This window comes from Hemiscyllium ocellatum, chromosome 13 (assembly GCF_020745735.1).
Source record: "Hemiscyllium ocellatum isolate sHemOce1 chromosome 13, sHemOce1.pat.X.cur, whole genome shotgun sequence".
In the NCBI taxonomy this organism is placed as follows: Eukaryota; Metazoa; Chordata; class Chondrichthyes; order Orectolobiformes; family Hemiscylliidae; genus Hemiscyllium; species Hemiscyllium ocellatum.
In genome coordinates, this window is record NC_083413.1 from 24,927,420 (window position 1) to 25,071,598 (window position 144,179).

The following is a 144,179-nucleotide window of genomic DNA, read 5'->3' on the forward strand; positions in this document are numbered from 1 at the left end:
AAAATGGCTTTACCTGTTGCTAAGACTTTTCTGGGGTTATAAAATTTTAAGTGCATTGTTTGAATCAATATTTTTTAATAACCTGTAAATTGCTGTGCCAAACTGGTATTCACAACTGTACCAATAGATACAATAAAATCTAAGCATCTCTTGCATACTGCAAGTGATGTGAAATATCTTTCAACATCATACTCTTTAAATATAGGCTTTAAATTAAAATATCTAGTTCCATCAAATCCTCACGGAAATCAGATTCATCTTCCGAACTACTCTCTAAGCTTTCCTCTAGCTAAATCATGCAGTATGACTTCAGTGTCTTTGAAGTCCAAGCTTTTGAAATAATTTATTTCTCCTCTTCATTTCTCCTTACTTTTTTTAAGATCCTCGTCCCATTTTGAACTTTATTTCCAGTTACCTTTCTTCCAGTTTGGTTTTTTAAAAAAATTCTAATTTAATCTTCCAGTAGCGACATCAATTTCCAGTTTCTCTCATTAATTCTAAATATTAGAACAATTCCTCTTCCTCCAGGAGGCTAAGGAAATTCCACATCCATAAGGATGCACCATAGAAAGCATTCTATCTGGATGCATCACGACTGGTTTGGCAACTGATCTGCCTAGGACTGTAAGAAACTACAAAAGATTATGAATACAGCCCAGGCCATTGTGCAAACCAACTTTTCATCCATTGACTCCACTTCTCCATGCCTCAGATGTAACATCAAAGACTTCACCCACCCTGGTTATAAGCTCTTCTAACCTCATCAGCAGGCAGAAGATAAAAAGGGTGAAAGAACAGCTTCAAAAATTTAAATAACATTCTTCAATTTTATAACCCGAGAAAACCTGTACAAGAAGGATGGATTGCACCTAAATTGGAAGGAGACTAATATACTGGCAGGGAAATTTGATAGAACTGCTTGGGAGGATTTACACCAGTAAGATGGGGTGGGGGGGACCCAGGGAGATAGTGAGGAAAGAGCTCGATCTGAGACAGGTACAGCTGAGAACAAAAATGAGTCAAAAAACAAACAAACAGTCACGGCAGGCAGGGACAAGGTAGGACTAATAAATTAAACTGCATTTATTTCAATGCCGGGGGCCTAACAGGGAAGGCAGATGAACTCAGGGCATGGTTAGGAACATGGGACTGGAATATCATAGCAATTACGGAAACATGGCTCAGGGATGGGCAGGACTGGCAGCTTAATGTTCCAGGATACAAATGTTACTGGAAGGATAGAAAGGGAAGCAAGAGAGGAGGGGGGAGTGGCATTTTTGAATTGGGATAGCATTACAGCTGTGCTGAGGGAGGATACTCCCAGAAATACAACCAGATAAGTTATTTGGGTGGAACTGAGAAATAAGAAAGGGATGATCACCTTATTGGGATTGTATTATAGACCCGCCCCCCCCCCCCTCCCCAATTGTCAGTGGGAAATTGAGAAAGAAACTTGTAAGGAGATCTCAGCTATCTGTAAGAATAATAGGGTAGTTTGGTAGGGAATTTTAACTTTCCAAACAGCAACTGGGACTGCCATAGTGTTAAAGGTTTAGATGGAGACGAATTTCTTAAGTGCGCACAAGTCAATTTTCTGATTCAGTATGTGGATGTACCTACTAGAGAAGGTGCAAAACTTGACCTACTCTTGGGAAATAAGGCAGGGCAGGTGACTGAGGTGTCAGTGGGGGAGCACTTTGGGGTCAGCGACCATAATTCTATTCATTTTAAAATAGTGATGGAAAAGGATAGACCAGATCTAAAAGTTGATGTTCTAAATTGGAGAAAGGCCAATTTTGACGGTATTAGGTAAGAACTTTCGAAAGCTGATTGGAGGCAGATGTTTGCATGTAAAGGGACGGCTGGAAAATGGGAAGCCTTCAGAAATGAGATAAGAATCCAGAGAAAGTATATTCCTGTCAGGGTGAAAGGGAAGGCTGGTAGATATACGGAATGCTGGATGACTAAAGAATTTGAGGGTTTGGTTAAGAAGAAGAAGGAAGCATATGTAAGGTATAGACAGGATAGATGATGTGAATCCTCAGAAGAGTACAAAGAAAGTAGGAGTATACTTAAGAGGGAAATCAGGAGGGCAAAACATGGACATGAGATAGCTTTGGCAAATAGAATTAAGGAGAATCCAAAGGATTTTTACAAATATATTAAGGACAAAAGGGTAACTAGGGAGAAAATAGGGCCCCTCAAAGATCAGCAAGGCGGCCTTTGTGTGGACCCACAGAAAATGGGGGACATACTAAATGAATATTTTGCATCAGTATTTACTGTGGAAAAGGATATGGAAGATATAGACTGTAAGGAAATAGATGGTGACATCTTGCAAAATGTCCAGATTACAGAGGAGGAAGTACTGGGTGTCTTGAAACGGTTAAAATTGGATAAATCCCCAGGACCTGATCAGGTGTACCCGAGAACTCTGTGGGAAGCTACAGAAGTGATTGCTGAGATATTTGTATCATCGATAGTCACGGGTGAGGTGCCAGAAGACTGGAGGTTGGCAAACGTGGTGCCACTGTTTAAGAAGGGCAGTAAAGACAAGCCAGGGAACAATACACCGGTGAGCCTGACCTCAGTGGTGGGCAAGTTGTTGGAGGGAATCCTGAGGGACAGGATGTACATTTATTTGGAAAGGCAAGGACTGATTGGGGATAGTCAATGTGGCTTTGTGCGTGGGAAATCATGTCTCACAACCTTGAGTTTTTTTGAAGAAGTAACAAAGAGGATTGATGAGGGCAGAGCAGTAGATGTGATCTATATGGACTTCAGTAAGGCGTTCGACAAGGTTCCCCATGGGAGACTGATTAGCTAGGTTAGATCTCATGGAATACAGGGAGAACTAGCCATTTGGATACAGAACTGGCTCAAAGGCAGAAGACAGAGGGTGGTGGTGGAGGGTTGTTTTTCAGACTGGAGGCCTGTGACCAGTGGAGTGCCACAAGGATCGGTGCTGGGCCCTCTACTTTTTGTCATTTACATAAATGATTTGGATGTGAGCATAATTGGTATAGTTAGTAAGTTTGCAGATGACACCGAAATTGGAAGTGTAGTGGACAACGAAGAGGATTAGCTCAGATTACAGCAGGATCTGGACCAGATGGGCCAATGTGCTGAGAAGTGGCAGATGGAGTTTAATTCAGATAAATGCGAGGTGCTGCATTTTGGGAAAGCAAATCTGAGTAGGACTTATACACTGAATGGTAAGGTCCTAGGGAGTGTTGCTGAACAAAGAGACCTTGTAGTGCAGCTTCATAGCTCCTTGAAAGTGGATTCACAGGTAGATAGGATAGTGAAGGCGGCGTTTGGTATGCTTTCCTTTATTGGTCAGAGTATTGAGTACAGGTGTTGGGAGGTCATGTTGCGGCTGTACAAGACATTGGTTAGGCCACTATTGGAATATTGCGTGCAATTCTGGTCTCCTTCCTACTGGAAAGATGTTGTGAAACTTGGAAAGGTTCAGAAAAGATTTACAAGGATGTTGCCAGGGTTGGAGGATCTGAGCTACAGGGAGAGGCTGAACAGGCTATGGCTGTTTTCCATGGAGCGTCGGAAGCTGAGGGATGACCTTATCGAGGTTTACAAGATTATGAGGGGCATGGATAGGATAAATAGACACGGTCTTTTCCCTGGGGTCAGGGAGTCCAGAACTAGAGGGCATAGGTTTAGTTGAGAGAGGAAAGATATAAAAGAGACCTAAGTGGCAACTTTTTCACGCAGGGGGTGGTACGTGTGGAATGAGCTACCAGAGGAAGTGGTGGAGGCTGATACAATTGCAACATTTAAGAGGCATTTGGATGGGTATATGAATAGGAAGGGTTTGGAGGGATATGGGCCAGGTTCTGGCAGCTGGGACTAGATTGGGTGGGATATCTGGTTGGCATGGACAGGTTGGACCGAAGGGTCTGTTTCCATGCTGTACATCTCTAGACTCTCAAAGTGTAAGCAATAGGCAAAGCTATTGAGAAGCTAACTCTTAGGATGAAGGAGCCAAGAACAAAAGAACAGAACAAGCACCCATATGGATTCCCTCACGAGGAGAAAACAGATTAAGTCAATGTCTGAGCATATGTTCTGTTTCACAGGTCTTTCTTGATTCTTTATAAATCCATTTTACCTGCTTAAAACTTATTAAAATTCTAATTTTTCTCAGTATAAAGTATCATTGACCTGTGGAGTTATTGTTTCTCACTCCAGAGATCCGGACAGATAGGGAAAAGATGCTTTGATGTAGACCTCAATCAGGTCAGCTCTCAACAACTTTTAAAAAATATATATTTTGTGGGAACACTTCCACACATCTTTCTTCTACCTCATTCGCTGTGAAAAAACAAAGTCATTGACCTGAAACTATAACACCTACACAATTCACAGATGCTGCCTCACAGTTTCTCCAGCATTTTGTTTTTATTTTGGATATCCATTATTTACATCTGGGTCAGTGCTGTGATGTTGAGAATTCCTCAGAATTCTTAGCTATAATTGTCGCAAGAATCATCATGACCCAAACTGGACACAGCATTTAAGGTATGATCTGAATTGATAGGTATAGACTTGGCAGCATAGCTCATCCCATGAATGGACACTGATAATCCAAAAGAAGGTTAGCACTCCCAAAACAGATGAAGAGCGTATTTGCAGGTGGGTGCATGATAAGTCTACGACATTGTTAACAAAATACGTCAAGTAAATTCAACGTTTGAAAATGTTTATGGTAGTTAAATGATATGCTGGTATTATTCAAGTTTGAGAAAAAATCCACTCAAATGTAGCCCAATGACAAAGCATTCTTGCTACATCCCACAGCAGAACATAAAGACACTGTTACAGCACAGTAAGGAACATCCTTCAGCACTCAAAATGACTTCACTCATTGGCTAGAATCCAGCTTGGTGTTGTCTTGACTGCAGGTTCTGGGGATATTACCAGAACTGATCCAGTCTGCATCAAGCAATGGGAAAGCAGCAGCGAATGAGAGTTGTACAGAGGTTTTACAGGGATTCCTCAAACCCCAAATATTGGCTAGGCCATCACTGAATGTGATTTTCAAGCCATCTACATGCAGAAACATTTCCCCAAACCAAACAATTTCAAATTTATTTGTGCCCACAAAACCTTACTTATAGGGACTGGACTTTTGAAAGTGAGAGGAGGGAAAAATATTTATTAATTGTTACATTAGCAATAGGTTATTGCATTGTACTGCCATCATTGCAGGTTTCCAACTGACAGCATGGGCTACACGTATTCAACAGGGAAGGGTGTAGAAGGGATTTGTTTAATTAATCGATGTACTAATTTATAGATAAACAAATAGTAATAAAAGTTCCAAAGCTGGAATAGTGTAAACAAATCTCTGGTTGCTAATTTAGGGAACCAAGAGCGATCAATTCCTTAAAATGAGGAAGTGGGAGGGAGATGCCAAAAGTGGGCTATATGCACAGCCTCGCTTGATGAATGCAGCAAGTCACTGACAAACTGTCCCCACAGCCTAGCTTAGAAAACAGTTGGGCTGAATATTGCGATCTCATAGAAATCCTTCTTTGCGAAATTGTTCCTGGAGAATGTCTTTATACTCGTCAAAGCCACCATCCACTCTCTTCACAGTACCACAGCTGCACACCCACAGCTCCTTGCATACCATACGAATCAGCCGTTCATCATGAGATACCAGGATCACGCCACCCTGTCATCAGAGCAGACAGCATTAATGCAGCAACAGCAAATTCAATATCAGCTTTTCGAGAACAATTTAAAGAGGTTCTTGCTCAAACCGTAGCTCCCTCACCTCTGGGCTGTGGTTCAAGCTTCAGTCCACAGAGTTGAGCCCATATCCCAGACTGACATGACCAGTACCATTACTGATACTTTTCCTTCTTTCAGAGAGGACATGAAAATGCTGCCTCGAGTTGATGTAAAAGATCCCACAGGTAATGCTTAATGAATAGCAGGATGGTTTCTGTTAGCATGATGGCATATGTTTATCTGTCAGTTGAGAATGTGCTCAAATTGTGCTTGAATGCAGGGGGACTGGTGCGTAAAAGTATGGATAACTTGCTACAAATTACAGGGAATTGGAGAAACTGAACCTAGAGATTTATTACAGTTTTGGTCTCAGAATCATAGAGATGCACAGCACAAAAACAGATCCTTTGGTCCAACTCGTCCATGTCGACCAGATATCCCAACCCAATCTAGTTTCACCTGGCCCATATCCCTCCAAACGCTTCCTATTCATATACCCATCCAAATGCCTTTTCAAATGCTGCAATTGAACTAGCCTCCACCACTTCCTCTAGCAGCTCATTTCATACACTTACCACACTCTGCATGAAAAAGTTGCCCCTTAGGTCTCTTTTATATCTTTCTCCTCTCACCCTAAACCTATGCTCTCTAGTTCTGGACTCCCCCACCCCAGGAATGAAACTTTGTCTATTTACCCTATCCATGCCTCTCAAGATTTTATAGATCTTTACAAGGTCATCCCTCAGTCTTCGACCATCCAGGGAAAACAGCACCAGCCTATTCAACCTCTCCCGATAGTTCAAATCCTGCAACGCTGGCAACATCCTTGTAAATCTTTTCTGAACCGTTTCAAATTTCATAACGTCCTTCCAATAGGAAGGAGACCAGAACTGCACGCAATATTCCAACAGTGGCCGAACCAACTGCAACATGACCTCCCAACTCCTATACTCAATGCTCTGACCAAAATGCCTTCTTCACTATCCCATCTACCTGCGACTCCACTTTCAAGGAGCTATGAAGCTGCACTCCAAGATCTCTTTGTTCAGCAACACTCCCTAGGACCTTACCATTAAGTCTACAAGTCCTGCTAAGATTTGCTTTCCCAAAAAGCAGCACCTCGCATTTATCTAAATTAAACTCCATCTGCCACTTGTCAGCCCAGTTCATCAAGATTTTGTTGTAATCGAGATAACCTTCTTCGTTGTCCACTACACCTCCAATTTTGGTGTCATCTGCAAACTTACTAACTATACCAATTATGCTCACATCCAAATCATTTATGTAAATGACAAAAAGTAGAGGGCCCAGCATCGATCTAGTGGTACTCCATTGGTCACAGTCTTCCAGTCTGAAAAACAATTCTACACCACCACCTGTCTTCTACCTTTGAGCTAGTCTGTATCCAAATGACTAGTTCTCCCTGCGTTCCATTCCATGTTAACCAATCTGCCACGGGGAACCTTGTCAAATGCCTTACTGAAGTCCATATAGATCACATCCATCACTCTGCCCTCATCAATGCTCTTTGATACTTCATCAAAAAACTCAACCAAGTTTGTGAGAAATGATTTCCCATGCACAAATCAGTCCTTGCCTCTCCAAATACATGCACATCCTGTAACTCAGGATTCCCTCCAACAACTTGCCCATGAGTGACATCAAGCTCAATGGTCTATAATTCCCTGGCTTGTACTTACCACCTTTCTTAAACAGTGGCACCACGTTAGCTAATCACCAGTCTTTCGGCACCTCATCTGTGACTATCGATGATACAAATATCTCATCAAGGGGCACTGCAATCATTTCCCTAGCTTCCCAGAGTTCGAGGGTACACCTGCTCAGGTCCTGGAGATTTATTCACTTTTTTGTATTTGAAGACATCCAGCATTTCCTCCTCTATAATATGGAGATTTTCAAGATGTTACCATCGATTTTCCCCACATTCGATATCTTCCTTGTCCTTTTCCACAGTAAACACTGATGCAAAATACTTGTTTAATATCTCCCCCATCTCCCATGGCTCTACACAAAGGCCGCTTTGCTGATGTTGAGGGGCCCTATTCTTTCCCTAGTTACCCTTTTGTCCGTAATGTATTTGTAAAAACCCTTTGGATTCTCCTTAACTCTATTTGTCAAAGCTATCTCATTGTCCCCTTTTTGCCCTTCTGATGTCCCTCTTAAGTATACTCCTACAGCCTTTATACTCTAAGTATTCACTCTATCTATCCTGTCTGCACCTGACAAATGCTTCCTTCTTTTTCTGAACAAAACCCTCAATTTCTTTAGTCATCCAGCATTTTCTATTCCTACCACTCTTTCTTTTCATTCTAACAGGAACATCCTGCCTCTGGACTCTCATTATCTCATTTCTGAAAGCTTCCCATTTTCCAGCTGTCCCCTTTTCCTGTGAACATCTTTCCCCAATCAGCTTTTAAAGTTCTTATCTAATACAGTCAAAATTGATCTTCCTCCAATTTAGAACTTCAACTTTTAGATCTGGTCTATCCTTTTCTAACACTACTTTAAACTAAAAGAATAATGGATGCTGGTCCCAAAATGCTCCCCCACTGACACCTCAAGTCACCTGACCTGCCTCATTTCTCAAGATGATTAGGGATAGTCAACATGGCTTTGTGTGTGGGAAATAATGTCTCACAAATTTGATTGACAAAAGAGATACAAAAGAGACCTACGGGGCAACCTTTTCACGCAAAGGGTGGTACGTGTATGGAATGAGCTCCCAGAGGAAGTGGTGGAGGCTGGTACAATTGCAACATTTAAAAGGCATTTGGATGGATATGAATAGGAAGGGTTTGGAGAGATATGGGCCGAGTGCTAGCAGGTGGGACTAGATTGGGTTGGGATATCTGGTCGGCGTGGACGAGTTGGACCGAAGGGTCTGTTTCCATGCTGTACATTTCTATGACTCTATGAGTAGGTCAAGTTTTGCACCTTCTCTAGTAGGTACATCCACAAATTGAATCAGAAAATTTTCCTGTACACACAAATTCCTCTCAATCTAAACCCTGAACACAATGGCAGTCCCAGTCCATGTTTGGATAGCTAAAATTCCCCATCATAACCACTCTATTATTCTTACAGATAACGGAGATCTCCTGACAAATTTCATTCTCAATTTCCCTCTGACTATTAGGGGTCTATAATACAATTCCAATATGATCATCCTTTGTTATTTTTCAGTTCAACCCAAATAACTTCGCTGTAATGTTTTTCCAGGAATTTCCTCCCTCAGTGCAGCTATCCCTTAAAAACACTGCTTCCCCTCTTGCCTCCCTTTGTTTTGAGCATTTATATGTTGGTACATGAAGTTGCCAGTCATGTCCATCCATGAGTCATGTTTCTGTAACTGCTTTATATCCCAATCCCATGTTCCTAACCATGCCCAGAGTTCATCTGCCTTCCCTGTTAGGCCTGTTAAATTGAAATAAATGCAGTTTAATTTATTAATCCTATCTTGTTCTCTGCTTTGTCCCTGTCTGCCTTGACTGGTTGACTCGCCTCTTTTATCAACTGTACCAGTCTCAGATTGATCTCTTTCCTCACAGCTCCAGCAAATCTCCCTGCCAGTATATTAGTTCCCTTCCAATGCAGATGCAATCCATCCTTCTTGTACAGGTCACAGAAGACATTCCAATGATCCAAGAATGTGAATCCTTCTCCCATACACCAGCTTCTCAGCAATGCATGCATCTGCCCTATTCTCCTATTCCTACACTCACTAGCTCTGCACCGGGAGTAATCCAGACATTACTATTCTCAAGGAACTCCTTTATAAATTCCTGCCCAACTCTCTATATTCTCCCTTCAGAATCTCATCCTTTTCTTTTCCTACATCATTGGTTCCAATCTGTACAATAATCTCCTGCTGGTCCTTCTTCCCCTTGAAAACATCCTGCACCCTCTGAGACATCCTTGATCCTGGCACCAGGGAGCTACACACCATTTGCTGATTTTTCGCTGCTGGCCACAGAAACATCTGGCTGTGCTTTGGACTGGAGAGTTCCTGAACACAATTGATCTCTTGGAGCCCACCGTAACTCTCATTGCACTAGAGTCAGTATTAATATCAGAAACTTGACTGTTCGTGCTACATTTCTCTGAGAATCCATCACTCCCTATACTTTCCAAAACAGCATACCTGTTTGAAACGGGGGCAGTCAGAGTATTCCTGCACTACCTGCCTACCTCTCTTACCTTTCCTGGAGTTAACCCACCTATGAGACTGTAGCTACAACTTTTCTCCTATCCTATAACTGCCATCCATTACATCTCCTTGCTCTTGTAAATTCCTCATTGCCGCTAACGGTGTCTCCAACTGATCCATTCAACCTGATCGGATTTGCAATCAACGGCATTTCTTGCAGATATAACCCTCAGCAACACGTACACTGTCCCTAAACTCCCATACCCGACAAGAACAACATATCACTCTACTAAAGGCTATTTTCGCTTCTTTCAATCAACAGACCCAAGAAATAGCGCTGTCTTATTCCTCTACAAAACACTGCTCCAGTCTAACTTAGTACTTATATGTCTCTTGATTAAACTTAAAAATATAAGCCATCTCAATAAGGTGGTACATTCTTGCACTGGGAGCCTTAAGACCATAAAATATAGGAGCAGAATTAAACCATTTGACCAACTGAGTCTGCTCCGCCACCCAATCATGGTTGATAGGTTTTTCAACTCCATTCTCCTGGCACATCCTTGATCCCTTTACCAATAAAGAGCCTATCTTGGTTGTAAATGGACTGACTCAATGTCATAGCCTCCTCAGCCTTAAGCAGCAATGAGTTTTACAGAGTCACCACTCTCTGGCTTAAGAAATTCCTCATCTCAGTTCTAGAGGGTTGGCCCTTCACTCAGAGGTTGTGCCTTGGTGTTTGAGTCTCCCCTTCTAATCGATACATCTTTTCCACATCCACTCTATCCAGGCCTCTCTGTATTCTCAAAGTTTCAATTTCACTCCCCCTCATCCTTCCAAACTCCACAAAGTACAGACCTGGATGCCTCAGCTGCTCCACATATAACAAGTCCTTAATACCTGGAATTGTTTTTGTAAACTCCTCTGTGCCCCCTCCAATGCCAGCGTTTCTTTCCTATTGTGACCAAAACTGCTCACAATATTCCAAATGCAGTCTGACCAGAGCCTTATACAGCCTCAGTAGTATATTTCTCCTCCTATATTCTACCCTTCTTGAAATTAATGCTAACACTGCATTTGTCAACCTAACTGCCAAATGAGCCTGCAAGTTAACCTTAAAAAGATCCTGACCTAGAACTCCCTTTGTGTTTTAGATTTCCAAAGCCTTTCCCAGTTTAGAAAATAGCCTATGCCTCTTTTCTTCCTAACAAAGTCCATAACCTCTCACTTTCGTACATTGTATTCCTTCTGCCACATCTTTTCCCACTCTCCAAGGCTGCCCAAGTCCCTCTGCAGTCTCCCTGTTTCTCAACACTATCTGTCCCTCGACCTATCTTTGTGTCACCCAAAAACTTAGCAAAAGTCCCCTCAGTTTCTTCATCCAGATCGTTGATGTATAATGTGAATAGTTATGGTCCCAACACAGATCCCTGCATAATTCCACTAGTCACCAGCTGCCATCCTGAAAAAATTCCTTTATCCCCATGCTCTGCCATCAGCCAGTCAGACAATCCTCTATCCATGTCAGTACTGTGTCCCTAACACCACGGGCTCTTATATTATTCATGAGCCTCCTACCCTGTCACATCAACAGGCTCTCCTTAGTGTATTCCGTGTCTTTACGTCCTTAAAAGAATTTAAGCAATCAAAAAGTTCGCTGGAATGATTCCTGGAATGAAATGGCTGATTTATGATGAAAGGTGGTGCACGTCAGACTTATGCCCACTGGAGTTCAGAAAAATGAGTGATGATCTTAATGACAAATGTAATGCTCTGAGAGGGTTTTAACAGAGTGGATTTTGAGAGGATGCTATCCCTTCTAGTAGAACTAAGGGACACAGTTTCATTCTTCTACTTAAGATGCAATTGAAGAGAAATGTCTTTTCTCATAGTTGCTAGTCTTTGGAATTCTATTTTGCAGAGAACAGCGAGTACTAGTTCATTGAGTATATCCAAGGCCGAATTAGGCAGATCATATACTGACATGGTATTCAGGGCTCTCGGCCAAGGATCATCTTACAAAATGGCAGTCCAGGCTGAATGGGGCAAATTTCCTTCTCACTTCTATGGTTATGATTGAATCATCAAATGATTGCAGGTGATGAAGATAATTAAAACAGATTATCTTGATATTATCCCTGTTAACGGACCTTACTGTGATTAGATTTGCTTCCTTGTTTCCTATATTTGAACAAAAATTACAATTTAAAAGTAAATAATTGACTGGAAAAGACTTTGGGATAACCATGGTGAAAAGCACTATAGAACTGATAGGAGGAGATGGCACGACCTTTCTTCCCAAAAGTCAGTATTAACCGACCAGGGCAGTCATCTCGTTTTAGGTACTGGTGTCTTAAAACCTTTCGTACATTGTATTCCTTCTTTCGACAGAGTACATGAAAAGCTTTTCTAGCATGCCCATAAAATTCTGATGGTTCTTACAAATCAAGTATTGATCAATATCCAGCTGCAAAATGTCCAGGAGGTGGGAGTTGCAAAGCAATCAAGAATGGAAACTGCAGGTGTTCCACCCCGTAACTTCACTCCAACCTCTGAGCAATTATACCAACTGCACGGCTACCGAGACTTTATTTTAATTTTTTTGGATATAAAAGAAACAATAAAACAAAATGTCAAAATCTGCCAAATTCCTTTCTCCATCTAGCCCATTATTATTTACATTGTTAGCTACATAGAGTTATAGAGCACAGAAATAGACCCTTCGTCCAACCAGTTCATGCTGCACACAATCCCAAACTAACCTAATCCCACCTGCCTTGTTCACTGATGAGTTACTAAAATACATAACTGGCATTGGTTGGTGGTCTCAGCTCATTCATATAGTACAATCAGGGGAACTTTAACCTTATTGTGTACGCTAACAAAATGCAAAGAGGAAGAGCAGAGAGTTTTGTGTCTTACTTCCTTAGTGACTGAAAGGTGGATAACATTGGTGCTGAATGTCTGAAGTACTGGACTTGGATTGTGTGAAAGATGTTACTTGCAAAAATACATGCCTTAGGCTGAAATGGCTTGCCAGTGACTCTAAATGATAAGCAATTGTTTAACAGATGAACAAACAACATCTCCAGGTTTCAGCTACATGTGAAATCAGACCCCAAGGTGGAAGGACAATATCTAAGATACCAGTTGGTAACAGTGTTATGTAGCCTCAAAAGAACGAAAGCAGGCGTTGAAGAGTGGATGCCATGATCTATTTGTTCACTGTGATGCATGAAGCCATTCAAGTAGTAGTAGAAAATTTGATTTAAAAAAAAGGCAGGTAAGAGAAGTATAGTGACAGTAGTAGTCACCATCATTAGCTGACAGCAAGGGTCCAGTAGGCTGTGTTATCTGCCAGTGCCAGGTTTCAGAAAATCTGCTCCAGAGTTTTTTAATATTAGCTGTGCATAGGATGTGCATGTTGCTGGCCATTAATATCCATCTCTAAATGCCATGGAGAAATTTGTGGTAAGTCACCATCTTGAACTTCTGCAGTCCTGAAGGTGTAAGTATACCTAGTGTTGTTAAGAAGTGTGGCCCTGTGACACTGAAGGAATGGTGAAATATTTCCAAGTCAGGACTGTGAGGGGCTTGGAGGGAAACTGGTAGGGAGTGGTATTCTTTTGCATTTACTGCTCTTGTCCTTCTGAAAAGGTTCTAATTTTGGAAGGTGACATCAAAGGAGCCTTGGCAGACTAATGTAGTGCATCTTGAGTGTTGTTAAAAGCTGTCCCCATCCAGACAAGTCGAAATGATTCCACCACTCTCCTGACTCGCAGTGGTCTTGCAGATGGTCGACAGGTTTAGGGAATTCAAGAGAAGTTTATTTGGTGCAGAATTCCTAGTCTCTGACTTGCTCTTGTAGCCACAGTATTTACATGGCTGGTCCAGTTCAGTTTCTGGAGAATGGTTACGCCCAGGATGTTGATAATGGGGTTTTAGCAATGGCAAGGTTATTGAATATCAAGAGGAGATGGTTAGATTTTCTTTCTTGTTGCAAATGGTCTTTGCTTGGCACTGATATGGCACAAGTCATATCACTTAACCCAAACCTAATTTCCAGATATTGGAAACAGGTTGACCAACAGGACTTTTAGTGGGTGAAGGATGATCTAGTTGAATAAATAAAAAGAATATTGGTGACTATGATAACCATCAGTGATTGTTCTACAAACTATTTGGGTTGCATTTCCTTGAGGAATTAAAATGTGCCACCTGACTTACAAATACATGAACTACGATGAGCAAGGCATTCAGTCCCTTGAGCCTGTTCCATTCAGTAAGAACCTAGCTGATTTGATTACTCCATATTTCTGCTGATAACCTTTCACACCTTTACCGATCAAAGATCTCTGCCTTGAAAGTATTTGCAGACTCTGTTTCCACTGCCTTTTAAGGAAGAGAGTTCCAAACCCTCAGGACCCTTAGAAGAAACAATTTTCCTCTTCTGTCTTATCTGCTCTATGTGCAACTCCAAACACACACCAACATGGCTTACTCTTCACTGACTGCTGAAAAAGCTTTATAAACCATTCGAGGGTATTTAGGAATGAACAACAAACGCTGACCCTGAAGTGACATCCACATTTACAAAGAAGAGTAAGAATTAAGGAGAAAAAGGTGGTGAGTTTTCAGAAGATTTGTAGTTCAGATTGAGGTTCTAGATGGCAGTTTGCTCGCTGAGCTTCAAGGTTCGTTTTTAGACATTTTGTCAGCGTACTAGGTATCTCTCTCAGTGAGCCTCCGGTGATGCACTGGTGTTATGACCCACTTTCTATTTATGTATTTAGGTTTCCTTGGTTGGTGATGTCATTTGCCTTGCGGATGTTATTTCCTGTTCTTTTTCTCAGAGGGTGGTAAATGGGGTCCAAGTCGATATGTTTGTTGGACTTCCAGTTGGAATGCCATGCTTCTAGGATTCCTCGTGCATGTCTGTGTTTGGCTTGTCCTGGGATGGAGTTGTCTCAGTCAAAGTACTCATCTATATGTAAGGGTACTAGTGATAGTGGGTCACATCTTTTCTGGATTCATTAGATTTTTGATTTCCTAGAAGCATGGCATTCCAACCGGAACTCTTAAACACATCAGCTTAGACCCCATTTAACACACTATGAGAAAAAGAACAGGAAATTACATCACCACAGGAAATGACATCACCAATTCAAGGACACTTAAATACATAAATAGAAAGTGTTTCACTGGAGGCTCACTGATGATGTTACCTAGTATGGTAATGAAACATCAGAAAACAAACCTTCCACTCAGTGAGCAAACTTACATTAAGAAAAATGGGTTTGGGCTGTCTGGCAGTTGTGAAAGGCTCTACAGAAATGCAAGTCTTTCTTATTTTAAATTATTAAAGTTTGAGTGCTAGCACTTACTTAATATGTTATTTAGCTGAAGTCCTGATTTTGCTTTTGGAAGTAGCCTTGCAAATATTTTTACCTTAAATTTCTGTAGTGCATTTCCCAATGCCTCAATGGTCTCCATGTCTAGATGGTTTGTAGGTTCATCCAGGATATAAAAGTTGGGTCTGGAATTAAAAAAAACAAACGTTACATTATTCACAGTAAGTGAATGAAATAACGAGCTCGACAACATACTTAGCATAAACCTTGCAGATGGATACCATAAAAAAGTTTAGATCTAGCTCATATCAATGCAGCTGAAAAACACAAGGACATAAAGAAGATGTAGGAAAAAAGCAGGGACTTGGTGCAAAGTGAAGAAATCCTCAAGAGCCAGTGTAGCTGTGATGGGCCATGCTGCCATCTCCTCCACAATACCATTCTGATTAGCAAGATTGCAGTGTAGGTTCAAAAGCTGATTTTAGCAGTCTGCAAGACAGAAATTACAACAGACAATGTGTTCGAGCAAGAGAGATAAACAGTGTGAGCAACAGCGAGCATGAGGGCAAGCATGTTCAACCATATTATCTAGTAAGCATTTGCAAGTGGCACCAGCATGGAGGACAACGAACTTGGCTACGAAATAACTCACTGATGCTCAGAGTGAATAATATTCAAGGGGAAACAATACCAGAGAATGAGCTAACCCCAATTAAAAATATTTTTTTCCCCCAAAGAGATTACTGGGGGGGGGGGGGGGGGGGGAAATAAAAACAACAGATTACCAAAAATTGCATGAATTCCTTGGACATAGACTGGAGAAAAGCAATTCCCCACAAGCGGGAGTGGGGCAGGTGAGATCAGGATGCGGGTGGAGGGGGGAGAAGAAAATTGGAGCAGCAAGAACAAAGTGGGGAAGGAGATATGACAATACAAGCAATTGTGAGAGAAATGGGAGAGACGATGGTCACACTGTCCATGCTCTTGTGAATTTATGTAAATATCAGTTCTGCAACAGAAAGCAGCTGGTAGAATGGAAAAAACAAAAAAATTAGTATCTCGAGGAGGGAGAATGGGAGAGAAATGGCTGACTTTCCAGACAGAAAACAAGTGATTTGGTGTTTACTCTGCAGCAAGAAACCAAGTGAAATACCGGAACAAAAAAAAACATTGACCAGAAAAGATAATTTGCTCACTGGGCCATTGTCATCTGTGCAAATGCCACTCTACTCTTCTGTCCTCCAGACAAACTGGCAACTGGCCGGACAGCCAGGTCCCCTGATATCCCATACCCACCAAGCTGATGCCGGTATTCCTCCTCTGGCCTCCCTGCAATCACAGAAACAACAAAGACCTGTCAGAAGTAGCAAATGACTCAAGGTCAGTCTGGTGTCCATGATGTGGACAGAGCGAAATCAGCATCAAACTCTGTCACTGCATGCACTCTCTTCACTGTGTAGCATTACTTCTTGGCTTATAGATTAAATGAATGGCAGGATGTGGGTTGGAGTGGAGCTGGGGTTGTTCACGAACTATAGGAATGGCAGGACCAGAGAGGGGAAGCAGTTGGTGATGACAATATTCCCAAAGCTATGTACTAAACTCAACTGAAAGAAGTTCTAATTATTTGCATGATCCTTTCATGCAAATTTCCCACATACCTTTTGTATGTATCTACAATCCAGATACATAGCACAGTGAAAAGCAGATTTGTAAGTATGGTAGCAGAAATACAAGGTTACTAACTGTCAAAAGTTGAATTGCAGTCTCTTTATTCTTGGAATCAGAATGTAGAGGGTGCAAAGCAGTCTTTAAAATTACACAAGGTTTCGATTGTTAGGTAAACCCTACTGTGTTTGTGGAGAAGAGAAAATCTAAGGGCCAAAAACAAAGTGTCCCAAGGATTCCACAAGGAAACATAAAAAAAAACTTTGTTATTCAGGAAGGGATGTGTGTTTGGAATTTGGTACCACAGGTGGTGGAAGTGAACAGCACTGATTCATTGCAGATGAAGTGAGAAAAAGGAATAAAAGGCTATGACAATAAGGTAAAATGAGGATGGGTCAGTGGAGCTTAAATGCTTGTACGAACTTGTTGTGATGAGTGGTTTATTTCTGTGCCTTTTTCCCCCTGTTACTTCAGGTATTTCATCTTGGGATTTTTGGAAGCCAAAATGGAATGAAGAGCGAACTATTGGTAGAGTTGCCCATGAGGGAGTTCTGGCTTTGTGCAAGAGTCCTTAATCCAGTTTAGCGATTTTAAAGTTAAACTTAAAGCTTTGCAACAATGAATACTTCCTCTCTTATGAGCACTACTTTGACCATAGATGCTCAGTCCTCCTTACCTGGAAACCTTGATGCCAAGAGTTCGACTGAGCTGACATTCATTTCCAACTGGTCCACATGATGCTGACTGAAATAGCCAATTTTTAAATTTCTGTCCAGAGAAATTTTTAAAAAAGTGAGATGTAGCAACAGACAGAATGGTCATTTCTCTTCCTCTTGTCCTGAAACAGTGACACAAACTGGGATGCAAATGCATTGCCCTATCCATCCCTACTGTGGCACTGCAGGAAAGAGCAATATACTCACATTCTGTACCTTGATTCAGACACAGCTTCTTCCGTAACACAGGAAATAAAATCTTTTTTTTTTAAAATAGAGGTTTCCAGAAGAGACAATGAATTATAGTGCTGCTGAACCAAACAGTATAGTATAGCACTGGAGCCAACTTGAATTGTATTCATTTTTCTGACGTGGAGGCGCAGATGTTAGACTGGGGTGGACAAAGTTAAAAATCACAACATTAGATTATAGTCTAACAGGTTTATTTGGAGAGACACACCTGGAGTACTGTGTGCAGTTCTGGTCTCCAAATTTGAGGAAAGGCATTCTGGCTATTGAGGGAGTGCAGCGTAGGTTCACGAGGTCAATTCCTGGAATGGAGGGATTACCTTACGCTGAAAGACTGAAGCGACTGGGCTTGTATACCCTTGAGTTTAGAAGACTGAGAGGGGATATGATTGAGACATATAAGATTATGAAAGGACTGGACACTCTGGAGGCAGGAAACATGTTTCTGCTGATGGGTGAGTGCCGAACCAGAGGACACAGCTTAAAAATACGGGGTAGACCATTTAGGACAGAGATGAGGAGAAACTTCTTCACCCAGAGAGTGGTGGCTGTGTGAAATGCTCTGCCCCAGAGGGCAGTGGAGGCCCAGTCTCTGGATTAATTTAAGAAAGAGTTGGATAGAGCTCTCAAAGATAGTGGAATCAAGGGTTATGGAGATAAGGCAGGAAGCGGATACTGATTAGGAATGATCAGCCACGATTATATTGAATGGCGGTGCAGGCTCGAAGGGCTGAATGGCCTACTCCTGCACCTATTGTCTATTGGCTAATATTCTTAGTATCGAGGAATTGACCAGCTTGAATGGGCAGATTACACAATCTGTATACCTGACACAAGAATACCTAAATAAATACTCTACTCCGAGCTCAGCAATGGTTAGCAATCATTAGGAGGGTGTATGAAACACCACACGGACACCTTGACAGCGTCCCCAAACAAATACATAATTCCCACCAATATGTGACAACCAATTGTTCTAGAACACACAAACTGGAGAAGCAGCTCTGAAAGTTCTGACCATTGAGTGTCATTGAACAAAGTGCAAGCAGGAAGAGTGCAGAGTCTCCAGAGCACCCTATCCACCTGCCCCAATCGTGGCACAGTCTGTGGTTTCAGGATTGGATTATTCAGCCACTGCAGAAACCTCCCTCCGCAGTAGAAGCAAGTTATCCTTGAACCTGAGGGACTTCTAAAGGAGGAAGAGTAAGTTCTTTCTTAAGCACAACAACAGAGAATGGTTAGATTGCTGCTCTGTTTTGCCTTCTACTCCAAATTTTAAAAAATTAATTGATTTTAAATCAATAGTGGGGGCTCTGGGTTATTAGTCCAATGATATTAAGCAAATGAAATTAGCATTATGCCCAAATCTCCCCTTTGTTACGGGAAGCAGAGTTTGGGATGAAATCAAGACATCTGTTGAGTTCTGTCCTGCTTTCAAACAATTTCAACAGACTTGCACACTTCAGTTATTTTAGTGAGCTTGTGGGGGAACACCATACAACCCAACTGAGTAACCACTCAAGTTGCTGCAGCAATCAGCACAGATCAAGGACCCTCCAGGTTTATGCAGCTCAGTCTTACGATTGAATCAAGGAACTGTAGCTTTGAGGCTCATTTTAAATTTTACACAGCTGAGATTGGTGTCTTTTTGTGGTCCACCACACACTTGCCTTTCACAATGGTAGCACATTGAATAAGGTAATTTTTCACATGTCAAGCATTTGAGATATTTCAAAGATATGATAAAGCATTGTAAGGTGAATGATTTTGACTTATAAAGAGCGAATAAGACGTATACAATTATGAAGGACTTTGTAGAATAAAGGATATTGAGGTGGCTTTCCAAGCAAAGCAATGGCAAAAGGATGAGAGAGAATGGGCAGAGGTGGGTTTTTTTTTTGCAGTGAATTGTTAACATCAGGAATGCACGCTATGAAAAGCGCCAAGTACATTCAACTATAACTTTCAATTATATAAATATTTGAAAAAGGTAGAACAACAGGAGGGTGGGAAAAGTGAGGAATTAATTTGATAACTTTTTTCAAAGAACTTACACAGACAATGCAAATTGTAGAGGAGCAAAGTCTCCTCTGCTGCATATTCTACCAATGCAAGTGGTGTCAAGGTGGATTTAATTGATATGGATTGAGCACTGCACTTATCTAGTATTTCTCCTTTAAACTCCTTTACTACCAGCTGAAGATGTTTTATTTTTATATATTCATGGGACGAGAGTGTCACTAAATAGGGTCAACATTTATTGTCCATCTTAGTTGCTCAAAAGGGTGGAGGTGAGCTGCATTCCATTTGGTGCAGGTAGATCCACAATGCCATTAGGAAGGGCAGTTCCAGCTGAAGGAACAGCAATTTATGTCCAAATCAGGATGGTAGTGACTTTGCAAGGAAGTTATAGGTGGAGGTTTTCACATGTATCTGCTGCCCTTGTCCTTCATGACAGAAGTGGTCATGGTTTTGGAAACTGTTGTCTGAGGAACCTTGGTGAAGGTCTGCACTGCATCTTCAAGAAGGTAACAGCACTACTGCTGTGTAGGAGGGGGAGGGAGTTGAATGTTTGCAGATGTGCCCATCAAGAAGACTGCTTTGTTCTGGATGGTGTCAAGCTTCAAGTGCTGTTGGAGTTGCACTCGTCCAAGCAAGTGGAAGTATTTCATCACGCTCCCAAGTTGAACCCTGTAGATAGTGGACAGGCTTTGGACAATTGAATGATGAGTTACTTTCTGCAGAATTTAAGCCTCTGACTTGTTCTTGTAGCCAAATATTTGCACAGCTAGTCTAGTTCAGTTTCTGATCAATGGTAACCCTCGTGATGTTGATGGTGGGGGTGATTCAGCAATGGTAATGCTATTGCATGTCAAAAAGCAAAGGTTAGATTCTCTTGTTTGCCATGTTACCACAGACTGTACCTATGAGCGTGTCTGATACCCTGATTCGGCGTCAGGTCCCCGAGCAGTATCTTTAACAGCGTTGTTTTACCAGCACCGTTCTCTCCAACCTGTTGACAGAAGGCTGTGATTAGAGGTTGCCAACAGTATATAAAGACTTTACAGTAATAAACTTAACAGTCTGGAAGGAAGGAGGGCAAAGTGCACTAAATGCAAGTTTGCTGAAGCAGGTATTGAACATGCAACTTCTGTGGACCATTTGTTGCATAACTGCACGTGATATATGTACTGTCCAAAGCCCACAGAAGCAGCTCCTGCCTTTGCGACAATAAATACCTGAATTAGCATTCCCTGCTTCACTGATGGTTGTAATCACATCAATACTTTACTTACATCTTTGACTTCTCTTCCTCATGTTGAAAGAATCTACCCCCTCTATAAATATTAGTCACTCTCTGGTACTTTGCCTAAATGGCCATTACTAGATACTCATTGACTCTGGGAAGAATCACATTCTTAGTCATTATCACTGCACTGATTCTTCAATCAGGACAACAGCCAGGAACAGGTTTTTGGACTATGCGCAGAGGAACTGATGCTAATCATTGCAGCTGCAACATTAGCCTGGCTTAAAGAAAAGAGTGGGAACCCAGGGCAGAATGCATGTTTGTAGATGTATACCTATTAGCTGCTCTGTCTTTATGCAGTGAACAGTTTGCAGACATTTGGCTCCAGGAGAAGAATGGACATTCAAACCAAAAGGCAAATGCTATCCTTCGTTAAGTAAAAAATACAAAATTTTAAGATGGACATAAAATAAGACGAAAACCATACATACAATGCAAATCCGGGAGTCCTGGTCAGCTGACACGGAAAGATTTATGAAAATGCGATGCTCAGGGGAGTAGCTGAAGTCCACTTCAGTTAGCTGCAATATTGGAGGGGACAACTTCTCGAAGTTGTCTGGAAACCTGTGAAGGAACACAATTGCAGAATCTCAGTGCACATAGAGAACACAGAGTGTCAAATCACTAACATAGTTTAAATGCAATACTTTAAATTGTGGGAGAGAAAAAAAATGTAAATTAAAGTAACATATCCTATTCTGTCTTCCTTCACTTTTCAAAGCTTTAGCAAAAACATGCCATGTCCCACATGGTGATTGAACAGAGTACAACTCAGTGCTTTACTGTACTATGACATTATGAACTTAAGACTTTTTGGTAACAAGAAAAGCTGTTCAGTTCTATCAACTGCACCTTTCGAAACAGATTTCAACCGCACCAACACACCTGCTCATTATATTCTTAATTCCCAACTACCTACTATATCTCTTAATTACTGCATTCACAAGAACCGAACCCAGTCATCGTAGCCCTTTCTATACAACATGTCCTTCCTTGATCATGTATTTTGAAAATTAATTCTCAACAAACCCCCTCCGCCAACCCCAGCTTTCCTTCCCATGACTAACTGACTAATCTTAGCTGTTTCTCACAATATTAGTGCCTGGTTAGTTTGTACTTGGTGCTGGAAACCCAAGTTCTCCAAGTACTATATGCAGTTCTAGGAACCATACTATCGGAAGGGCATGATTGCACTAGAGAGGGCGTAGAAGAGATGTTCCAAGATGTAGCGTCAGGACATTAAAGAACTATGGAGAACAACACTTGAAATGCTGTAGCATGCAAGGTTGCAGGCCAAGTGCTGGAAAATAGGATCTGAATAGATGAACGAGCACAGACACAATATACTGAAAGACCTCTTTCAGTGCTGTAAAAAGCCTGACTCTAAGTTGCTGCAATATTCTCAATGCAAGCGTTCAATTTTGCTCCAAGCAAATGAAGTACAAAAATAACCTATGCCATCTAAGATTCATGTGCGAAGCCAACTTGCAGACATTAGTGGTTCAATTCTTGCCTGCCATACAGGAATCTGGATCTTGATTTTCACCCAATGTATCAGCTTTAACAAGTATTATGAGTGAATTTTGAAAAGCTCCACTTTAAGCACAATGACCTCCTCCTGTGCTGCATCATTCCAGGAGTTCATTGTGCCAAACTAACCTTAGAGTCACCTCTAGCTCCTTTTCAAGAGGTTTCAGCTCTGGCCTAAAGGAATGAAACAATGAAGAGAAATTTAAGATGCATGAAGAACAATTAAATAATTCAAATACAAACAGCAAAATTAAATCTAGACATTCACGACAGGACAAAGTCTCAAAAGAAAAGCCAGATTAGAAGTGAAGGTGGATCCTTTAAGATAATCAGAGATTCACCTCGATCAATAATCTGCCCTCCTTATATTCTCTGATCACTTCCAGCATTTTGTAGTTTTTAACTTCAATCTGAATGTACAAATTATATCACGCACATTCTTAATAAATTACAAAACTTGAGTTTTAACTATCAAATTGTAAACACTGCAACTTATGAAAATAATTTCAAGGTTTAAAATTTCTTTCTTTTGGTTTGAGATGGATTATTATAGGGAAACAAAATGAGAAAAAAGCAAGTCTACAAAATATCCTTGTTGAAGATGCTTGCTTCAACTGTTGCGTCATAACAGTTGAAGTAAAGCTTGCCATAAATCAGCAATTTATACTACCAAAATATTCAAACAGAATACTAGGTTAAATCATTTGCATTCACTTTTAGGATGTAGGTGCCAGAGGCAAAGTCAGTATTTATTATTCAAGTGGAGTTTGCACATTCTTCCCGTGTCTGCGTGGGTTTCCTCCGGGTGCTCCGGTTTCCTCCCACAGTCCAAAGATGTGCAGGTCAGGTGGATTGACCATGTTAAATTGCCCATAGTGTTAAGTGCAGTAGTCAGAGGGAAATGGGTCTGCGTGGGTTACTCCTCGAAGGGTCGGTGTGGACTTGTTGGGCCGAAGGGCCTGTTTTCATACTGTAGGGAATCTAATCTAAAAAAGTCTAACTGACATTAAGACGGTGTTAATGAGTTGCTTCTTGAGCTGCTGTTGTTGCAAGTATTCTTATTTGTGCTCTTTGAGAGTGAATTCCAGCATCGAAAGAGATTGCAAACAAGTTGGTCCACCAGCAGAGATGGACAGAATCCAGTAATAAAAAAATTCACTTGCAATTTCCCAATACTGCTTACGTTATACACTTATACTGATGATCAATCAGAACCTGTAAAGTTATACAGGAGGGAAATGTAAGCCCAGCACTATTAAACTGTGAGCACAGAATACCATGGCATAGCACACAGTCTTGGACAAAGTACTTAGCATTTCAGGCAACATTCCCCTTCACCACTGAAGTAGGGCTTGTATCTTGTATCATCTGACTGTAGGATAACTACCATTAGATTAAGGACTCACTCCAGTAAAAGTGCACAGACAACATTTCATTCCATTGGTTGTCATTGAATTGTATATCCTCAAAAGATACCTCTGGAAATCTTTTGCTGATAGAATACAGTCTAGCTCTACTGCGACCTGGTACACAGCTGACCTGAGTTTAGAGTGGGTATCAGAAGTTACAAGAAAGGTAGGCTGCTTTTACAATGGCTCTGCAACATATCCTCCCCCAGTAGCACAAATAAAGATTATTCCCTGCACAATAGAATCGAGATTAACAATTCACAGGATTTTATTTATAAATTGGACATAAAGCTGTTTCAATGTCATTATATGAACTAATTGCCCTTCAATATGGTTAATTAAATAAGGATAACACATTACATAAACTTTGCCTCAACCACAGAACTGTGATCATTCCATTGAAGCAATGGACCAGTGCAGCAATGTCCATTATGTGGGGTTATACTGGATTAAATATCAATTGTTTTTCTGTCTGCAGATGCTGCCACGTCTGTCAAGCTCGACAGCACTTTGTTTTTATTTCAAATCTCCAGTACTTTGTTTTTATTATAGCACCTAGTGTGCTTCATAAATTAGTCCTTCAAAATACATGTGAATCTTACTAATCTCAACTTGCAAACAACTAACTTTTCATTTCAACTGCTTCAGGTGCAAAGAACTATAAGCATGAATATTCACCTACAGTGCCATATTCTTAAACAGTCTTTCTGACATTCATTACCAGAGCAGCCAATACTTACAGTTTCTCCAGCAGTTTCAACTTGCTCTGTACTTGAGAAGCTCTGTTGGCATTGTATCGGAATCTGTCTATGAACACCTAACAGGTTCAAAAAGATGAGACAATTAAAACCAAACTTAAACTCCTTGAGCTCACAAATATTCTCAGGCTCTCAGGACAGGAACAGGAACGCTCTAGAGCTGAGAGAGTTTATTCCACCATTCAAATAGGGCAGCACAGTGGCTCAGTGATTAGCATTGCTGCCTCAATGCGAGAAACTTGGGTTCGATTCCACTCTCAGGCAACTGTCTGTGTGGAGTTTGCACGTTCTCAGTGTCTGCATGGGTTTCTGTCGGGTGCTCCAGTTTCCTCCCACAGTCCATGGATGTGCAAGTTAGGTGGATTGTCCATGCTAAATAATCCAGAGTGTCCAGGCATATGCAATGGGAAATGCAGGGTTACAGGGACAGGATAGAGTAATGGGTCTGGACGGGATGTTGTTCAGAGAGTTGGTATGGACTCATTGGGCAAAATGGCCTATTTCCACACACTGTAGGGATTCTATTCTATTCTATGCTGATCTGTACCTCAGTCCACAAATCCAACTTTCTCTCTATACCCATTGATACTTATGAAAATTTCAATCAAGGCACCACCCACACACCCAGCAAGTGTCAAGGGGAGCATTCCAGATTCCCAACATCACTTGGCAGAAAGGTACTTCATGAATGGCTAACTCTAGAATTGTGTTTTCTTTTAACAATGGATTCACCACCAGAGGGAATAATTTCTCCGTATCGAAGCACTGAATCATTTTATTCTGAAAAGTGCCACGATAGATCTGAACTCAACAATATTGTATCGCCAGTAATATACAGTGACAGATTTGTCCTCAAATACTGCAACTCAGCATTATACAGTGACAGACTTGATCGCAGTGGTACTGCAATCCAGTGTTATACAGTGACAGACCCATTCCTACCGGTGGTGTACCCCATTGTTATACAATGATAGTCTGTCCCCAGGAGCATCGCACCTTCATTTTACCAGTACTGCATCCCTGCATTGCTTAAGTTTTACAGATCAGTTAGATTTCAAATTATGAAGATCAGTAATTCTTTTTGCATTGGCCTCAAGAGTAAATATTAGATCGTTATGGCATAGAAAAATTAATGAAGGTTCTACATCAACTTGACACGATTGACTGTACTGTTCCCAGCAAATCCCACAATTCAGCGCTGCAATTAAGTTATCTGTAAGATTGCTGAGGCAGAGTTTCACACATATTAGAATCACACAGGGATGAAGATGAAAAGGAAATAAATCAAAATGTGAAAGAAATGTTCAGCAAACCACCTGTTACCTATTTCTTTCCCCTTCAAAAGTTTTGACTGGATTACAATCCAGCAGGTGCTTTTTGATATATTGAACTCACCATCAACCGTCACCAAGCTATTCAAGAATGGAGTGGAAGTAGGAGGTGCGAGTGAAAAAACAAGTTGAAAGGTGACTTGTGTTACAGGAGGGAGGTTTGATCCTATCATCCAAACCTTTTAGCTGCATCTCCTTGGTAGTGATCAGGAGCTGACCATTCTATTCCCCTTGCACAGGGCAAAAGTCACTGCGGGCAATTTATCATACCAGTTGTTTATGCAAAGTAAGATTGGCCAATACAATAGAACTGAGGGATGTACCTGGGCTTATGCAGTATGTACAAGCCAGCATCACATTGGGATACTCAAATAATACAAGAGAGATATTTTGTAAGAAAAAAAAATTACAAGATGACATTGCTCCATACAATAGACTTGAATTTCTGCAGGTTAAGATGACATCCATGCTCCAATCTCAATAAAGAACTTTCAATCACAGCCCACCCGGCCATATACCTCAGCTACACCACGTTTTAAGAAACTGCAACTGAGGAAACAATGAAACTATAAAGATATTTTCAAGATAGAAAACAGAACCACCTCAAAGAGGATAAATAAAAATGCTGAAAAATTAGTCGGCTCAAAAAGATACAATCTTAAAAACATGATTTTCAGAAACAGGAAAGGATTTTTAGGAGACTTGACAGAGGGGACACAGAGGTGTTTCCCCTTCTGTGAGTACCTCAGACCAGAGGCCGTAATCTCTAAGGGCACACTCATTTAAGACATAGATAATGTGACAGTACTACAGAGTGTGCAGAGGAGACTTACCAGGATGTTGCCTGGGTGAGAGAGTTTCAATTATGAAGAGAGATTGGATAGACTGGTGTTTTCTTCCCCTCCGAATAGAGGAAATTGGGACAGGACTTGATTGAGATGTAAAAAATTAAGAGTGGCATAGACTTGGTACAAATGAAGAAACTTTTGCCTTTGAGGAATGATCAATGACCAATCACCCAGGCTCAGCAGTTCTGTGTGGTAAAGAACTCCACCAATTCACTACCCTTGGAGAACAGAAATTCCTCCCGAATCATATAGATCCATACCACAGAAAAGGTGTTCAACCCATCAAGTGTGTGCCAGTCAAAACCAACCAAACTGTCCTAATCCCTTTTTAACCATTCGGCCCATAATTTTGTATTCCATGCCCCTTCCCTAATCAACAGGCAGCACAGTGGCTCAGGGGTTAGCACTGCTGCCTCTCAGCGCCAGGAACCCGGGTTCGATGCCAGCCTTGTGCAACTGTCTTTGCAGAGTTTGCACATTCTCCCCGTATCTGCGTAGGTTTCCTCCTGGTGCTCCGTTTTGCTCCCAAAATCCAAAGATGTGTAGATTAAGTGAATTAGCTGTGCTAAATTATCCATAGTGTTCAGGGACGTGTAGGATGGGTGCATTAGTCAGGGCTAAATGTAGGGGAATGGGTCTGGATGGGTTACTCTTCAGAGGGGGAGTGTGGACTTGTTGGGCCGAAGGACCTGTAAGGATTCTATGATATGACCAAGAGGCAATAATTTAAGGCGAGGGACAGGAAGTTTACAAAGGTCTAAAGGAAAAAGCTTTTCATTTAGAGGGTGGTAGGAATCTGGAATTCACTGTCTGTAAGGTTGGAGGCAGGAACCCTCAATAGATGCACACTTACAATGCCAAGGAATACAAGTGTTGGAAAATGGGATTAGGACAGTTTGATGGTTGGTTTGACTGGCACAGACTTGGTGGGATGAACAGCCTTTTCTGTGGTGTGGATCTACACGACTCAGGAGGAACTTCTCCTCTCAAAGGATAGTGGATTTATGGAATTCTTTACCACAGAGAACTGCTGAGGCTGGGTGATTAAGAAGGATAGACTGAGATGAATAGATTTTTAATTACTAAAGGAATCAAGGGTTGTGGGGAAAGGGAAGGAAAGGAAAGTTGAGGATTATCAGATCACTCATGGTCTTATTCGATAGCAAAGTAGACTTGATGGGCAGAATGGCATACTTCTGCTTCTATGTTTCGTGGTCTTAACAAGTTCGTGCATTGCTTAGGTGGGTCTCTGGGCATAAATCTGAAGGAAACTCAAAGCCAGTTGCCCTCTGATTCCTTGCCAGCTAGGTGAGTACATACCTGTATGTGCTCTCTGTACTGCTGCTGAGCTTCATACTCGCGCTGCTTGTTTTTCAATCTTTCCTCTTTGGTCTTTACAAAGTTCTCATAGTCACCCCTATAGGTATCCAGGCACTGAGAGTGCAAGTGAACAATGTCGGTCGCCACAGCATTTAGGAAGTTGCGATCGTGCGACACCACCAAAATAGTGGACTGCCAGGTCTAAAAGAAGAACACAAGTTTCAGCAGATAGGTTCTTTTGTGCACAATACACCAGTCACACCTGACTTGAGCAGACACTCGCTTGCAAGGCAACAGCCGATTCAGCCAACAAGTTATTCCAATAAATAAGGTCTCTGAGAATTAAGTGCTTTGACATTCTCAAGGCAGTTACATCATGGAAGGAGTCTAGTCGCCAATTGTATCTATGCAGGGTCTGTGCAAGAGCAAATCATTTAGTCCCATTCGTCAACTGCAAATTTTCTCCTTAGGTGCTTAACAAATTTTCATGAGGTACGGGCACCACTGGCTGCGTCAAAATTTGTTGCCAAACCCTTTTCATCCAGGGAACAGTTAAGAGCCAACATAGTTTTGGATTTGGAGTCACATGGCTAGATATAGATGAGAGATTACCCTCCCTAAAGGATGGGTTTTTACAACAATTGACCATAGTTTCATAGCCATGATTAGGCTTTTAACCGCCAGTTCTTTTTTAAAAAAAAGTTCTGTCCCTTGCCATGATGAGATTCAAACTCAGGTCACCACAATGCTATCTAGATCACTGACCCAATGGCAATAGCATCATGCCATCCCTTCCCCTGGAATCTGCCTCCACCATATTCTCAGGCTATGCATTCCAGATCCCAACCACTTATGTTTTCCCTCTAGTCACTCTTAGTTATCACCCTTAGTTCTTGTGCATTCACTTGATGGCAATGTCTTCTAGTTTTTGACTCTGCTCATCATTGGAAGGTTTCCTCCCTATTTGCTCCACCTGGACTCACTCCTATTTTAAAACTTTCTTGAAAACTCCTCTGTACCTTCTCTACTGCAAAATAAAAGCAAAGTAACCCTACTTTTTCGAATCTATACATTTAATAGAATTCCTTCATTGCTGGAACTATTCTCACAAATCTTTTCTGCACCACCCGAAGTTTTCATATCTTTATTAACATGTGGACACCTAGAATTGGACAACATCAGCTGAGGATGATCAAGTCATTTTTTAAAAAATGCCTCTGCTGATAAAACACAGTATCCCTAAAGCCCTTTTAACAAATTTCTCAGTCCACCCTAAGAATGTGTGCTAACCTATCTCCCAGGTCTATTGCTGCACAGCTTAGAACTGCAGCCTTTAATTTTTATGGCCTTCCCAAATGTTATCTATCAAATGATTCACTTCATCCTTTTCTGCATTACATCCCCTCCATCAAGGGTCAATCCAATTGATATACTCTTGAAGCTTATCACTATCCTCAGTTTGCGATAATCTAAGTTTTCCATCATTTTGAAAGTTTAACATTAATTCTAGGTCATTAAGCAAGATAAAGGAAAGCACCGGTCTTATTACTAGCCCGTGGGCAACCCCACCATGCATTTTCTTTCAGTCTGAAAAGAACCCGTCATCATTACTGCTTCCTTTCACTCAACCAACTTGGCACCTACGTTGCCCTTGCTTCTTTTATTTGATGGGGATCAAAATTGTGGTAAGCTGATTATGTGGCACTTCATCAGTTTTTGAAAGTCCTTGTACACATGACACCCTATCCAACATTAAAACAATTACTACCTCCACAACCTGTGCACAGTTGCAGAAGTGTGTACGAAATACAGGTAGTGATTCCCCTGTCTAACAAGAATCTAAAAGGTTCAGAGGTTAGATAGGAATATGGAAATCAAAACAACTGGTTTAAAACACAAATGGTCTACTTCTGCTCCTGATTCATATACACTCATCAAAAGATTAAATTAGCTTGGTTCATGCTCATACTAACGGTATGTTCCAGTGAGGAAGGAGGATTCTAGGAACGGGATAAGTCAACAGTTGTTAAACAAGAAAAAGTTAAGGATAGCATCAGATTGAAAGAAGAAAAACATATAACGTGGCAAAAATTAGTGGTAAGTCAGAGGATTGGTTAAGTTATAAAGGCCAACAAAGAGTGACCCAAAAAAACGAAAATAAACTTTGAAGGTAAACTAGCAAGTGATATTAAAATTGACAGCAAAAGTTCTTTAATTGTATAAAAAGAGAACCCAAAATAAACAAAATCTCCTTAGAAGAGGAGTCTGGGGAAGGAATCATGTGGAGCCAAGAAATGGCAGAAGAGTTGAGTAAATTCTTTGCAACAATCTTCACAGAAGATGACATTAATAACATTCTAAAGTTACTAAACAATTAAGGCGCAAAAATAGGCAAGGAAATAAATAGCATACCTATCACTAGAGAAAAAGTGCTAGGGAAACAAATGGGGCGAAAGACTGAGGCTCTCACTATCTAACACGCTGATTATCTTTTGTCTCAATTAAGTCAAGTCTTATCCTTCTACTCTCCAATGAAAATAGTCTCAGTTCCCTCAGCCTTTCCTCATAGGACATTCGTTCCATACCAGGCAGCATCCTACTCAATCTTCTTTGAATTCTTTCCAAGGTTTCCACATCCTTCCCAAAATGTGGATCAGAACTGTACGCAATACTCCAGGTGCAGCCTTACCAGTGTCTTGTATAGCTGAAGCATGACCTCATGGCTCCGAAACTCAATTCCCCTACCAATAGACAGTAACACACCACTTGCCTTCTTAACAACCCTATCAACCTGGGTGGCAACTTTCAGGGATTTATGCACCTGGACACAGATCTCTTTGTTCATCCACCTCCAGATCATTTCTAAAAATGAAACACAGCAGTGGCCCCAAAAGAGATCCTTGCGGCACACCGCTGGTAACTGAATTCCAGGATGAACATTTCCCATCAACCGCCACCTTCTTCTTTCAGCTAGCTAATTTCTGATCCAAACCGCTACATCACCTTCAATCCTGAAACTCTATATTTTGTGTAATGGCCTACCGTGTGGAACCTTATCAAACACCTTACTATACACTGCATCAACCGCTTTACCTTTATCCACTTGTTTAGTCACCTTTTTGAAGAATTCATTAAGGTTAAGTAGGCATGACCTACCCTTCACAAAACTGTGCTGACCATCCCTAATCAAATTATGCCTTTCCAGATAATTATAAATCCTCTCTCATAACATTTTCCGACGCCTTACCCACAACTGAAGTAAGGCTCACTGGCTTATTACCAGGGTTGTCACGACTCCCCTTCTTAAACAAGGGAACAACATTAGTACACTCTATCAGGTGTATCAAAGCAAAGCCCAATACTGTCCTTAAAGAACACAAAATGTAAAAAGAAAATTTTTTAAAAATCTGGAATTGAAACAGTCTCAGTACGGTGACCACAAAATGATCATCAACCGTTGTAAAAGCCCATCTGGTTCACAAATGCCCTTTAAGGAAATTTACTCTCCTCATCTGGTCTAACTTACATATGACTTTGGACCCACAGCAGCGTGCATGGTTATGAATTAGAACATAGAACAATACAGCAAGTGCAGGCCCTTTGGCCCTCGATGTTGCGCCAATCTGTGGAACCAATCTGAAGCCCATCTAGCCTACACTATTCCATTTTCATCCATATGCCTATCCAATGACCAGTTAAATGCCTTTACAGTTGGCAAGTCTACTACTGTTGTAGGCAATGCATTCTATGCCCCTACTACGCTGAGTAAAGAAACTACGTCTGACAGCTGACCTATATCTATCCCCCTCAATTTAAGGTTATGTCCCCTTGTGCTAGCCATCACCATCCAAGGAAAAAGGGTCTTACTGTCCAACCTATATAACCCTCTAAGTATCTTATATGTCTCAAGTAAGTCACACCTCAACCTTTACCCTCTAACGAAAACAGCCTCAAGTCCCTCAGCCTTTCCTTGTAAGGCCTTCCCTCCATACCAGGCAACGTCCGAGTAAATCTCCTCTGAACCCTTTCCAAGGCTTCCATATCCTTCCTATAATGCGGTGACTAGAACTGTACATAATACTCCAAATGTGGACACAAACATTTATACAGCTGCAACATGATCTTATAATTCCAAAACTCAATCCCTCTACCAATAAAAGCTAACACACTGTATGCCTTCTTTACAACCCTATCAATTTAGGTGGTAACTTTCAAAAATCTATGTCCTTGGACAGAGATCTCTCTGCTCATCTACACTACCAAGAATCTTACCATTAGCCCAGTATTCTGCATTCCAGTTACTCCTTCCAAAGTAAATCACCTCACACTTGTCTGCATTAAACTCCATTTGCCACCTCTCAGCCCAGCTCTGCAGCTTATCTAGGTCTCTCTGTAACCTACAACATTCTTCGTCACTATCCATAACTCTACCCACAACTGCATTCTAAAATAGCCTAGCAAGTCCATTTTCATTACACAAGATTTTTTCATGTCATCTTAGGGAAACAATACATGAACCTGTTTCTCTGTGCAAAGAAAAAAGTTGAGCAAGGCTGATTAACTCAATCAAAACTGACATTTCCCTACATTACAATAATAACAACTTCAAAAGTATTTAACCAACAAGAAAACATGGAAACATACCAAGATCATGTATAAATGCAAGCCTTATTTTTTTCAATTCCCTCATCATTGTTGGTCATTTCCCAGACAGACACTTCCATACTTGCCATGTTTTATTATTGAACAGTGCAATTTTCATGATGTGGTGGTCAAATTTATTTAGCGTTTATTGAGGCCTTTAAGCATCCTGCAAACCCATTAATGTATGAATACCATAACTCAACACAGCAAATTATTTTACTTAGACACGAGTCGTGCTGTTGTTTGGATATGTATACAAACAACTACGAGCAGCATATCAGGAATGAGCTGCAAATGTTTAACCTTACATCCTAACCTACTTCATTTAAACTCACTGTTTCGAATAATGTCAGCTTTGCATATTCAGCACATAATCGTGTAGACCAGGTTCAAAATCTCTCACTTCCGCCACAATGAAATTGCCTAATATATTATTTTTCAGCAACAGGCATATTTGTTTTCAAGAGATTCTGCTTGACAGATAATAGAATGAGTTTTCTATCTAAATGACCTGAACAGAATAAAAGACCAGTGCAAAGTTCTTGCATTTTGCAATTATAATATTTCATTCTTCTTCCCGTCATAACCCACTGTATCACTTGCTGTCTGTTTAAAACCCATTCTGAGAGACAACACTGCAGTTCTTTAGGAATGTCAGCCTTTGGATGAGACAAGAAACCAAGGCCCTATTGCCTGCCCCAGCACAGATTTAAGGTCAAACATACTTCAAATTATTAACAAGTTATCTTCATTCAACAAAAAAAATAATTAATTGCCATTCTTCTCACAGCTCATTTAATGCAAAAGGACTGCTTCATTTGTTTACTACGAATATACTTCAAAGTAATTGGTTGTGCACATAAAGCTGTTCAAATGCTTCAGCAACACTCAGGTGCAACATAAATGTGAGTTTTACTTTTGAACATTTGCCCAAAAACAATCATTTATTTATATAGTGCTTTTAAGATAAGAAAACATTCATGCAGGCAAGAGACCTTCCTGCTCCCATAGCTGATCCTGTTAACAGATGTCCTTCCTCAAATATTGCCTATCCATCATTCAAATTTGCTTTTCTTTAGCCATCTCTACCTTTGAGAGCCAGAGCATCATTTCCGCCCTTACTCTGCTCTCCAAAATTCTTCACGATGTTCCAACTCCATGTTTCTTGTTTCCAGTAACTCTGGTGAGCAACTTGTGAATTAGAAAAACAAGGGAGCCAAGGATTAATACTCGTTGAACACCAATGGTAATGGCAGACGAGTGAAAAGAGAAGCAGTTGGAGACGATTCTTTGACTTGGAATCAGTACACAAGAGTGGAATCCGATGACAGCAATTTTAGTCTACTGGATGGTGATAGATTGCATTGGAAAACAATGGTGTGGTCATCCTATGCTAAAATCGCAGATGAGAAGGGTGAGGAGGTACATCATTTTGACTTTGATAAGAGCTGGTCTAAAAGTGTTGCTGGAGTGTAATCCTATACATGTAGGAATTCAACCATGGAGACATAGATGTACAACACAGAAACAGACTCTTCGGTCCAACTCATCCATACTGACCAGATATCCTAACCTAATCTAGTCCCATTATCCAGCACTTGGCTCAAATCCCTCTAAACCTTTCCTATTCAAATACCCATCCAGTTGCCCTTCAAATGCTGCAATTGTGCCAGCCTCCACTACCTCCTCTGGCAGCTCATTCCATACATGCACCAAAGCAGAAAACAAGATAGGACTGATAAATTAAACTGCATTTACTTCAAAGTGAGAGGCCTAACAGGGAATGCAGATGAACTCAGGGCATGGCTAGGAACATGTGACTGGGTTATCATAGCAATTACAGAAACATGGCTCAAGGATTGACAGGACTGGCAGGATACAAATGCTATAGGAAGGATAGAAAGGAGGGGCAAGGGAGGAGGGAGAGTGGCGTTTTTGATTAGGGATAGCATTACTAAGGGAGGAAAAGGCTGGTGGGTGTAGGGAAAGCTGGATGACTAGAGAAACTGAGGGGTTGATTAAGAAAAAGAAGGAAGCATATGTCAGGTATAGATAGGATAGACTGAGGGAATCATCATAAGAATATAAAGGCAGTAGGAGCATACTTAAGGGGGAAATCAGGAGGGCAAAAAGGGGACATGAGATAGCTTTGGCAAATAGGGTTAAGGAGAATCCAAAGGTTTTTATAAATATATTAAGGATAAAAAGATAACTCTGGAGAGAATAGGACCCCTCAAAGATCACCATGGCAGCCTATGTGTGGAGCCACAGGAGATGGGGGAAAGATACTAAACGAGTATTTTGCACCAGTGTTTACTGTGGAAAAGGATAGAGGAGATACAGAATGTGGGGAAAAAAAGATGGTGATATCTTGAAAAATGTCCAAATTACAGAGGTGGTGGTGCTGGATGTCTTGAAATGCATAAAAGTAGATATACCCCCAGGAGCTGATCAGGTGTACCCTAGAACTCTGTGGGAAGCCACGGAAGTGATTGCTGGGCCCCTTGCAGAGGTCTTTGTATCATTAGTCACAGATGAGGTGCTGGAAGACTCGAGGAATACTAACATGGTACCACTATTTAAGCAAAGGTGGTAAGGAGAAGCCAGGGAACTACAGACTGTTGAGCCTGACATTGCTGGTGGGCAAGTTGCTGGAGGGAATCCTGAGGGACAGAATTTATATGTATTTGGAAAGACAAGGACTGATTAGCGACGATTAGCATGGCTTTGTGCATGGGAAATCATGTCTCACAAACTTGATTGAATTTTTTGAAAAGTAATAAAGAGGATTAATGAAGGCACAGCAATGTACTTCAGTAACGTGTTCGACAAGGTTCTCCATGGGAAACTGGTTAGCAAGGTTAGATCTCATGGAATACATGGAGAACTAGCTATTTGGATACAGAACTGGCTCAAAAGGTAGAAGACAGAGGGTAGTGGAATGTTGCTTTTCAGATTGTAGGCCTGTGACCAGTGGTGTGCCACAAGGATCAGCGCTGGGTCCACTAAGTTATGTCATTTATATAAATGATTTGATGTGAACATAGGAAGTATAGTTAGTAAGTTTGCAAATGACACCAAAATTGGAAGTGTCGTGGACAGCAAAGGTGGTTACCTCAGAGTACAATGGGACCTTGATCAGATGGGCCAATGGGCTGAGGAGGGGCAGATGGAGTTTAATTCAGATAAATGTGAGGTGCTGCATTGTGGAAAAGCAAATCAGAGCATGACTTATACACTTAATGGTAAGGTCCTGCTGAGTGTTGCTGAACAAAGAGACCTTGGAGTGCAGGTTCATAGTTCCTTGAAAATAGAATTCCAGGTTAATAGGATAGTGAGGCGGCGTTTGGTATGCTTTCCTTTATTGGTTAGATCATTGAGTATAGGAGTTGGGAGGGCATTGGTTAGGGCAACCTTTTCCATGTAGAGGGTGGTGCGTGTATGGAATGAATTGCCAAAGTGTTGGAGGCTGGTACAATTACAGTATTTAAAAGGCATCTGGATGGGTATATGAATAGGAAGGGTTTAGAGCGATATGGGCCAAGTGCTGGTAAATGGGACTATATCAGGTTAGGATATTTGGCTGGCATGGATGAGTTGGACCAAAGGGTGTGTTTCCATGCTGCACACCTCTATGACTCCAGGGTTGAATTCCTACATGTGTAGGATTACACTCCAGCAACATTTTAGACCAGCTCTTATCAAAGTCAAAAATGATGTACCTCATCACTCTTCTCGTCAGCAGTTTTGACATAGGATGGCAACAGCATTGTTTTCCAATACCTTCTATAAACATCCAGTAGATCAAAATTGCTCTCATCTGATTCCACTCTTATGTGCTGACTCCGAACCAAAGAAACATCTCCAACAGCTTCTCTTTTCACTCTTCTGCCATTACCATTGATGTTCAACAAGTATTAATCCCTGGTTCCCATGTTTTTTCAAAATTACATGTTGTCCTTTATCAAAATCATTTGAAATATATTTACTTTTCAACTGGATATGACGACACCTGGTTCTACTTTATTATCACCCCTTTGGATTATCAACCCTCACCATCACCTGCCAAAATATAAGCCGATACCCAGTACAAAATGAGATCTTTCTTCCAGCAATATTTTGAGAATGCAAAAGATACTATCCTTGGCATATGTCACACACGCTGTCTTCAATCTCAGACTGAACGAACTCATTCATTACTTTGGTGTCAACAGTTTCAACCACCAAATTCATGTTGTTACCGAGTTTGCCGACTTGCATCACTGTAACTTCACCCACCTTTGCCTCCATTCAGCTCATTTGCTGCTGAAATCTTCAACTCCACTTTTATTACCTTTGCACTTCACTCTCCTAAAACATTCCTGGCTAGCCTTACATGTTCTACCTGAAGTGTGTGCAGACTATTGTGTTGGCCACCCTCCTCTCCTGCAGTAGAACCTTGACCATCTGTTAAAGCAGTAGTGCTCATAACACCTCCTGAAGATCAATGGGAGGACCATTTTACACATGTGGCATTCCCCATGAAGCTGCGTCTCATGGCATCGAAGCCCTGCACCTGAAGAACAATTTCAAATGAATAGACCATTGTGTTTGGATGTATCTTTTGGTTTTTGCTGATCACACTCAAAAGAGCAGCCAAACAAAAAGGTATACTTATATGTTCAAGATAGCCCGAAAGCATGGAAGCTACTGGCCTGAAGGAAAAACCCGCTGAATGCCCAACCTGGCATGACACAAACTGTCAAGGTGCTAGTCACAGCAACTTGACCGTGAGGTTGAACTGCTGCAGAGGAAAGACAAAGAAGCCAACTTAGGACTGCGAATTCCATTTCACCATACAACAAATGCAGTAAAACTTGCAAATACAAAAATGGTGTTCCTCAATCATCTGATGATTCATCCCACCTGAGAGAAGTCAGTGATTCTGCAATATGACGACCCTCTGCAAATTTAACATGGGGGTGGGGAAGAAGTGAACTGAAGTGGCTACAATAGATTTTAGAAACTGCAAAGAAATTCAACAGCACATTACAAGTGAACCAATTCTCAATGTACTGGAGGGAATGTAATGTAAAATGACATTGCTTTATATCTTGGGAAAAAAATCAATGACTCACCTGTAGATAGTTTTCCAACCAGAGGATGGCTCGCACATCCAACATGTTCGTAGGTTCTAACAACAAGTCATTTAGATTAAGTTTATTGGTTTCATTGAAATATTTCACAAACAAAACAAATTTAACAGGATTTGACAAGCTTGCATGTTGCAGTCAAACAATAGCTCTCTCTACTATTTAGAGAACCCACTCATTCATTCTTCATCCTCAAGTATCTCAAGAGGGGATTGTACATGATCATAACACAAGATTTTTCAAAAATATTCCCTACAGAAAAGGCTGTCTTCACCGACCTTTTCCAGAGAGATTATTTGCTGCACCGTCCTCTTGGAGTTGGAGTAAAGTGTGGAAGATCTGTTCCCGTAATAAAAGGTACAGAATGAAGAACTGGCTATGCACGAGGACTACAGGTGCAAGTGGCTTTACCATTATGGTTATCAAAGTCAATGTGCCATCAAACTTATAACAGTACTTCGAGAAAAACTACTGAGATTTTAAGGCAAGTCTACTCTAGGTACTGGCCAGATAGTACATGTGCACTAATTACCTAAGAGCAATCGCCCTTCAACCCAATTCATTAAATATCAAGAGTTCTGCAGCACTAAATGGTGCAATAAGATGCAACATGAACATCAGTGCAATTAACTTACCATCTAGTAACAAAAGATCCGGCCTGAGAAACAGAAAATGTAAAAACACACGATCATTAGTCAGTTATCTAAATTGAGATCAAATTGCTTTTAAACAGTTCTAAACAGATCTGAACTTGAAGCCTGATATCAACCTGACAGCAAGCAGAGTAGCTATGGCTTGCCTGGGCTGTCCAAGCTCCAAGATTCAGCACCTTTGAAGAAATGTTTTCAGCAAAACCATAAAACAACAAAAAGGCATGGCAAGTTGAGGTATCAAGTGAACTATTAAATTATAGGATAGAGTTCATTCCTTGAAGCTATATGGTAGCACCAAGTAGAAACGACTTTTGAGAACAACAGACTGTTAAGTAGCTAGCCTTCTGCATAATAATTAATTCAGCACAATTTCTTTGCTATTACAATTATGCAAAAACAAAAAAGCATGTCATCAGGGAATTTGCCCGGGTCCAAAGGGTGCAGCTCTAAGGGAAGTGAAGTCACATGGAAGCCAAATCAGGAGGATGGCAGGATTCCATTCCTAAGGGACACTATTGAACCAGCTCGGTTATCAGACCATTCCAACAACCATTCAGAGTTAACTTTACTGATACCAGCGTTTTAGTTTCATGTAGATTTTTATTTCTATAAACAATTCAAATTCACAGTCCACCATGGTGTACTTCTCTAGCTTGCGGTCAGTCACAAACCGCTACACAACTGGACCTTGTACATGACGGATCTTAGCAGAGTTTAACTCGTACTTTGTATGACTCAAAACCTAGAAAATTTGCAAGAGGAAAAGAAGCTATTAAGCCAAGTTTAATTTCATCTTCCTTTAACTGACCTGTATTGAGGTTTGGCAGCAAGCGCCTATCCTATTGGCTTTGAAATGTACTAAGGGTTTCTGGTAAATTTTACATTTTCAGGTAGTGAGTTCCAGACCCCCTACTACTCTCTGCATAAAATAATTCTCAATTCCTTTAAATCTATATTCTTTGTTATCTATGCAAAAGTAAATATGTCCCTAACATCAATTTTATACATTTCAATTGAATCCCCTCAGTCTTCTCTGCTCCAAATATTTAAAAAATCCAGCAGCTCCAATCTTTCCTCAAAGTAACAAAATCTTCTCTCTGCTGGAATTGCCTACTTGATGGAATAGGATGAGTAGAACTGTATCACTACTCAAGCGATAAGGAACTCAATCTAAGTGCTTGCTCTTAATTCCAAGGTTACATAGTATGATCTTGACCTTTATTGTTCACTTCCTGCCACTTAACAAATTTTAGATCCAGGTTGCTACTTTCTCTTGGATCCAATCAATGGTAACTTTTCAGACCAGTCTGGAATATGTGACCTTATCAAAAGCGTTGATAAAATCTTTGTAGATTTGTAGATTACATCAAAAGCACATTCATCCTCCTTTTGCTATTTTGAACAAACTCCACTGTGAAACAGAAACTTAATAAGAGCCATATAAATGACGATTAATACTGACTAGGCCACTAGGTGATGCTGACTAGCTACAATTACTGTTTCTGCCTGTTTAAACAATAGTACATTCATTAGCTGTCCACCAACACCTCAAAAAAAATAGGGAGAATTAGAAAATGATGATTAGAGCCTCCACTATCTCCTTATCTGTTGTAGCATCTTGGGACTCATCATACAGGAGTTGAATGTATCCACTTTCAGGGATGTTTGACCCTTTCATATTTTCTTCCTCAGTAAATTTATCCCATCCATTACAGGGAGAGCAAAACTGGTTCATATAGATGCCTGAAACTTGCACATTAAGTCATTAAGACAACAAATGGATTTCCCAGATTTACCTACTGATCAGATTTTGCCCGAGTATATGGAGGATTGGAATGCTTAGGCCAGCAAAAAAATTGCAGAAATGATGCGGGGTAGGAGTGATAGGCTGTCTACCTACACGTGATACATTTAGTTCAGGGTAAATAAGACTGAGATGATGAGTGCATGGCTTGAAGATTGATTATGGAAGAAATGGGTTTGATTCATGTGACACTGACACCAATATTGGGAAAAGTGGGATCTATATCACTGGGTGGTCTTCATTTGAACTGCACTGGGAAAACACTTCTTGCAGATCATATTGCTCAGGTGCTAGAACAGGCTTTAAACTAAATAAAACAGGGTTGGGGAGTGAGGAGGAGACATCAGGTGAAAAAAGTACACAAAAACTAAAAGGAAAACATTGAGGTAATAGAGAATAGTAGAGATATTGAAAACAATAATCTGAGTATAGCAGTTGAAGGCAGCAGCTCATGATTCGTCTCTGAAGGGCAACTCGGGATGGGGGGCAATGTCACAGACATCCCATGAGTGAATTTAAAGAAAAGAGAGTGTACCAATAGATAAGGGCAAAAGTTGCAAAAATGACAAAACAGGCAAACTTAAAGGCTCTGTATCTGAGCACGCTCAACATTTTTAACAAAATAAATGAATTGTTAGCACAGGTGGACACAAATTCACAGTGACACGATGGGAGAGTTATACTGGCCTGAACATTGAGGTTATCCAACATTTTAAAAGGTCAAAAATTACAACACAAGGTTTTGGTCCAACAAGTTTATTTGAAAATACAAGCTTTCGGAGCTCTGCTCCTTCCTCAGGTGTAGTCCTCCTACTACGCCTGAGAAAGGAGCAGTGTTCCAAATGCTCACATTTTCAAATAAACCTGTTGGGCTATAACCTGGTGTCATGAGATTTTTGACCTTGTTCAACCCAGTCCAACACCAGCACCTCCACACTATAACATTTCATAGATACAGGGAACCAAGTTAAAAGCATTGTAGGGAAGCTCTGTTAATCTAGGTCCTCAGTATGTAGAGTCATACAGTCATAGGGCCGGTTTCCATGCTCCTCGGCACACCTCATCCACATTGATCAGGTTTCCTAAACTGAACTAGCTCCATTTGCTTGCATTTGGCCCATATCCCTCTAAACTGCTCCTATTCATGTACTTGTTCCAATGCCTTTTAGGAGTTGTAATTGTACCAGTTTCCACCACTTCCTCTGGCAGCTCGTGTCATATATGCACCACCCTGTGTGAAAAAGGCCCCTTTTAAATCTTTCCCCTCTCACCTTTAACTAGGACCTTTAGTTTGTACCCTGGGGAAAAGACCTTCCTATTCACCTTATCTATGCCCCTCATGATTTTATAAATCTCTAAGGTCACCCCCTCACCCTGCTGTGCTCCAAGAGGGAGAAACCTCCAGCCTATCCAACCTTGTTAAAACTCTTGTAAACCTCCTTTGCATGCTTTCCAGTTTAATAACATCCTTTATATTGTAGGGCAACCAGAATTGTATGCTATACTCCAAATGTGGCCTTACCAATGTCTTGCACAGCTGTAACATGACGTCCTAAATCCTGCACTCAATGCTCTCCCTGATGAAGGCACGTGTGCCAAATGCTTCCTCACCACCTTTTCTTACCTGCTACTTTCAAAGAACTGCGTACTTGCACCCCTAGGTTTCTCTGTTCAACAACACTCCCCAAGATCCTACCATTAACTGTGAAAGTCCCGCCCTGGCTTTTCTGTTAGTAACATGCAACATCTTGCATTTATCAGAATTAAATTCCATCTGCCATTCCTCAGCCCAGTGGCCCAACTGATCAAGATCCTGTTGTATTCTTACAAAACGTTCTTTGCTGTCCCCTATAATCACCAATTTTTGTGCCATCTTAAAACTTACCAACCATGCTTCCTATAATCTCATCCAACTCAGTTATATAAATGAATAGTGGGCCCAGCACTGATCCTTGTGGTTACAGGCCTCCCAGATGAATAACAACACTCTGTCTCTCAATTTTCTATCCAGCTGGATAGCTCTCTGTGGATACCAAGTAATTTAATCTTACTAATGAGTCTACCATGCAGAGGGAGGAATTGCAGTCGAAGGAATTGCTAAAGTCAATACAGACAATGTCTACCACTCTGCCTTCATCTATATTCTTGGTCACCTCTCCAACAAAAATCTTAAATTTTTAAGACACAATTTCCTACTGACTATCCCTAATCAATTGTTACTGGAAAAGCTCAGGTGGTTGGCAGCATCTGTAAACAGAAATCAGAGTTAATGTTTCATGTCCGGTGATCTTTACGCAGAAGTGATGGTAATTAAGCAAGTGTTGGTTTATATGCAAGAGATAGGGGGGTAAGGAGTAAACGACAGGTGGAGATTCAGCCCAAAAGAGAGAAAGAAGGACAGTTCGAGAGACAAAGAAGTTGATAATGATCTAGCTAGGAAGGTGAATAGCTAATAGGTGATGAGCAATGGCAGGCTATATCAAAGCCCAGAGTGTTGGGTAGTGGGCTCGGACATGGAAGAGTTCAGGCCATACCATTATTGGGTCCGGAGGGCTGCAAGGCCCCCAAGTGGAAAATGAGGTATTGTTTTTCCAGCTTACACTGAGCTTTGCTGGAACACTGCAGTATACCCGAGACAGAGATGGTGGCCAGGGAACAGGGTGGTGTGTTAAATTGGAAGGCATCAGGAAGCTGAGAGCCTTTTTTTGCAGGCAGACATTCTGCAAAGTGGTCACCCAGTCTATGCTTCATTTCTCCAATGTAGAGGCGGCCACATTGGGAGCAACAAATGCAGTAGACTAGATTGCGTGAAGTGCAGGTAAAGTGCTGTTTTAGCTGGGAGGTATGTTTGGGCCCTTGGAGAGGGGAGAGGTAAATGGGCAGGTGTTACACCTTGGGTGGTTGCAAGGGAAAGTGCCATGGGAGGTGTTGGGAGTGAAAGAAGAGTTGGCAAAGGTGTTCCGGAGAGAATGGTTGCTGCAGAAGGCGGACAAGTGAGGGGAGGAGAATGTGTGCCTGGTAGGTATCTCATTGGAGCTGACGGAAATGACAGCTCATGATCCTTTGCATGTGGATACTGGTGGGATGGTAGGTAAGGACAAAGTGAACCCTTGTTGAGGGAGGGAAAAGAGTTGGACTGGAAGTGTTGGAGATGGGTTGGACCCAGTTGAGGGCCCTGTTGATAACGGTCCTGGGAAAACAACAGATGAGGAAGGTGGTGGACATTTTGTAAGCTCTCTTGTCAAAGTTGGCCTAATCAGAACAAATGTGATGGAGACAGAGGAACTGAGAGAAAAGAACGGAGTCTTTACATGAAGCAAGGTGTGAGGATGGATAGTCCAGGTAACTGAGAGTCAGTGGATTTATAATGGGGGGCCAGTCTAGCCACAAAACTTGAAACATAAATGTCAAGGAAGGGAAGGGGAGGAGCCAGAGATAGACCAGTTGACTGCGAGGGCGAGTTGGAAACTGAAAGCAAAATTGATGAACTACTCCAATTCCAGACAAGAGAGGGAAGCAACCAGAATAGGACTGGAACAAAGAATGTTCCACATACCCAAAGAAAAGACAGGCATAACTGCGGCCTATGTGAGCACCCATGGCCATCCCTCTGATCTGGAGACAAAGAGAGGAGTTAAAAGAGAAGTTGTTGAGGGTAAAGACGAGCTCAGCCAAGTGAAGGAGGGTGGTGGTGGGTGGGTATGGTTCAGGCCTGCTCCAGGAAGCAGCAGCAAGCCCTGAGACCATCCTGGAATTGTATGTCCATGGTAAAGAGGCAGCAGCTGAACCTGCAAACTGGAAATTCCAAAACTGGCGTAAAGTGAGAGAGAAATTACAGATGCACGTGGGCAGGGACTGGACCAGAGGAGAAGAGATTGAGTTAAGGTCGAAAAAGCCGAGTTCCATGGGGCAAGAGCAGGCTGAAACAATGCGTCTGGCTGGATAGTCATCTTAGTTGATTTTTGGGAGGAGGTGGAAGTGAGCTGTGTGGGGCAAGGAACCTAACACCTTGGAGGCAGTGAGGCGGTTGTTTATAGGCCCACTAACAGTAGTTACACAGAACAAAGTATATAGAAATAAATAGAACATGTCAGAAAGGCACTGCAATAATTACAGGTGACTTTAATTTATATGTAGATTGGATACTTCGCATGGACAGCCTGAAAAAGTAAGTTTGTAGATGGTTTCTGGGACAAATTCTTCAGGTAGTACATTAAGCCAATCAGTAAGAATTTTAAAACCTGGTAATTTGCAATGAGATATGATTAACTAACAAACTGGTAGTACAGGAGCTTTTCAGTGATTATAACATGACAGAATTTCACATTTAGTATGGAGGAGAGAAATGTGGGCCGAAGACTAATTTTTAACCTAAACAAAGGCAGCGTGAAGGTCAAGCTGCCTAAAGTAAAAGGAAAACCAGATTAAAAGATAGGAGTTGCAGTGGAAAACTTTCAAAACACATTTTCCTAACTCAGTAAAGATTCATTCTGGTGGAAAATAAAAACTCTGAGAAACACATATCACTTACAGTTGAACAAAAAAGTTAAGGATCGCATCACACTGAAAGGAACACTGCACAATTTTGTGAAGGTTAGTGGTAGTTTAGAAGATTGGATTTATTTTGAGAAATACCAATGGATTACTAGAAATAAGAGGGGGGAGGGGGAAAGAATATGAGAGAAAGCCAGCTGGCAACATCAACATAGAGTCATAGAGACGTTCAGCATGGAAACAGACCCTTCGGCCCAACCTGTCCATCCCGACCAGATATCCCAACCCAATCTAGTCCCACCTGCCAGCACCCGGCCCATGTCCCTCCAAACCCTTCCTATTCATATACCCCTCTATGTTATTATTTAAATAGAAGAGTAACTAAAACTAGTGTTGGTTCTCTTGAGAGAGTGTAAGTCTGGGAAATAAGGAAACAAGATAATTAAAAATAAGGAAGTAGTGGAGGAATTGAACAGATATTTTCTGTCTGCCTTCAAGCCTTGCAAACTCTTTTCAAAGACACTTGGAAATCAAGTAGTGAAAAATAAGCGCATACATAAAACAATCACCACTAAGAAAAAGATGCTAAGGAAATCATTAGATCGAAAATCTAATAAGTCCCCAGGACAAGATGGTCCACACCCTGAAGTCTTAAAAGTGTTTGCAGACATTCCAAAATTATTTAGCTTCTTAAAGGGTTGAAGTGGATTGAAAAATAGCTGGTCTTTCACCTTTATTAAAGAATGAGGGCCACAGAAAACAAGTATATCCAATATGTGTCACAGGGAGTTGTAAGAATCCACTGTTAAGGAAATTATAGCAGGATATACCGAACATCACAATGTGATCAGGCAGAATCGACCTGACTTTGTGAAACGGAAATTATATTTAACTAATTTTGAAATTTTGCAAGGTGGACTTGGATTTCGAAAAGCATTTTTTAAGAAGCCATATCAATGTCTTCATTGGAAGGAGCACTGAGTAGAAGGAAATACAAATTTTGCTGCAGCTTTACAGAACTCTAGTTAGGTCAGACTTAGAATATTATACACAGTTCGGGTCACCATGCTCCCAGAAGGATACTTTGGAGAGGGTAGCAAAGGTTTACTAAGATGTTGCCTGGTATGGAGGATTTCAGTTATGAAGAAAGGTTGGATAGACTGGGTATGTTTTCACTGTAACGCAGAGGTTGAGGGGTAACCTAATAGAAGTTTATAAGATTGTGAATGGCATGAAGAGAGTGTTAAGTATGAAGCTTTAATCTCAGGTGAAGGGATCAATTACAAGGGGACACAGTTCAAGCTGCAAGTGGGTAAGTTGAAAAGCGATGTGTGAGGCAAGATTTTCACACAAAGGGCGGTGAGTGCCTGGAACACGTTGCCAGAGGTCGTGGAGGAAGCAGACACAGTAGCAACATTCAAGAATCACCTGGATGAATACTTGAACAGGAAAGGAATAGAGGTATACGGAGCCTCTAAGTGAAGAGCTTTAGTATGTAAAGGCAAAAAGCCTGATCCTGTGCTGTATTGTATTGTGTAAATACAAAGAACAATAGCATGTGGCATAAGAAATAACAGATCAAGATGGATAAAAAAATTAGTTAACTAATAGGAAGAAGACAGTTAAGAACAAATAGGTCTTTCTTGGGTTTGCAAACTGCAGTTAGTGGAATACGACCAGGATCAATGCAGGAGTTTCAATTGTTTATAATCTGCAATAGTGACTTGTAATGACATACAGACAGGTTATTGAGTAGGGGAAAAGTTAGCAGGTGCAGTACAATTTGGGTAAATGCGAACTTAGCCACTTTGGCAGGAAGAATAAAAAAGCAGTACCACTATTTAAATGGCTAGAGTTTGTAAAACTGAGAAACTGCAGAACTCAGATATACAGAGGTCTGGGTGCCCTCGTATGTGAATTACAAAGTTAGTGTGCAGGCTCAGCAAATGATTAAAAAATGCAAATTGAATATTTGGTGTTTATTGCAAGGAGATTGGAACACAAAAGTAGGTTATTTTATAGCATTTCATTAAATACAGAAACTAATGTGCAGGAGGAGGCCCTTAGCATTTTATAAAGCAAAATCTAGGTGCAGGAGGAGGCCCTTTATGCCTGGTCTGCCAGTAAATCTGATCATAGCTAATTCTCTATTTCAACGTCATATTTGTGCTTTCTCCCCATACCCTCAAATTACTTCTGTGTTTCAGGAAAGGTTAATAAGTTTTTTTTCTAGACAAATCCGTGATTACCTAATCAAACTATTTGGACAGATTCCTCTGCCCCTCCACCTGGAGCCTGTTCCATCACTCAATTCAGGTCATGGCTTACCTTTATCTGAACTCTGTTTACTTGCTTTCCTTCGGATAGCCCTATTTAAGCTGTATGCACATCAACCAGCTAGCTTCCTAGCTTTAAAGCAAACACAAACTGGGAACCATACTGAATCAGCAACTTACTTGGCAAACAGTGCCCTGGCCAAAGCCAACCTCATCCTCCAGCCTCCAGAGAACTCCCTGAAACAAACAAAAAAAAAAGATTTAAAATAAAACTTCATGCTAACTTTAGGATAATTAAGAAGGAGAGCTATACAAGTTAAGTGAAACATACAGAATACAAGTGGGAAGAGATCACAGATTAGATGGTAATGTCAATGGACCTTTGTAGAGTTGCTGCAGTGCATCTTGTAGGTGACACGTACTGTTGAGATTGTGCTTTGTTGGCAGTGTGTGAATGTTAAAGGCAGTGGACGAGTTACGAACCATGCAAATTAATTTGATCTGGGTGATTTTGAGGTTCTTGAGTGCCGCTGGAGCTGCACAATCCAGACAATTGAACTGTCTTTTGTTACACAGTGAGGAAGGTTATCAGAAATTGCAACAAAACCTTGATCAGCTGGGGAAGTGGACCGAGAAATGGCAAATGGAGGTTAATATAGATAAGTGTGAGGTCTTGCATTTTGGAAAGTCAAATCAAGGTAGCAGTTTCATGCTAAATGGTAGGGCCTGAAGGAGTGCAGTGGAACAGAGGGGACATTGGAGTTCAGGTGCAGAGTGCACTGAAAGTGCAGTCACAGGTAGACAGGGCAATGAAGGAGGAGTGTTTTGAGAAGACTTGTAGCTCAGGTTCAGGTTCTGCATGTAGATTTGCTCACTGAGCTGTAATGTACCACCCCCTGAGAAACAGAACAGGAAATGTCATCACCACCCCAAAGAAACCTAATCACAAATAGAAAGCTGGCCATGCCACCTGGAGGCTCATTGATGTTACCTAGCATGGTGACGAAACTTCTGAAAACTGACTTCCAGCTCAGTGAGCAAACCTACATCCATTGAAGGAGGCTTTTGGCACACTGGCCTTCATCCATCAAGGCACTGAATATAGAAGTTGGGAAGTTATGTTGCGGTTGTACAGGACATTGATGAAATTGCACTTGGGATTATTGTCAGGATTAGAGTGGTGCTAGAAAAGCACAGCAGGTCAGGCAGCATCCGAGGAGCAGGAAAATCGACGTTTCGGGCAAAAGCCCTTCATCAGGAATAGAGGCAGGGTGCCTGCAGAGTGGAGGTGTACAAGATTATTAAAGACATGGATAGGGTGAATGCACTCACTCCTTTTCCAAAGGTTGGGCAATTGAGGACTACAGGGCATCAGTTTAAAGTTAAAGGAGAAAGAATAAAAGAGAACCTGAGGGACAACTATTCTTTTCACAGAGGGTGGTGCATATATTGAATCAGCTGCCAGAAGTGGTTGAGGTGGGTACATTAACAACAATTTAAAGGCATTTGGACAAATACATGGAAAGGATTATAAGGATATGAGCCAATAGGGAAATGGGATTAGCGTGGATGACATTTTTGTTCAGCATGGACCAGTTAGGGCCAAAGGGCCTGTCTCCTACTATAGGATTCTATGACTACACTCTTATATGATGCCTTGCAGATGGTAATTAGGCTTCAGAGAGTTAGGAGGGGATTTGCTCACCACATAATTCCTAGAGTCTGACCCCACCTTGGAGTCACAGTGTTCCCATGACTGGTCCAGTTCAATGCCTGGTCAACTGTAATCCTCAGGATTTCTGATAGTGGGGATTCAACAAATGTCATGACGATGATCATCACAAGGATGTGGTTAGGTTCTCTCATGTTGGAAATGATCATTACTTAACACTTATGTGAGATGAATATTAGTTGCCATATAACAGCCTAAATTTCAATGTTATTGTTTGCAAGGTATATACTGCCTTTGACAATGATTAAATTTCAAAGATTAATAATACAAGCAATTTTAGAAATGTAAAGTTTGTGTAATTTAAAATATAAATCACACCTTTGAACAGACCTCATGTTCCAAATAGGATAGCAGTCTCACAAACATTTGAAATTAATAAGTAACTGCAATTTGAGAGCTACATTAACCTTTTACAGACAATAGCCATGTCAAAGTAGTATACAGGCAGTCCTCAGGTTGTGAACGGGTTTCATTGTGGAGTTGATTTGTCTGCAAATTGGAACACAATACTGGCCAATATAAAACTGCTATCTGCAAGTGCAAAGAAATGTTCACATGTTGGATATTTAAAATTAATATCAACAAAACCCTGCACAGGATTGCCTTGTACATTGGGGACCGCTTGTAGTTAACAAATGGAGCAATGAATGAGTGACTGAAAGGTGATGGAATAAGCGCTCTCTATATTATTTCCAATACTGGTGATTAAGTTGCATGCGGAGATGTAAACTCTCCTTTAAATGCCAGCAAAATGCAAAGCTGAGGACAGATGTATCTTGGCATGAAGGAATTGATGCAAAACCAATATTACACAAAGTTGGATGAATTGTGTCTCAAGGGGTTGGGATAAAATTAGAAAATTGCTTATGGTGTTTGAAATTGAAGCTGGAGTTATAACTGTCAATGTGAAATACAATTTGCTAAATTGGGAAAATTTGGCATTCAGATAGGCAATTTGGTAACCATTGAATTGGACAGAGCCACCCCTTGATGGAGGGACAGCAGGAAAACAGAATACTTCAGCAAAATGTTGAGTGGAACAAAGGTTGCAGAAAACAGATATACAGAAGGCTGAGCAGATCAAAGGAGTATATGAAGAGAGGCTAGATTAATTAGGTCAAGGAAATTGCCCTTAAATGAGGAAAGTATTTTGAGGAAGTTAAGAGTTAGAAGACTAGTTGGCAGCAGCGTGATTGTGAGGATGGATGCAACTCTGGCATGGATGTAGCACTTACCTAGCTAAGTAAAAAAAGTTCAACAAGGTGCAAACAACAAGTGTTACTTTGTCCAGTGACCCGACAGGCAATATGAGCATTTTTGAATTGTAAAGCACTGCCTGGCTGCTGCTGTGTGCCAACAAAAGGCTTGCTGTGATCAATTTCAATCTTGCTATTCTGACACTGCATCACTCATGATTACAATGATCAAGTATTTCATTGGTTGCAAAGCACTTTCTGAAATTTTAAGGCAATGAAAGACGGTACAGAAGTACGAGTAGTTCTTTTTACTTCGACAGAATTGCTGTACTTTAAAATAGAAGAGGTAACTACCTGCATCGTAGATTACAATAAATAAATAGTTTTGACATAGACCATTATGGATGTGTCATGCTTATTTTCACTGATAATATACTGTTTGTTTGATATTCTACAAGTATTAAATTAATGACTTATTAATGAGAGAGGTTTTTTTTTCGTACACAGCACCTTACCTGGTCATCTGTTGCTGCATCTTGGAACTGAACCCCAAACCAGCCAGAATAACTGACGCCCTAAAAAATAAAGAAAAAGACTATCAATATAGACGTAAATAAAGGTGTTTGGATTGGAATGTTTGGGAGTGAGATATAGAGGAGTGCACATGAGAGATGAATATGCCCAGTGAATTTCACGGGGAAAAAAAGGGGAATAAAATACCTTGTACATGGTTTGGACCAATATAGTTTTGTAAGGCCAATTCTCCACATAGTCCAATCAAAACAGAAAACTTACCTGGTGGCGCTCTCAAAATTTTCAGCATTCCGTGACTTCTGAGTGGACATTCTCCCCATGTCTGCATGGGTTTCTGCCAGGTGATCTGATTTCCCATAGTTCAAAGATGTGCAGGTTAGGTGGATTGGTGTGGGAAATTACCATGTTTTGTCCAGGGATGTGCAGGCTAGGTTGATTAGTCATGGTAAATGCAGGGTTCCCAGGATAGGGTGGGGACCTGGGTCTGGGTCAGATGCACTTCGAAGAGTCTGTGCAGACTCAATAGCCAAATGGCCTCTTTTCCACACCATAGGGATTCTATGATTCTGAGTAAGCCATTCAACTCCTTGAGCCTGTTTCACCAAAGAGATCATGATTGACCTGTGGCCCAACTCCATATATCTGCCTTTGACCCATATCCCTTAGTAACTTTGCTTAAAAAAAATTGATCTCAAATAGAAAATTAACTAATCTAACACCCATTTGTGGAAGAGAGTTCCAAACATTTACCATTTGTATGTAGAACTGTTTCGTAACAACCTAACATTTCCTAATGGTCTGACCACAATTCTCAGACTAAGCCCTCAAGTTCTAGAATCTTGACATGGTAATAATTTCTTTATCTACCCCATCGGTTTTTTCCCTGTTAACCTCTTAATGACTTTGATTAGATTACTTCATCGTCTTTAAAATACAACAGAAAATAAATGTACTATATACAATCTTTCACAGCTTTTTCTTTTATTTACTCGTGGGACATCAGCAGCTGAAGATTGTACCACCATGGGACAGAGGACAATTTACATCTACCTGCTGAACAAGATCAAGAGCTGAGGCTCCTCCAATGCTAAATTCAGGATAACTTTCTTAATTGTCGTCAAACATACATGGTGTCACTGCCTCCTGAAACATAGCAGTCAGTTAATTCTCTATCTCCTATCATCCTTGAGGCTCAGGCTCCAGCTTATCAACTCCAAGCCAAGTTCCTTGAATAACCAGTGTATGCTACAGATAAGGTTAATATGAACCGCAATATGGTCTATGGGGTCCCACATCATGCAGGTACAACACATCACTTGGCCCTGTATCTTGAAATTATTCAATTATTTTTTAATTATATTTTTAAATTTACTACTTGTCTTTAGTTTATAATCTGTAAAATTATTGAGTTACCTTGAATCTGAAAGCAGCTTAGAATAGGTATTCAAATTTGCCGTTACTTACCAGCTAATTAACTTACAGCTTTTCATAAAGGTCATTGTTTAAAAACTGCTTCTGAGCCTCGAATCTCCTTCCCCAACAGCTCCTCTTTCTCAGTATTCCGAGGTTAAGTGCATAGGCTTAGAGTTTAGGTCTTGATTTTTATTTCCTGCTCAACATCAGTGTACGTCTTCTCCTCTGCTTGCTCTTTTTGCCTCTTATGCCCCAAATTCTCTAAGATGTTACTTTTGTATTAAAGAGAAGTACTCACCAGTGAGAGAAAAGGAGGAATTGATCATGTCTAATAAGATTGTGTCATTGCCTCTTAATTTTGCTGCTTCATGCTTTGACTTGAGATAAGCTCCCTGCTAGAATGCAGCTTATTCATCAAATAGATAGAAAACTATTTAATGTCAAGGCTCAAGTAATAAACTTAATTCCAGAGAATTATACTTTCATATGCCCCAGTGAATGTATGAGACATGCACAACACTAAGACCAAAATGGTCCATCAGCATTCAACAAATGTCCCAACACCTGTCTTCCCTCTTTCACCCAACTCCCTCTTCCATCAAACTGTAGTTACATCCTAATGCAACAAAGCAATGCTCCAGTTCAAATAGTATACTTGTACAACGTCAGAAGTTATCTGACTGCAGGGGGAAGGTAGGTAATAAGGCAGGACTGGACGGAATAGTCAATTCCAATCCCATCCTCATTTGAGATCCAAACGCACTTAATTCTTAACCATCTGAATCATAGGAGCAATGGTGGATGTTCAAATCTCTCAAGGTAATCAGTCACTGATGTTTTTTTCACACCATTCTTTTCAGAAATATTTCTTCACTTTCAGAATCTCGATCATTACTTTGACGGTTCAACACTTGAAACAAAAAATCATTTTCAAAGGATTCATTCTAAACTCACCTGGCTGGAGCCTTGTCTGCCTCAATCTCCTCCAATTTTGCATAAATTTCAGTTAGCTTGCTGCTCTCTGTACCATCTCCCCTGAAAGATAAAGTATGAGAACAGATACATCTGCAGCTTAGAGATTGAACTGCAAAATTATAAGTAATGTACATTCTTCTTTACCTCCAATGGAGTTTATTATGGGCTGGGCAACACAAATACTTCAGTTCAGTGACTGTCTTTCATACCCAATGGCATTGACAGGTAATTTAAAACAAAGCAACCCCCCAATATCATCTGACTACCGCATCCACACTTTTCCACCAAGTATCCTCCAAAACTGTTCCCTCTACCACACTGGACAAAGGCAGGAGACTCATGGGAACACCATCACCTCAAAGCTCTCCTTAAAGCCACACATCATCCTGACTTGGAACAATATTGCTGTTCCTCTTCTCAACTGTGCTGTGGGTGCTTCTACAACTGATGAAACGCAGCAGCTCAAGAAGGTGGATCACCACGACCTTCCTAACATCAATGGGGCGGTAGACAATAAATGCTTGCTTAGACAGTAATGCCCACATTGCATTAGCAAAAGGATCATTGAAACAAAAACCCATAATTAGTGTGCTCTTTCCTCACTTAATTGACATTTAGATTAATACTAACACTCAGCAGCAATCTGAATGGAGAACAAATTTTGGATTTTCAGCACTGCATGTTTAACGAGTAGAGTAATGAGAGAAAGTGGGATTCATCTATTTGCAATAACTTTCTTCAGCTTATGTGTTTTTCTGAAGTTTGTAAAACTGGGCAAAGTGTCAAGTTCTGTGAAGCTCACCACAGCTTCAAAGGGGCCACATTACTCAATGGACCTTGTGAAGGTGTAGGTGCATACTGTACCTTTAAGAGAGTGTGAAAGCTGGTAAGGATCGACTGAAGGCACAGTGTGCTGGACAATTTAAAAATGTAACATTTGGTTGTGAAACAAATAGCTGGAGCTGGGTTGCTATGGTACACAACAAATTCAAATTCGGCCAGTTTAAATTATGTCCCAAAATCCAACCGAATCTATGTTTTGATGACATCAAAACAATGAGACAGTCTGATGTTTTGGAGTATATAAAATCGGGTGTTTTGAACAGTTGGACAGAAAAGCAAAGAGCAGCCAAGCACCAACAGTTTGCTCGCAGAATAGCTCTCTTAAAGATACTGTCCATAAGAAATTTGTGCAACAGAAGACCAAAGAAAAGATGACCCAGGAAAATCTACACAGGAGAATCAATACAGCTGGCTCGTCTTGAAATGTGATTTTTTTTCTAAATCTTACACAGGGTTTTTATTGGACCAGTATTGTAGAATGGGAGGTAAAAGATAGGTTTGAGAGAAAGGAGTTGTAAATAGTAGTTGTCTAATGTTGTCTTTTGGACTTAAACAATAAAATTGTTAATTTTTTCTTTAAATAGTGATATTTGGGATAGTGATGTGCCACTCGAAATTTAACAGATTATGGCGTGAGGCGAGCTTTTCTGTGTGTCTGGTTTGAATTAGAAGGGTTTAACCAGTGTTGTAACAGACCAAAAACCAAAACAAAAGCAGTCCCTTAAAGTTTGGAGTACTCCTCACACAGTTATTAATGCAGAGGAACTGAAGAATATTAGTCACATTGCAAATGTAAAATACTTCTTATGAAAGCAGAATGCTTGTAAAAGCAATGATTACTTTCTCACTGATGCAAGACAACAGGAATGATTGGATGAAACTTTATTGCTGACTGAAGCACAGCCCACTGCAGAGATGCAGTTTACCACATTTCAAGGATACAACAGTAACTACCATAAATCTAATGTACTGGTGTGACCATTGGTCAACATACTTAATGCTTAATTAATCTGTTTGGTTGCCTCAAACCAAGTCATAACCTTGAGTGGTATTTATTCTATTGCCTCCAAGTCAAGAAACAGTGATATAACTAGTAAGCCAAGTTATAATGACAATTCCTTTTCCTGTTTTAAACAAGCTTGGCTTGGCAGTAACACTATCCAAGATCATAAGAGGTAGTGGTCTCAAACTTAAATATAGACTCCTTGTCATGCTGGTTACACATTCTATAAGACAGAAACAGGTCTAACTAATCTATGCCAATAGATATGCTCCACTTCCCAAATAAAGTCTAACCCCAACATAATATCCTCCTAATAAATGATGAATAGGGGATACAGAATCACACAATTATAAAACAAGTTGGAGCACAGGAGTCTAAACTGAACTCTGATCAGCCCAGTCCCCATCCCTTTCCCATGGACCTATGAATTATACTTATCCAAACCTCTTTTGCAAGTCATGACTGAATTACCCTCAAACAAATACTTGGGTGGTACATTCTAGAGTCTAATGACGTGTTATGTTAAAAAAAGATGCCCTTTATGTTACCATTAGTTCTCTTGCCAAATACCGTAAATTGGTAACGTCCAGTTTTTAAAGCTTCTGCAAACGTAACAGTTTCTCTCCATCTACACTGTTTAGGACCTCATGATTTTTTAATGTCAATCAAAACTCCTCAATATTTTCCTCGAGAGAGAGAGAATTTATCTTCTCCAATCTATTGAAGTAACATAAGTCCCTTATTCCTGGAACAATTTTTAAAATTCCTTTCAGTCTCCTGTCTAACATCTTCACAACCTTTTTACAAGAATGGTTGCACAGAACCAGACACAATACTTTAGTTGAGGATAAAAATGTCTTTTACACAAGTTTGTCACAATGTTTTATATTGTACCCTATATACTAATGGAGGAGAACTTCCCACCTTTTCTTTGAATACTATCAGATCTTTTACATCTATCCAAAGATGGCAAATGGGGCCTGGGTTTAATATTTCACCCAAAGACAGCATCGACAACTGTGCAACATATTACTCTAAAAAGTGAAGTGTCAGCCTATAACTTGTGCCCAAGTACCTGTACATGACCTGAAGATACAAGTTACAGAGGCATTGTTAGCATTATAACAAGAGAGGACTTCAACATCAGAGCTGTTATCTTCTGGATGAGAGAATAAACCAACAGCTAACAGTTGCTTGTAAACCAATGGGTGTGTTTCTCAGAACAGGACAAAGATCATAATTCTAAAGTGTATCAACTAAAGTATGTTGAGCCCATGAAAGGCACCATTGAATGCAGTTTTCTTTTCATAACTATTAGGTTGTTTTAAATTATATGGCCAGTAATCAGGTTAAAAAGACATGCTGGCCCATCGGATCAACGGCTGACTTACAGACATGCTTGGAGACTTTGAACACAAGAAAAAGAACCCAAATAAAAAATTCAAAGAGTAAAAAAAAAGACTACCAGACTGAACTAGAGGGCATTGACCAATGTTAGTCGGGCTGAAGAGAGAGAAAATCAACTTAACCCTTGTCAGAATGCTATTTGCAGAACCCTGGCATTTTGTGCTACGGCCTTTACTTACACACCACTATTCAGCTTTGTGTTCAATTCTTTCTCTTTCTGTAGCAGGCTTTCACGGACTGTGTCACACTCCAGCACACTCTGGAGCGCCTGTGTGTCATCACCCACTACCTCCTGCTCGACATGCAAGATGCTGATGTGTGATGGGATGCGCAGGCTCCGTGCTGACATCATCTTCAGTAGCGTTGTTTTCCCTAAGCCATTCCGACCAACCAAGCCATAACGTCTGCCATAAGCAAGGTGCAAATCGGCGCCAGTAAGCAAGCTCCTGAAATGTAGATTGTTTGACAAGATTTTAATATTCAGTATTTTAATATATTCAAACGACTTCTAACATCTTTCAGATGGGAACTGGATTAAAAAAATTGAAGGGGAAGCATTTACAAAACTGCAAAAGAGAGCAGTGCAGTACAAACTGGATTGCTGGCCACAGATATGACTTAGGTGGTCTGCGCTCCAAGAAGATTTCTCCAATAATGTCTTAAAAACCACCAAAGAGTCAGCGTTCACTTATCCTTTAGGCAATTGCAGTAACATGCTGTGTGAAAGTATTCTTCTTTCATTTAGCTCTTTTGCAAATTGGCTTTAAGTCGTTTTGGTTGCTAACCTTGTTGTCAATGCAAGCCATTTGTTCTGTCAAAGCTCCTTCATTTTGAACACTGTTTAAAAACTATATTGAACATAATGAACAATTAACCAAACCCACTCTGCCAAATATGGTCTTAAAATTCTTGCTGCAATTCTTCCTTAATCTTATATTCTAGCTCCCTTGCAAAAAAGGTCAACAGACAACATGCTTTCCCAATTGGTTGCAAAACCTGCATGTTAACTTTGTTTCTTGTACAAGAACACTTTAATGCCTCCAAACATTAAATTTTTAAGTTTCTTCTCATTTACTGATGTCCTCTTCTTCCTACCAAAGAGATTAACATTCTAACTTCCAACATTACACAGCATCTTAGTTTTCAACTGTATTTTCAACTGTAGTTGCTCAATTCTGAGACCATAGAAATGATGTAATTTTATTATGGTTAAAATCCAAAAGGTTCCATCTAAAAGCAATACATCTAGGAAAAACTGAAATTTGCAGCAGAGATATCAAGGTACATAAATCAGCCAAATGCAGCTCCAGCAGAAACTCTCTCAGCATGAGGCCTTGCAGCAAACTGCACAGAAACAGACCCTTTGGTCCAACTCATCCATGCCATCCAGGTTTCCCAAAACTAAACTAGTCAGACTATCTTGCATTTAAGCCCATATCCCTCTAAACCTTTCCTGTTAATGTGCCTACCCAAATGTCTTTTAAAAATTCTGTCTGTATCCACATCCTCGGGCAGTTCATTCCACATACGAAAATCTCTGAAAAAGTTGCCCCTCAGGTCCCCTTTAAATCTTTCTCCTTTCACCTTAAAAATATGTCCCCTAGTTTTGAACTCACCCAACCCAGGGAAAAGATTTTTGTTATTTACCTCATCTATGCCGCGAATGATTTTATAAATCTCTAAGAGGTTAACCCTCAACCTCCCATGCTCCAATGAAAGAAGTTCAAAACTATCCTGATAGCTCAAACCCTCCAGTCCCGGCAAAATCCTGCTAAATCTTTTTCTGAACCTTCACCAACTTAACAATATCCTTCCTATAAGAGGGCAACCTGTACACAATACTCCAAACGTGGGCTCACGAACATCCTGTACAACCTCAACATGACAGCTCAACTCCTATACTCAATGGTCTAAGCAATGAAGACAAGCGCACTAAATGTTTTCTTAACCACCCTGTCTACCTGTGATGCAACTTTCAAAGAATAGGAACTTGAATCCCTAGGTCTCTGTGTTTGAAAACACCACCTAGGGCCCAACCATTAACAGCATACGACTGTTGTCAAGATTAGAGTGGTGCTGGAAAAGTACAGCAGGTCAGGCAGCATCTAAGGAGCAGGAAAATCAACATTTTGGGCAAAAGCCCTTCATCAGGAATGAGAAATAACAGTATGAAAACTGTTACCTAAACAAGCTATCTATTTCTTTTTCCCCATTTGGCTCACTAAGTCTAAACCAATTTCCAAAAACATGTATCTACTTGGGCCCATTCAGCACACACTTCCAATATCATCTTCACACATTTATAACTTGCTCCACCCCACCAGTGACCTTTGGTTTTCTTCAAAATTACTAGTTAGGTATTCCATGGCCCAAAAACCAAACTTCTTCCTTTTTTTTTGATGATCTCAAATATATCACCTGATTAGCAACACTGTCTAAGGGAACCATTTATCTGAAACAATTTGAGATACTGAAATAAAAAGCATGACAGCTCTGTGCATAACTCTATGACTCAATCAGAAAATGCAACAAATATTGAAACTGAGACTTTTCAAACTTTTGTCATTATTCTATACGCAACAGCAGTATTTCAGAGCTCTCACTTGACAAAGAAAACACCCGTGTTTTATTATTCATTCTCAGGGACTGAGCTTCACAGGTGGGAGGGGCTTTTATTGCTCTTCTCCCATTATCCTGTAATGGCTCAAAATGAAAATGCTACTGGCACTTAGGAGAGCGGGTACAAGTTAAACACCTTAGTATGCACATGCAGGGAATATAAACTCAGATTAGGGAAAGGGAACATGTTGTTCTTGTCTAAAGGAACATTAGTCTAGGAGTTGGGTTTTAGTGACTTCCTGGTGAGGCTTTCTTTGCATACGACGTATATCAGAGAAAGAGGTAATTCAGTCCAGGTGATATAATTTGATGTTGCTGCTCCACATGAGCCTACAATTTAAACAGAATCCAAATTTTCAAACTGCCATGGTAGGGATGAATTAATTTCACCATAGGAAGTGGTACCAACTGAATTGTTCTTGCACAGCCAACAAAAGGACAACAGATTTTGATTTGATTTGATTTATTATTGTCACATGTACTTAAGTACAGTGAAATGTTTTGTATTGCATGCAGTAAAGGCAGCTCATAACATAAAAAGACACAAAGATCATAGGGTGCTTGAACAGTGCAAGACATACAAAGTTATGGCTGCAAAGAAGGTGCACAAAAAGCAGGACCAACATTAGCTTTGAAATCTGAGGTCCATTCAGAAGTCTAATGACAACAGGAAAGCCATTCTTGAACTTGTTGGTACATGTTTAAGTTTTTGGATCTTCTGCCTGACGGAAGAGGTTTCAAGAGATTATAACTGGCGAGGGAGAGGTATTTAATGACTTTGGCTGCCTTTCGGAGGCACTGAGAAGTGTAGATGGAGGTAATGGATGGAAGGTTAGCTTGTGTGATGGTCTGGGTGGTATTTACAACTTTCTGTAGTTTTTATACAATCTTGGGCAGAGCAGTTGCAAACCGTGATGCGCCCAGATAGAACGCTTTCTATGGTGCATCTATAAAAGTTGGAGAGAGTCCATATGGACATGCAGAATTTCCTTAGCTACCTGAGGAAGAGGCCAAATGCCTTCCATTTGTGCTGTGATAATTCTATGATTCTGAATCGAACCTGCATTTCATTCTTCAACGCATGTTAATTGTTCACAGAGCACTCTATTGCTCACCATTAAGATAACAGAGCGTATAATTGAAGTATCATTCTGATATTCACGATCATTTTCCAGAAACAGGTTGAGGTCATGGACATTTGGTGAGGACAGGAAGTCTGTCAGGTAATAACATGGGAAACAGCATTGTTTGAGAGATGGTCCACCTACAACAAGAATCCTTTTGGCTTCCTAAATACAAGGTTAAAGTAGTAACAGGAGGACCTTGGCCATTTTTTTGATACCTTATGGATTTGTGCCAATTCTGGCATCCAACTTTTGGATATAGGTAAACCTTTGTTTGAATTTTCTGAGCATGGAGGTTGGAAAGGATATTCTTGGTATAGTTGCAACTATTGGTACAACTCATCTATTAATACACCGACTTGGAGTTGTGGAGGAAATTATTAGATTACTAACCTCAACATCTGGGCGGAAGTGGATACTGCAGATGCTACATAATAGAATCAAGATTAGAGAGGTGCTGGAAAAGCACAGCAGGTCAAGCAGCATGTTGCCTGATCTGCTGTGCTTTTCCAGCACCACTCTAATCTTGACTCAAACTTACATCTGGCTTCTTAAAGCTCCATAGTACCCACCTTAGTCACCATGAAGTCACAAAGGTTGAGCATTCCTTGATTAACTTCACACTGCACAGATTGGACAATTCCTCATTAATCATGCCTGGAGACCGTGCTGCTCTAAGTTACTACCATTGTCCTCATGCACAAGTGATTAAGTAACTATCTTCCCGTCAGTGCAAATAGCTGGAAGATAATCCTGCTGTACTCAGGAGACAGTATATGCTGACGTTCAGGACATCACAATTACAATTATATATCTCCCCTCGCCTCTAACACACTGGCTGACAGTGATAATATTCACATTCTAGTTTATTCCATTTTATATACACTGGGCATTTTAGCATATACACTACCAATTAGTTTTTGAACAACCAAGTACCAAAGTACTTCCACGAACACGTAATTCTCCTACTTGCCTTAGTAAAGACCTTTTGTACAGTCAGGGAATGTATTGAGTTTGCAGATTAATCCAGGTACTAAGAGATTCCACAAGAGTTTTTTTGTCTCAAATACCTCATGTTGCATGATTGAGCAAAGATGAAAAGATTTATAGAACATAGAACAATACAGCACAGAACAGTGGGCAGCACGGTGGCACAGTGGTTAGCACTGCTGTCTCACAGCGCCCGAGACCTGGGTTCAATTCCCGACTCAGGCGACTGTGTGGAGTTTGCACGTTCTCCCCGTGTCTGCGTGGGTTTCATCCGGGTACTCCGGTTTCCTCCCACAGTCCAAAGATGTGCGGGTCAGGTGAATTGGCCATGCTAAATTGCCCGTAGTGTTAGGTAAGGGGTATGGGTGGGTTGCGCTTCGGTGGGTCGGTGTGGACTTGTTGGGCCGAAGGGCCTGTTTCCACACTGTAAGTAATCTAATCTAATCTAACAGGCCCGAAGATTTGTCCTAGCTTAAGCACCCATCCATGTACCTATCCAATTGCCGCTTAAAGGTCACCAATGATTCTGACTCTGCCACTCCCACAGGCAGCGCATTCCATGCCCCCACCAGTCTCTGGGTAAAGAACCTACCCTGACATCCCCCCATGCCTTCCACCCTTCACCTTAAATTTATGTCCCCTTGTAACACTCTGTTGTGACCGGGGAAAAAGTCTCTGAATCTATCTATTCCCCTGATCATCTTATAAACCTCTATCAAGTCACCCCTCATCCTTCGCCGTTCCAATGAGAAAAGGCCTAGCACTCTCAACCCATCCTCATACGACCTATTCTCCATTCCAAGCAACATCCTGGTAAATCTCCTCTGCACCCTCTCCAAAGCTGCCACATTTTTCCTAAAGTGAGGTGACCAGAACTGCACACAGTACTCCAAATGTGGCCTTACCAAGGTCCTGTACAGCTGCAACATCACCTCACTACTCTTGAATTCAATCCCTCTGCTAACGAACGTCAATACACCATAGGCCTTCTTACAAGCTCCATCCACCGGAGTGGCAACTTTCCAAGATCTATGAACATAGACCCCAAGATCCCTCTGCTCCTCCACCTTACTAAGAACCCTACCGTTAACCCTGTATTCCGCATTCTTATTTGTCTTTCCAAAATGGACAAATGGACAAAATTTATGTGACAACTGTTCCTGAGATAAAGAGATAGCAGAAATCCAACAATCCCTGTGCCCTGCCATTGGGTGTGTTCTCTCTCACATAGCCTGCTAAATTGGATTACAGAGATGTGGAATAGAGCAAAGATGCAAACATATGGATACACACAATCAGAATCAATGAGAATGCTCAGGTGTATTCCTGTCCAAACTAATTTTGCAAATCATGGGTGCAACTAAAAAACTAATGTGTTTTATGCTGCAAATATTATTGACTGCCATACAGTCCCACCTCATTAGGTAGTTCAGTTCAAGAGTTTCTTGAAATATGTAAATAGAAAGAGAGAAGCCCAAGTTAACACAGGCCACTTCGAGAATAAGAGTGAAGAAATAATAATGGGAACCAAGAAATGACAGAGGAGATAAATAAATTCTTTGCATTAGTCTTTAGTGTAGGAGACACAAATAACATTCTGAAAATACTAAATAATCAAGGGCAAAAGAGAAGAAATACAATAATTAATCACTAGAGAAAAAGTGCCAGTGAAGCTAATGGGGCTTAAGTCTCTTAGATCTGATAGGATATACTCTATGTAATTAAAAGATGTGGCGACACAGATAGTGGAGGCACTGGTAGTAATCTTCAAAGAATCCTTACATTCTGGAACAGTCTCAGATGATTAGAAACCTCCAATGTAGCATCTTTATTTCAAAAAGGAGCAAGAGAAAAAAAAGTAATCACAAGGCCAATTAGCTTAACATTTCTTACTGGGAAAATGTTGCAGTCAGTTATAAAAGATGCAAATAGCACAGTATTTAAGAATACAAAATATCAAGCAGAGTTGGGCATGGCTTCCCAACAGAAATTTGAGAATTCCTTGAGGTAAAGAGCAGCATGGATAAACCAAAATATATTTGGATTCTTAGATGGCATTTGGTAAGTACCACAATTGAGGCAAATTAAGGGTCCACAATTTAAGGAGATATATCAACATAGACAATTTGCTTACTAATACAACATAAGAGAACTGGGATAAGAAGGGCAATCTCAGGATAGTAACATATAACTATTGGAGTGCCACACAGATCAGTATTGGGGACTCAATTATATACAACAATGAAAATGAATTTACTGTGATCAGGTCTGCAAATGACAAAAATAGGTGGGAAGGTAATGATAAGGATGACACCGTTTGCAGACGGACAAAGACAGGTTAAGTGAGTGGGCAAAAATCTTGACAGATGCAATATAACATGGGAAAATGTGAGGTTTAAGGAAGAAGAGGAGCTGAAGGTTATTTAAATGGTATAGGATTAAGAAAGCAACAGCATGAAGGAATTTCAGAGTCATCGTGCATAAATTACAAAAAGCTAATGGATAATAGGGGAAACAAATGGAATATTGGCCATTATTTCAAGGAAATTAGAATTTAAAAATGAAGAAGTCTTGCTAAAAGTATACAATGCACTAGTTGGGCCAGAGCTGGAATATTGTGAACAGTTTTGATCCCTTAACTGAAATGGATAAACTGGCATTGGAGGTAATCTAGAGAAGGTTTTACTTGGTTGTTCCTGGGTGTGGAGGAAGTGTCATTTGAGGAAGGGTTGAGTATGTTGGGCCTGTACTCACTGTTTAAAAGAAGAAGCAATCTTATTAAAACATAAAAGATGCTTCGGGGGCTTGACAGGTGCAGAAAGGTTGCTTCCCCCTGTGGGAATGCTGTGACTATTTGCATAGATGATACAAAAGACAGAGGGAGCAAACACTCTATATTCATCTATATTCATCTACGTAACATTATGGGACTTAACAGGGCTGTTTCCCTTCAAGGGACAGTCAATGATCAGAGGGCATAATTTCAGAATAAATGATTACCTATTTAAAACACAGATTAGGAGGAATTATTTTCTCTCAGAGGGGAGTAAATCTGTGGAATTCTTGACCGCAGAAACTTGTAAAGGCTAGGCCATTAGACATATTCAAGGCTGAGACAGATACATTTTTAATCATTTTGTGAATCAAAGGCTCTGGAGAAAAGGCAGAAAAGTGAGTTGAGCATGACCAGGTCAACCATGATTTCATTGAATGGCAGAGTAGTCTCAATGGCTGAAGAGTTAACTTCTGTTCTTGCATCCTAAGGTGCAAAGGGAGGTCCAGGAATGATTTTGAGACACAATATCAAAACATAAGATCAAGCACAGACTGCACTGAGGAGCAAATAACACCTCACTGACTTCCACTTGCTTTCTTAAAAGCATTAAAATATTGCAGCACTGTGAATTTAACATTCACGATATGAACTGTAATTTGGATGGTTGGGCTGAGAGATTACTAATCTATTTGAAGAGGCGCCCTTCAATACAATTGCTCAAGAACTACTGATCTTTGAATGGCAGAAGTAGAAGCATCTCTATTGACCGTTCTGTTGTGAGCACATTGTCAGGCTGCTCATCTGGCAGCTAGTATTTTACAGGTATATACTTCGACAGTTAATAACTGGGAATATCATAGTCATTGCCTTTGGTTCCCAGACAAACCTGATGTCCCACCTGCCAATTCCATCCTTCTCTGTAGCAACTGTTCAAGGCTGAACCAAACAATTTGCAAACCTGATCTCACAATGAACCCCAAGCTGAGAGGACAAATATTTGTCTGTGCCATAGCTTCTTCATCCGTGACGTTGTCCAACCCAATACCTTTCCCAGTCCATCTGCTGTTGTAAAATTGAACTTTTTTTTAAGTTGGAACAATCTGAACGAGAGGTGAAACTCTCAACCGAGACTTCTCATTTCAGGAGCCTTTGTTGCTTGGATCGCAGCAGGGTCTAGAAACTGCAGTATCTCCCAGCTACACTCTCCTCTCTTGATTACAGGTAAACACTGTTGGTTCTCTTCAAGTTACTAAATTAGAACAGTTACTGTTAGTAGTAGAACTATTATTCTGTTAAATTTTCCAATAGAGATGTAGCTGAAAATGTGTTGCTGGAAAGGCACAGCAGGTCAGGCAGCATCCAAGGAGCAGGAGAATCAACGTTTCGGGCATGAGCCCTTCTTCAGGAACGAGGAGAGTGTGCCAAGCAGGCTAAGATAAAAGGTAGGGAGGAGGGACTTGGGGGAGGGGCATTAAGATGTGCGATAATGGAAGGTGTTCAAGGAGTGGGGGTGGGGGCGGAGAGGTCAGGAAGAAGATTGCAGGTTAGGAAGATGGTGCTGAGTTCGAGGGTTGGGACTGAGACAAGGTGGGGGGAGGGGAAATGAGGAAACTGGAGACATCAGAGTTCATCCGTTGTGGTTGGAGGGTTCCTGCCCCACCGAACTCATCTTTGCAATCCTGCCCCACCGAACTCATCTCTGCAAATCGGAACGTCCAACCCTCCACTCCCTCCGCTCCAACCCTAACCTCACTATCAAACCGGCAGACAAGGCAGTAGTTTGGCGCACCGACCTATACACCACTGAGGCTAAACGCCAGCTCATGGACACCTCCTCCTACTGCCCCCTTGACCATGACCCCACCTCCCAAACTATCATCTCTCAGACCATCCATAACCTCATCACCTCAGGGGATCTCCCATCCACCGCCTCCAACCTCATAGTCCCACAACGCCGCACCGCCCGTTTCTACCTCCTGCCCAAAATCCACAAACCTGACTGCCCCGACCGACCCATTGTCTCAGCCTGCTCCTGCCCCACCGAACTCATCTCTGAAAACCTCCTCCCTACCTTTTATCTGAGCCTGTTTGGCACACTCTCCTCATTCCTGAAGAAGGGCTCATGCCCAAAACGTCGATTCTCCTGTTCCTTGGATGCTGCCTGACCTGCTGCGCTTTTCCAGCAACACATTTTCAGCTCTGATCTCTAGCATCTGCAGTCCTCACTTTCTCCTTTCAATAGAGTTGTAGGTAAGCCAAGTCTTTTCTTATTTTGTTGTACTTTGATTATACTATATGAATAAAGTGTGTCTTGCTTAATGTCGAGTAGCTTGACCAAGAAATTGCATCTGGAGCACAACACCCTTGCACTTATCCTTAAAATAAGAAAAAGTTAGGATCTAGGCTACCTTCTTAATATATTTTGAGGGAATTGGGCTGGTCCATAACAACATACCTACATAGGTAGGTATCTGCAAAATGCCTTATAATGTTGAATGCACCAAAATAAACACAAGTTATTAATTGTTGTTGTATAAGAATAGAAGTCTAGAAGAAAAGGAAAAGAAAATCACTCTTCCATAAACTATGGCACAGGGGAATATGCCACACCATTCCTCAAACAAGGATTGTTAGCCACAACATGGAAGAATTGCTCAGCAAAAAAAAAAAATCAAGATCCAGTGAGCTCACTTTTCACAATGCTCAAAGTCGCACAACACCATAATGGTTGAAAAACATGGCAATAACTATCAATTAGACCTGAATATGTTCAGTGCTCAGCAGCAGTGGCAATACTCACCTGTCTCCATAGGAGACATCAAAATTCTCAATCTTGATATCATATGACTTATTCTTTCCTGATGCTTCCAAACGGCTTTCCTTCTTGTTAGAAGCTTGGCTGGCTGAGGCTTCCTCAAGAATCCTAGAAAAATAAGAAAATGTAACCTTTTGGCCAAAAGTTAACACAACAGAAAAATCATCACTGGATAGACATTATTCACTGCACTCTTAGAAGTGGTGTTCATACACACAATTCTCAACACTGCCAACTTTTGACCTCACTATATCACTCGACATGTGGTTGAATGGCTCTCCCAATTGTTTCAGACAATAGAAAGTTTTGCACATATGCCCTTACTGCTAACAATGAGCATAATATATAATCTTACATATTATTTTATCTTCTCCCTCATTCAATGGTTATCAAACATCATTAAATGGTATTGTTAATTTAGTATTGAACTCAACTCGTGGCCATTGCACATTCCAGTAGTTCTTTGTATGAATAACTTTCTCCCAACTTTCGCCTTTTCTTAATTGCTTATTTTGAGATTATGACCTGCACATGACATGCCTTCCCATCACAACAATATGCTCCTTTGCAAACACTTCAGTGTTATAATCCTCTCCTTCAAAAAAAAGTCACATTAGGCCTTTGTTTATTACAAATTCATCCTCAGTCTGACATTCTTCACATTTTTGATCACTGCTTGCTCTCGCCCTTCAACTCCCTGCTCAAATCTCACTAATCCACACACTAAGAGCTCCAAAAGGTCATGCGCAACATTCACCACCACCATGATGCAAGATCCTCCTTTATCATCTACACAACCTTTGATATGGCTGTCCACACAATACTTCTCTGCTATCCCTTCCCTTTTGTTCAGCTCCACACGATAGCCTTGCTTGGTATCACTAATAAATATCAAGCATTTCAAGCAATAGCTGTTCTTTCTCCAAAGATCCATGCTTCACCCTGTGACATGAAGCTTCCATAGGTATATCAACAGGCGTTATAACATCAACATCCACCTCTCTTGCATCTGTGCTACATGGTTACCCTGATAGGAGATGCTCTCCCTTCAGCTGATTTGTCTTTTTTTGCATAAATTGTTGATGTGACCTACGTTTATTTTATCCTGACAGTAGAGAGTGCATGCACATTACAGTATGAAGTTTGTCTGTTCCACTCCCGAGTAACATTATGTCAGCACCTATTGTGCATCCGAAGTCTCACAAGTTGGTTTATGGGACTGGGAATGACTATGCATGCTGATCATGAGAAAAAAATCTGGCAAAACGCTAAAGTCAAACAGTGCAGACTGTCTAATTTGGATTGCACGGTTTGTACCACTCATTTAATACATTCAATTAGATATTCATTTTTGGTTATTAGCAAGGAAGAGAGATCAGTAATATATTTACTGCACTGGCTTTTCATCTTGGAGATTGTGATTCCAGTTCAGATTAATATAAATATCCTATGTTGGACAGTTCAAAGAACCAGCAGCTTGGGCAAGTCTCAAAATAATTTGCAAATTTGGCGCCATGAGTAACTGACAATCTACTCTTTTAAAATAAAGAGCTTGACCACAGCATAAAAAGAAAACATCAACATCTTACAACAGAAATTTATTTCTAATTTCTCTTGCAAGAAAGTTCTGAAAGTGTCAGTGCAAAAGCCACATCAAAGCACACAGCTCCAGGAGAAATCACACTTCAAAAGGATCTTTGAAGTTAATCCATTAACCTGGCACAATTTGATGATTCTATGGGCAGAAAGTTGTTTGGAAGGTGCATGCAAGAGGAAAATTAGACAATGTGAGATAAGATTGCACATTTTTTAGCATTCAGATCTTTAGGATATTTTCATTTTATTTGCATCACCTGAAAATAAAGTGATACCTTCAGCTAGTGTCAAGCAACAACACACCATGTCCAGATGTTCAAAGCAAATCCAACCATCCAGCCATTCATTTTCATCACCAATGGAAATCATGGAACTTCACCAAGACAAACTGACCTTCCATGGATGAATGCATGTTAGCAAAGAACATCATACCTTACAAAGTCCATTAATCAGTTCAGAGGATTCCAGATCTTTCCCAATGCCCAATATCACTTCCCCGACTCCTTTCTGAAACACTAAAGGGGGGGCTGCTTGCCAACAATATTAGCAATGGGAAGCAGACACAAAACAATCAGAAGTCTCATGGGGCAACTTCAAAAGGATAAAACATGTGCTTAGGGGAGCTGAGAAAGGCAGTGGTTTATTTATTTTTGTTAAGAAAATGAATTTTTGAAAAATGGCCCTGGACCTCCAGTGCTGTCTACTTCCTCATGCCTACGCACTAGTATTATTCTGACAGGTAAATACGCAAAAATAGATCAGCTCCTTGTTTACCTAAAAGCAATGCCAGTTTCTTGTCACAACAACAAGACTGAAATCAGTGGCTTAACTTTGAGAACTGGAACCTGACAGGTCCTCTAACATTGATGAGCTAGAATCAATACAGCGAAACAAATGAGGTCTGTATTACTGCTCCATCTTGTAATTTGCTTTCAAAGGCTCAGCATTGCACTGGAGAAATGCATGGAAATAAAGCAAGTTCTGAATTTATTTCCAAGTATAAAATTACAGGGACAAATTAAGAGATTTGTGAAAGGGTAAAACAATGGTAAATAGATTTCAATGCAGGGAAATTTAAGGTAATCCATTAAAGCCTAGGAAGGACTGAACTAGATAGTTTCTAAATGATGCCAAACTAGAAACTATGCCAGGAAACATCCCAAATGCGTGACTCCGATATCTAGAAAGGCAAGGGCAGCAAATATATGGCAACACCACTACTTGCATGTTTCCCTCCGAGCAGCAACTTAAAAAAAACCCTGAACGCCCCGGAAATGGCTAGGAAAAGTCAATCATAGGTGGCTAGAGAAAAGTCTTCCCATGTTTGCTGTCATTCTCCTCCAATCACAGATTCCCTCCCTGTCATTGGTCCTCAGGAAACAGAATCCATGATTGGAGGTGCAAAGCAGTAGGCTGGAACCTTTCTAGAAAGTAGAAAGGATTGTGGAAGAAAATTAAAAGCAGGTTACCAACACTCACCCAAAGTCCTGTTTACACTGCTGCTTGTTCAAGCAATGAGGGGTTACTGGGATGAGCTGGAGCTGAGGTGGGCATGAAGTGAGATTCAGGTAGCACCAAATTCTGATGGTTGTGAAACAGTGTCCAAATGTTGATGCCAAATGTTTCCTGTCTACCAATGACTGCATTGAATTCAGATAACTGAACAGCTTAGCAGTGATAACAAGGTGTCTTTGGACCTCTGAAAAGGGAGGTGCTGTCTTTTCTCTGCAGTTTGAAAGAAATCTAAAGCCTGAAGAAGGCCAGTTTATTTTCTGTCAGCGGTTATTGTAAATGTGGCTTTTAACCAAAAAGTCAAAGTTTAAAAGTTGCGAACCAGTCACTTGTGCCAGCTAAACACAAGTGGAAGTGCCTGGATAAGAGAGATTGAGAAGCAGCAAGTGCTAGCAGCAAGCCAAAGGGGTCAATCTTCTCAAACTCAGTAGTCAGGAACCAATGAATTGCCTTCCCAGTTTTACCCTCCATCCAAAACACAAAATTTACTTTTGTGCTTGCCTGTCTGTGTGTTTGTAGGGAGAGTTTAGTACAGTCAAAAATCAGAAATTGCTAGGAAAACTCAGATCTGGCAGCATCTGTGGAAAGAAAGCAGAGTTAATGTTTCAGATCAGTGATCCTTCTTTAGAACTATCAGAGTCGATGTTAACTAGTAGAGAGTATTATGCTGACAATTCCTTTACCTGTAGCTAGGATGTATTTATTTGTAACAAATAGTAATTATTGTGAATTACAGAAATCTGGTTTGAGATTTCTGTCAAGCTGGGTTAAAAAGAGGCAGATACTTGAGGAATTTTGTGAATTTTAAGAAAATCTTTAATTTTCTGATGAGTCCCAAGAATAGTGCAGCTTGATTTTCTGCAAGCATTTTCTGGATGACAGTGCATAAGACGGTGGGAAGGAGCAGCTGAGCTCAGACAGCAGTCCAGGGATGTGCTCAGTGCACTGCCAGCCACCCAGGGTTGAGGATCAATTAATAATTTCATACTAAAGGTGTCACTAGATTACAGTGACCATAATATGATGAATTTTACATTCAGCTCAAGAGAGAGAACAGTGGTTCAAAGAGTAGCATTTTAAATTTATACAGGGGAAATTATGACAGCACGAAAGCTAAACTGTACTGGCAAATTAGATTGAAGGACATGTAAACAGAGATGCTCCGGCAGACATTTAAGGAAATATTCGGAATATATGGAACATTTTCTGACATGAAAAAAATTTCAAGGACTGGACCTAGCATCCATAGTTGTAAAACAAGGTTACCACACTTAAGAGAAAAAGTATCTAATTGTTCAAAGCTGGCTGGTTGGTCAGAAGATTGAACAGATGGAGAAACAGAAAATATGGTTGCTAAATTGCTGATGTTATAAAACAGGCAGGAGAGAAAGTTTTGAAAAGGACATAAAGAGGCTACAGAAAGACTTGGGTAGGTTAAGCGAGTGGGCAAAGATCTAACAAATAGAGTATAATGTGGAAAATGTGAAATTGTTCATTTTAGCAGAGAGAAAAATAAAGGCACATTATTTCGTGATAAAAGATTACAGAGCTCTCCACTGAGCTGCAGCAGGAGGGTCTGAGTTGACGCATTGAGATTGTACAAAATGCTAACTAAAAATGTCTCACCCTTTGAACTAGTGAAAATATCCACTGTTCAATAAAGTAAAATTTTATGACATAAATTACTTGAGCCTGTTTTGTTGTCAGAAGCTCTATAATTTTTAGCTCCAGAACCAGTTTACAATTAAATATTTTGATGGCCTTCCCTTTCCTGAACAGTCATTACATTTGTTACTTTTCAAGCAATTGCACACGGACTGTAGCAACCCTAACGGTCATAGAAAAACCAAAAGGTTCTTTCAGAATTGGTTTGAAGGCAGCTCTGCTTGCAACATAACCTGTTTCTCACTAAGTTCATTGCCAGATAGAATGCTTCTGGGCCTCTCTCTCATATAAAGAGTTGTGCTCCCACCTCAAAAATCACAGGCTATAAAGCCCTCTGGGAAATCCCATGGTCTTAAAGGCACTTTAATAACAGAAGTCTTGCAATTCTGAAACCAAATACTGTCATTAAAAATAGTATTTGGATTTATATATAGTGCAATAAGGTATAACTGACCAGAAGGCACAGATACAAACCTCTTAAACTGATGACTCTGTTGCAAACAATATTCCTCAAGTCACAAAGTTTCATTAAAAAAAACACTGAACAGTTGAAACAAGGCAATCGCTATTTTTTAAAAAAAGATTGTTTATATCGTTTTTGGAAACGCCTTGTAGAGATCAACAAATGATTACTGAGAATTTTTCTTTCAGAGAATAAAAGTGTGTTTGAGCCCAACACGATTATAGATTTTGTTTTTGAACTGCTCAAGGGATAAGTGAGGGGGTGACACTGAAAACCGATGCTATTGAGCAAATGCAGAGAGAATGAGTTTGGTAACGGTCGGTTGTGTGCATTTCAGAAGGTGGGGAGTCAAGAGAGTGACTGATTAGTGTGAGAGAGATGGATGGTAGTGAGTTTAACTGATGGTCACCATGCCTCAAGCAGCTCCTGAAATTGAGAAGGCAGGACCTTCATGGTGATCTCAATCACTACGAGAATTGAACCATGCTGTTGGTGGCATTCCACAATGTCTGACCAGGCAACTGAGCTAACTGGTGGAAAATTGGAGCTCCAATCCCCAAAAAGCAAAGAACTGTGGGTCAAATCAAACATTCAAAACAGATACTTGATTTTTGTTGGCTAAAGGTGTCAGACATAAAAAAAGCAGCTAAAAGGAGCGGAGGTACAAACAAGCTATGATCTAATCAAATGACAGAACAGACTCAAAGGACTGACTACACTCCACTTATTTCAATGTGTTTGAAACAAGAGCCAGGCAGTATTTTATATGCAAGCCCTTCTTCAGAACTGGAAAGTGACAATAGATTGACAACATTTAAATCAGTAGAAAAACGAGACATCCTTTGCAAGGCTGAACAACCTGAGCTTATTAACATCCTCTATTTTCCCAATTTACATACTCCAACAAAGAGTGTCAAATGTATGAGCAAAGCTCAGCTCTGTGCAAATTCCAGTTCCTGAGTTCCAGCACTTACAAAGGATTTGCAGTCTTCTGAGAATTCTTCTCCGTCCTCTTTTCTTGCTTTGCTTTTAGCCGTGCTTCAGCTTTCTCAAGTTTCTTAGCATCTACTGTCTGAAATTACATGACATTAAAGCAAAAGAAAATAAAATTCTTATCTTGGATTGAGAGATACTCTAAGTTACATTACTATCTGAAACTGGGTAATCTGAATACTTGGGGTGGGGGGAGAGAATAGAGTGGTGCTGGAAAAGCACAACAGTTCAGGCAGCATCCGAGGAGCAAGGAAATCGACATTTCGGGCAAAAGCCCTTCATCAGGAAAGAATACTTGGGGTCCAAGACAGAACAACGCAATCATTTTCCATGCTAATATCTTTGCTGGCATTTTCTATCAGATGAAACAGTGATACAAGCAAACAAAAATCTAGGCTGTTTTTTTTCTCCTCCTTAAAACTGGGTACTAAACTGAAGCACTTAACTGGGACTGAATAAGTCAGCACATTCAGTTATCCACATAATAGAAGGAATCTGTACAAAAGTATCCTGAAAGCAATCCTGTGACACCATATTCTGTTTCCTTATGCTATGAAATAAGAAAAATCAGGGGCATTCAGTGGTGGCTGAAAAGTCAAGCTAACAGAGACATAATGCAGCCTAAGTTGTAACAGTCAATGGAAAGGATTAACTTGCCATCACAAGCAATGCAGGTAAGAGGCTCATTTTAGTGCTTGTAGCTTAATGCAAATATGACATTAAGCTCAAAGTAGACAGAAATGCCATTCGGACATTGGTCTTTATAACCTACACAAGTCTCCTCCCATCTCGGGGTTTAATTAAGCACAAGATTGAAGACTACTCAGTAGGTTGCTAATTTCCCAGGACTATTCAGGAATTGAAGAATCATTCTCTAGATTACTATGAGCAAACTGGGAACAAATTACCTTTGGGACAATTAAAGAAAAGCAGCAACTGTTATTCTAATTTTCTTTGAACACTTTTGTCTATTAGTTTTATAACTATCAGATTGTTATTTTACCGGGAAGGGCTGTTTGAGACAGGAGGTAATCCACCAGGAATACATGAAACCAGAATTAATAACTCCATCGCTCAGCGGTTTCTTTTGGCAGCTTTCAAATCATAGTGGTGGAAAAGAAACAAAACCAAGTGTGGAGAATAATTGAATCACTGAACATTCAAAAGCTATTTTTTATGATAATATTTCCAAATGACCACCTTAGCTCAGTTCGTAGCAATCTTATCTATGGATGATAAAATTTGGGGATTAAATCCTACTCTCAAGACCTGAGCATATTATTCAAGCTGACACTTCAGCAAAATATTGAGGAAACATTGGCAGTGCCAACTTTCAGGTTTGATGCACAATCTCAGACTAGTGTAAAATATCCCACAGCATTATTTCAATAATATTAGGGTCGCTGAGGGTTCCTAGAATATTCACAAATACCAGAACTAGTTGGTCTAACTAGTTTAATATCTGAAAGCTGTTTCTAAGAAGTTGCTCTGTGCTTGTTCTTTAACATTAACTGGACTTGAAAAGCACTTCATTGGGCATACAGCAATTTATGTCCTAGGGTCACAAGAGATGTTAAAGAAATACAGAGACTCTGGTGCTTTCCACATCATCAATTTGACAAACTTCAGTTTTATCAAATTCAAAGTGCTCCAATTGTAGAACAAACAGAGATTTGGTAATTGGTCCACAGTTAGATGTATTGAAGTTGAGAACAGAATTAATTTCCAATCAGTTATACTTTAAGCCAGTGGGGAATTTTAATGAATTAGCGATTTTTGAGAAGATTTGTAGTTCAGATTGATTATAAGATGTAAGTTAGCTCACGGAGCTTGACTGTTTTCAGACGTTTCATCACCATGTCCAGGCAACATCAGTTAAGAGTCTCTGGTGAAGCACTGGTGGTATGTCCCGCCTTTCTATTTACAGATCTTGGGTTTCTTAAGGTGGGTGATGTCATTTCCGGTTTTTTTTCCCCAAGGGAAGGTAGATAGAATCTAAACTCGATGTGTTTATTGATGGAGTTCTGGTTAGAATGCCAGGCCTCTAAGAATTCTCGTGCGTGTCTTTGTTTCGCTTGTCCTATACATAAGACAAAGGATACCACTTTGACTGGGACAACACACACCTCCAAGGACAGATGAAATAAAGACACGCACAAGAATTCTTAAGGGCATGGCATTCTAATCAGAACTCCATCAATGAACATACCTATTTAGATCCTATCTACCCTCCCTTGAAAAAAAACAGAAATGACATGACCCACCTTAAGAAATCAATTCCTATAAACAGAGCGCTTCACTGGAGACTCTCACTGATGTTACCTGGTATAGTGATGAAACACCTGAAAACAAATCAGCGAGTTACCTTACATATTTTAATGAATTCCGTTTTAGCAATTCATCTACAGCATAAAGGAAGTGCCTGCAATGAACAATTATTACAACATTGACTCAAACAAAAAAAAAATTGTGGATGCTTTTACAAAATTAAGTGCTCTCCACATTGGCAGAAATAAGTCTGCCACTTCCAATTCCAGAATTTCAAGTGCCAGCTTGGCCCACTGGCTTGTGATTCAAGTGCCAATGCACAGATTCTAGTGCATAGTTTAAATAGAAAGCTCAATTAAAGTTAATTGAAATGACAGACAAGGCATCCACTCAATAATCTATTCAACCAAAACCCTGGCAAGGATGTAAAATAACATAATCATAATAAGTAGCAGGCTAGAACCCCTTGTTTTTCTATCTTGATCAAACCCACTGAAAATAAAGGTTAGGGTAATTAGCATCACTGTTTTGAACACCTTATGTGCAAAAATCAGGCGTGAAACAATACTGACCGAGTGCTCAAGTGAATTCACAAGCTGTAAAGCACTTTTATATGCCCCGAGGATGTGGAAGCTGTAAAGTGGAGTCTAGAGCCTAAAAGTGTGCTTCACAAGCTGAAAGACTGAGCCAGCTTAGAGAATGCAATTCGTAGCTTGGAGTTCCCATTACCCATGACTCTCTCTCTCTCGGGAACTCACTTTACTTGTACAGAATTACAGAAGACTATCATAACAACAAAAGTAGTTCACTGGGCTTGTGCTGGCTCGATGAAGTAACTCTCCAATTTTTCTCACTCCCTTGCTTTTCCCCGATAACTGTGACAACTTCCAAATCTCCTTTGAAAATCACCATTGAATCTACTTCGGCCAACCTCTAGATCACAATAACCTGATTGTTTGCTAAATATCTTTTCCTCACATTTGCCAATCACTTGCATTTTGCCCAAACAGTTGCTCCAAATCAAGACCATTCTTATCAAAGCTGGTCATAATTTTGAACACATCCGCAATACCTGCTTAATCCTCCTTGCTCTAAGGTGAATAATCTTAGCTTCTGCAATCTCTCCAACAAACTGTAATCCTTCAGCATTATTAACATGTCGCAAAATTTCTTCTGCACCCTCTCCAAGGCTTTGGCATCCTTCTCAAAGAGAGGTGAGCACAACTGGACATTATAAGAAATCAGAAGTCGAATCAATGTTTTATAGAAGGGAAGTGTAACATCACTGGAAGAAAGGCTCTGGGACAGAAACTTCACTATAGAAGCTGATGGAATATAAATTCAGTTCATAAATCTGGAATTGTAAACTTCATCTCAGAAATGGTGGCATGAAATCATCATCAGTTGTCATAACAATCCATCTGGCTCACTAAGGTCCTTTCAAGAAAGAAATCCACCATCCCTATCTGGTCTGCACTACATGAAACTCCAGACCTCCCGCATTGTCATTAACTCTCAACTGTCCTCTGAAATTCTAAGCAAGCCATTCAGTTCAAGGACAATTTGGGTTGGGCAACAAATGCCAGTGTGCCCAGGTCCCAAGAAAGAATAAAATATACAACTTCCTAGTTTTTGCTCTCTATAGACTTGTTAAATTCAGTTTGCAGTAATAGTTAACTCATTTTGCCACCTTCAAAGATTTAGTACATGCCACACCCAGGAATCTTTATCCCTGTATGGCCTGCAGGATTGTACTACTAGATTTCATGTTTTATATGCTTATTTTTCCAATGTATCAGTTAATATTTCTCCACATTACATTTCATTTGATAATTTTATTTTGATGAAATGGTCAGACAATGTATGAATAAAACCTGTTACATCATTGTTCTTAAGGGTCACTGGAGTTGACATGTTAACTCTGCTTTCTTTCCACAGATGCTACAAGACCTGATCGGTTTCTTCAGCAATTTAGGTTTTGTTCCAGGTCATTAATACAAGTTTGTTTAGTGGTTCTAATAATAGTTCTTGACTATGTATATTGCATACGCTGCATTCACAGGCTCAGTTCGCAAACATTTTCACTATTTGTTTCAGAGTTTAAAATTTGGCTTTTCCATGATTAATTTCAAAGGTAGTAATCTAGGTGCATTAAAAGGTGTATTAACTCAGAAAAGTAGCCTGCTCTGAAAAATGGTTTCACTCACCGTGCCTAAATCCCTTCTCATCATCCAGATTCCTTTGACGTCTTCGGTCTTGTGGTCTGCACTCAGCATATTATAAAGAAAGAAAAAAAAGAGAATCCAATCTTCTCCTATAAACCCATGACATACATTGTTAAGCTCGATTTGGAGATGCCAGTGTTGAAATGGGGGCACAAAGTTAAAAATCACAACCCCAGGTTATAGTCCAACAGGTTTAATTGGAAGCACACTAGCTTTCGGAGCGATGCTCCTTCATCAGGTGATGGTGGAGGGCTCGATCGTAACACAGAATTTATAGCAAAAATTTGCAGTGTGACGTAACCGAAATTATACATTGAAACATTGATTGTCTGTTAAGCCTTTCATGTGTTCGAATACAGTGATAGTTTCACTTCTTTCATGTGTAAATCACAAAACCTTTTTTTAAAAAAAAGTTGCATTCTCCGGTTAGCTGTTAACAATGGTGATAGCTGTTAACTGTTAAAAACAGTGGGCGCTGCAAGACATGTCAGATTGTGGACATAGATACCACGATTATGCGTGGGAACACCTCCCACCTTGTACATGGCAGGTACTCACGTGACTCAGCCAACGTTGTCTATCTTATACGCTGCAGGCAAAGATGCCCGGAGGCATGGTACATTGGGGAAACCGAGCAAAGGCTACGAGAACGGATGAATGGGGACCACACAACAAATCAACAGACAGGAAGGTTCCCTCCCAGTTGGGGAACACTTCAGTGGTCCAGGACATTCAGCCTCGGACCTTCGGGTGACCATCCTCCAAGGTGGACTTCGGGACAGGCAGCAGAGGAAAGTGGCTGAACAGAGGATGATAGCTAAGCTCCATACCCATAGGGAGGGCCTCAACTGGGACCTTGGGTTCATGTCACATTACAGGTGACCACCATTGTACCCCACACACACACACACCCCTCACAGACCTAAGACACTCTGCACTCACTATACACACACACACACACACACACACACACACACACACACTTTCTCACTCAACCCCCGCCCAGACAGACACACACACACACACACAGACAGACAAAGACCCACATGCACACACATATTTTGTGGGGTGAATTTGTACTTGCAGAGTTACATTACGGTTTGCTCAAAAACTGCATACATTCACGTAGAACTCTGAGCTCAAAAACTGCAGGAATTTATGTAAAACTCAGTTGTCTCACTTTTTAGATTAGAATCAATCTAAACATCAAGTCATAGACAGAGAACACAGGGGGCTAACACCTTCAATATATTGTCTAGCTATCACCATTGTTCACAGCTAACCCGAGAATGCAACTTTTTAAAAAAAAAGGTTTTGTGATTTACACATGAAAAAAGTGAAACTATCACTGTATTCTAACAGATGAAAGGCTTAACAGGCAATCAATTTTTCAATGTATAATTTCAGTTACATCACACTGCAAACTTTTGCTATAAATTCTGTGTTATGATCGAGCCCTCCACTATCACCTGATGAAGGAGCATCTCTCCGAAAGCTAGTGTGCTTCCAATTAAACCTGTTGGATTGTGTTGCTGGAGTTGTGTTGTGTGATTTTTAACATTGTTAAGCTCAACACAGTGCAACTTGCAGTACTGTTCTGCAATTGCCCAAGATCATGTGGGTATATAAAATACACTTTGGCAAGTAGTCAGACACAATCTCTGCTATAGGGGAGGGTGTGGTCTCTCAACTGGCTTCAGTACACTCAAACTTCACTTTCCTTTTTCTGCATGTTCAGCCTCCACACAGCTGTAGAAACAACAGCCACAGATTTAGAATGTATGTGCAAACACAAAGTGCTGTGAGTAAATTTGATTAGCTACGAGCACAAATTGCCATGTCGGAAAACAACTCTATCACAGCAACCAAAGTGTGGCCTAAAAATGGTGAGGAATAGGGACAAAGATACTATTCAAAGATACAAAATGTTCAAAAAGTCAAGTCAGGATAACAGAAGATTTATAGCATTGAAAAGACTGGACATATTAATGGGCATGGAGAGAATCCATTTTGTTTGATAAGGCTTGCTTGAATATGTCAAACCAACAAAAACTGTTTTCATTAGAGTGGGTACAAAGACTAGGGGCAAAGATTTAGAATTTTACATAAGGAATGCAGAGGGAATGTCAGAAAAAGTATTTTTTAAAATGTGGTGAGTGATTATGACCTGCAACTTTCTGCCCACAAGGGCAACAGAAGAGGAGGCAATCCATGATTTTGAAATGTAATTAAATAGACATGTGAAGAAAATAGACGTGCAGGTCGACAGGGATAGAGTACAATAATGGGATTTTTAAAAAAATTCACTTAGATGCAAGTGTTGTCGGCTGGCCAGCATTTAAAGCCCATACCTCATTGCCCTGGAGAAGGTTGTGGTGAACTGCCTTCTTGAACCACAGCAGTCCATGTGCTGTAGGTACATCCGCAATGGAAGAATAGGGTTTTGAACCAGTGACACTGAAGGAATGGCAACATTTTTCCAAGTCAGGATGGGAGCTGCTTCGAGGGGAACTTGCAGTAAGGTTCCCATGTATCTAGTGCCCTTTTTACTCATTCATTTACGGATGTGGGTGTTGCTGGCTAAGCGAATATTTATTGCTCATCCCTAACTGCATTGCTATGGGAGTGAAGTCACAGGTAGGCCAGATCAGTTAAAATGATTTGCTCTATAGAGAGCTGGTGCAGACTTGATGAACAAATATTTTAATATTCACTCATGGGGTGTCTTATCATTGCCCATCTCGAACTGGTCTTAAGAAGTGCTGTCTTTTTGAACTACAAGTCTTGGGGCATAGGTCGACTCAAAATGCCATTAACAGGGGAGTCCAGGATTTAACCTAGTATTAGATTTAAAGTTCTGGGTCAGGATGACATGTGCCTTCGAGGGGAACTTACAGGTGGTGGCACTCCCATACATTTGCTGCTCTTCTCCTTCTCAATGGTTGAGGTCCTGGGTTTGGAAGATGCTGTCGAAGGATGTTGTGTACATTTCTGCAGTACAAACTCTTGCCACTGCATCTATGGTGAAGGGAGTGAATGTTGAAGGTGGTGAATAGGATACCAATCAAGTGGCTGCTTTGCATTGTATTGAGTTGAATGTAAGTATAGTTTGAGTTGCATGTGCAGATACTGGAGATGTGTTTCATGCAGATAGTGGACCAGCTTTAAGGGAACAGAAGGGGAGTTATTTTCTGCACCGCTCAGCCTCTGGCCTGCTCTTAGAGTGACAAAGAGCTCCTTCTGTGCCACAAATCACCTCTGTAAATGGTTCTGAATGGTGTAAAACTTAACTCACTGAAACTAATCAGGTCTTGTGTTTTTAAATCAAAGCAGACCGAGGGGTGTGGGATTAGTTAACAGATCTTTTTTCCTTAAAGTGCATCTTGAAAACCCCAGTTTCTTAGTTTAACTGTGCAGTTCCGAATGTGGTATCAATCTATACAGACTGCACAAATCCCGAGTTCAATTCCCTTTCTAAGCAATGAACCAAACTCGTCCAAAACAGTGGTGCATATCTCTAAGCTAGCAGCAGTAATCTGTGAATCACATCTTAGCAAACATCAAGTCGAGGTTTCAGGAAAGGAGAAACCCCAGCGAAGGACACAATGTCCAGGGTAATGGAAGGAAATTAATGAAGAAATTGGTAATATAAAAGATTGACTCGAAGAACAAAGTTCCACAATGCAGAGATATTACAGGACTCCAACATATTGCTCACCAGTGTGCCCAGTCATTTGCGAGAGCTGTATAGGAGCTTTCAACAGCACATTTGACTTTGAGGAGTTGGATGAATTGCTGCCAAGTAAAAGCAAATAATTATTTTAGCTACGAGCCTGGGTGACACAAAGATAACATGCCACTGGTCTCAACTGTTCACACACAGACATAGAATTTTGAAAATTGTAACAACAAATCATTACATTCACACAAATCCATAAAAACATATTTAGAGGAATTTGACAAAGTTGCAACATTGCATATTGAAGTTCCTTTTATTAATGAGGCCTTTTTTCCATGAATCACATCTTCACCCATTACAGAGTCAAGAAAACTTTAAGACTTTCACCCATGATCTCTCGTTATGAGGTCAAGCTGCACTAATTCTCTCTCTGCCTTTGATAAATGGCATCACAGTGGCATTACTGGCGCAAAGGATTAACATTATTTTATCACCAACTTAATGTCTGCACAACTTAGGCATTTGGTTCAACTACTACAAAGTTGACAACTGCTGAATGTTGCATAGTTACAAAGGATAAAAAGTTATCACATCATTCTGTAGTAACGCATGCCCACTGAACAAGGCACAAACATGGTATATCTACAATGTTGTGCAACTCAAAGTGGAACGTTTTCCTGCTATCCTGATGCAGGTTTTGACAGTACAGGTTTTAAAGGAGTTTCATTTACAATGATTTAAGATTTTTCATCTTGCTGACAAAACATCCATGACACAAAAGTATGAAAGAAAATGTTTACTCACAGTTTAAGGGTGTTAAACATTTTTTGACAAATCTCTCGTACGTCATCTTTATTTTTTGAAACTGACACTTCTTGCAGAACATCGCCAACTGCATCGAAGATTTCATCAACAGACTCAAAATCAGCAGCACTGCTATCCAGAACACCTGGGAAAAACAATATCTCATTCTTAATAGTGTTTTAATATGCAGTTAGGAAGGTAAGCAAAGCAAGTATGAACACAAAGATATCATATTGCATATCTTAAAGTAAACTTGCACCAAATATGACACCTCACTATCAATATAGCTAGTACTGCCAGTTAAATTTCAATGAAATACAGTGCTTGGTGTATGGAATTATCATATGTTCTCCATTAGCACTGACAGCAAAGCAACAAACTTGCACTACGCTGGACAGGGTCAGTCACGGTATTACAACAGGATACAGTATTTCTGGAGACAGGTCTGCCACTACCCAACACTCAGACACAGTACTGGTGAGCACATGGCTGCTATTCTTTAATACTTGGAGACAGCACTGGAAGAGACAGGTCTGACATTGTCAGACTCTGGCAGAAAGTACTGGTGGTTACAATTCTGATTTGTCTAAGATTGGTATAGAAATTACAGGCACCAGTCTGTCTTAGAAATAAAAGTACAGCTCTGCTAATTTTGATGGTAGTGATCGGTAATTTGAGCCAGTGAGTAAAGAATATCACACAAAAAATTCCAAGTGTAATTTTTTTTAATCAATAGCATTTCAGTACTGTCTTGAATCCTATTACAATAAATAAGCGTGATGACAATATTAAATAAGTTTGAAATTATAATGCAATGTATCCTGAAACTGAAAGAAATTTCACTCCTTGCTGAAAACAGATAATATATAGAAGCAGAAATCATTCTGGACCAATAAAATGAAAAACAAATGACATGCAATGAACATATTGGACAACTGACAGAAAGAAATCTTGGTGAAATGATCAACACACATCACTTGGTGTTGTGTTGACTGTTCGTTGCTCAGTCCAACTGTAAAGATTCCTGATTGCGAGTTAGCGACTCCATTTCTCCTTAGCAATAAGTCTGGAATCAGTCTCTTCATCGGTAAACTAGGAGAAAATGAGGTCTGCAGATGCTGGACATCAGAGTCGAGTGTGTGTTGCTGGAAAAGTACAGCAGGTCAGGCAGCACCTGAGGAGCAGGAGAATCGATGTTTTGGGCCAGAGCCCTTAAACATCGATTCTCCTGCTCCTCAGATGCTGCCTGACCTGCTGTGCTTTTCCAGCAACACACTCTAGCTCTGTAAACTAGTCTGTTCACCTTATTGTATCTTATTCTAAGTTTTCAACTTCATATATACAGAGGAACCTCAATTACCCGAATACTATTCATCCGAAAGTTGGATTATCCGAAGGAGATCTTGAGGTACCGACAGAAACATTACATTAAACACTGATCGCGCCTTTTGTTTAAAGAGATTAAAAGTGCTGCTGACAACAGTCCTGGACTGATGGGAGCGCAGGCACTGTCTCTAAGTGACTGACCTCCCACCCTCTCTCCCCCCACACTTTCCCTGGAATTCTACAGAGGGGTGTACCCTAAAACTCCCTTCCCCAGATAATCTCTCTCGTATTGACATGTACAGACAAAGGTGGAACCTGTCAAAAAGTTGCAGTAAAACATTATATATGGGTGCGCGCGGCACACACGTGCTATTTGGAGACTCATCCTCCAAAAAGGTAGTAGGTGCAGCAGGAGTCTTGTTGGGGGTGTCCAGTCCGGCTGCTTTGGAGATGGGATTGGGGATGGTGGGGGGGCTGCTGAGGGCGGCGTTGGACGGGGCAGGCAGGGGGCTATGTTGGAGGGCAGACAGGGACGGTGTTGGACGGGAATTGGGGGTGTGCAAGGCAGTGTTGGACGGGGTTGTGGGGGGGACCTCGCGTGCTGTGCTGCTGCCTAGTCTGAACAGGTAACAGACTTAATAGAAAACTCCAAACCCCAGAGGAAAGGCATTGAATCGATTAACCGAATAATCAATTATCCAAACAAAATAGTGCCTGCCCATCTTGTTCGGATAATCGAGGTTCCCCTGTTTATGCCATTAATAAGATTGCCTATTTCCACCTCTTTCTCTTCTCTAACTGCATCGTTGTCTCAGCTTATATTGCTGAAAACTCATTGAACTAATGTCTTGACTCAACTATTCCAGCACAGTCCTGGTGGAAATCTCACATTCATTCTCACACCTCTGTGAACTACCCATGTCTTAACTCTCAGTGAGTCACAGTTTCCATCATTCCTTGTTGACCTAAGCTAAGAAGCAGCCATTTGACTTGAAAAGTCTGTTCTCCAATCCCTCAATGGCCTTGCTCTTTAATTCGGTTATCTCCTCCAAGCCAACAATTCTCTATTTGATCTACATTCCTCCAGATCTGGCCTCTTGAACATTCCTAATTATAATCATTACACTGGTGGTTGCTCTTTCAGCTCCCTGGAGGGCAAGCACTAGATTACTGTCTTGATATACCTGGTCTCAACCTTACTTTTCTGATTTAAGATGCTCCTTAAAAGCTTCTTTTACCAAGCTTTTCGTCATTGTGACCTATGTCACTTTATGCCCGAATATCATACTTTGTTTTAAATGCTTCCATGAAATACCTTGGGATGATTCATGCTGTTAAAAATGTCATAAAAGTTTCACTAGCTGAGGAATAGTTTCGAGTCTTTCCAATAGATATGTGCATTCATCAAACACATTTGGGTTTTTCCATATAATCTTTGATCATTTTTGCAGAAACAGAATTTCTAGGCTCAGGAAATATGCCCTGTTGCACCAAATATAAGACAAGGAGCACGGAGTGCGTTCAGTTTTGACAAAAAGGTCACAAAAGTTCTAAAATGTATAAAAACTTGCCAAAGAATTATATCAAAACTTCATGGATAGTCCTGAAAAATTGTTCATGGCGCATCATCTCTGGGTCTCTCAAATGCAGCAAGACTTTACAGTTATTATGTACAGTCCTCACAAAAGTGAACTCCGATTTGAAAAGGACAAGTGCACACCATTTTCGAAGCTATTACGTGATATGACCTAAACATAAAGTTGCCAAACTAACAACAATGTCATTGATAGCAAATAATGTCAAAGTGCTTCAACATTCATTAGTTTACTTACACCAGCTGCAATGTACTATCGGTATCAGGGAAACAATGTTATTGTTGAGGATATAGCCATACCACAATTTATCACCATTGATAAGATGACACTCAAGTTATTGATAACTTCAGAAATATAGGCTCCTCAATCACTCTCAGTCTGTCATTCAATGTGGAAATCACAAAGCGCATTGCAAAAATTGTAGCTATTATGTCTAAAAAGTCTTATCATGTGTGGACTAAGAACACTAAATTTCAAGGTTACAAAAAAGATAGTCCTCAGAGGACTCCTCCACAGTGATGAGACTGAGAGTAACATTCCCTGTAAGCTACATGCATGCATGACCATGTAGAAGCTCAAAATAAAACACATGCATACCATTGCAAACACTATCATTTTAATTTTTGTACCTTTGATTGAGGACTAAAGTGGGGAAAAAAGAACCGTTTTAAATCAAAGACTATGGAAGGAATCACAGCACTTGTAATAGCAAGTTGCTAAAACTCATTGTGATGTTTACACTGCTGTTTTTTTCAGGTGGTAGAGAAAGATATTTGTAGACAGCACAACACCATCATTGCATTGAGAGTGAAGGTCGGTGGAATGTTACACCTCATTGTGTCAGTGAATGGGAATTCTAGCCCCACTATTCCCAGGGTTGTTACAAAAATTGTAAAGCCATTTAAAGTACACAAAGTTCTTAATTTATCTGCGATGCACTCAAATCAACAGAAAACCTGGACCAGATTTCTGTATCATATAATGGATTCTAACCACAGGTAAACAACGGTGAACACTCGACATATAATTCTGCTCGTGAAGACACTAAAACTTTTCTAAACTTTACATTCCATCTTAATGAACAATTCTCTCTTTAGCATTTATCTGCAATGGAATTGCAGAAAAAAAACTGTCCATTAGTCCTTTCACATTGCATAATGTGATGGGCAGCTTGGGCAGCTTGCTCTCCAGTTAATTCCTCAATGTATTGACCTTAAAAACCATCATGTATACATTCCATGAAATCCGCCTCCACAGTATCATTGCTAGTTTGGTTTGTCCAATCTATATGGAGTCACCAATGATTGCAGTTGTACCCTTATTGCATGTATCTCTATGTTCCTGTTTATTTCCTTCCCTTGCATTCCTGCTGTAGAGGCTGATAAACAAGCCCCGTCCAAGATCATTCACCATAAAAAAAAATTTGCTGTCTTCAATTTTCCATTTTATTTTATGAAGAACATTTAGGTTTCTCATATTATAATCCTTCGAAGATTATCCCTTGGCCAGGCATTGACATGTGATCAGTTTATATGGTTTATTGTTTTGCCAATTTGACAGGTTAGTGATCCTCTGGCCCTTTAAGATAATATCTTAACATAATATCTGTTTTGAAGGATATTTGAAAAGGACCTGTCCAGTATTTTCTCAGACATCCCCTGATATTCTATGATTTGAAAGATCATGTCAACAAAAAGTAACATAAACTAAGGCACTAAGATGCAAAGTTCAAAGTCACCATGAAAAGCCAAAGGATTAAAGTTTCAAAGTGAACAAATGTATTAGGAACTGAAAGAGGACATCTGTTACTGAGCCTGTTCCATTCTAAGAGGTTTTCAGAATGCTGCCTTCAGTTACAGTCTCCCTGCTATAGAAAATATGTTGTTAAACTTGAAAGGGTTTAAAAAAAAAGTTAAAATGATGTTGCTGGGATTGGAGCATTTAGGCTATAGGGAGAGGTAAAACAGACTAGGACTTTTTTTCCCTACAGCATCAGGGGCTGAGGGGTGAACTTATAGTTTTATAAAATCATGAGGGGCATGGATAGGATGAACAGCTAAGGCATAGGTTGAAGGTGAGGAAGAAAGATTAAAAAGGATCTGAGCAGCAACTTTTTATACAGAGGTGATACATATATGAAACAAGCTGCCACTACAACATTTCAAATAACCAGATGGGTACACAAACTTCTAAGGGTTGAGGGGGATATGGGCTAAATGCTGACAAATGGGACTAGATCAGGTTAGATTATTTGGTCAGCACAGATGAGTTGGACAGAAGGCTCTGTTTCCATGATGTATAACTTTATGACTGTGTTATACGCTAAGCCTATCAACCTGCCTTGTTTTACACCCTTGCCATTGCCTCACCAAAATTATCTGATTTTAGTAGATAAAATAAGGCAAGTCCCAGCAGCTACTGCAATTTTGGGGAAAGAATTCCACATTGTGTATCACTTTTTGCAAAGAAGTGTTTCCTAACCTTTCTACCAAGTGGCCTGGTTTAGATTTTAAGATAGAAAAGCTTTCTACCTAACCTGTTGATTCCATTTTTAAAAAAATCAAAAATCTCAAACAAATCACACCTTAATCTTAATCTCCCATATTCCAAACATAAGTCTTGAGGTCTGAATACAGTTTGAAAGGACACAAAATATCATTTAATAACAGCACAATCTAACTCATAGATTATAGCTGACCATGGCAACGTAGTTAGAAGTAGGAAGGTCAGGATAAATAAGGTAAGAATGTGGTTACACACCTAATGGGAGAGGTGCAAAACAAGGGAAAATCACTGATACGTAGATGGGTTCAAGAACAGAAACGGAGGAATTTGATCGGTGGATACACAGTGTCAAGTTGTGTTTCTGTCAAGTACTTTATTTTATAACAAAATTCAAGAGTATCTAGTTCTACAAAGCTGGGGAGGAAAACTGGGCTAATTAACTTGGGTTCAGATGAAAGGTTTAAAAGTACCTTTCCCAGTTGGGAAGCTGAAGATCGGTGCCACACTTCAACCTTGCTCATCGTCACAAACAGCCCTAGTGACCTTAAAAACTCCAAAGGAAACCTAATGGGGATCATAGTGGAAAAAAAACAAGTCAAGTTCTGACAAACATTTGAATAATTTTAGTTGGCTTAAAAGTCGTTGAACTTTCAGTATGGAGGAAAACACAATTTCAAAAATCCCTGATTAGAGATAACAGTGACAGCTGTTCAAAGAAAAATAGAATTAACATTGTATAAAGTCTTTGGTAGAATACAGAAACAGAAACATTGTACTATTTAATCAAAAGATACAGAAAGAATATAGAATTTGAAAGATGCTATAGTCTTAGAGTATGGACTTGCTCAGCTCTCCCGAAGTCCATTTTGAAAACCAAAGAACTGTAGCATTAGCATTCGATGGCACCAAAGCCACATTCAGCCTACGTCCACTTATGACAATCGAAAGATTTATGTTCAGTGCACTATTTGATCTCCAAACAAATCTCGTAAGGCTGTAGGATTCAGTTAGTTAAAACAAAATACTACGGATGATGGAAATCTTAAGTAAAAGCAGAAAGTGCTGGAGAAACAACAGGTCTGGCAGATCTGTGGAGAGAGAGACACACACAAAGTTAATGCTTTGAGTCCAAAGGAATTCAGTGCTGCTCACTCTCCTGTTGTGTTGTATCAGTAACATCCACAGCCCAGGAGTGAATTTTAAAAAAGAAGAAATGGAATGAGAGGGTTATCCAGACTTCCACAGAACATGATAAAAATAGAGCTATGAATCCTGTTGCTCAAGTTCCCTCCTAGTGTGTGTTTGCCTCCTTCAGAGAACTATATTGAGCTTGGTGAATTAATATATCAGAAAATCACATGAATGAAGCTATGTCCTATCACTCAGGGTACAACCATGAGTTTTAGGCACAGCATAATTCAAATGCTATTTTGAGTTTTGCTTAACTTTATATTTCAATGACGTGAAGAGTACAAAGTCAGAAGTCACACAACCCCAGGTTATGGTCCAACAGATTTATTCCTTAATCAGGTGAAGTGAAGGGTAGCACACAGGCACAGAGCATTTCTGCCTACATATATTGTACCTGTGTGCTTCTCTCCACTTCACCTGATGGAGCAGCGCTCCAAAAGCTTGTGATTTCAAATAAACCTGTTGGACTAACCTGGTGTTGTGTGACTTCTGACTTTGTCCACCCCAGTCTAATAACAGCATTTTCACATTAGGGAGTACATGCAACAAATGTTGACATTGTGGAAGCATGGTATATTTGTCCCCTTGCCGAACATGGATTGCTACCCAATTTTAAGAATTGCAAAATGAAACTCATTGGCTTGCTTTCAGAGATGAAAAGTAAAACCTGAACTTGGTCCAGCTACTGAACAGTATCAGCTGTCTTGTGACACTACTCATTAAGATAGATGAGATAGCAGTACTCTCAACTTTAGTCCCAGTTCAATGCCCAAACTGAGAGCTGGGAGTTGCTGAGCAGTGGCAAATAGCTATATCGACGATAATTTAGGAGGCTACAATGGGGTCTTATTGCTACGGGGTGTGTGTGTGTGTGTGTGTGTGTGTGTGTGTGTGTGTGTGTGTATGAGAGATCCCAGGACTGTCTTATCACTTGTTTTGCTGTGCAAAGTATCTCCACACCATTAAATCAATGTCCAGAAAAATAACTGATTGACCGATCTCTTCAGTGCTTCACTTGGTTAATCAGGGCAGTGAAAAATTGGGGAAAACAATCACACCTTGATGACAGTCACCACTGGACAGTTTTGCCACTTCATTGGAACTCTCAACCTCAGATAACAAAGGGTGGTATGGGGTTGAGGGTGCACTAGGAGAGAGCTAATGAATGACTTTGGCAACATGTTGTCTAATGATAAAGTTTACAGGCGATAGTGACATTCAAAATGTCAATAGCTCTGACTTCCATTCCCAGTTTAAACAAGAATATGAGCTCAGACAGAACACTTGGTATTTGGGACACTTAGAGTCAAAGAATCACAGAGATATGCTGCATGGAAACAGGGAAATTGTAGGGAAATAGATGGTGACATCTTGCAAAATCTTAAGATTACAGAGGAGGAAGTGCTGCATGTCTTGAAACTGGTAAAGGTGGATAAATCCCCAGGACCTGATCAGGTGTACCCGAGAACTCTGTGGGAAGCTAGAGAAGTGATTGATACAAATATGTCAGCAAGAGGCCCATCATCAATAGTCATAGGTGAGGTGCCTGAAGACTGGACATTGGCAAACGTGGTGTTGCTGTTTAAGAAGAGTGTAAGGACAAGCCAGGAAACTACAGACCAGTGAGCCTGACATCAGTGGTGGGCAAGTTGTTGGAGGGAATCCTGAGGGGCAGGATGTACATGTATTTGGAAAGGCAAGGACTGACTAGGGATATTCAACATGGCTTTGTGCGTGGGAAATCATGTCTCACAAACTTGATTGACTTTTTTGAAGAAGTAACAGAGGATTGATGAGGGCAGAGCGGTAGATGTGCTCTATATGGGCGGCACGGTGGCACAATGGTTAGCACTGCTGCCTCACAGTGCCAGAGACGGGGGTTCAGTCCCTGCCTCAGGCAACTGTCTGTGTGGAGTTTGCACACTCTCCCAATGTCTGCATGGGTTTCCGCTGGGTGCTCCGGTTTTCTCCCACAGTCCAAAAATATGCAGGTTAGGGGAACTGGCCATGCTAAATTGCCTGTAGTGTTAGGTGAAGGGGTAAATATAGGGGAGTGGGTCTGGGTGGGTTGCTCTTTGGAGGGTCAGTGTGGACTTGTTGGGCCAAAAGGCCTGATTCCACACTGTGTGTAATCTATTCTAAAAGTAAGGCGATCGACAAGGTTCCCCATGGGAGACTGATTAGCAAGGTTAGATCACATGGAATTAGGGAGAACGAGCTATTTAGGTACAGAACTGGCTCAAAGGTAGAAGACAGAGGGTGGTGGTGAAGGCATTTTTCAGACTGGAGGCACTGTGACCAGTGGAGTGCCACAAGATCAGTGTTGGATCCTCTACTTTTTGTCATTTACATAAATGATTTGGATACAAGCAGAAGAGGTACAGTTAGTAAGTTTGCAGATGACACCAAAATTGGAGGTGTAGTGGACAACGAAGAGGGATCACAACAGGATCTTGACCAGATGGGCCAATAGGCTGAGAAGTGGCAGATGGAGTTTAATTCAGATAAATGCAAGGTGCTGCATTTTGGGAAAGCAAATCTTAGCAGGACTTGTACACTTAATGGTAAGGTCCTAGGGAATGTTGCTGAACAAAGAGACTTTGGAATGCAAGTTTATAGCTCCTTGAAAGTGGAGTCGCAGGTAGATAGGATAGTGAAGGAGGCATTTGGTATGCTTTCCTTTATTAGTCAGGGTACTGAGTACAGGAGTTGGGAGGTCATGTTGCAGCTGTACAGGACATTGGTTAGGACACTGTTGGAATATTGTGTGCAATTCTGGTCTCCTTCCTATTGGAAAAATGTTGTGAAACTTGAAAGGGTTCAGAAAAGATTTACAAGGATGTTGCCAGGATTGGAGGATTTGAGCTACAGGGAGAGGCTGAACAGGCTGGGGCTGTTTTCCCTCAAGCGTCGGAGGCTGAGGGGTGACCTTATGGAGGTTCACAATATTATGAGGGGCATGGATAGGATAAATAGACTCCCCTGGGGTTGGGGAGTCCAGAACTAGAGGGCATAGTTTTAGGATGAGTGGGGAAAGATACAAAAGAGACCTAAGGGGCAACCTTTTCACGCAGAGGGTGGTACAGGTATGGAATGAGTTGCCAAAGGAAGTGGTGGAGGCTGGTACAATTGCAACATTAAAGAGGCATTTGGATGGGTGTATGAATAGGAAGGGTTTGGAGGGATATGGACCAGGTGCTAGCAGGTGGGACTAGATTGGGTTGGGATATCTGGTCGGCATGGATGGGTTGGACCGAAGAGTCTGTTTCCATTCTGTACATCTCTATGACTCTATGATCGTTATAATCAACAAGTATCAATAGCAGAGACCAAGCCCTTTATTGTTATACAATGAATGTTCTTAACCTTGTTAACTGGATTCATCCAATGGATACTTTTTCCCTTGTTAGCTGATCTTGCATACCGAATTCTTCCACTATTATTAAATGGCTTTACATAATGACTGTTTTTTCACTTTGTTAACCTATTACCCTTGCCTCCAGCATGCCATTATGAACTCCAAGTTCTTATCTGATGTGAGTCATACTCAGCTGAACCTCATCACAACTCAAAACTTAACTCTTTCCTGCCTGCTTATACCTTGTACACATTTTCACATGCTGACTAGATATAGTAAAATTAATCCAGTCCCATTTTCCAGCACTTCGCCCATATCCCTCTAAACTCTTCCAATTCATATACCTATCCAGATGCCTTTCAAGTGTTGCAATTGTACCAGCCTTCACCACTTCCTCTGGCAGCTCATTCCATACACGCATCACCTCTTGCATGAAAACGTTGCACCTTAGGTTCCTTTCAAATCTTTTCCCTCTCTCCGTGAACCTATGCCCGCTAGTTTTGGACTCCCCAAAGCCAGGGAAAAGACCTTGTCTATTTACATAATCCATGCCCCGTATGATTTTATAAATCTCTGTAAGGTCACTCCTCAGCCTCCGACACTCCAGGAAAACTTGTGTATATTTTAAAAGACTATTTATATAGAACCTTCCACATTCTCAGAACATTACAAAACATCTCCCAATTAGTTAACTATTTTTGAAGAGTAGCTACTGTTGCTCTCAGGAAACACATAGCAGCCAATTTGAAATCTCTTCTCAACATGCAGCCTCTCTCATGGTAGGCTGGTTTTTTTCTTACAGTACAAAGCAGCTCTTAGATTGCTGTCTCGAACTGTAGAACTCCTGCAGAAATGCATATATTCTTGTCTCTCTGTCCATTTTTCCCCTTATTCTAGGCCAAATATTTTACTAGGCATATTGTATGAAATTGATCCTTCTTCTCCAAACAAACAGCTTCACTATTGCAAGGAAAAATTTAATATCTAGAATACAAGATTAATGAACTTGTAAATCTGCTGATACTCTGAATTGAGCTTTGCTACTTGACCTTCTAGTGTGGTTTCTATCACATCATTTAGCAGAGAAAGTATGGTGTAGATTCTTGAAGGCTGATTATCCTACCTCATTCACCAAAATTCACCTAAATATTTAAATGAAAATAGTAAAAGCTAGAACTATTCAGCCGGTCAGATAGCATCTGTGGAGAGACAGTACTTTCAGTATTTTCTGCTTGCTTTCAGATCTCTAGCTTCTGCGGTAATTTTGCTTTTGTAAAAGTTTAGTAGTATTATTGCTATGCTTTTTGTTCCCTCCCAACTTTCTTGGAGATGCTATTGCTGCAGAAGTCTCATAGTCCTTTGAACACATTTTAAATCAGCAACTTTTGAGTTAAGTTGCCAACACAAAGGCCTTTCTGACCTGTGATAGCATTGCACTGAACCCAATCCTCAACATTCACATCACAACTTTTAATGGAAAATAAATCCCCTTACAAAATCTCCCTAAACAGGCCAAAGGAAAGGATGGATAATAAGTTAATATGAGATACTAAGGATGGAACTTCCATGAGAGTTCAGACAACCTAAGGTACAGCCACCACCGCAGAGCTAAAGAAAGGAATGTACAAGAGGTCAAACTCATGATTACAGATATAGGGAAAAATGACAAAACAAAATTAAACAGAAATATGGCAACTTTAAATTTCAGGCATTAGGCTGCTTAACCAACTAGGACAGAGATGATGAGCCAGCAAGGAGAGGATGCGAGCAGATTTTTGGATGAACTGGATTTTTAGATATGTGAAGCAAGTGAGGCAATTCTGGAGAAAATTGGAGTAGGCAAAAATAGAAATGACAAAAGGAAAAGAGATCCACCAATTAGACACCAAGATTGAAAATACTAGTTTAAATGGAGACAAAAATTGGGGCAGAGTTCAGAATGGTCTGTTACAGTGTGGACTTTGCAAGAAGGATTAGTGGGCAAATACAATGATTCAACAGGCTTTAATCTTTCGAGGGAAAGTGGAGTAGGTTGGGCCCACATCCTCTGGAATTAAATGAAGTAGTAAAAATAAGATCCTGAGGGAACTGACAGTTTAGATCCTAAGAGAATGTTTCTGTGTGTGTATGTTTGCATATGGTGGGGGCTGAGGTGAGAGGCAAGTGGCATTCAGAACCAGAGGCTGAATTTAAAAATTGGCATAGAACATAGAAGGATACAGCGCAGTACAGGCCCTTCGGCCCTCGATGTTGCGCCGACCGAATCCTACCTAACCTATACTAGCCCAATAACTTCCAAATGCCTATCCAATGCCCGCTTAAATGACCATAAAGAAGGAGAGTTCACCACTGATACGGGCAGGGCATTCCATGAACTCACAACCCGCTGTGTGAAGAATCTACCCCTAACATCTTCCATTTAACACTGAAACAAGGAGATTCTTCTTTTCTCTTAGGAGGTTATTAATCTTTGGAATTCTATTTTGGAGGATGGGTATATTAGAATATACTCCAAGCTGAGTGAAAACTGTTATTCAATCATTATGGCAGTCAAGAGTTATGGAGAGCTGACAGGAAAGTAGAGCCAAAGCCACAATCATATTGAATACAGAACTGCCAGTATAGAAGGACCAAATGACCCAAGTATTGTATTCTTAACAATATTTACTTTGAACAAAACTGCAGTTTGCTCACGCTTGAATGCTAGGCACTCATTTTTCCAGAAAGGGGAGAGTGAGATCCCCAGGAGGATGAACAATGGCCGACTCTCTTTTCATACACCTCATGAGCACAAAGGCATGCATTACATAACCAACTTTATCCCAAATTCAGAACAGCTAACATAGTGAGGATTTGGTTAATTATAATTCAGCAATAAGGATAAGAAGAAGAAAATGACATAACAAGGAATTTCGATACTCCTATCCATAAATTAAGGAGTCGGCCCAAGAATGTGTTTCTCTCATTTTTTTGATATGATACAAGTGCTTAACTGAAGATAAGCTTGCTTATCTCTAGATATTTGTGATTTTACAGAACATGGGAGTTATAACTTTACTATTCACTGTCATGTGTTGACTTTAGCCACTTGTTCCCTTTTACACTACAGGTGTTTCACATCAGTTTATTTTTGCATGAATGAATATTCCAGGTGAAAGTCACAAGGATTAGCTGCTCATTTTAAGTTTGCAGTAAATGAAATGCAGAGTGAACCAATATCTTAAAAAAAGGCAGGAGTGAAAAATTGTTAAGCTCAAATCCAAGTTATCTATTTGTGCTTCATAGAAAAGTGATATCAATAGCTGGGCAAAAAGTAGCTTGTGAGGAAACTTGAAACATTGGTCGATGTACTATCAGAGACGGTTGGCTCACTTGAGCTGGACAAGCTGGAACGCATTTCTGCATCTGTCAACGTAACTTAATGGAGCCTCACCAAACTATTCATTTCATTCAATGGTTTGATTACAAAGCATTCTCAGAACTGCTCTATAGATGTACCCCACCCGAAACTCACCCCAGAGTCTGACATACAAAGTTCCATTTTATCACTTGTGCAACTGTGTTTGGCTGAGCCCCAAACTTTGTTTCCAACTAAACTCTATTTGCTAAGACTGGTGAATTCAAGAACCTTAGAGAGAGAGAGATGTACAGCACGGAAACAGAGTCTTCGGTCCAACTAGTCTTCGCCGACCAGATATCCCAACCCAATCCAGTCCCACCTGCCAGCACCCAGCCCAAATCCCTCCAAACCCTTCCTATTCATATACACATCTTCTGAAGCAGCAAACCAAATACAGCCAATACTTCTGAGTAATCTCACATTGGCATTCACCTCCACACTATTTGCTTTATTCTCTATCATTCAGTTATCTTTCTGAACCATTTGTATGGGTCACTTCAAAGGTTCACCTGAGAACAACTCTCATGCCTCTATGCTTTGAGAAAACAAAACTCAATTTGTTTGCCCTTCATTCTGTAACTTCCAAATATTCAAACTTAGAACAAGGATACAGAAAAGGGGCCTGACAGTAAACGGCAAATTAAAAACGGATGTCAAGAAACAATTCTGCAATGATGACTATTGGAGTAGTGTCTGGAGGAGGGCAGTGGGGCGAGATTCATTCAATAAGCAGATGATGTGATGAAAACTGGAAATAAATGGTTCACGTAAGGATGACCACATTACACTGCTTGATAACCCTCTTCAGTACTTCTCTTAGCTTGTCTCTGCTCACTTTTACTCAGTGTGGCCTCAGTTATCTGCTTTCTCAAGTTTTTGTTGGGCTGGACAGCATCCACTGAGCCTCAAAGGAATTTGACGAACAGGTTCTGCTAAATCTCAGCCTGGAAGTGTGATGATAGGCTTTTCTTTCAAATGACAGATTAGTCAATAACTATTCTTGTAATCTTGCTATGCAAATGAACATGGTAGATTTTCATACACTTGTTAAGATATTTATACATGCCAGGATTTTAAAGATAAATGTAACAATGAGATAATCAGTGGCTTTACATTCCCCTGCATATATTTTTAAAATTTTGCTAATCTCAGACCTGGAATACATCGAAGAAATGTTTTTAAAAATTCAGCTGCAATCATTGTTCAATTGGTTTCTGTGGAGAATATCAGAGATTAAGTATGAAACTCAGCCATAAATTTGGCAAACTGCTGAGCAGTTCGAGTGACCACTGTCCTCCTTCTTACGTTGTGATTAAGTTCAAGTCTCATGTGATTCTTTTTCCACAGGTACATGGAGTTCTTCCAAATTGAGGCCAAGACTCTATACAGATAGGCTTCGGTGATCAGGCCTAAAAGAGTTAACAGCTCTTAATTCAGTAAAAGGGTTCAGTTCTGGATCCTCTTTTGTTTGTCATTTATGTAAATTATTTGGACAAAAATATAGAAGGCATAGTTAGCAAGTTTGCAGATGATACCAAACTGTCTACTATGCCACCAAGTTAAGAAGGTTTTCTAAGATTACAAAGGGATCTTGATCAAATAGGTCAATGGGCTGAAAAATGGCAGGCAGAGTTCAATCTGGATAAGTGCAAGGTATTGCATTTTGGTATAACAAACAAGGGTAGGATTTATTCAATTAATAGTACAGCCTGGGTTAGTGCTGTAGAACAGAGGGACCTAGTGGTACAGGTACATAAATCTTTGAAGTTTGCGTCACATATACACAGGGTGATTAAAAAGGCATTTGGCATGCTCAACTTCATGAATCAGTCTGTTAAGTATAGGAGAAGTTATGTTGAGGTTGCATAGGACATGGTGAGGCCTCTTCTGGAATATTGTGTCCGGTTCTAGTCGCCCAGTTACAGAAAGGATATTAAGCTGGAAAGGGTTTAGAAGAGCGATTTTTGAGAAGATTTGTATCTCAGGTGGAAGTTCAGGTTGTACATGTGCTCACTGAGCTGGCAGGTTTGTTTTCAGACATTTCATCACCATGCTAGGTAACATCAGTGAGCCTCCAGTGAAGCGATGGTGTTCTGCCCTGGTCTTTTAAGGTGAGTGATATCATTTCCGGTTCTTTTTCTCAGAGGTTGGTAAATGGGGACGAAATCGAAGTGTTTACTGATGGAGTTCCAGTTCGAATGCCAGGCCTCTAGGAGCTCCATCAATATACACATCAATTTAGACCCCATTAACCAACCTCTAAGAAAAAGAATCGGAAGTGACATCACCCACCTTAAGAGACCAAGATACACAGATAAAAAGCATGACAGAACACCAACGTTTCACTGGAGGCTCACTGATGATGTTACCTAGCATGGTGAAGTCATGTCTGAGAACAAACTCACCAGCTCAGCATGCAAACTTACAACCAGAGGGTTCAGAAGAGATTTACCACAATGTTGCGGGGTATGGACGTTTGAGTTATATAGAAAGGCTGAATAGGCTGGGACTTTTTCCACTGGAGCATAAGAGGTCGAAGGGTGACCTTATCAAAGTTTATGAAATAATGAGGGGTATAGATAGAGTTAATGGTAGTTGTCTTTTCCCTAGGTTGGGGATGGGGGGGGGAATTTCAAGGCAGCACATTTTTAAAGGGAAGAGAAAAGAGATTTTAAAAAGACATACGGGATAAATTCTTTTTACACAGAGGATGGTTTCTGTTTGGAATAAACTTCCCGGGGAAGTGGCGGAGACAATGTTTAAAATTATGTGGATAAGTACATGAATACAAAAGGCTTGGAAGGATATGGACCAGGAGCAGGCAGGTGGGACTAGTTCAGTTTGGGATTACATTTAGCATGGACATGTTGGACCCAAGGGTCTGTTACCATGCTATATGACTCTAGTTGGTTTCACTGCATCAAACATCCTCCTACAATTCACAGAAGTATAGTTTTTCAAGGATTTTTGATTCATTCTCACATTTTGGGTATAGCTGGTAAAGCTAGAAGTCAACTACCCACATTAATTTGATGTGGTGTTTCTCATCAAACCACTGTGGACTGAGGGGTGATGGCTCATTCACAAAGCTGTTAGGCCAGGAGGCCCAATATTTTAACTTACTAATCATGAATGAAAAAAGTGATACAAGCAAGTAGAATGGCGTGTGACTGAGAGGAAATTGTGGAACTGTTGCATTTCCCATGCATGTGATGTCCTGACCTATTAAGTAATGAAAGTCATTGGCTTGGAAATGCTCAGAGTATTTGTATAGAGTACACCAACCTTTGTGTCATCAGCAAACTCAATAAGGGAGCAAATATTTCAGCTATTTGGCATTTATTTTCATCACTTCAGCTTTAAAGGGCTTGACAGGGTAGATGCTGAACCATTGTTACCTTTTGAGCAAGAGTCTAGGACCAGAGGTCATAATCTTAATGTAAGGAGTTACCCACTTAAAACAAAGCTGAAGAGGATTTTATTTGTCTCAGAGGTTAGTGAATCTGTGGAATTCTTTGCAGAAGACTGCAGAGTTTAGTTGTTTAGCACATTCAAGGCCATGATAGAAAGATTTTTAATCGGTAAGGATTTCATAAATTATGGGGACAAAGCAGAAAAACGGATTTGAGAATTATCAGACAAAATCTAATTGGATGGCAGATGGACCGATCAAAGTATTTCTGCTCTTCCGTTTTATTGTCTGACTCCACCCCGCCTTAGATTACCTACTGCTTAAACTCTCATCCATTCATTTGGTACCACCAGGAACAACGGCTTCAATGCATTTCTGGTTTATCTCCCACTTTCCACCCTCCGAAAATCTGATGTTATCTAAAATTGTGGTTCATATTCTGTATGCTTACTGATTTATAATGACCCCTCAATTAATTGGGGTCTCAATTTAACAACTTTCATCCTTATTTCTAAATCCCTCCATACCCTTCAATTTCCTAGCCCAACAACTCTTAAATATCACTCTGTTCCAATTTTGGCATTTGAAAATCTCCAATTATACTTGTTCAACCACTGGTGGTGTATCATCAACTGCTAAGGCCCTGCATAAAATCCTGACTTCAAAAGAGTCCTTAAAATCTACTTCTTTGATCAAGTCTTTGGTTATCCGCTTTTATTATTCTTTGTATCAGAGTACAAAATGTTGTTATGCTGCTCACCTGAATCACCTCGGAATGTCTATTGAATGCAAGTTCCGGTTTTACAAAAGTTCAATTGATCAAGGTATTGTTATCTGTTCTGGGTAATAGAGAGCTGGACACAATAACCTTATACAACACCATCCTGTGTTTAATCATCAGGTCTGCTGATTCCTATGTGCCTGAGCCCATGTACTTTCTGCTACAGTAATTCACAGTAAGACAATTATCAAGCTGGGGAATACAAACAAGTGCTAAGAAGCAACTTGTAATGGACCTGATTTTGAGTAATGTTTTGTGTGAATGAAAGACTTGGACATAATGGGAAAAGGTGAACAACTTAAATATCCAGTTTGGAGGAGAATTAAAAGGATGAGTTGGACAAAAAAAAATAAAAAATGCTGCAAAGATTGGATAAACAAAAGTTTACTGAATGTAATTGGGAATAGGCTTGGCAAGGCACATCTTAAAAATGAAGAAACTTCCAAAACACATGTGATGATGATGGAGAACCTAGGTCTCAATACCAGAACCAAATGTGCCAAGGAGAATTATGTTCTGGTGAATCCCTTATATCCTGCAACATTGACAAAATGCTGTGCGTGAGCATCTGAATGGCATCTTCAGCAACTGATTTAAAATTAATCTTGGTTCAATCTAACACAACCATACACAACTTATATTCATATTTAACAAATCAAAATGGCTGAACAATAGTGTGAACTGTTCTAAAAAAATTTGAGAGGAAGCGGGTACAGTCGGAAGTGACAGTACTTCTGTGAATAAAGGGAACTATGGAGCTATGAGGGAGGAGCTGGCTAAAGTTCAATGGTGCAATACCTTAGCAGGGATGACTGTGGAGGAACAATGGCGGATATTTCTGTGTATAATGCAGAATCAGTTCATTCCTAAAAGGAAGAAAGATCCCAGGAGGAGGCATGGGCGGCCGTGGCTGATGAGGGAAGTTAAGAAACATATAAAATTAAAAGAGAAAAAGTCTAACATAGCAAAGATAAGTGGGAAAACTGAGGACTGTGAAGCTTTTAAAAGAACAACACAGGATTACTAAGAAGGAAATACGCAGAGGAAAAATGAGGTACGAAGGTAAACTGGCCAATAATATAAAGGAGGATAGTAAAAGCTTTTTTAAGTATGTGCAAGGCAAAAAAATGGCTAGGACTAAAATTGGGCCCTTGAAGACATAAACAGGGGAATATATTACAGGGAACAAAGAAATGGCAGAAGAATTAAATGGGTACTTCAAATCTGTGTTCACTGGGGAAGACACAAGCAATCTCCCTGAGGTAACAGTGGCTGAAGGACCTGAACTTAAGGGAATCTATATTTGCAAGGATTTGGTGTTGGAGAGACTGTTAGGTCTGAAGGTTGATAAGTATCCGGGGCCTGATGGTCTACATCCCAGGGTACTGAAGGAGGTGGTTCGGGAAATCGTGGATGTGTTGGTGATTATTTTCCAGAGTTCGATAGATTTGGGGTCGGTTCCTGAGGATTGGAGGGTGGCTAATGTTATATCACTTTTTAAGAAAGGTGGGAGAGAGAAAGCAGGAAATTATAGACCAGTTAGTCTGACCTCAGTGGTGGGGAAGATGCTGGAGTCTATTATAAAGGATGAAATTACGACACATCTGGATAGCAGTAACAGGATAGGACAGAGTCAGCATGGATTTATGAAGGAGAAATCATGCTTGACTAATCTTCTTGAATTTTTTGAGGATGTAACTCTGAAGATGGACGAGGGAGATCCAGTAGGTGTAGTGTACCTGGACTTTCAGAAAGCTTTTGATAAAGTCCCACACAGGAGATTAGTGAGTAAAATTAAGGCGCATGGTATTGGATTGAAAATTGGTTGGCTGATAGGAAACAAAGGGTAGTGATAAACGGTTCCATTTCGGAATGGCAGGCAGTGACCAGTGGGGTACCGCAGGGATCCGTGCTGGGACCGCAGCTTTTTACAATATATGTTATGATATAGAAGATGGTATCAGCAATAACATTAGCAAATTTGCTGATGATACAAAGCGGGGTGGCAGGGTGAAATGTGATGAGGATGTTAGGAGATTACAGGGTGACCTGGACAAGTTAGGTGAGTGGGCAGATGCATGGCAGATGCAGTTTAATGTGGATAAATATATGGTTATCCACTTTGGTGGCAAGAACAGGAAGGCAGATTACTACCTCAATGGAATCAATTTAGGTAAAGGGGCAGTACAGAGAGATCTGGGTGTTCTTGTACACCAGTCAACGAAGGCAAGCATGCAGGTACAGCAGGTAGTGAAGAAGGCTAATAGCATGCAGGCCTTCATAACAAGAGGAATTGAATATACAAGCAAAGAGGTGCTTCTGCAGCTGTACAGGGCCCTGGTGAGACCACACCTGGAGCACTGTGTGCAGTTCTGGTCTCCAAATTTGAGGAAAGACATTCTGGCTATTGAGGGAGTGCAGCGTAGGTTCACGAGGTCAATTCCTGGAATGGCGGGATTACCTTACACTGAAAGACTGAAGCGACTGGGCTTGTATACCCTTGAGTTTAGAAGACTGAGAGGGGATCTGATTGAGACATATAAGATTATGAAAGGATTGGATACTCTTGCAGCAGGAAACTTGTTTCCGCTGATGGGCGAGTGGCGAATCAGAGGACACAGCTTAAAAATACGGGCTCGACCATTTAGGACAGAGATGAGGAGAAATTTCTTCACCCAGAGAGTGGTGGCTGTGTGGAATGCTCTGTCCCAGAGGGTAGTGGCGGCCCAGTCTCTGGATTCTTTTAAAAAAAAGAGTTGGATAGAGCTCTCAAAGATAGTGGAATCAAGGGTTATGGAGATAAGGCAGGAAGAGGATACTAATTAGGAATGATCAGCCATGATCATATTGAATGGCGGTGCAGGCTCGAAGGGCTGAATGGCCTACTCCTGCACCTATTGTCTATTGTCTAAAACAAAGTCAGAAATTCTTGTCCTTAGATACTAAATTGTATTCTCAACCTTAAGACTTATGTTTCCATGAAGCTACAATTCAGGATTTTGTAACATGTGCTTTCCATGAAAGCACATCTCCTCAACTTACTTCCAGATTTGAGAATCAAGGCATTTGTTAACAATTTTCAGCTTGTTGCCTTAAATAAATGAATATCAAAAAAGCACTTTTTAAACTATCACCTTAGAGGGTCAAAGTATCAGTGAACTAAAACATGCAATGATGACTGTGATATTAAACAAGGAACCCACAATAACTAAGACAGCATGAATAGCTGAAACAGCTGAAAATTAAAGGTGGAGTGTACCAGGGTCTTAACAGAATCAAATGTCCCAATATGACAGAGCAGCAACGAGCAAGTCAAACAGAAAAACTATGCACCCAATTCAAGCCATGGGAGTAAGGGCAGAAAAGACTCCTGAGGCTAGTGTCTTGAATCAGAGTTTTGACAAAGACTTGAATATTTCAGTGTCAGAAAATGTGAAGTGATTTGACAAAAAAATAAGAATTGTCTACAATTATTTTTACAACTGAGTCTACTGCCTGATAGAGAAGTGGAGGGAGATTCAATCATAGCTTTCAATAGAATTGGACAATCATCTGAAGAGAAAAACATTGCACTACAGGAAAAGGCTAGGGCTTGGAACAGCCCAAGTTGCTCTTGCACAGGCACAGCACAAAAGGTACAGTATACTCATAGCAAATTTGCACAAATATTTATACAACAAAGTACTAAGAATTCTTAACATACTTATTGAGAGATGAATAATGGACACTAAGAACAGTGTGATTTGCCAGAATAATGATAGTGGGCACTTTGATGCCCAGCTGACAGGTTAGATAGGAATTTAATTTAATATTGCATAAGAGCTGACCACCCAGCATGCCATAAGGACCAACCCTCCAACAGGGAATTGTTCCCTCAACCATGAGGTCAGTTGGCTGGATGCCTGGTCTACAACACAGAGTGACACCAAAAGCCGATTTAATTCCTGCTACTCACGATGTTACTCCCTCTACATTGGGAGAATACCTATAGTCCGTCCATAAAAATCCTGCAAGCTTCCAGTTGCCTTTCACTTCAACACATCATTCTGCTCCTTGGTCAACATTTTGGTCTTGGGCTTGCTGCAATGCTCTGACAAGACTTGAAGAATAGCATTTCATTTTGCACTTGGGCAGTAAGCAGTCTTTAGGATTCAATAGGGAATTCAATAATGTTGGGGTCTGAACATCTCCGTCTATGTTGTTTATCCACTCCCAAACTCCAGGCCCTGTTATCACATTGAAAAATGGAATGCTGGAAAAAGCACAGCAGGTCAGGCAGCATCCCAGGAGCAGGAGAGTCGACATTTCGGGCATAAGCCCTTCATCGGGAATGTGGAGGGGGAAGGGGGCTGAGAGATAATAGGGGGGACGGAGGAAGGCAGATGGGAGGGGATTGTGATAGGCCAAGTAGGTAGGTGGGAAGGAAGATAGTCAAGTATGTTAGGTCAAGAGGGCGATGCCAAGTTGGAGGGTTAGATCTGGGATGAGGTGGGGAGATATGAAAACTGGTGAAGTCAATGTTGATGCCATGTAGGGTCGCGAGGTGGAAGGTGAAGCTTTCTTCCTCCAGCTGGTGGGTGGATTGATTTGGCGGTGGAGGACAGCCAGGATTTGAATGCTCTTGGGGGAGTTGAAATGGTTGGCCACAGGGCTTTGGGATTGTTTGGTGCGGGTGAACCCTGAGCCACTCTGCGAATTGGTGCTCGGTCTCCCTGATGTAGAGGGGACCACATCAAGAGCAATGGATTCAGTAAATGAGATGGGTTGATGTGCAGGAAAATTGTTGCCAGATTTGAAATGATCCTTTAGGACCTTGGACTGAGGTGAGGAAGGTGGTGTGGGTGCAGACTTGTGCAGTAGAGGAACGTGCCAGATGTAGAAGATGGGTTGGTGGACAGCATGGAATCTAATGAGGAAGTCATGGAAGGAATTATCTCTGCAAAATGTAGATAGGGTTGGGGAACAAAGTATATGCTTGATTTTCATCCTCCCATCCCCGCATCTTATCCCAGATCCAATCCTCCAATCAGCACTGCCCTCTTGACCTGACCTACCTGTCCATTTTCCTTCCCACCTATCCACTCCACCCTCCCTACCAACCCATTTGCATCCATCTGTCACCATCCCTTCTACCTGCCCCTCACCCCCACCCCCAATTTCTCTCTCAACTCCCAATTCCCTCCTGATGAATGGCTTATACAAAACATCAACTCTCCTGCTCCTCAGATGCTGCCTGACCTGCTGTACCTTTTTCCAGTGCCACACTTTTCGACTGACTTTCCATCACCTTGGGACCCTCCAACCATACGGCATCAGTGTGGATTTCACCAGTTTCCTCATTTCCCCTTTCCCCACCTTTTCCCAGATCCAACCTGCCAACTCAGCACCCCCTCCATGACCTGTCCATCATGCCTCCCACCTATCTGCTCCACCCTTCTCTCTGACCTATCACCATGACTCCCACATTCATTTACCTTTCTCACTCTCAGCTACACTCCTCCCAGCACCACTCCTCTCCTATTTATCTCTCCGACCCCTTGGCTCACAAGGCTTATTGCTGATGAAGGGCTTTTGCCAAAAATGTCAATTTTCCTGCTCCCTGGATGCTGTCTGACCTGCTGTGCTTTTCCAGCACCACACTCTCAATTCTCTAGCATCTGCAGTCCTTTCTTTCTCCCTGTTATTTTCAGCACAGTCAACCCATTTCATCTACTTATTATCCCTGTTATCAACTTTTCTCCTTCCTTGCCTTGCTATCAGCCATCCCTTAGGCTGTCCTTCTCATTCTCTGAACTCCCTCACAACTCATCCACTTACCCTTTCCACCTCTCCCCCAACCCTCCACCACTGTCACCAGCATAAACAACAACTTTTCAGAGCTGTTATCAGCTCAGGAGGAGGGTGACTGGATTCAAAATGTCAATTCTGCTTTTTCACCACTGATGCTGCCAGAACTGCTACGTTTCTCCAGCAATTTCAATTTTACTTCAGATGTTCACGATCCGCAGGTCTTTATTTTATTCAATTTCCGGCTGAGACAACCGTGAAGGTTCCACTTTCTCATCATTGCCCCCTGACCTGAGGCGTGGTTGACCCTAAGGTTAAACTCACAACTAGTCATCTCCCTCTCAAGGAATAACTCCATGATCCTCTGGGACTACAGCGACTTCACCTTACCAATAGTATCAACCTAGACTTTGAGCTCCAGTGTATTGAACCCACGTTCTCTGACTCGGTTTTGAGTATAAGTGGGGGGTCAGTGTTAGTCACTGAGCGGCGCCTCCCCTTTGGAATGAAGTGGTCGACAGTGCAATTAGGCAAACCAGATCGGACAGAAATCATGTCACAGTCGAACCGTTAATTCGGTTGTTCTCCCTGCAAATACTACGTGACCCGCTAAGTTTATCCAATTCTATTTCAAACCGACCGGGCCCGAGTTTCACCACCTAATATAGATAGGAACCTGTAAACGGAACTAACTGTCCGGAAGGAGAACTCAAATCGCTGTGAACAGTGACCAAACCAGAACATGGACGGAGCTTCCCTCACCTGTCACGTATTGGAAAAGCTCGGAGTCGATGTCGGGGAACTCGTGCCGGATGATTTCTACATAAGTCGCCATATTCGCTCCGCCAGCCGGCCGGCTCGTCAGCACCGCGCCTGCTCAATAACGCATGTGCACAACGCTTGCCGGGATTTGTAGTTCCAGAGCAAAGGTTAACGTGAGGCAGCCGAGGTCGGCGGACTTCAGCTCCCAGGAGGCAATGCGAAAAAGCCCTCGGTTATCCCAAAGCCTGGTGGGTGTTTGAGGGGGTGGGATGCTTGTGATTGACAGGCATGGTCGTGTAGTTGGAATAGAGTAAGGCCTGTGTTAGTGCATTGACCCAATGTTGACTGCTCTCATGGACAAAAGCTGATTGATTTTGTTCATATCTGAACTTATACTGCTTTTCCATCAAAATGTGGGGTTTAATTTCGATTCTTCATTTGAGGGGAAAAAACCATTGGACATGGAACTCATCCAATTCTGTGTGGCAGAAGCTTTGAATCTTGAAAAGTGCTAATAAGGTAAGATTGCTGCTTCTGCCTGACAAAAGCCTTAGGCAGTTGTGAAGAAGTCATATCAGACTCAAAAGGTTAACCCTGTATCTCTCTTCACAATGTTGCCAGACCTGCTGAGTTTCTCCAGTAGTTTCTGCTTTTACTTCTGATCTGCAGCATCTGCAGAACTTTGTTGTAACCTGGTTTTGTTTATGATTTGGAGGTGCCGGTGTACAAAGTTAAAAATCACACAACAGCAGGTTATAATCCAACAGGTTTATTTGGAATCAGTAGCTTTCAGAGGGCTGCTCCTTCATCAGGTGATTGTGGAGTATAAGATCATAAGACACAGAATTTATAGCAAAAGTTTACTGTGCTTTGTTCAGTTTCATTGCAGGTTGGGTTTAGGATTATTACCACCTTTGTCAGTTGTGAGATCTTGCTGAGCACAAGTTGACTGCAGCTTTGGTTTCTTGCATTATTACTGTGACTGTAGAATTGATTGGTCGAAGGGCAGATTTCTTGTTCATTTCTTTTTGCCTTGGAGTCTTGTATTTTCCTCTTCAGTTTTTGTGAAATTCTGCCATTTTCAATTTCATTCAGTTATATAACAGTATGTGTGGGGCAGGAGAGGGCCATGAACATAATACGGGAGGAGTTTCCCTCTGCCTCTCTCAGACCTGCTTAGACAATAAGAAAGGAGCAGAATTATGCCAAAGACCAGATATTGACAAGGTCTACCAATAACTATAGGACATAGGAGCAGAAGAATTCAGAGCAGGATTACACCATTGCCTCCTTGCCATTTAATTGTATTCAGTTCTGGCCATCACACTACAGGAACGATGTGGAGGCTTTGGAGAGATGCAGAGAAGGTTTGCAAAGATCCTGCCTATATTAGAGGATATGAGGTTTAAGGAGAGGCTAGAAAACGTCAGGATGCTTTCTCTTTAGTGGTGGAGACTGAGGGGAGACTTGATAGAAATCTATAAAATTAAGATAATGTTGACGGTCAGAACACTTTACACAGATGAAATGTCTAATACAAGATGGCATGCAGTTCTGGTGAGAGGGAGAAAGTTTGAAGGAGACATGAGGGGCAGGTTTTTTAAATCAGAGTGGGAAGAGTCTAGAATGCATTGCCGGAGTGGTGGTCGAGGCACATATGCTAAGGGCATTTAAGGGACATTTAGATAAGTGTATGAATATGCAAGGAATGGAAGGATATGGACCAAGGTCAGGCAGAAGGGATTAGTTTAATTTGACGTCATGTTCAGCATAACATTATGGGCTGAAGAACCCACTCCTGTGCTGTATAGCTTTGTGTCCAATACAATCACAGCTGATGCTCAATTTCCATTATACTTTCCTTCAGTAAATCTCAATACCCCTTGATTTCCTTCTCATAGCCTTCAAAATATTCAATGTCTATAAATGTAGATAATTCAAGGATTCATAAACTTCTCCACCAGAAATGATTGAGCACTCACCGTGAAACTACTTCTTCTACTTGTAGACTCTCCAGTCAGAGGAAATCTCCTTTCACCATTGATCCTGTCAAGTCCCTTCAGACCATGTCTCATGAGGTTTCATCATTCATAGAAAATAACTGTTTATTGTAACATAGTTAACTAACAAATTCCAGAGAAAAGAAACAATTCTGAATTTATTACTGTACAGCTTAAACTGTGCTTCTATTAAACCCAAGAGTACCAACACACTTTTTCACATTTAAGACAGACAGCTTGACAAGCATTATAGGAGGAAAAAAAGGAAGGGAAAATTAAATTCTAAAGATTAAATTCTAGACATCAAAGGTGAGTTAAATTGTCTCTCACATTACTTTGCTTTCAGCAATGATGACATGCTCGTCTGTAAAACGCTGGTTATTCTTTACATCAATACTTGATCAGATGGATCTTGGTCTTAATGGAATGCTTTTTTAAGCTTTCTTGGTTTTTCAACCTCTCAGAGAAAGGAAAGAGAGTTGTTTTCACCTTATAGGCACTGCTCGCATCTGACCTACCTTCCACTTTGTAGCAAGCTGTGGCTCAACCAGAGGGCTGTCATCAGTCAGAATTTATTTGATTCACAAAACCTCGGTACCACTCTGTCCCCAAGTAGCCCCCTCAGTGCTTCAAAAAGCAGCATTATGTTCTACCACTGGATTTTTCCAAGTTTCAAAACTCTCCTTTCACGTTGGCTACATAGCTGTCCAACTTCCATTTCCGTTTATAGTCCTAAAAAAGAAAAAATGCTGAGTCCCTGAAAAACTGTAGTTGTAAATGAATTGAGGGGTGAATACAGAATGAGGTTGGATGGGTACCCAAGAGGCAATGAGTGATATGGGAAATGATCAGACATGTGTTTATCTGAGATTGTTAGAAATCCATGCTGACCTATTCTTGGGAGTGCTTGATGGGGCATTTAACACCTAAAAGAAAAGTCCCACTCCACTGACTCCCAGCTCCTGAAATGAGCTGGCTTAAAGATGATTGTGGCTATAGATTGAGCACCACCTTGTTCAACTGCTATTCAGCCCAGAAATCCTTTCACTATTTCACTCTGTCCTTCAATGGAAAAGCACAAACATGCCACCACAACAAACTAAATTGATGATTCATTCAGTCCATTGGAATTCAGCCGCATAACCTATATCAAGAGTAACATCTCATAGATCCTGGAATTAGAGTCAGATTTTATTCTCACAGGTACTCAAGTATAGAAATAAAGGAGTATAGTCAAAAGTTCAGTGTCATAATTCATGGCACCATTTTAGCAGTAAGGTATCTAGGTACAAATTTCAACGTAAAGATTAGAAAAATTAAGAAATAAGTTAAAAGTTCAACATTACAGTTCTTCTCAATATAAGAAATAAAGTTAAAAGTTGCATATTACGGTCCTTCTTTAGTCATGGACCTGCAGTCACTCTATGCTGGGCTTTCCCCAAGAGGGCTTGATTTCTCTCCAGTGCTGGGTCGATCTCTTGATTCCTGTGCCTCTGCACTTGCCACCAATTGCCATTCAGGCCACCAGAATCCATCTCTGGTGCCGCTCCAAGCCCTTGCCACTTCCATGATGCTGCCAACTGTCAGTTCTGCCTGGGTGCACAAAGCGCCTTATGGTCGGCTGCCAAATACCCCATTCAGGGCCCCCAGCAACAGTCACCACCACTGACTGCATGACTCAACTTCCTCCAGAAGGTAATTAGAGAAGGAAACGCCAGCAAAAAAAAGAAAAAGTCCAAAATAAAAAAGGAAAAGAAGTCAGAGCAAATAAGCTCTGGCTCAGGAGCCCTACTCTGTCGTCATATGACATGGGAAACGTAAATGTGGATCAATGAATCAGAATTCCGTTTTATAAAGAATGATTGGAGTTACTGCAAGATTTGTTCTGTATTTGTTCACACTTTAACAAGTTTAAACAAAAGTGTGAGACTCCAACATCTGGTGCTTGATCTGTTTCCATTTAAAGGAAAGCTGGAGATACTTTGTGTTTAGACTTTTTCCAGTTGTTGATACTTCCAAATTGGCCTATTGCATTATGTTTGTGTGATTTATAAATGTGAAAAATCTGGCTGAATGCATCATCAGAAATAACTTTCACATTTCTGAAAGCCAGGAGATGGGAATCTTTCACATTTCTCTTTCTGACCTGCTTACTTGTTAACTTCTCCCCCTTCAGGGCTCTGCTGTCTTGTTGGTTCTGATTGAGATCTCATTCTGTGGGTAAAGTATTGTTGTAACCATTGTATGTATTTGAGACTTGTTCTTAGCCACTGTCCGTAGAAATACATGTTTTAATACGAATTGGCTGAGAGAGATCAGGTCTGAAAACTCTCTTTTCATTAGTCCTAGCCAAATGCATCTTATGCTTGATCTGATTGTGAGCAAATAATTTAGTTGGGACGTAAGTGGGTTCAAAGAAGCATAGTAGCTTGAAAAGGGTAGATGCCATTCAGCCTTTTGAGCCCTTTTTGTTTACCTTAACTCAATTTACCCACACTGCTGGCATAACCCGTCTAAAGGTCAATTCATCTTAATCGTGCAACTCTCACTTGATCCCCTGTATCCATTTCCTTTTGGGGAAGAGTTATCCAAATTTTTACTACTTTTTGTGTGAAGAAATGCTCCCTTATCTCTGAATAACCTAGCTCTAAATTTAGCCACCTCTTATTGGGCTCCTGCACTAGAGGAAGTAGTTTCTCTATCTACCCTATCAAATTCATAAATCTTAAGAATCTCAACTGGGTTACCTCTGATCTGCTAAACTGCTAGCTTACAGCTTGGTTGTGCAACCTGCCTCTATAATTGAGAGTTTTTAATTGTTTTGGGATGAAGGTGTCACTGAGAATGTCAGCATTTCTTTGACACCAAGCCATAAGGATACATTAAGAGAATTGACAACAAGCTTTGTCAAAGAGGTCTGTTTTAATGGGCATCTTTAAAGAAGCACAGTGATAGAGGGTTGAGAGATTTTAAGAGGAAATTTTGAAGGCTTGGCCATCAATGTTGACTAATGTTGAAAAGAGAGAATCTGAATCAGTGGTGCTGGAAGAGCACAGCAGTTCAGGTAGCATCCAACGAGCAGCGAAATCGACGTTTCGGGCAAAAGCCCTTCATCAGGAATAAAGAAAGGGCTTTTGCCTGAAACGTCGATTTCGCTGCTCGTTGGATGCTGCCTGAACTGCTGTGCTCTTCCAGCACCACTCATCCAGAATCTGGTTTCCAGCATCTGCAGTCATTGTTTTTACCGAGAGAGAATCTGAGTCAAGCTAGAATCTGAACCAAATCAATTGCACTAATCTAGCACACTTACAATCTGTCTACATTAGCAGCTGTGAATCTCTGAAAAGGCTATAAGTCTTGTAACTTTCCAGTGGCCTCTTTTTAGTTTTAATTTTAACAGTGCTTGAGGAAATAACAGTTCATGAACGAACAGTGACTTAACTCACATATTTTCAGTTTTGGGATCCTGGGTGGAACCCCTTTTTATCGCCAAGGGACAACAGCATTCTCTTTCTTGAGTTCTCTGCCACACCAAATCGTAGTAATGTCCCTTTTTTTTAAGTGAGGGCAGGGCAAGGAAACAGACCCAAGTTTATCTAAACAGGGATCAAACTCTTTGCTATCGGCGTTAATTTGAACTGCACATGAGCTGTCTAGCCAGTTGAGTCAACTGACCTCCCCCCATAGCATCAATGGCCTGAAGCAAAATATTTAAATACTGATACTCAGTTTAACATGCTGCAAAGTAAAATACTGACACTTTATTTTACAATAAGTAATTAAATGTTGGGGGTGAATTCCAGTTTATTGTCAAACATTGATGTCAAATTTAACTAATGTCTGGAAAGGAAAATATTTATAGCATTTGAACTCAAGATCTCATTCACTTTGATTGTCATTCGTGACATTATTGTGTGTAAATGTTGCCTTTGCCCATTTTCTCCCTTCTCTACCCTTGCTGAGAACACTTCAATCAACCCTAACTAAAGACCAATTATATATTTATGAACAGCTTTGACACCCGAAGAGCATCCCAAAGTTCACAACTAATGGAGTACTTGTTAGTTTAAAGGCAAATACAGCAGCCTTGCACACAGTAAAATATCGCTGTGACCAGATACTTTTATCGTGGTATTCATTGAGGAATACATTTTGGCCCAGGCCAACAGGTGAACTCTCCTCCACAACAAAAATAGATGTTGCTAGAAAAGCTCGGTAGGTCTGGCAGCATCTGTGACGAGAAATCAGAGATAACGTTTTGGGTCCAGTGACCCTTCGCCAGAACTCCGCAGCATCTGCAGTTCTTTCATTTTTTATTTAGGAGAACTCTCCTGTTCATATCAAACTAGATTTATGTGAGTATTTTAAATCTGCTTGACAGGAAAGACATGTTTTTTGCTTTCACATCACATCCAAAAGACTGGATCGCCAGATGTGAAGCAGTGCCTCAGTAGTGTACTGAACTATGGATCTGATTTATGTATTCAGATCTCTGGAGTGAAGTCAAAGCCTTCTGATTTCAAGGTGAAAGTACTACCCTTTGAGGTAGCTTCTTGACTGAGGTATCAGATCTGAGTCTCGTTTGCCCACAAAAACAATGAGGTTTACTGCAAAGTAATCAGTGGTCAGCATTTAGTTCCTTCAAATTCCTAGCAATTGATTTCATTTATACAATAGCTGTATACTGAAAGGGGAGTCAGTAGTGAAATGGTAATGTCACAGGATCTTTAACGTGGGCAAATTCACTGTGGATATGGGTTCAAATCCTACTGTGGCTGCTGATGAAATTTGAATTTAATGAATAACTCTGGAACATAAAGCTAATTTCAATGATGGTGACCACAAAACTATTGTTGATTGTTACAAAACCTCACCTGATTGATTAATATCCTTTAGGGGAGGAAATCTGCCACTCTTAGCTGATCTGGCAAATGTGACTCCAGGCTCTCAATAATGTGATTGACTCTTAACTGTCTGAGGTTCAAGAGCAATAAAATCTAGGAAAAAAGTGCCAGCCTTGCAAGTGATACCCACATTGTTAGATGGAAGAATAAGTGGCTGTCAGAGTACAGACAAAGCATTGTACTTTGAACCCTCGTGGAATGTAATGATCCGGTACTCATGGGAGCAGCTTGTAAAATATTCGAGGCATTTCTTTATCTGATTACACATGTCTTAATGTAAACAAGGAAGACAGGAACAGTAATCTCCATAAAATAGTATATTTTCCTTGGGTCTTTGTCTCCATCCAGTTGGCATGTAGCTAATTGTGGTCACCACAATTTATGTTCTTTTGAGGAATGCTGAGTTCTTTGTTCCTAAGTTAGATCCCATTATTTTTATGAGTAGTGTTTTTTATGGAAAGTCATATGCAGATATCATCTTCAAAACAGCCAAAGTTAAATGTAATAATATGTTTTTTCCTGGCAACGCACACAATGCAGAGGACAGGACTGGACTGTGCACAAGGCAGTATCAAATTGAAATAAAAAACATACAATGTTGCAAAGACTGGTGAAGCTACAGAACTTTGGGTATGCTTTAAAAGTCGACCAAAAGAAATAAAGAGGGTTAAAATAAACTGAGGACAAACTAGCAAGTAACACAAAACAGACAGTAAGAGTTTTTTTTACATAAAAAAAGAGAGAGGCCACAGTACATAAAGGCTACTTAAAGAACAAGGCTTAGGAATCAATCATGGGTAGCCAAGAAATGGCAGAAGAGTTAACCAAGTATTTTGCATCTGTCTTCACAGTGGTGGATAGTCAGATCATTTGCAAAATATTAAATAATCAAGGGTCTAAACCATGGGAAGAAATAAACACAATATCTATGATTAATGAAAAAGTGCTAAGCAATCTAATCGACTAAATGCCAAAAAGTCCCTTAGACTTAATGGGCTACATCTTAGAATTTTAAAGTCCAGTGATAGTGCTTGCAAAGGTAGTAGTTCCAAGAATCCTTAGATTCAGAAAAGGTTCCAGAGGATTGGAAAACTGTCAATATAAAGCTTTTATTCAACAAGTGAGGGAGCTAACACAAGAAATTATAGTGCAGTAATCTTAGCATCTGTCAGTGGGAAAATGTTAGACTCTACTACAAAAGATGTAATTAGCAGAGTATTTAGAAACATATAGTCAAGCAGTCAGTTTGGCATCATAAAGGGAAAATCATGCCTGACAAGTTTATTAATTTTTCTTTGAGGATATGACAAGCAGGGTTGATAACAGGGAACTAGTAGTTGTAATATATTTGGATTTCTAAAAAGCATTTAATAAATTAATTAATAAGACTAATTAATTAATTAAAAGTCTGGGTGTTGGGGCTAGTGTATTACCATTGATAAAAGATAGGCTGACTAATAAAAGATAGCGAGTTGAATGAAGGGGACATTCTGAAGATGATAATCTTTAACTCATGATGTGCCTCAGAGATCAGTGATGATGCCACAATTATTTACAAAATACATTAATGACTTGGATGATGAAAGTAAATGTACTAGAACCACATTTGGAGGTGACACAAAATTAGGTGGGAAGGCAACTGGCGAAGATGACACAAAAAATCTACAGATAGACATGGAACAGGTTAAGTGAGTGGACAAAAATGTGATGAATAGAATATAATAGAACAGTACAGCACAGACAGGCCCTTTGGCCCTTGATGTTGTGCCAGCCTTTTATCCTACTCGTAAGATCAGACTAACCTACATACCCTTCATTATACTATCTTCCATGTGCCTATCTAAGAGTAGCTTAAATGTCCCTAATGTATCTGACTCTACTACTACTACTGCACCCACTACTCTGTGTAAAGAACCTACCTCTGACATCTCCCCTAAACCTTCCTGCAATTACCTTAAAATTATGCCCATTGGTGATAGACATTTCCGCGCAGGAAAAAAGTTTCTGGCTATCCACTCTATCTATGCTTCTCAATCTCAAGTACACTTCTATCAAGTCACCTCTCATCCTTCTTCCCTCCAATGAGAAACGCCCAAGATCCCTCGACCTTTCTTTATAAGACATGCCCTCCAGTCCAGGCAGCACCCTGGTAAATCTCCTCTGCACCCTCTGTAAAGCTCCCACATCATTCCTGTAATGAGGCAACTAGAACTGAACACAGTATTTCAAGGGTGGTCTCACTAGGGCTCTGTAGAGCTGCAGCATAACCTCGTGGCTCTTCAACTTAATCTTCCTGCCAATGAAATCCAACACAACATACACCTTCAACTTGGGTGGCAACTTTGACGCATCTATGGACATGGACCTCAAGATCCATCTGTTCCTCTACACTGCCAAGAATCCTGCCATTAACTCTGTCTGCTGCATTCAAATTTGGCCTTCGAAAGTGAATGACTTCAACTTTTCCAGGTTGAACGTCATCTGCCACTTGGCAGCTCAGTTTACAACAGCCCTCCAGACTATCTATAACTCCTCCAACTTTAGTGTCATCAGCAAACTTCCTAACCCACCCTTCCACTTCCTTATCCAAATTATTTATAAAAATTACAAAGTGCAGATGTCCCAGAACCGATCCCTATAGAACACTACTGGTTGCCGAGCTCCAAGCTAATTACTTTCCATCTACAACACCCTCTGTCTTCTATGGGCCATCAAATTCTGTATCCAGACAGCCAGATTTCCCTGTATCCCATGCTTCCTTACTTTCAGAATGAGCCTACCATGGGGAAACTTATCAAATGCCTCGATGAAATCCATGTACACCATATCCACTGCTCGACCTTCATCAACATGTTTTGTCACATCCTCAAAGAATTGAATAAGGTTTGTGACACATGACCTGCCCCTCACAAAGCCATGCTGACTATCTCTAATCAAACTGTGGTTTTCCAATTAATCATAAATCCTGTCTCTCAGAATTCTCTCCAATATTTCGCCCACTACTGACGTAAGACTGACTGGATAATTCCCAGGATTATCCCTATTCCCTTTCTTGAACAAGGGAATAATATTTGCCACCCTCCAATCATTTGGCACTACTCCAGTGAATAGTGAGGATACGAAGGTCATTGCCAAAGGCATAGCAATCTTTTCCCTCGCTTCCTATAGTATATCCTTTCTGGCCCAGGGGATTTATCTATCCTTACGTTTTTCAAAATTTTCAGCACATCCTCTTTCCTAACATCAACCTGATCTGGTATATCAGTCTGTTTCACGCTGTCCTCAAAAACATCAAGATCCCTCTCAGTAGTGTATACTGAAGCAAATTTTCATATTTCCTCCGACTCCAGGATCAAGTTCCCTCCACTATCCCTGATCGGCCGTACTCTCACTCTGGCCACCTTCTTGATCCTCACGTAAGTGTAGAATGCCTTAGAGTTTTCCTTAATCATACCTGCTAAAACCTTTATATGTCCCCTTCTAGCTCTCCTAAGTCCATTCTTCAGTTCCTTCCTAGCTACCTTGTAACCCTCTCAAGCTGTATCCGGTCCTTGCCTCCTCAACCATATGTAAGCTTCCTTCTTCTTGACCAGATGTTACACATCCCTTGTCACCCAAGATTCTTTCAATCTACCATCCTTTCCTTGCCTCAGGGTGACAAACCTGTCCAGCACTATCAGCAAGTGCTTCCCAAACAACCTCCACATTTCCATTATGCATTTCCCGGAGAACTTCTGTTCCCAATTTAGCCTCCCCAGTTCCTGCCTAATAGCATTGTAATTCCCCCTCCCCCAATTAAATACTTGCCCATACCATCTGTTCCTATCCCTCTCCATGAGTATAGCAAAGGTAAGGGAGGTTTGGTCACTATCACTGAAATGCTCTCCTGTGTGGAAAAATGCGAGGTTTTTAGCAGGAAAAATAGAGGATTTGAATATTAATTAAACAGGGAAAAACTGCAGCACAGAGGGATTTGGCATTGTAGAGCAGGAATTCCAAAATGTTAGCAGTCCAGTTCAGTGAATAATAGGGAAGACAAATGAAATTTTGTCCTTGATATCAAAGGATTACAGTATAAAAATAAGGAGGTCTTGCTAACACTATACAAGACACTAATCAGATCATTGCTTAAATACTGTGATCAGTTTTGTTCTCCTTATTTAAGGAAAGACTTACTGGTAATGCAGGCAATCCATACAATGTTCACTCTTTGGATCCCAGGTCAATGGAGGGATTGCCTTATGAGGAAAGGTCAGGTTTGGAGTTTAAAAAGAATGAGAGACAAAAGATTCTTCGGAGGAGAAGGATAAAAGATTCTTCGGAGGCTTGACAGGGTAGATGCAGTGAAGTTGTTTCTCCTCATTTGAGAGTTTAAGACCAAAGGGAATACTCTTGAGTAAGGCATTCTAGAATCATATAGTATAGAACAGGCTTTCAGCCAATTGAGTCTGCACTGACAAAACATCTCGAAATCTACAGTGGCCTCACTATCCAGCACTTGGCCCACTTTCCAGCACTTGAGTATTATGATAATTCAAATGCAGATCCAAGTACTTTTTCAAGGTTGTGAGGTTTTCCGCCTTGCCTACTCTCCCAGGTTCCTGATGAAAGGCTTTTGCCCAAAATGTCGACATTCCTGCTCCTCGGATGTTGCCTGACCTGCTGTGCTTTTCCAGCACCACTGTGATGTAAACTCTGGTTTCCAGCATCTGCAGTCCTCACATTTGCCAACTGTCCCAGGCAGTCCCAATATCTTCTAGGTGAAAAGAACTTCTCCCAAAACACCTCCAAACATCCTGCCTTTCACCTTAAAGTTATGGCCCTTCATATTGACAATTCAACTAAGGGGAACAGTTGCTATTTTATATACATGCTGTCCGTGTCCTTCATAATTTCATACATATCAATCAGGTCCCCTCTGTGTTCTCTGCTCTAAAGGAAACAATCCAAGCTTATCTAGCCTTTTTCATAATTAAACTTCTCCATCCCAGGCAAAAGGCAAAGTCACCCTAGTCCTACCAGACCAGAGGGATATTTTCTGGTAGAGAGGAATGACTGGTGGTGGTTTAACCTGAAGGTCACTAAGCTTAAGGCAATGGAGAAGTTGAGAAGGAAAGTCCTTCATGGTAACCCATTCCAGACAACATCCTGGTGAATCTCATCTGCATCCTCCCCAATGCTATCACTTCCTTCCTATGGTGACATAAACTGCACACAGTACTCCAGCTGTGGCCTAACCAAAGCTTTATACAATGCCGTCATGACTTCCCTGCTGTTATGATCTCTGCCACAACTGATGAAGGCAAGTGTCCCATATGCCTTCTTAATTAACCTATCAACCTGTTCTGCTGCCTCTCCAACTGTCACTTTTCTGCCCATCTGACCAAACCATCTATATTCTTATGTAACCCAAGACCTTATTCCACATGGTCAACATCCAAGCCAATGTTTATGTGACCTGCAAACTTACTTATTATGCCTCCTACATTCTTTTCAATATCACTTGTATACATCACAATCAAAGAGGACCCGGCACTGATTCCTACAGTGCACCACTGGCCTCCTGTCACACAAACAGCCTTCTACCCTTACCCTTTGCCTCCTACCACAAAGCTCATTTTGGACCCAACTTGCCAAGTCACGCTGGATGCTATGTACTTTTACCTTCTTTATCTGCCTCCAATGTGGGACCTTTGATGAAATCCATTAAACAACATCAACTTCTCTATCATCATCTACAAACCTAGGCACTACCTCGAAAAATGCAATCAAATTTGTTAGTTGTGACCTCCTTCTGAACAAACTATGCCAACAATCCTTGATCAAACCTTGCCTCCCCAAGTGGAGATTAATTCTCTCCTTCAGAGTTTTCTCCAATGGTTTCTTGACCACTGATGTGACACTCACTGGTCTGTAATTCCCTGGTTTATCTTTCCCAACCTTTGTAAAAAGTGAAGCCACATTAGCTGTCGTTCAGTCTTCTGTCACCTCCCCATGGCCAGAGCGGAATTCAAAATTTGAGTCAGAGTTTCTATGATTTCTTATGTCATCTCCTGCAGTACCCTGAGATAGAACTCATCTGGATTCCCCCATTCAAGATTGACGTGTGGAGGAACTTTTCTCTCAGAGCATGGTGATTCTGTGGAATTCCTTAGTGCAGACAACTGTCGAGGCTAGGTCAATTCAAGTCTGAAGGAGATTTCAAAATATTAATGCAATCAAAGATTATGGAATAATGCAAGAAAGTGGAATTGAAGATTGTTCCTATGCATCTTCTGCCCATGCCTGTATAGGTGGTGGAGGTCCCTTGTATGGAAGGTGCAGTGGATAGAGCTGAAGTGAGTTACTGCAGTGTAATTTGTAGATGGTGCCCACTGCTGCCATTGTGTGTCGGTTATGGTGGAATGGTGATTATGATAGATGAGGTCTGTTTTGTCCTGTATCGTGTCAATGTCTAATGCGATGGTATTGGAACTGCACTTATCAAGGCAAGTGGAGAGTGTTCCCTCCTCATCTGTGCCTTGCAGATGTTATACAGGCACTGGGGAGACAGGAGGGGAGTTAATCTCTGCACACTCCCAGCCACTGACTTGCCCCTGTACTGTATGCCTGATCTAATGCAGTTTCTGTTCGCTGGTAATCCTCTGGATGTTAGTGAAAGGAAATTCATTGATGTGAAATTCCAATCGGAGATTGTTAGCTTCTGTTTTGTTGGTGACGGTCATAGCTTGGCAGTTGTATAGCCAGAATGTTGATTGCCACTTTTCAATTCCTGCCTAAATATCATCCACATCTTGCTGCAAAAGAATACAATGGCATCAGTATCTGAGAAATTGTGGGTGGTGCTGAACATTGTGCAATCATCAGCAAACATCCCCATTTCTGATATTATGATGGAGGACAAGTTCTTGATGAAGTAGCTAAAGATGATTGAGCCAAGAACACTATCCCAATGAACTCCTGCTTATTGAGATGATTGACCTCCAACCACAACCATCTTCCTTTGTGCTCGGTATAAATCTGACCATAGAGTTTTTTTCATGGATTTCAATTTTGCTTAGGTTCCGTTATAACACTGAACACTTTGTCAAATATCATTCCAATGTGCAGTCACTCTTAACTAACTTCATAATGTAGAAAATGTAGCATTTTATTAGTCTGCAAGTGATATTACCAGATAATCTGGTTTTGAGTACGGTTTTGGAAGAAACATTAGTTCAGGATACTGGAAAAATGCTGCTGTTTTGAAAGAGTATGTCCAACAGTGATTCATTCCCTCAACATTACACTGGAGAGTCTGGAGAAATTTTGTACTGAAGTTCCTGGAGTAGGACTTGAATCCTCAACCTTATGCTTCCAAGACATGGCTAATAATCCATGATAATGGAGTTATCGAATAAAAAAAGTCACTGATAAACCACAGATGTTGCTACAGCACAGGCTCTACTTTTACTTGAAAATATTTCATGAACGAGTGTATTTCACACTTGGATATTTACTTCATATACAACTCCGACATTTGCAGTAAGCAAGGAAGTAAAGCACTCACACATGATTAAATTCTCAGGATCAGAGTTCAACTATTAACAAAAAGTCATCTTTTCCCACGAACAATTATATTTGACTATAATGGTTAACAATAAACTGAGATTCACTCCAAATATGTCTTGCTAGATAAAAGCAAGATATTGCAGATGCTGGAAAGCTAAACTTAAACATGCAAATATTGGAGCATTTGTAGACAGAAAAGTAAAGATAATGTTTCAAGTCTGATATGACTGTTCTGAAGCGTAAACGAATGCAAAACATTAATTATGTTTCTCTCTACATAGATGTACTTGACCTGCTGAGTTTCTCTAGAATTTTTTGTTTTTACTTCTTGATATATTACCTGTTCACATTCTCTGCTTGTCCTCCGATCATTTGATCAACAAACACATAGCTGAATTTGCTCATTTACACTTGTGACATTTACCCCTTCACCTGACACTACAGGCAATTTAGCATGGCCAATTCATCTAGCCTGCACCTTTTTGGACTGTGGGAGGAAACCGGAGCACCCGGAGGAAACCCACACAGACACTGAGAGAATGTGCAAACTTCACACAGACAGTTGCCCGAGGTGGGAATTGAACCCGGGTCTCTGGTGCTGTGAGGCAGCAGTGCTAACCACTGTGCTACCATGCTGCCCTTGAATTTGAATTTCCACCTTTTGTGGCATTGGGATATCCCATACAACTTTCAGCCAACAATTTTTTTTTACAGCAAAAACACAAAATGCTGAAAACACTCAGTAGGTCTGGCAGCATCTGTGGAGGAAAATCAGAGTTAACATTTTGTGTCTTCCGACCCTCCTTCAGAACTGATAGTAGCTAGGGAAAAAAAATATATGCAGAAGATAGGATTGGGGTAAGGGGTAAGGAGTAAACAATAGGTGGAGATATAGATTAAAGGGAGAGAAACAGTTGGACAAACAAAGGAGTGAATAACAATCAAATTTGAGGAATGAATAATTTTAGTGAGGAATATTAGTGGCTAACAATGGGTTATGTGTAATAACAGACCATGAAATAACAAGGCCTGGTGTGTGTGTGTGTGGATGGGGGAAAGCATGGGGAAAGGTGCTCATGCCGTAAAATTGTTGAACTCAGTATTGAGCCCAGGGGGCTGTTGAGTTCCAAGTGGAAAATGAGGTGTTGTTCTTCCAGCATTGTGCTAAACTTATTTCGAATGCTGCAGTAAGTGAGATAAAGATGTTGGCCAAGGAACAAGGGGATGTGTTGAAATTACAGGCAATGGGAAGCTCAGGGTCTTTTTTGTAGACCGAATGAAACAGACAAAAGACATAGCCTTAATGGTGGTGAAAGAAAAAGGAAATGTAAAATATAGATGTCGGTTTGCTTGCTGAATTGGAAGGTGTGTTTTCAGATTTTTCATCACCATACTAGGTAATATCTTCAGTGAGCATCTGGATGAAGAACTGGTGGTATAGCCCGCTTTCTATTTATATATTTGGATTTCCATTGTGCTGGTGATGACATTTCCTGTTCTTTTTCTCAGGGGGTAGTAAATGGGATCCAAGTCAACGTGTTTGTTGATAGAGTTCTGGTTGAAATGCTATTCTTCTAGGAATTTTTGTGCGTGTCTGTTTGGCTTGTCTTAGGATGGGTGTGTTGTCCCAGTCAAAGTGGTGTCCTTCCTCATCCGTATGTAAGGATACTCATGAGAGTGAGTTATATCTTTTTGTGGCTGGTTGATGTTCCTGTATCCTAGTGGCTATTTTCTTCCTGTTGTCCAATGCAGTGTTTGTTATAGTTCTTGCAAGGTATTTTTAAGTGACATTAGATTTGCTTGTCTGTGTAGGGTCTTTAAAATTCATTAGCTGCTGTTTTAGTGTGTTAGTGGGCTACCATGGTGCCAAAGGGTCTGAGTAGTCTGGCAGTCATTTCTGAGATATCTTTGATGTAGGGGAGAGAGGCAAGGGTTTCTGGACACATTTTATCTGCTTGTTTGGGTTTGTTGCTGAGAAACCGGCAGACTGTGTTCATTGGATACCCATTCTTTTAGAATACACTGTATAGATGATTTCCCTTTGCTCTGCGCAAATGATGTCACCACAGGAAATGACATCACCTACACAAGGAAACCCAAACATATAAATACAAAGCTGGCTACACCACCAGTGCTTCATCTGGAGGCTCACTGAAGATGTTACCTAGTATGGTGACAAAATGTCTGAAAACGAACCTTCCAGCTCAGCAAGCAAACCTACGTCCAGAACCTCAACCTGAGGTACAAATCTTCTCAAAGCTTGCTATTGTAAAATATGTGTAAATTAAGGTGGGTCCTCTCTACTAAGCAATGTAAACAAGACACCGAGAAGCAAAGTTGGGGGTGGAGAGTATCCAAGAAAATGTGGAACAGACATCGTGCAGTCAGTTTCTGAACTTATGGAATTCAATATTGAGGCTGTGAAGTGTCTGAGCTGATAGTGAGGAGTTGGTCCTTGGGTTTGTGTGGTGCTTTATTGGAACATGGCAGCAAGCCCAGGACAGACATGTTGGCAGGAGAGTGAGGTGGTTTATTGAAATAACAAGCAGCTGGGTTGGCAAGATCATTCTCACAGACAGAGTGGAGGTGTTCCATAAAGCGTCTCACCAGAATAAAGGAGACTATGTGAGTGGTGAATACAGAGTACTCAATTGAAAGAAATAAAAGTAAAATGCTACTGCACTTGGAGGTGTGTTTTGAGCCTTGGACATTGAAGAGGGAGTAGGTGAATGGGCAAGTTTTATACCTTCTGCGATTGCAAGGGAAGGTGCCATTGGGGAGCGAGGAAGGGTTTTAAGTGATGGAGGATAGAATGAAGCGGACAGTGTATTACTGAGGGAACAATCCCTGCAGAATGGTGATAGTGGAGGGAAGGGGAAGGTCATTTGGTTGCCGGAGTGAGGTGGAGGTGGCAGAAATGTTGGAGGATGATTCTTTGTATGCGGAGACTAATGGGGTGGAAAGTAAGGACAAAGGGAGCTTGATCATTGTTGTAGGAAGGAGGAGAATGCTTGAGGGCAGAAGTGTGGGTGTTGGGTCAGGCACGTTGAAGACCCTGTCAACCCCAATGTGGGGGATGGGGGAATGTCTGTTATTCAGCAGCCTTGGAACTGGAGAATTTGCCACACATGGAACATCATGTGTCAGGATCAAAACACATTCAAAAAGAACTGTGCAACATGCTGCTCATGATCCTTTTGGACTTTATTAAATTAAATGAAATTTTCTTTGTGTGAATCATACTTTTCAACAATATATCTCCTTAAAGGTAGAACTTAGAGGATAAAGTTGCATATGCACTAACCACACCAGAGGCCCTTTTATGTTGAAGATTTAACTTTTATGTCTCCCATATCCAGCTGTGAGCAAAGGAATAAATATTTTTACTGAAGGGTCCAATGACTAAGATCTGAATTATTGCGCACTGAAAAAAGTACTTCATGAAAATACATGCGAGGGTAGGTTGGGTTTGTGCATAGTATGACTTCTTGACTTAAACAGCTCCTGTATGTTGATCAAAACTGGGACTAGAATCATGCATCGGGTGCCTAACCACAGAGAGGTGGATTAGGGAGGTGCAATCTTTTGTAAAGAAACAAAACATGGGTCCAGAGTGAATGTAGATAGCAGTGTCCGAAAGCTCAGGAATGAAAAACAAGTTACAGAGTGGCACACAGAAAATAATAACCAAGTGGTAGACAGGGTTTATGGCCTTAAGTTCAATTCAGGCATTTAAGAGGGCATTGGACAATGATTTGCATAAACCCAATATGCAAAACTATGGGCAAAAAGAAGGACCATAAGACATTGGAGTAGCGTTAGACTATTTGGTTCATAGAGTCTGCTCTGCCATTTGATCATGGTCTGTATATTTCTCAATCCCATTCTCCTGCCTTCTCCCCATAACCGTTAATACCCTTACCAATCAAGATTCTATCAATGTCTGAAATACACTCAACGACTTGGCCTCTGCAGGCTTTTATGGCAATGAGTTCCACAGATTAACCACCTTCCAGCTGAAAAAATGCCTTCTCATCTCATTGTTAAAGAGTTGTCTCTGAGGCCGTGCCTTTGGGTCAGAGTCTCTCTGACAAGTGGAAATATTGTCTCCACGTCCACCCTATCCAAACCTCTTAGTATTCTGTAAGTTTCAATGAGATCTCCCCTTATTCTTCTAAACTTCATCGAGTATACACCCAGAGTCCTCAATTGTTGCTCATATGACAAGCCCTTCATTCCGGATCATTCTTGTAAACTTCCTCTGGATCCCGTTCAGCACATCCTTCCTTAGATACGGGGCCAAAACTGGTTGCAATATTCCAAATGCAGTCTGACCAGAGCCTTATACAGCCTCAGCAGTACATCTCTGCTCTTGTATTAGAGTCATAGAGATATACAGCATGGAAACAGACCCTTCGGTCCAACCTGTCCGTGCCGACCACATATCCCAACCCAGTCTAGTCCCACCTGCCAGCACCTGGCCCATATCCCTCCAAACCCTTCCTATTCATATACCTATCCAGATGCCTCTTAAATGTTTCAATTGTACCAACCTCCACCACATCCTCTGGCAGCTCATTCCATACACTTACCACCCTCTGCGTGACAATGTTGCCCCTTATGTCTCTTTTATATCTTTTCCCTCTCATCCTAAACCTATGCCCTCTAGTTCTGGACTCCCTGACTTTGTCTATTTATCATATTCATGCCACTCATAATTTTGTAAACCTCTATAAGGTCATCCCTCAGCCTCCGACGCTCCAGGGAAAACAGCCCCAGCCTGTTCAGCCTGTCCCTATAGCTAAAATCCTCCAACCCTGGCAACATCCTTGTAAATCTTTTTTGAACCCTTTCAAGTTTCACAGCATCTTTCCAATAGGAAGGAGACCAGAATTGCACGCAATATTCCAACAGTAATTACTGCCCACATTTAAAGGAAATATCTTTAACAAACTCACCCATAACCTAAATTGCAGATGGAGGTCTGAAGTAAAAGTAGGAAGCACTAGAGAAACTGCTGATGCATTCCAGCATCTTTAAAAAAATTATTAACTACCATCTAAGTGCTCACCAAATAAAACCTTAAATTGTCATTAGCTGGAGGCTGGAAAAAAAATATGCAAAAGCCACATCTTCTTGCCCCTCTGCACCAAAATCCCAAATTAGCACTCGTACCTTAGCACACTCGAGTTCAACAAATTCAGATCATGACTATGGTTTTTACTGTATCAGGGAACAGATATCAGTAAGGATTCTGCTGTTTCCATTTACGCCTTGTCCAAAATCCTTCTTTTGAAATGGTGCCACATGGCAGGTTGGTTAGCAAATTAGAAATGTTTGGAATTGATGGGCCCCTTGGCAGCATGCATTTGGAATTTGGCTAAAAGATAGGAAACAGAAGATTGGCTAGATGTACATTTCTCAGACTCGAGACAAGTTGTAGGTGGTGATCGCGTGGGATCAGTGCTAGGACCCTTGCTTATATTGAATTACCTAAATGATTTGGAGGTGGGTGTTGAAGGCAAAGTCTCTAAATTTGGAGATGACATTAAGCTATACGGTCTTCAGAGGGACATTGATAAGTTAGATAAATGAACAGACACCTGGTAGATGACTTTCAATTCAGAGAATTGAGGTAATGCATTCTGGTAGAAGAAAATGGAGACTCAATAGAGTCAATACAATCTTGAGGGGCATACAGGAGCAGAGCAACCTGAAGGGTCACACGTATGATTCTCAGCAGGTGGCTTGGCAGGTTGAAGTAGTTAAGGCGCTTAAAAGATTCTTGGTATTATAGATAGAGACAGTATAGGAAGTGATGCTACACTCGGCCAAATCATTGGTCAGAAGACATTTGGAGTATTGTGCTCAGTTCTGGGGCACCTTAATTTTGGAGACCATTCAAAAGAAGATTTACTAGAATGATACCAGGAATGAGGGATTTTAGATGCAAAAAAAAGAGAAATTAGGCTTATTCTCCTCGGAGTAGAGAAGGTTAAGGTGATCTAATTGAAGTGCTCAAAATTATGAACAATTTTGACAGAGTAAAGAATAATACTCTATTTCCGCTTGGTATGTTGCTAACGTGGTGTCACAATTTCAAGATTGTCAGCAATAAGCTAGGAGTGAGATGAAGAGAAACTTCATCATCATTAGGATTTGCCTGGGACAATGGTGGTGGTGGACTTCACTGGAGGTTTCAAGAGAGCTGGATATATATTTGCACGCGACACATTCAGAGGGCTAGAGAGAGAGGGTTGAAGAATGGAACTAACTTGGTAGTTCTTTCAGGAGCTGGTACAGACACGATGGGTCAAATGGTCTCCTTCTGTGCTGTATGATTCTATGATCCAAAGAGTAAACCTGCCTCATTACTATCCTCACTTACCTTGCACCATCATTCTTTTTGCCATTAAGTCACTCTTGATTTTCCACTCTAATACACCTTAGCTTTGTTCCAAACCCCTCATGTCCAATTTTCCTACTTTTGTATTTGTTCAAAATCCGTTATAGGAACACTTTTTGCATCAACAATCTAGCCTCAGAACTGAAACATTGTTATTTTCTCTCTCCACCAAAGCTGCCTACTATTGAGTACTTCTAATAATGTGATTTTATTTCATATTTCCACTACTTGCAGTGGTGTTCTACTGTTTTGTAAACAGTGTTCTTTTGGATTAGTGATCCTAGCGCTTGCCTGAAGATATGCTCGGAATATAACTCTATACTTTGCATTGCATGGAAATGAAACGTCAAAGGCTGCTTCTGTTTGCTTAATCCACGGTAACAAAACAGAAGCTGAAAAGAACAGCTAAAACATTTTGGAAGCTTAGCCCTCCAACAAAAAAGAAATTTACTGAGAGGTAATTATTACTAGAACGGTTCGAACAGCTAAGTTAACCCACAACTCCCAGCGTTCTGAGATCTTGGCGACAAAAACTGGGACATTTATCTCTGCTGCAACGAAGAACTGGACAGCGCAGGTGATGAAGATTCCAAAAGAATACAAAATCTTCACAGACTGGTACAACCAGTAGGCTGGTAAATTCTAACCCTCTTGAAATGAATGCAAACATTGCATTTGCCTTCCCAACTGAAAAATCAACTTGCATGTTAACCTTCAGAGAATTCAGGACTAGGACTCCCAAGTCCCTTTGTATTTAGATTTCTGAAGCTTTTCCTCATTTAGAAAATAGTCTATGCCTCCATTCTTCCAAACAAATTGCATAATATCACCCTTTTCCATGTTGTATTACATTTGCCATTTCTGTACCTACACTCCTAGCCTGTCCACTCCAAGCCTTCGAACATTATAGGCTTTTACCTTATTTCGCAGCCTCCTGAGTGGTACCTTGTCAAAGAACTTTTAAAAATCCAAATTCATTATGTTCACTGGCTCTCCTTTGTCTAACTTGCTAGTTATCTCCTCAAAGAATTCTAACAGATTTGTCAGGCATGGCCTCCCCTTGACTAAGCTGTGCTGACTTTGCTTTATTTTACCATGCTTTTCCAAGTACTGTGCAATCTCATCCTTGATAATGGACTCTAAAATCTTACAAATGATCGAGATGAAGCTTAACATCCTATAGTTTACTGTCTTCTGCCTTCCTCCCTTCTTAAACAGGTGTTAAATCAGCCATTTTCCAGTCTTCTAAGACCCTCCCTGACTCATGATTCCTGAAAGATCAGCAGCCATGCTCCACAATCTCCTCAGCTATCTCCTTCAAAACTCCAGGATGTAGTCCACCTGATATGGGTGATTTATCCACCTTCAAATTTTTCAGTTCCTCCAGCAACTTCTCCATTGTGCTTGACACTACACTCACCTCTGTCCCCGACTCTCTTTAAGTTCTGGTAGGCTACTGGTGTCTTCCCACTGTGAAAACTGATGCCAGGTACCTATTCAGTTTCCTTCACCATTTCTTTATTCCCATTACCATCCTTTCAGCCTCATTTTCTAATGGTCCAATGTCCACTCTTGCCTCTCTTATACCTTTTAATACCTAAAAAACTTGCAATCTTCTTTTTATATTACTAACTAGCTTACTTGATATATATCATCTTCACCTCCGTTGGTGCTTTTTTAGTTATCCTCTCCTGGTTTTTATAGGCTTCCCAATCCCCTGATCCCACTAGTCTTCACCACATTGTATGCTTTTTCTTTTGTATTTATGTTGTTCCTGACTTCCCTTGTCAGCCATGGTCACCTTGTTATCCCCTTAGCATTTTTCTTCTTCATTTGCATGAATTTCTCTCTACCTTCTGAATTACCTCAGAAATCCCTGTCTTTGCTGCTCCACCATCTTCCCTGAAAGACTCCCCTTACAATCAACTCTGGCCAGTTCCTCCCTCATGTCTTTGTAAAATACCTTTACTCGGTTGTAATACTATTGCATCTGAATCCAGCTTCTCCCTCTCAAACTGCAGGGTGAATTCTATTAAACTTTTTCTTTTTTCTTCTTTTTTTTCTTTTTTTTAAGCAATGCCCTTCACATCAAAGGGCAGTACATCTCCTGGTTAAATTTTTTTTGTTTTTTTTTTCTTCTTTTTAACCCCCACACTACCGCCTAACTGCGGTAGTGCTTACTTTTTCTCAGCACCCATGGTGTGTGTGGGCAGCTGTGAGACACAGTGAGAGACACAAAGTGCACGAATCTTTATTCAATTTCCACCACCAGGAAGATAGGAAAACACCCGGGTGGCCAGTGACAAGCAGTGCCCTTCACATCAAAGGGCAATGCTGTGTGATCAAACAGTGAAGGGGAGGACAGGGATGAATTCTATTATATTATGGTCACTGATCTCTAGGGGTTGTTCACCTGAGGCTCCCTAATCAAGTCTGCTTCATTGTACTAAATCTAGAATGCTTGTTTGCTAATGGGCTCTACCACAAGCTCATAGACATTCCACAAATTACATTTCTTGAGGTCCATGGTCAACCTGATTTTCCCAGTTCATCTGCATATTGAAGTACCACATGATTATTGGAATAGTTCATTTCTTACATGCCTTTTGTGTCTCCCGATTTATTTTCTGCCCCGCATCCTGACTACTGCTAGGATGCCAGTACACAATTCCCATCAGGGTCTTTTTCTCTTTGCATTTATTAAAATTCCATGTTTTATGACTCTATATCACTTCCTACTATCAATTTAATTTCATTTCTTACTAAGAAGACATCCTTTCTTCTCAGCCCATTTGCTTGTCCTTTTGGTAGGACATGTATCCTTGGGGTATTTAGTTCCCAGCCTTGATCCACTTGCAGCCTCATCTCTATGATACCACCAACATCATTCCTGCTAATTTAAATCTGCACTACAAGCTCATTTATCTTATTACAGATACTGCATGCATTTAAGTACTATACGCTCAGTCCTGCATTGACTGCTCCCCTTCTCATTGTTGTCCCCTTCTATGTTGTGCCTGAAGTTAGATTCCTGACCCTTTCCATACTCTGTCCTGTTACTTGCTCTGGAAACTTCAATAATTTCTGCAGGGCCCTCCCACCCTTTTAACTCTTTCCATGATTTTTCATGCAACTGAACCCAGTTCCACACCATTTACTTTAAAGCTCTACCCATATTTTGGCACTAGGCAATGATGGTAGAACCAGTGCAGACACAATGGGGTGAATAGCCTCCTTCAGCAGCGTAAGACTTCTGTGATTCTGTGAATTTCTTGAACTCATTGCTGAGTCTAGAAGGCTGTAAAATGTCTGACTGAAAGATGAGGTTTTGTTTCTCAAACTAGAGTTGAGCCTCAGTGGAATATTGCAGTAGATTTAAATTAGATTTTATTGTCACATTTTTCTGAGTACAGGAGTGCAGTGAAAAGTGTACGGGGTCGCCCCTCTCCAGTGCCAACTTAGAATACCATAACGAGAATTTTTTAAAAGTGAGCTGAAATTAAAGAAACAAAAACAAAAGGAAGAGAAAATGTCCAGATCACCTGTTCCGCCATCACTGCCATGAGTCTTGAGCTGGGCTCATCAATGCCACCTGCGCTGTGATGCCACCATAGCTGCAACTGCCATTTCACCACCACCAATGTCCTCACCTCAAGTCAAGTGCCTCACCACCATCCGCGCCAGATCCACCAACGTCAAAAGTCGTCACACTACGGTGCCATCACTCGAAGCTGGGCCAACTTCGCAGATGATGCCACCAACTTGGAATCAATTGAAGCATCAGCGTCCACAAACGTCCCTGATTACAGCTGGTTGAACTGAAGTTGAGGCTATTCTCCCTGCTCCCAATGTTCCTGCTTCTTGTTGCTCATGTTCTCTGTGGGATATGTGGTTGAAGTTCAGGAGAAAGTGAGGACTGCAGATGCTTGGAGATCAGAATCGAGAATGCGTTGCTGGAAAGGCGCTGCAGGTCAGACAGCATCCGAGGAGCAGGAGAATTGACGTTTCGGGCATACGCCCTTCATTAGGAATGAGGCTTGTGGGTTGGGGGCTGAGAGACAAATGGGAGGGTGGTGGGGTTGGGAGGAAGGTAGCTGAGAAAGCGATAGGTGGATGAAGGTGAGCGAGAAGGTGATAGGTTAGGGGTGTGGAGCAGGTAGATGGGAAAGGTGATGGACAGGTCAGGAGGGAGGTGCAAGTTGGTGGCTTGGAACTGGGATAATGTGTGGGGAGGGGAAATGAAGAAGCTGTTGAATTCTACGTTTATCCCGTGTGGTTGTAGAGTCCCAAGGCAGAATATGAAGCGTCCTTCCTTCAGGCATCAGGTGGTAACGGTTTGACGATGGAGGAGGCCCAAGAACTGCATGTCCTTAACAGAGTGGGAGGGGGAGTTGAAGTGTTCAGCTATGGACCGGTGAGGTTGGTTGGTGCGGATGTCTCACAGATATTCTCTGAAATGATCCGCAAGAAGGTGTCCTGTCTCCCCAATGTAGAGGAGACCACATCAGGAACAACAGATACAGCAGATGACATTGGTGGAGATAAAGGTAAATTTCTGTTGGATGTGGAAGGATGCTTTGGGGCCTTGGAAGGAGGTGAAGGGAGTGGTGTGGGCACAGGTTTTGCATTTCCTGAGGTGGCATGGCAATGTGCCGGGAATGGAGTGTGGTCTGTGGGGGGTCGTAGTCTGTGTGGGGGGGCGAGGGGGGGGGGGGGGGTGGACTTGACAAGGCAGTCACGGAGGGAATGATCTCTCCAGAACGCTAATAGGGGTGGGGAGGGGAATAAATCTCTGGTGGTGGGGTCTGTTTGTAGGTAGCGGAAGTGGCAGAGGATGATGTGATGTATGTGGAGTTTGGTGGGGTGGAAGGTGAGGACCGGGGGATTCTGTCCTTATTGCATTGGGATGGGTGGAGTTCAAGAGTGATGGTGCGGGAAGTGGAGCAGATGCACTGGAGGGCATCGTCGACCACATGGGAAGGGAAGTTGCGACCATTTCCACTTTAGGAAATTCCAGATGGCCTCCTTCTTCCAAGATCGCAACTTGCCTTCCCATTGGTCGACGATACCCTCCCCCAACATCCCCCCCTCCCTCCCTCCCATTTATCTCTCAGCCCCCTGGCCCACAAGCCTCATTCCTGATGAAGGGCTTATGCCTGAAACATCGATTCTTCTGCTCCTTGGATGCTGCCTGACCAGCTGTGTTTTTCCAGCACCACGCTCTCGATCTTGAAAGACAATGGCAGTAGATACAGCGGAAACACTGCAAGTTCCCCTTCAAACCACTCACCATCCAGACTTACAAATAAATCATTGTTTCTTCATTATCATGATAAGAAAATCCTGGAACTCCCCCCTTAACAGCATTGTGGCTGTACCTACACAAATGCACTACAGCAATTCAAGTAGGGAGCTCACTACATTGCTGAAAATGTGTTGCTGGAAAAGCGCAGCAGGTCAGGCAGCATCCAAGGAGCAGGAGAATCAACGTTTCGGGCATGAGCCATTCTTCAGGAATGAGGATTTTATTTATTGTCTGTGTACCTAGTTACAGTGAAAAGCTTTGTGTGTGAGCAGTACATGCAGATCATAGTAAGCAAGGACATATAGATCAGTGGGTGCTTGGACTGAGTGAAGCATGCAGGTTACAGTGCGCAAAGCAAGATCAACATTAAGAAAACCAACATTTATCAGTCTAATAACAGCAGGGAAGAAGTTGTTCTTGAATCTGTTCGTGCGTGCGCTCAAGCTTCTGATGGAAGAGGTTGTCAGAGAGCATTACTGATCCTCTCAAGGGCGAGTAGAGATAAGGAATATGCTTGCTTGGCCAGCATTGCCCATATTCAGTGAAAGCATATCTTTTTAAAAATGCCAAGATGTTGATTTTAATCTTGCAATACTCTTTAGAAAGAGGACTGGCACTAGAGAATGAGCAATTTAAAAAAATACCCTTCTCGACAAAGTGATGTGAAGATAAATGCAACTGATATAGACCAGTCAGTTCAACTTCAGTGATGGGAAAACTTTTAAAAATGATATATCGAATATCAGCGATCACTCATAAACTGAAGAAAGCCAACACAGATTTACAGAGTCATAGAGATATACAGCATGGAAACAGACCCCTCGGTCCAACCTGTCCACGCCGACCAGATATCCCAACCCAATCTCGTCCCACCTGCCAGCACCCAGCCTATATCTCTCCAAATCCTTTGTATTCACATACCCATCCAAATGCCTCTTACATGTTGCAATTGTACCAGCCTCCACCACTTCCTGTGGCAGCTCATTCCATACCCGTAACACCTTCTGTGTGAAAAGGTTGCCCCTTAGGTCTCTTTTATATCTTTCCCCTCTCACCCTAAACCTATGCCCTCTAGTTCAGGACTCACCGACCCCAGGAAAAAGACTTTGCCTTTTTACGCTATCCATCCCCTCATAATTTTGTAAACCTCTGTAAGGTCACTCCTCAGCCTCTGACGCTCCAGGAAAAATAGTCCCAGCCTGTTCAGCCTCTCCCTGTTGCTCAAATCCTCCAACCCTGGCAACATCCTTGTTAATTTTTTTTGAACCCTTTCAAGTTTCACAACATCTTTCCAATAGAAAGGAAACCGGAATTGCACACAATATTCTAACAGTGGCCAAAATAATGTTCTGTACAGCCGCAACATGACCTCCCAACTCCTGTACTCAATACTCTGACCAATAAAAGAAAGCATACCAAATGCTGCCTTCACTATCTTGTCTACCTGCGACTCCACTTTCAAGGAGCGATGAACCTGCACTCCAAGGTCTGTTTGTTCAGCAACACTCCCTAGGACCTTACCACTAAGTGTATAAGTCCTGCTAAGATTTGCTTTCCCAAAATGCAGCACCTCGCATTTATCTGAATTAAACTCCATCTGCCACTTCTCAGCCCATTGGCCCATCTGGTCAAGATCCTGTTGTAATCTGAGGTAACCTTCTTCACTGTCTCCTACACCTCCAATTTTGGTGTCATCTGCAAACTTACTTACTTACTCTTATGCTCGCATCCAAATTATTTATGTAAATGACAAAAAGTAGAGGACCCAGCACCGATCCTTGTGGCACTCCACTGGTCACAGGCCTCCAGTCTGAAAAACAACTCTCCACCACCACCCTCTGTCTTCTACCTTTGAGCCAGTTCTGTATCCAAATGGCTAGTTCTCCTTGTATTCCATGATATCTAACCTTGCTAATCAGTCTCCCATGGGGAACCTTGTGGAATGCCTTTGTTAAAAGTGAATTGTCTTTATCATGATTTTTGTTTGATGGGCTAACTGAGAGATTTGTGGGGGAATCTACTTGATATAGTGTATGTGTACATGGACTTCTAAAAGTATTTGGTGAAAGCTCACATAATCAGCTTACAAAAGTGAGAGAGAGACATCCAAAGACTGGATGAGAAGTTGTCTGGCAGGAGGGTTCTGAAGAAGGGTCAGTGAACATGAAATGTTAACTATAATTTCTCTCCACAGATGCTGCCAGATCTACTGAGCTTTTCCAGCAATTTCTGTTTTTATTTCTGATTTCCAGCACCTGCAGTTCTTCCATTTTTTGAGAGGGTAGTGGGGATCAGCTCTTTCTGAGACTGAAGGAAAGTTTTTAGTGGGGCTCCCTAGTGCACGGTGCTGTGACAACAGTATTTCTTCATATAAATTAATGGCCTTAGGTTGGGTGTACAGGACCATATTTCAAATTTTGCAGATGGCGTGAAACTTGAGAGTATGGTGAGAAGGATACCGGACAGACTTCAAGGGGCAGTCTGGTGGACCCGGTCACTATGGGGCAGATGAAATATACGACAGAGAAATCCAAAACATTAAATTTTGCTAAGAAGAACAAAAACAAAATAAGACCACGTCTGCTACCAACACAATTGCAGGGGGAGCGTACACTGCACGTGCAGTCACTGTGCCTGTGATGTCACTGCATTATTTGTAACAACTTGTAGGTGATTACCACAGCTATTCCTTGAAAAACATGCAGGTTTTAGGCATTCATTTAAGTACATAAAATCCACTTATATTCTCTGCTATTCAAAAAGTTATTGATCATTTCATACAATTACATTTTTAAGTGCAAATAGATTTATCATGGAGCACATTATTGGTATTCTAAGCACAATGCTGTTAACCAAAATACTTGACAAAAAGTGCAGAGCATTCTAATTTGGTAGTTTAACTGTGACTTGCTGCAAGTGTATGTTGCAACTTAGCAACGAAGCAGGATTTGGATTTGGCTAGAACTCTGAACAGAAATGAGAAATCTGAGCTGCAGGAGATAGCATATAGCTTATACAGTTTGCATATCAGGGCCATAAGAAGTGGTGAGGAAAATGAAGGGCAGGGGAGAAAAGGAGTTAGGGGTAGAGGTCAGTGAAGCAACTGGTGAGAGAAGCAAAGGAAAAGATGATGGTGGAAGTGGAGAGCAAGACAATGAAGGGAGCAGAATATATGTCAGCAAGGGAACAGGGCAAACTGTGGAAACTGAGAACAACTTGATGAGGGCAGTAAGAAAGGCAGGGGCTTGGCAAGGGGAGCAGACAGTGGAGTGGGAAATGGATCAGCAAAAAAGAGGCAGATACAAGTGCACAATTCCTGGTTTCATTTCCCAACTTGGTCAGAGAGGTAAGTTATAAGGTATTCTTGGAGGAGGGAGAACTTGGTCGGCATGGACAAGTTGGACTGAAGGGTCTGTTTCCGTGCTGCACATCTCTATGACTATGCGTGCACAATTATGATGTCTGTAGTGTTCACTTCTTATTCCTGTACATCAACAGGTGGGTATATTTCTACAGGAGATGCCTTAACTGAAAGACCTGCTGCCTATATGCCCACATCTTTGAAGATAGCAAACCAGGTTGAGAACATTGTTAAAATGACATACAGAATCCTGAGTTTTATAAGGCGTCAAGAAATTGTATGCTGCAACCATGTAAGACACTGTTTTGGCCTCAGCTAGTATAGTGAGTCTAGTTCCAGGAGCTAGACTTTCAGAAAAATGTGGAGGCTTCAAGAAAGGTGCAGAAGATATACAAGAATGATTTGAGCAATGAGGGATCTTTCTGAAAGTCTAGTCCATGGAACTAGACTCACTATACTAGCTGAGGCCACTTTCATGGACTTGAACCCCAGTATCCCTCTGTACATCCTGGGTCCTGCCATTAACTGTATACATTTCTTTATCATTTGATCTCCCAAAATGCAACACCTCGCACTTACCCAGATTAAACTCCATTTGCCATTTCTGCACCCATATCTGCAATTGATATATATCACACTCTACCCTTTGACAGCTTTCTACACTATCCACAGCTCCATCGATCTTTGTATCATCTGCAAATTTACTAACCAACCCATCTACATTTTCATCCAAGTCATTTATATATATATCACAAATGGCAAAGGTTCTAGTACTGTTCCCGGTGGAACACCACTAGTCATGGAGCTCCAGCCTGAAAACCAATCTTCCACCGCTACTCTCTGTCTTCTATGGGCAAGGCAATTCTGAATTCATCTAGCCAAGTCACTGTGGATCCCATGCATCTTAATCTACTGGATGAGCCTACCATGAAGGACCTTACCGAAAGCCTTACTCATATCCATATCGACAACATCCATTGCTCGACCTTCATTGATCACCTTTTGTCACCTCCTCAAAAAATTCGATCAAGTTAGTGAGATATGATTTGCCCTGCACAAAGCCATGCTGACTATCCCTAATTGGGCCATGCTTTTCCAAATGTTTATAAATCATATCCCTATGAATTCTCTCCAATAGCTTCCCAACCACTGATGTGAGACTCACTGGTCTATAGTTTCCTTGATTATCCCTGTATCCCTTCTTATAAAGAGGAACAATATTAGCTACTCACCAGTCCTCCAGGACCTCTCCTGAGGATACAGAGATCTTGGTCAAGACCCCAGCAATTTCCTGTCTTCACTGTCTCAATAACCGGTAGTAGATGCCATCGGCCCCTGGGGACTTATTCACCTTAATGTTCTTCAAGAGACCCAACACTATTTCTTTCTTGATTTCAAAGTGCATATTAATATGCTCCACACAAATTCCACTATCCTCCATATCTTCCTCCCTGGTTGAATACTGTAGCAAAGTATTCATTTAGGATCTCACTCTTATCCTTTGCCTCCAAGCACAAGTTTTGTCCTTTTATCTTTCAGTGGTCCTACCTACTTCCCAGTCATTCTCTTGTTTTAGTATATGTGTAGAATGCCTTGGGATTCTCTTTAATCCTTAAGTCACGGTTATTTCATGGCTCCTCTTGCTTTCCTAATTTCCTGCTTGAGTTCCTTCCTGCATTTTTTATCTTGTCATGGGCCCTGTCCAGTTTTAGCTTCCTAAACCTCACAAACTCTTATTTTTACCCTTTTGACTAAATTCATAACCTCCCTCATTATTCTAAGGGTCCCTTACCTTGCCATCCTTGTCGTTTCTCCTTACTGGAGCATGTCAGTCCTAAACTCTCATCAACAGGTCTTTGAACAATTTCTGCATGTCAAATGTGGACTTGCTTAACAACAGCTGCTCCCAATTAACACTCACTAGCTCCTGCCTAATACTGACATAAATTGCCCTCCCCCAGTTTACTATCATTCCACAAGGTTCTCACATAGCTATGAATAAGGATATCTTAAAACTTAAGAAATAGTGATCACTGTTTCCAAAATGATCTCTCAATGAAAGGTCAGTCACCTGGCCAGTACACGGTCCAGTAAGGCTCCTGCTCTTATTGGACTATCCACACTCTTCGATGCATTTACCAAATTCTGCTCAGGTCTAAGCCTTTTGCTCTAAGAGAGCATCAGTCAATATTGGGATGATAAAGTTAACCACTATGACAACCCTATTTTTGTTATATCTTTCCATAATCTGCCGACATATTTGCTCTTCAATGTCTCAGTGGCTGTTGGAGGGCCTGTAATGTAATCCTATCGGAGTAATTGCACCTGTCTTATTTTTAAGGTCTACCCATATTGCCTCAGTAGATAAGCCCTCCAATATATCCTCTCTAAGTGCAGATGTAACATTCTCCCTGATTAGTAATGCAACTCCACCACCTCTTCTACTTTCTTCTCTATCTCATCTAAAACAAGGAAACCCTGGAACATTGAGCAGCCAGCCCTGTCCTTCTCTGAACAAGATCGATGATGACGGCCTCCAGCACATCTCCTCCACTTCCCGCACCTCCTCCCTTGAACCCCACCCTTCCAATCGCAACAAGGACAGAACCGCCACAGTCCTCACTTTCCACCCCACCAATCACCAGATACATTGCATCATCCTCCACCAATTCCGTCACCTACAAACAAACCCCACCACGAGGTATATATTTCCCTCCCTACTCCTGTATGTGTTTTGGAGAAGAGATTCCCTCCAGGACTCCTTTGTCAGATTCACGCCCACCACCAGCCCACACCACACTTCTGGCACCTTTCCCTGCCAATGTAAGAAGTGCAAAGCCTGTGCCCACACCTCTCCCCCTCATCTCCGTCCAAGGCTCCAAAGGATCCTTCCACATCTGACAGAAATTTATCTTTACCTCCGCACACATCACCTACTGTATCCATTGCACGTAATGTGGTAACCTCTACATTGGGGAGACAGGATACTAACTTGTGAATTGTTTCAGACAACATCTCTGGGACACCTGCACCAACCAACCCCACCTCCCCGTGGCCAAACACTTCAACTCTCCCTCCCACTCCATCAAGGACATGCAGGTTTTTGGCCGCCTCCATCGCCAAATCCTAACCACACGATGTCTGGAGGAAGAATGCCTCATCATCCACCTTGGGACCTTGCAACCACACCGGATCAATGTGGATTCCACCAGTTTCCTAACTTCCCCTCCCCCCACCTTATCTCATTCCCAAGCCTCCAACGTGGCACCGCCCTCTTGATCTGTACATCTTCCTTCCCACCTATCTGCTCCACTCTCCTTTCTGACATATCACCTTACCCCTACCTTCATCTACCTATCACCTCAGCCCCACCTCCCTCCCTTTTATCACTCAGCCTCATTCCTAATGAAGGGCATATACCCGAAATGTTGAGTCTCCTGTTCCTCGGATGCTGCCTGAACTGTTGTGCTTTTCCAGCACCACATTCTTGACTGTGGCCTCCAGCATCTGCAGTTCTCACTTTCTCCTAAGCCTCTGTAATAGCCACAACATCATAGTCCAATGTACTGATTCAGGCTCTAAGCTCATCTGCCTTAACTACAATACTCCTTGTGTTGAAATAAACACACTTAAGCCGATTTAATAGCATCGTGTTCATTTCCCTATCTCAGCCTTCCCTTTATTTCCAATTTACTGGAACTAAAATGTACCTCTTATTTCAAAACGGTTGCAGTATAAGAGAAGGAAGTTGCTGGTGAGAACACATCTGGAGTACTGTGAGCAGTTTTGGTCTCCTTATGTAAAAGATATCATTTCTTTGGAGGCACTTCAGAGAAGATTCACTGGGACGATCCCAAATATGAAGGGATTATCTTGTGAGCAAAGGTTAAACAGCTTGTGCCTCTCCTCATTGGAGTTTAGAAGAATGAGAGAGATCTCATTGAAACATTTAGGATTCTTAAGGGGCCTGATAGGGTAAATGCTGAGAGGATAGTTCTCCATATAGAAGAGTTTAAGACTAGAGGGCACAGTCTCAGAATAAAGGGGTATCAATTTAAGACTGAGATGGGAAGAAATTTCTACTTTGAGGATTATGATTCTTTAAACACTTTGCCACAGAGAGCTGTGGGAACGAAGTCCTTGTGCATATTTAAGGCTGAGATAGGTAGGTTCTTGATCCGTTGGGGAATCAAGGGTTTTGGGGAAAGGCCAGAAAAGTTGATGTGAGGAATGTTGGATCATCCATGATCCTATTGAATGGTGGAGTAGGATCAAGGAGATGCATGTCATACTCCTGTTCCTATTTCTTCTGGTCTTAATATGATGAAATATTCATGGGTGGTGTTTGTGGAAGGATATTGGACAGGAAAGCACACAGATTACAAGGTGTCCATTGCAACTGGGGTTATGAGCTAACAACAGCACAAAATTGAACAACCTGTCAGTTCAAAGCGATAGAATATCTCTACCAGCAATCAATGGGTTAATATCATGTAATCCAACTTTCTCCATAAAAAGGCCCAGAAAGGGCCAAATGTGCCTTAAGAGCTGGACTCAAAACAGTTCTTTCCAAGGGAACATTACCTTCCATTTCCCTACTACCCATAGTGGAGCCAACCAAAGTCAACCTGAGTCTGATGGAAAGTTGAAATTTTCCTTTCAGCTAAGACTGAAACCAGCAACCGCAAGACAATGAGGCAATCGTCTTCCTGCTACACCACTGGGGTGTTTAATAATACATTTATACAGGCTACTAAGAGAAGCCTCTGGAATATCCTCGTTGGAAAAACTTACCCAAGTGTTACATAACGATGCTTCAACCAAAAACACAGTTAAACAGAAAGGTGCATCAAAGAACTTGAAATATAGCAAGTGCCTTGGCGCTGAAATCTCCATCTACACTGCTCAGGACACATTAGCATCAAGGTTGGAAAAACAGTTACCATGAGAGAAATCGCAAGTAATTTTTTTGAATTGTGGCCAATTTAGACTCTGCTGTTAATGTTCTGAAGGCTCCCCAAGCAAAACAATTAACCTGCGAACTCTGTTCTACCCTAGAGGGGCAATGCAAGTCCAGGGAAATCTTGACCCTCTCTCATTGAGACTGTAAATGTTTATTCTGGCCTTCCAAATCTTGAAACTGTTTTATAAAAATTGAAGTATTCCAAAAAACATAACTTAAAAAAAAAGGAGCAAGATGTAATTTCTTTATAGGAAACTTAATTCTCATCCAATTTGCATTCAGACACTTAGTTTGCTAAAGAGGTGAAAGCAAGTCTGCAGCTGCTAACTTTATTCATTTGGGCAGAAGGCAAATTAAATCATAATTCTCTATTAAAAGAAGAAACTTGTATTTCTGTGGTGTCTCTCATAACCTCAAGACTTCAAAGCACTATACAGTCAATGAGGTTCTAGCCTCAGAAAAACCAGGACCAATCTAACCGCCTGCCTTTAATATTGAGCAATGTTACCAATTATCACCGTAGCTGTCTACTCTCTACTTGCATGGTGGTTGCAGGTGTTGTCAACAGTGTTATACATCAGTGCTTCCTTAGCAATAATCTACACATTATGTCAGTTTATGTTCCACCAGAATACTCAGGTACTGAGCTCATAACAGCTTTGATTCAGCGTGGACAAAATACCTAAATTCCGGGAGTGAGATCAGAATTTTTTTTGTTATTTACTAATGGGATGTCACAGGCTGGTTGGCAATTATTGCCCATCCCTTGTTGTTGGCCTAGAGAGGATGTTGGTGAGCTGCCTTTTTAAACCACGGTAGTCTATTTGCTATAGATAAACTCACAATGCCATTAGGGAGGGCATTCCAGGATTTTGACCCAGCGACAGTGAACAAATGGTAACATATTTCCAAGTCAGGATGGTGAGTGGCTTGGAGGCGAACGTATAGGTAATGGTCTTCCCATATATCTGCTGTCCTTGTCCTTCTTGATGGAAGTTGTCATGAGTTTGGAAGGTGCTGTCTAAGGATCATTGGTGAATTTCTCCAGTGTATCTTGTAGATTGTACATGCTGCTGCTCCTGAGCATCAGTGGTGGAGGGAGTGACTATTTCTGGATATGGTGCCAATTAAGTGTACTGCTTTGTCCTTGAAGATTTCAAGCTTCTGCATTGTTGTCCGAGATGCACTCATTCAGGAAGGTGGGGCATATTCTATTTCACTGCTGACTTGTGTCTTGTTGATGATGGACAGGTTTTGTGGAATCAGGAGGTGAATTAATTGCTGAAGTATCTAGCATCTGACTTGTTCTTGTAGTCACTGTATTTAAATAGTAAGTCCAGTTGAGTTTCGGGTCAAAGATAACCCCAATGATGTTGATAGTAGGGATTCACTGATGGTAATGCCTTACAATTTGATAGTATGGTGGTTAGATTGAAGATAGTCTTTACCTGGTATTTGTGTTGCATGAATATTACTTGCCACCTGACTATTGTCCAAGTCTTGTTGCTTTTGGATGTGGACTGCTTCAGTATCTGAGGAGTCATGGATGTTGCTGAACATTGTGCAATCATCAGCAAATATCTCCACTTCTGGCCTTACAATGGAAGGAGGGTCAATGATGAAGCAGCTGAAGCTGGTCAGGCCTACCATACTACCCTGAGGAGAGATGTCCTGGAGCTGACCAACAGTGACCACAATTATCATCCTTTTGTGCTAGAAATGATAATCAGCAGACAATTTTCCCCCAATTCCCATTGATCCTCATTTTGCTCGAGCTCCTTGATATCACACCTGGTCAAATGCAGTCTTGATGTCAAGGGCTAACACTCTTACCTCACCTCTGGAATTGAGCTCTTTGTCCATGCTTGAACCAAGGCTGTCATGAGGTCAAGAGCTGGTGGAACCCCAAATGGGTGTCAGTGAGCAGGTTGTTGCTAAGCAGGTGCTGCTTCATAGCATTGTCAATGACACCTTCCATCATTTTACTGATGATCAAGAGTAGACTGATAGAGTGGTAATTGGTTGGGTTGGACTTGCCCTTTTTGTGACATACCTGGACAATGTTCTACATTGTCAGGCAGATGGCAGAATTGTTGCTGTACTGGAACAGCTTGGCCAGAGATGCAATAAGGGAGCACGAGTCTTCAGTGCTATTGACTTCTTGAGAAAGCAATATTTGACAATGTATCCCCGGCAGGTGCCTTCGCAAAATAGAAATAGGTGGGAATCAGGGAGAGAACTCTCCACTGGTTGGAATTGTACCTCACACAAAGGAATTTGTTTGTGGTTGTTGGAATTCAATCATCTCAATCCCAGGATCTTCAGAACAGTGTCCTGGGCCCTGCCATCTTTAGCTGTTTCATCAATGACCTTCTCTCTGTTTTAATGTCAGAAAGATTAGCATTTTTTTTGATTATTGTATCATATTTAGTATCATTGGTGACTCTTCAGATACTGAAACAGTGACAATCATGCCACATGAGGTGGGCAATGACCATCTCCAACAAGAGAGGATCTAACTATTTAAATTTCACATTCGGTAGCATTATGACTGCCTTAATCCCCAAAAAAGCAGTACCCTTAAGGTTACCATTGACCAAAGCCTGAACTGGTCCAGCAATACTAAAAGAACAGGTCAGATACTACAAATTCTGAAATGAGTAATCCACCCCAACTCAATTTGTCCAGGGCGAATTCGGGTATGGAGTGGAATACTCTCCATTTGCCAGGACGACTGCAGCTCCAACAGCCAAGACATGTCAGTCACTTCATCAACACCCATCTACCATTTTAAGCATTCTGGCAGCATCTAGAAGATGTAATGCAGTGACTCCTAAACTTACCTGTACAACCTCTCAAAAAGACAAGGATAGAAAATCCTTGGGAAGACCATCACCTGGAAGCTTATCTCTAAATCATGGACCATTCTGACTTGAGTCAAAAAGTGCGGTGCTGGAAAAGCGCAGCCAATCAGACAGCATGTGTTCCTTAGTGTCCTTAGGTCAATATCCCAGAACTTCTACCCTGATAGCCCTGTGTATGTACTTGGACCACATGAACTGCATTAGCTCAAGAAGGGAAATCAACAGGGGGCCCAGACATCAATACAAAAGATAAGGCTGAAACATTCACAACAGACTTCAACTAGAAGTATCAAATGGATGATCCATCCCAGCCTACTCCACTGGTCTCGAGCACCAGAGATGCTAGTCTTGAGCCATTGTGATCCACTCCTTGGGATATAATGAAGTAGTTGGAGGCACTGGATACTGCAAATGCTATGGGCCTTAACAGCGTTCAGCAATAGTACTGAAGACTTGTACTCCAGACCTGCTTTGCTCTAGTCCAGCTGTTGTGGTACAGCTACAAGCATGGGGCATCTACTCTGCAATGTGGAAATTTGCCCAGATATGTCTTGGAATAAATCCCACCAGGCCAATTATCGCCCATCAGGCTACTATCAATCATTGATGGGAGACCTCATCAATAGTGCCATCAAGCAGCACTTGCTTCACAGTAAAC

The 144,179-nt window shown here is 41.0% G+C and overlaps 1 protein-coding gene and 1 long non-coding RNA gene across 3 annotated transcripts; both read right to left on the bottom strand.

The window, feature by feature from the left end:
• Nucleotides 1–5,156: 5,156 nt before the first annotated feature.
• Nucleotides 5,157–106,269, bottom strand: abcf3 (ATP-binding cassette, sub-family F (GCN20), member 3). Of its 2 annotated transcripts, XM_060834074.1 has the most exons (22): nt 106,168–106,255; nt 87,947–88,040; nt 82,051–82,195; nt 81,286–81,362; nt 77,550–77,605; nt 73,056–73,153; nt 66,831–66,953; nt 56,701–56,967; nt 53,248–53,328; nt 50,862–50,921; nt 47,599–47,655; nt 38,827–38,849; nt 38,177–38,232; nt 28,416–28,616; nt 24,899–24,975; nt 22,879–22,923; nt 21,651–21,783; nt 20,834–20,922; nt 17,621–17,712; nt 16,473–16,605; nt 15,374–15,461; nt 5,157–5,698 (listed from the first exon to the last, which is right to left on the bottom strand). In XM_060834074.1, the coding sequence occupies exons 3-22, from the start codon at nt 82,068–82,070 to the stop codon at nt 5,540–5,542; spliced, it is 1,935 nt and encodes a 644-aa protein (XP_060690057.1). In that variant the 5' UTR covers nt 82,071–82,195; nt 87,947–88,040; nt 106,168–106,255; the 3' UTR covers nt 5,157–5,539. The 2 variants fall into 2 exon arrangements, with proteins under 2 accessions (XP_060690057.1, XP_060690056.1); XM_060834073.1 differs by lacking the exon at nt 87,947–88,040 and having other exon boundaries at nt 106,168–106,269.
• Nucleotides 106,270–106,954: 685 nt separating this feature from the next.
• Nucleotides 106,955–111,696, bottom strand: LOC132821481 (uncharacterized). The gene is made up of 3 exons (XR_009645319.1): nt 111,614–111,696; nt 108,150–108,268; nt 106,955–107,339 (listed from the first exon to the last, which is right to left on the bottom strand). It is a non-coding gene; the product is annotated as an uncharacterized LOC132821481 (long non-coding RNA).
• Nucleotides 111,697–144,179: the final 32,483 nt, after the last annotated feature.

What these genes read in the sequence shown, in the direction of transcription:
- abcf3 (XM_060834073.1), bottom strand. Translation starts at nt 106,240, where the DNA reads ATGGCGACTTATGTAGAAATCATCCGGCACGAGTTCCCCGACATCGAC. An exon ending in GCAAATGACTGGGCACACTG is followed by an intron (nt 77,606 to 81,285) that starts GTGAGCAATATG and finishes TGCTGAGTGCAG; the next exon opens with ACCACAAGACCGAAGACGTC. An exon ending in ACAAAGCTGAATAGTGGTGT is followed by an intron (nt 53,329 to 56,700) that starts GTAAGTAAAGGC and finishes TTTATCTTTCAG; the next exon opens with GGGAGATGGTACAGAGAGCA.